The sequence below is a fragment of the Miscanthus floridulus genome, chromosome 18 (assembly GCF_019320115.1).
Source record: "Miscanthus floridulus cultivar M001 chromosome 18, ASM1932011v1, whole genome shotgun sequence".
In the NCBI taxonomy this organism is placed as follows: Eukaryota; Viridiplantae; Streptophyta; class Magnoliopsida; order Poales; family Poaceae; genus Miscanthus; species Miscanthus floridulus.
In genome coordinates, this window is record NC_089597.1 from 125,760,740 (window position 1) to 125,904,918 (window position 144,179).

The following is a 144,179-nucleotide window of genomic DNA, read 5'->3' on the forward strand; positions in this document are numbered from 1 at the left end:
CCCAAAATGCAGCGTGCACAGTGTATTTAGGTAAACAAAAACCTCTCCAACTGAAGACCCAAGGAGGCTACGCATTTTGCGCCCCTGCTGCACCGAAACGCAAAAAAACGTCCTCGTTGAACGACGACGCAAACCTCTGGCGTGCCCGTAGCGGTGGGCCCCGCAGCGTGGAGCAGCGGGCGGCGAGGCGAGCGGCGTGGAGCGGCCGACCCCTCCTCCTCCCTGGTCGACGCGCGGTGGCCTCCCCCTCCACCTCCCTGGTCGACAGCGCGGCCCTCGACGGCGCGGTCAGCTCGGCGAGGCGAGCCCGCTATGGCGAGCCACCGGTGCTTCTAGGCGAGTCCGCGGCCGGCGGGCGAGACGGGGAGCGGGTCGAGGCGAGGAGCGGGGTGGGGCGTGGGTGCGGCCGGCGTGGAGAGGAGCAACGGGCCCGTGCCGGAGGAGCCGCCGGAGCCCGTGCTCGCCGGAGGAGCCGCACGGAGCCTGTGCTCGCCGAAGATGCCGCGCGGCGCCTGTGTGGATCTGGTCCTGCCCGGCCCTGTAGGCCGCAGGCGTGCGGGCACCGCCGCCGCTCCTAGTGCCCTGGTCGCAGGCGTGCGGCCGCCGCCGCCACTCTGAAGCCCACGCCGCCGACGGAGAAGAGGAAGAATGGGTCGCCTGTGGTTGTTGGAGAAGGGAGAAAATGAGTCAAGCCCTTTTTTTACTGTTGGCGCCCCAAACTACTAAATGGGTGTTGGGTTTGAGTGCTCACCGTTGGAGACAGTCTTAGTGGTAGAGATATACCAAAGCTTTCACTTGTATGTGCAGCATAAGATTGTTTCAAACTTAGGGCATCCTCGATGACAACTTTCAAATAGCTAGCTAGACTGGTTTTAGAAATAATAAAAAGACTAGATTTATAAATAATAATAAAAGAACATTGTAGTGGAGAGTTATTTGAACTATGAGAGATTTATTTCTAGAAGATCATGCTAGACTAGCTATTTGGGAGTCGCTAGCTATTTGATCTTTCTCCCTGGTAGCCAATACAATTATTCCTAAACTAGCTATTTAGAAACTATTGGGGATGTCCTGATAGCCAATAGAATTCTTTCTTGACTAGCTATTTGAAAACTATTGGGGATGCCCTTAGGGTGTGTTTGGTTCGAGGAATAAGGTGGTTCATCTTTTTCTCACTCCTCACTTTTTTATTTGGTTTGTGGAATAAATGAGTTTCCACCACTACCTCATTCATCACAAGCTAATAATTAGTTCTACCTCTGTCCCCAAAAGAATCACTAGTAGAGAAATGACATTTCATTTACTTCGATTTTGGGCTTTAGTCTCGATATTTTTTGCGTCCAGGAGTAGAGGGAGAATTAGTCCCGATTGGAGCTACCAACCGGGACTAAAGGCTCCTGTCCTGGTAGGCTTTCGCAGCATGCCACCTTTAGTCCCGGTTGGAGCCTAAAACCGGAACTAAAGGTCAACCTTTTAATCCCAGTTGGTGTTACCAACCCGGACTAAAGGTCCTTCAACCTTTTGTCCCGGTTGGTAACACCAACCGGGACTAAAGGGTGACATTTTAGTCCCGGTTGGTATCACCAACCCGGATCCCCATGGGTCAATTAAAAAAGAGAGTGTCCAGGACTCTGTCACATGTGGTGTACAACTGAGTTGGTAAGAGGTTTATGCGCGAGGAGAGAGGTCCTGAGTTCGAATCTCATACACCGCAAGAGAGATCCCCCTAGTATTTCGTTTATTTTTTCTCCTGGGGATGAACCTTTAGTCCCGATTATGTACCCGGGACTAAAGGTCCCAATCTTTACTCCCGGATTGCTAATCCCGGTTGGAAAATCGGGAGTAGAGCTAGTTCCCAACCGGGAAGTAGAGCCAACTTCCGCAGTAGTGAATACAACTATGGTATGCGTGTCAGTTAAAGTGCTTCACGTTTAACTAAGTTTCTAGTAAACAGTGTTCACATTTATGGTTTCAAATCAATAAAAATACATTTCGTAATTAATCTAATAGTGTTTATTTAATATTATAAATATTTGTACCTTTTTACCTATAATTGGTCAAAGGTCCTAAAACATGACATTGTTCCAAAATTATATTCTTTTAAGGACGAAGGGAGTACATGTATGAGTAATGAGTCGATTCCACCAAAATTCATAGGATGAGCTCACGATGCTTTTCCTCAACCCGGTCAAATTCAGGCCAACCTGCTTTATCAGTTCTAAACATAAGAAATGGAACCATCTCCTCAATACCAAAGCTCACTCCGCACACTGCATGACTAATCCTACTTCTCTCATCCTCTCCTTCCTTCTCATCTTCCAATTCATGTACACCTGAAAAAGCGATAAACGGAACCATTCTCCATGCAATTTAACTAGTTCGCGCTGATCCAGAAAACAGCCAGCATCGGGCCATGCCTCAAATGCTTCTCAAGGCCAAATCGAATATGCATATACTGGGACACATCATACCTTTTATACCCAGAAATCTTATGCATTGGGCATGGAAGTCGTTGTCCCTACAATTGACAAGTGGAGAATATTAATTAACTCGGCTACATCAAGAGATTGAACAGGCTGCTCCAAATAAGATTATGCTTTTTGTCATCATGATTAGTCTGAATACAAAACAAGAAATAAGATTATGTATTATACATTGAGGTTTAAGTTATAAATATGCTCTGACGGAACTCCTATATCCTTCAACATGTTTAACAGCTGCTCCACTCTTCCCAATCTCCTCAATGCACCATTAGTCTGAATAACCTTCACATGCTTCTGCTTCAAATACTTTATGGACAAATTGTCCACAAAACCTCGTTGAATTCGCAGATTTGACTCCAAAGCAGCAATAACTGAGTAATAACTACATTCATCTGCATGTAAGGGGGTGTTTGGTTCCTACAGGAAAATTTTAGTCCCTGTCCCATCGGATGTTTGGACATATGCATGAAGTATTAAATATAGACGAAAAAAATAACTAATTGCACAGATTGTGGCTAATTTGCGAGACGAATTTTTTAAGTCTAATTAGTCCATGATTTGACAATGTGGTGCTACAGTAAATATGTGCTAATGGTGGATTAATTAGGCTTAATAAATTCGTCTCGTAAATTAGTCTCCATCTATGTAATTAGTTTTATAATTAACTCATATTTAGTTCTCCTAAATAGCATCCGAACGTCCGATGTGACATGGACTAAAATTTAGTCCATGGAACCAAACATCCCCTAAGTTTATAGAAGTTAAAAGAATTAATAACATTTACACCTGACAATAAATTGGACCTTGTATCGAATATAGGAAACAAATCTAAATGTAGAAATTTACCTTTCCCAGTATCTCTCCTCCCAGTTAAAACAGGTGCACCATAAGCTATCCTATTGTTCCAAGTGAACCGTCGGTAATTCCTCTTGTACCTCTCTACTGGTCGCATACCTAATGAAAGGAAAAAAAACATAATTAGAAACTGTTGGAGTATTAAGTGTTTTTCTAGAAATTCGAATTTTTAATGGAGACAAAACTACATATGATGAAGCAAGAAAAACTAGCCTAGGGTTGAAATGTTGGTGATAGAGTTGTAATATGCAAAAAAAAAAAAAAATGCAGTGCAGTTCCATAGCAAGAGCAAGGGGGAGATCTCTGTGCAGAGAAATCTCTCTGCTGTGGAAGACGTGGCGGTACACAAAGCAAGATATATGGCACAGGAGACTCATGGAGTCATGAAGAGAAAAGCTTGAAGGCCGAAAGATAGATTCAACGATAAAGTGATAAAATTGAGATTAACGCTGATTAAAAAATAGAAAACCATAGGGGACTATGATTCCAATAATTACCTCCAAATCTCCTAGTTGAAGTACTTAAGCAGCTCCAGGCAATGAGCATCACGAAATCAGCACCCATAAAAAATGAAACGCCTCACTGAATGCTTCAAAATGGGAGGAGTGATCTGCAAAGAGCTCCCACCCATCAGAGTCAAGTTAGAGTGACATAATTCGTAAAACTGTACATATCCTTGACCAAATAATAAAAAATGATTAACATCATAACGAGTGGTCATTAGCCTTGACAAATTCTGTTTGAGGCAGCATTAACATCATAACGAGTGGTCATTAGCCTTGACAAATTGTCCAACAAGTGTCCAGCTACCAACTTTAAAACAAAACTATAGTGACCTACTGCCAGCTAAAAGCTCTGCTAGATCACTGAAAAAAAAAACAGTGAGCCGCTACAAGTGCAGCTGCTAGCTTTGGCTGCTGATCTCCAATAAAACAGAGCTCTGGGTACCTACTGCCAGCTGAAAGCTCTGCTAGACCACCCAAAAAATTCAGTGAGCCGCTTTTCACTTCTGAACATGAATTGCCTAAAGGGTGAGGGGAATCGATTCCATTGTGAACGACAAGAAGGTGCAAGAGTTTGCATTGGTTCCTGGTTCCACTAATTCAGAGCTAATCATTGGATCAGAGATAAAGCTTCTTCTACTAATACTGATGCTAAATGAGGAACTGTACAGCCTACTAATTATTGGATCATGAGGTATGCCAGATAGGGCAATAAGAATATTGGATAATTCCATAAAAAACAAAGGATGTTGGATATATGAGGTAAGGTGGTTTTCTATGATAACTGTGTACAGCCTGATAATCTCTATTATGTGGGTTCTACAATTCAGATGAATGGATGAAAGATTGGAATTTTTTTTATTGGCTCAGATATATTGAAATTCGCTCTTATCTAGATTTCCTCACTACTTTCACTTGTAGCTAATGCTTATTTGTTCTCTTTCTCTGTTTGCTCTTTCTCTGTTTTTTCCTTTACAACCAATCGAAAAAATGTAGATGTGGTAGAGAAAGAGTTTTCATCTTCATTCTTCCTGGTACCGACTGTTTTCATATTCAGTTGTTAGGTGAGCATGTCTAATTTAGATAGGAAAGGTACAGAAAATTGTCTAGATATACAGAAAGGCCACACACAGCAGACTAACAGCTCAAATATTTTCATGTTTCCTAATAAACTACGTCACAGAACAGTCTATATCATCCATGAAATCGGATCAACCTACAACAAACTTTTAATTTGAGGTGAGTGTTGAATCAAACTGAAATCGGTATCATCCTGTCGGTGCGAAAAGTGACCAACTAGTAAATATTTGTCGTTTTGCCGTACGTTGTGATCGGATGTGGCCTAGCACTCAATGACACAAGGTTTATACTGGTTCAGGCAACGTGCCCTATGTCCAGTTTGAGTCGATCGGCTGACTTTATTCCTGAGCCCAGGTGCTCGAAGTTTGCTGTGGGGTTACAAACGAGTGAGAGTGAGATGTGGGTGCTAGAGGTCCGGTCGGACTCTGGACCGAAGAGCCAAGAGTGACGGGAGCTCCTACGTACGCTAAGTATTCGAACGTGTGCTCTGTGTAGCTTTAGAATGTCTAAAGCTAGCAGAGAGTGAGCTCGAAATGATCCGTCTGTTGTTCGTTGTTCGATCGTCTGTTTTCTTTGGGAGAAGGCTCATCCCCTTTTATAGATGAAGGGAGCGGCCTTACAAGTGAGAGAGAGAGAGTGTGTGCTACATAGTCTTGTTGCCCACGCCGTCGGATACAAGACGGTTTGTCGGCGCCCACTAATACTATTGACGCCCAGATGCATATGGTTGGTTCCATCGTGTTCTTCTGGTATGGCAAATGTCGACGCCTACCATACTGTAGGACAAATGTCGACGCCCACAACACTGTTCGTTTGTTCTGACATGTTTGGAAGGTTATAAAGTACCCTTCTAACATGACCTGACAGTACTATCCTACAGATGTGCAGGGTACGGTCCTTGATATTACGGTTTGACTTGAGTGCCCTATCTTACTTGCTCCGCCTCATTTCTCGGGTTCTCACCAAGCGGGCGTCCCCGTTTGGTCAGTTCCTAGTCGGCTCCGACCGCGCCGGTCGGAGAAGAGCCGTAAGCAGAGGTTCGGTGTATTCCCGATCGGAGATGCAGGGTCGGAGTCGAAAGCGAGCGTCGCCCCTTCTTGGCCAGGCCTTCCGGTTGGAGAGGCGGGTCGGAGTCGGAGGCCTTCCGGTCAGAGACTGGATCACTCTTCCGACCTGTCGTTAGGTATTTGGACCGGCCTAGGAGTTGTGCGTCGTCCGCAACATCGTCTGTTGGGAAGCAGGCTCATTAGGGACCCTAGGTTTATGAACCCGATAGGAGCCCCCGGGTGATTCAGGTAGAATCGTCTAGGGGATTTCTTCGTTTTGTCAGCGGGTGCGCACGAGCGCACCCGGTGGGTGTAGCCCCCGAGCCCCCGGGCGATTCAGGTAGAATCGTCTGGGGGGTTTCGACTTGTTAGCGGGTGCGCGCGAGCGCACCCGGTGTGTGTAGCCCCGAGCCTGCGTCCGACTAGCGAGTCGGTTGGAGGCTGAATATCTTGGTACTCTTTCCTGAGGCCGCAGACTCCTGTGCTTCTGTCGTTCGGGGTGTTTGCCCATGTTTGTCTCGCCCACGACTTGCGCAGGTCGGTTGTTTTCCCGAGTCGACGTCAGGGCGACCTGAGCCCCTGAGCCCCGTTGGGTTCGGCTGGGGTTCATCTAGTTCTATGTGTTACCCCGTCCGTGGTTTTCGCAACTGGAGGGGCTGAGCTAACGTCGCTTGCCTCGATGGCTCGAGTGACGTGCTCGGTGAGCTCACTAACGGGTGCGTTCGAGTGGAATCCGGGTCTGTCGTTCAGTGATGGGGTCGGCATAGCCCTCATGTGGCATTCCACTGCTCCTTAACCCTGCCTCCCGGCAGATGCCTGGGTCATTTTGGAGACTGAACTCAGGTGGCCCGCTAGCCTCCCCTCGATGGAGATTCTAGTGGGCATGGCTCAAGGTTAGGATCGAACGAGAAGGTCGAGATGACCCTATGTGCTTCTGAGCATACCGGGTGAGGGCCGCTGGGGATCATGCTGTGTTTTCTCCCCTGGCTCTGTTTGACATGAGGCTGGTCCTCGAGCCCTTCGTGGGCTGGCCTTCAAACCCCGGTCGGTCGTTGCTCATGTTGAATGAGGCAACTACCGCCTTGTGACTGCAACACGAAGCGTTGTGATGCATTAATTTGCATATGCAATGCTTTGGATGTATGGGATGAATGAATGATGGTATGAATGCGCGTATGAGAAAGGATGAATGATTGATTATATGAATGAATGTGTGAATGCACGTGTTCAGAAAATAAAGAAAGATGAAAAAGAAAGAAAGATGGTTTGGTAAGGTTACCTTGATGACTCGAGTGACGGGTTTTGAGGAGCTCTCATTGGATATGTCCGAACGGGATTCGGGTCCAGTCGTTCATGACTGAAGTCGGCTGTAGCCTACATGGGGCATCCCACTGCGTCTTACCTGTCTCTTCGGCATTCGCCTGAGCCGTCCAATCGACTTTAGGAAGCCATTGGTCTCTCCTTGATGGAGATCCTATCGTTGGGCCCTTCCAAGTCCTGCCTGGGAAGGCAGGAGGGCCGCTTGCATGCGGCTGCTGCCTTGTTTCCTACGTCTGACGTGCGGTTGTGGTGGGCCATGCCTAGGCCACGTCCCGTCTAACCAGGTGTCGTTTCGTTGGGCAAGGCGCGTCCCATCAATCAGTCGCATCCCATCCGCATTGAATGGGGGAAGGGAGAGGGTTTTTCACCCCAATTCTTCGCCTTTCTCCAACTGCCGTGTCTCCTCCTTAAATAGAGGAAGGGAGAGGGTTTTCATCCCAATCCTTCGCCTATTCTCCAACTACTGCTTCTCCTTCTTCTTTCTTCTCACCAAGCGCGTTCGTGTGCTGCGGTGATTCCTAGGAGAAAAGAGGGTAAAGCGAGGGAGAGGAGAACTCACACATTCATTCATGAGTCCGAAGCGCGATGTCGAGCTAGAGGCCATCCAATGTGGATGAGGCCGTGCTGGCTGCCTTTGTCGAGAAGGGGCTGCTCTCACTGAAGGAGGTGGCGCACTGGAGGGCTCCTACGAGGGAGGCTTTTCTGCGACCTTGGGCCGACGAGGTTGTCTCCTTCCTCACCTTCCATGAGCATGGGCTAGGATATCCCACACACTAGTTCCTGCGTGGGCTCCTCAATGAGTGGGGCCTAGAGCTGTAGCACCTCAATCTGACTAGGGTGCTGCATGTCATCGGCTTCGTCACCATCTACGAGGCCTTCCTCAGGATGGAGCCACATGTGGACTTCTTCCGGTGAATCTTCACCGGGCGAGCCCTATCGGAGGGGAAGCCGCCTAGGACCACACCGGTTGGGGGCTTCACGCTGCAGAAGAAGCCAAGGCCATGGGCTCCTACCCCGTGTACTCCCCCTACGCTCTAATCGAGGGTGGCATGGGGAGTGGTTCTATATCAGGAACCTAGCGGAGGCGTCGTTCCCGCCATTCACCAGAAGGAGGCCAGAGAGGCGGGATAGCTGGTCGTGGGGGCCCTCCAGCTGGTAGAACAAGCTGGAGGTCATCGAGGTGGAGCTCTAGAAGTTGGTGCAACATGGCCTCAACGGGGTCCGGGTGTTTCACACCTTCTTCCGCCATCGAGTCACCTCACTGGCGGAAGAGGAGGCGGCCGATGTGGAACTACTTGGGCTTAATAGATCTCGACCAGTGCAGTCACCGGTGGAGTTGGTGAAGGATGAGGTCTGGAGTCGGCTCGATCGGGTGCTGTAGCTGAGGGCCCAAGAGTCCCTTGACTGGAAAGCCTAGACCCCTCCACGCCATGAAGCTATCCACTCTGGTACTGCTCCCCTCTCCTTATTCCATGTTTTCCTTTTTTGATCTCCTGTATTTTGACTTCGAGTCATCTGCTTCGTATGGACTTGTCGGTTACAAATCTTAGCTGCATCTTCCGAGGGGGCCAGAGGGCATGGCTCGGCAAGCTACCCAGAAGGAGGCTGGCCGACGCCAAGAAGAAGAAGAGAGCTGAGAAGGCTCGGTGGAGTCACGAGAAGGAGAAGGAGGTCGCCCGGTGGGTGTGGGCCAGGTGAAAACCAGGAGCGACGTGGAGGCGAAGCTCGAGTCAGAGGAACCCACGGAGATGGGTGGCGACATGAGCTCCTCCGAGGATGAAGGAGGCCAGGACATTGTTGCGACCTCGGTGGAGTGTCGTGAGCCTATGGCCGCATCCGTCAGCGGTGGGCTGGGACATGGAGAGGCGCGGTGATGTTCCCCCATCAAGGAAGCGTGCTGTGAGCTCGGACGCCGCCGTCGAGTGGGAGGTGAAGCAGATGTGGTCGCCGCACCCTTCAGAGGCATCGTTGGCCTTGCCCCCACCTACTTCGGGCGCGGCGGGGCAGGCTGGGTGGTCGAAGGAGTGGGCTCGCACCCCCATGTCTTTGGGGTCAGCGTGTGCGCGTGACCCATAATGGGGGATGCCCCGCTAGCTGCTCTGGTGGGCGCACCATGAGCCGACGGTCGTGGCAATGCGCCAGCCAATCAGGAACCGACTAGGTCGGCACCTCCCTCGATCGATGTGAGGGGGCGCGAGTCGTGACCCGTGAGCGGTCCTCGTCCGGCGGGCTCATTGCTAGTGGGTCAAGGCTTCAGGGCCCTGCCACTTTGTCCAGGTATGCTTTCTTTGTTTCTTTTCGATCTCATAGTTTGAGTTTTTTAGCGCAACTGACCTGTACTTTTTTTACAATAGCTAGATACTGATGGGATTGAGCATCGCCCTGCCTCCCATGAGGGAGGAGTGGAGACCTAGCCTATAATGAGTCATGACGAGTGGCGGGGAAAGCAGGCTGGCAGTGGTGCGACCTTCCCCTCTAGGGGTTGCACCCTCTCAGTCAGTCGCAAGCACGGCGGCAGTGGCAATCCCTGTGGCAATGGTGGAGGCCAGGTCGGAGGTGACCCTCGCGATCCCTTCTGCACTAGCTATAGCGAAAGAGAGGAGGGAGACCTGGCTCCGTACCTCTCCCGGCAGAGGGACACCTAGCTCACCCTCCTAGTCGGAACTGGAGGTGTCAGGAGTTGACGCAGCTAGGCCAGAGGTAGAGCATCCGCTAGCAGGCCGCAGGGTCGAGGAGGTGGAGATCCCCTGCTCCGGCAAGGCAGGCACTAGGGTGGAGCCATCAGCCATCCCATCGTCGTAGGAGTTGGCAATGGCCCAGTCATCGGCTGGGCCTTCCAGCGAGTTGGGGGTGACCCATGACCTAGTGTGGCCCTGCCCCGATGACCCGAGGATGGCTCGGTTCATCCTTCACGATGGGGAGGAGGTGGCACTCTGGCACTTCCTGGAGGAGAGCAAACTATCGATGGAGTCCGATCTCTCCCAACCAAGGTGAAGCTCAGGGAGGCCTTGGAGCGGGTTGAGCTCGCACATTAGGTGGTCTTAGTCAACCTACCGTGCATTGCCGAGGTAAGCCTTCTGTGCTTTTTGTGTTTGTCCTCAACTCATTTGTCTTCCGCTGGTTGTGTCAGCATGCTTGCTTCTTACTTTATAGGAGTTAGAGGCGAAGTCGCTCCGCAAGTCCCATTTCCTTTGGGAGGAGCATAGTCGGATGGAGCGGGAAGCCATGATGTCGTGGTGGGTTGACAAGTTCGAGCACCAGCTGGAGTCTGCCAACCATGAGTCTAAAGACTAGGTGGCTGAGACGACGGGAGCAGTGGGTGGCGGAGCTGCTCGCGGCGGAACGAGCGACCGCTGTCGAGCGGGGGACTTGAGGCGGCGAAGGTCCACCTGACAGAGATCAAGGCGGCGCTCTAGAAGTCCTTGGAGACCATGGAGATGGAGCAGAAGGCCCGGTCGGAGGTCGATCGGGAAGTGCTCATGCTCTGGGGGTAAGTTCTTGGGGTGGAGGAGTCGAACGCTCGGCTGCTCGAGAAGGTGACCCAGCAGGAGGAAGGACTCTCCATCCTTGAGAATACCCACCTCGGTATGTACTTATTGCACCTTTGTTTGATGCCTTGGTTTTTCCATTCCTTTGCTTCTGAGATTGTCATCCTACTTCCAGAACTAGGTGGAAGAATTGGATCATTGGAGCAGGAGCTAGAGACAGCCAAGACAGTGATCGATCAGAGTGCGGAGGCACTGGCTAATTCCCTTGAAGAGCGACGTGCTCTCGAGGGGGAGCTCGACTAGATCTGCAATGTCACCTAGGTCATTGTCTCGGAGGTGTTTGGGTCGATGCCATGCACCAGCATGCTTGCCATCTAGCTGGCGGAGGTCCCGAACAAGGTTCAGGCGCTCATCTCTGATGGGATGTTCTATGGGATGTCGGTGGTGCTGACCTCAATGGCAACGCACCACCCAGACCTAGACTTTGCCGCCATCTGCAGTGGGTACACCGATGGCTGGAGCACGAATGCCATCCATGCGCTCGGGGAGAGCTTGATGCCATGCGCACAGATGGTGGTTGAGCAAGTCTCCGCGCAGTGGGTGATAGATGCTCGTCATGCGAGCATGGATGAAGGTGTGCGTCAAGAAGACATCACCCAACCTATGGATGGAGTGGTGGCTGGGTCAAAAGCGAGCATCGTCCCGCCTCCGATCGAACTAAACGTCGCCCTGTCGGAGAGCGAGCAACCCTTATCTTCGTCGGTCGTGCCATCAGCTAAATGCCACCAGGCGGCCATAGTAGTATTTAGAGTAGAAGTAATCAGCATATGTAAAGGATAAGTTCATGGGGAAGCCCCCATATGAACAATGTTTTGTATTCATGAATACATGAGTTTTGTTTTGTGATGGAATTACTTCATAAGGGGAAGCTTGTCCCATCCATTCTTTATTTTTACCCTAGCATAGCTCTGTTTTTTATCCTTTCTTTTTTGCACATGCCCGTTTGACCCATAGGCTGCAACTTTAAGAACCCGAGCATGGCCCGTGAGGCTTAGCTACTCGTAACCATAGGTCGTGGTAGGGTGTGATCGGTCAGGAGTTTAAGGCAAAGTTACATAGGGTACTTAAAGGAACGGACTACCCTTTGTTCAGGTAAAAAGTATTTACTATGTGATAGTAAAAAAGAGAGGTGGCATCGCACCCTCGTGGAGCCCCCGAGCGACCCAGGCCAAGAGTGTTTGGGCTGGGGTGCTTGTAGGACCAAACGTTGAATGAAAGAAAGCGGTAAGACTGAATTTTTAGGGGAACAAACGACGTAACTGTTCGATGTTCCAAGTGTTGGTGAGAACGTTGCCGTTGTCAGTCCTTCAGTCGATAGGCACCCGATCGGATCACCTCAGTCACCGTATAGGGACCTTCCCATGGGGGAGAGAGTTTGTGTTTCTCCTTGGTTGATTGGGTCTTTGAAGTATGAGGTCTCTGACTTTGAGGATCCTCCCTCTGATTTTCCTTTCATGGTACCTACTGGAGAGTTTGCTGGTAGCGAGCGAAGTGGATGATAGGCCATCTCATGCGAGCCTCCTCAAGTAGGGTCGACCTGTGTCCTGCTGAGCCTCCAGTAGCTCAGTCGCAGGTCGAAGGCCTTCACTCTTGGGGCGCCAGTGGTCGAGGTCAGAGGGCAACACTGCTTCAGCTCCGTAGGCCAGGAAGAAGGGTGTGAACTCTGTGGATCAGGTTCGAGGTGGTTCTTAGGCTCTAGAGGATCGCTGGGACTTCTGCAACCCATTGCCTAGCATACTTATTGAGTTGGTCAAAGATGCGTGGCTTGAGTCCTTGGAGGACCATGCCATTGGCTTGCTCGACCTGACCGTTGGTACGCGGATGTCCAACCGAGGCCCAGTCGATCTTGATGCCATATCCATCGCAAAAGTCTAGGAACTTCTTGTCGATGAAGTTAGTTCCGTGGTAAGTGATGATACAGTTAGGAACACCGAACTAGTAGATGATGTCAAGGAAGAACTTGACCGCCTCTTCTGAACGAATGTTGGTGATGGGCTTCACCTCTATCCACTTGGTGAATTTGTCCACTGCTACGAGCAGGTGAGTGAAGCCGCCCGGGCCCTTTTTGAGGGGTCCTACCATGTTGAGGCCCTAGACCATGAATGGCCAGGTGATGGGGATGGTTTGAAGCTCTTATGTCGGCAAATGAGTTTGCCGAGCGTAGAGCTGGCATCCCTTGCACCTGCAGGTGACCTCCTCTATATCTCGTAGCACGGTGGGCCAGTAAAAACCTTAGCGAAAGACTTTTCCGACCAGTGACCTCGAGGCCATGTGATGTCCTCAAATTCCAACATGGACCTCGAGGAGGAGTTGTTTCCCTTGGTTGGTAGGGACGCACTTCATGAGTACTCCCGATGGACTTTGTTTGTAAAGTTTGTTACCGAATGCGATGAACATCTTGGCACGTTGAGCGATCCATCATGCTTTAGTCCTTTCAGGTGGGAGAACCTCCTTGAGGAGGTAGGCGAGTAGCGGCGCTCGCCAGTCGGTTTAATTGAGTGCTACCACGGTGACGTCGGCGGGCAACATCGTCACGGAGGCACCGAGGTCAGAGCCCCCGAGCGCCAGGTTGGCATCAAGGTGTGTCTAGATCGAACCTTCTAGGATGCAGGTAGATGGCTCATGAAGGTCATTGATGAAGATCCATCTAAAGATGGAACCCGCCTAGCAGCCAATTTTGCGAGAAAATCGACGGCATCGTTGTCCTTTCGGGGGACATGATGTAGTTCGATCCCCTGGAATCTGTACTCAAGCTTGCGCACCTCTTGGCAGTATGCTGGCATGAGGGGCTTTTGCAAGAGGACTCCTTCATGACTTGGTCGACGACCAACTCTGAGTCACCATGGACGTAGAGCCGCATAGCACCGAGCTCGATGGTGATGCGTAGTCTATTGATGAGGGCCTCGTATTCCGCAGCATTGTTTGAGGCCAAAAAGTGGAGGTGGATCAGTGTAGCGGAGCCTGCTCCCGCCCTGGGGAGACCAGAACCACTCTAGCCCCTGAGCTGGGTGCTATTACGGACTCGTCAAAGTACATCGTCTAGTACTCATGGGTGATGTCTGGGGTTGGTAGCTGGACCTCCATCCATTCAGCAACAAAATCCACGAGAGCCTGAGACTTAATAGCGGTGTAGGGGATATACCTGATGTCATGGCCCATTACTTTGAGTGCCCACTTAGGGATCCATCCTACGGCATCGTGGTTGTGGACAATGTCTCCCAGTGGGTATGAAGTGATGACCAGGACTTCGTGGTCGGTGAAGTAGTGTAGGAGCTTCCGGGTTACCATCAGCATGGCGTATAGAAGTTTCTGTAGCTGGGGGTACCGAACCTTGGAGTCGGTGAGTACCTCCCCAATGAAGTATATGGGTCATTGGACCTTAAGGTGGTGTCTTGGCTCCTCCCTTTCGACAACTAGGGCGGCGCTCACCACGTGGTTACTTGCCGCAACATAGAGGAGGAGGGGTTCTCCCCATTCAGGAGCGACAAGGATTAGGGCCGACATCAGTGACACTTTGAGGCTTGTAGAGAGGCATCCTCCACTCGCCTAGCTAGGAGATAAACTAGCTTAGGGCAGCCAAGCAGCCGGTGAGCCTTTATACGCCCTTGACGTTGCGTATAGGGCCTATATTGGAGATGGCCGTGATTTTTTTGGGGTTGGCCTCAATGCCGCATTCGGACATGATGTATCCAAGCAGCTTCCCCTTTGGAACCCTGAAAACATACTTTTTGGGATTCAATTTGATGTTGAACCTTCGGAGGTTCGCGAACGTTGCGGCCAAGTTCGCGATCAGGTCGCAAGCTTGAGCCGTTTTGACCACTATGTCATCAACATTGACAGCAATTGTTGGTTTTGGCCGCTCGACTTGGTCAGGCTGGTCGAGCGGGTCAATTTGATTGGTAAAGCATTGCTGCATGCACCATTGATTGGTGGCACCAGTGTTCTTCAGGCCGAAAGGCATGGTTACGTAATAGTACGAACCATACGGGGTGATGAATGAGGTTGTGAGCTGGTCAGACTCTTTGATCGCGATCTAGTGATAGCCTGAGTAGGCATCCAGAAAGGAGAGGATTTCGTATCCTGAGGTGGAGTCGACTATCTGGTCTATGCGTGGCAAAGGAAAATGGTCCTTTGGGCACGCCTTGTTGAGGCCGGTATAATCAATGCACATTCTCCATTTCCCGGTCTTCTTTTTAATAAGAACAGGATTGGCAAGCTAGTCGGAGTGGTATACCTCCTTGATGAATCCGGCTACTAGGAGTTTGGCGACCTCCTCACCTATGGCTCTTGGCCTCACATCGTCAAAGCGACGCAGGCATTGTTTGGTGGGCTTTGAGCACAGGACAAGGCGTAATGTGTGCTCGGCGACCCCCCGTGGTATGCCTAGCATGTTAGAAGGTTTCCATGCAAAGACATCGCGATTGGCGCATAGAAAGTTGGTGAGCTTGCATTCCTATTTGGCCAAGAGCTGGGTCCCGATCTGTGCCATCTTGGTTGGGTCGGTGGGGTCGATCCCTACCACCTTAGTTTCCTTGAGTGGGCGGAAGGCAGTCGAGGAAGTTGGTTTGTTGTAGTCCAGGACTACTAGGGTCGACAACTCCCCGAGCCGAGGGAGCTCGGAAGAGTTGATGATGGCAGTGGCAAGCTCATAATACTTGCGGTTGTACGTGTAGGCGTGCGAAAAGGTGCTACCCACAGTGATGATGCTGTTCAGCCCCGTCATCTTCAACTTGAGATAGGTGTAGTTGGGGATCACCATGAACTTGGTGTAGCATGGCCACCCCAAGATGGCATGGTAGGACCCTAGGAAGTCCACCACCTCAAGGTGAGGACCTCCGAGCGGAAGTTGGCTCAGTCACCAAATGTGATGGGTAGGTCGATCTATCCAAGTGGGTATGCCTGCGTCCCTAGGATCACGCCGTGGAAGGGAGAGCTCACTAGGCGGAGCTCTGACCGAGGGATGCGCATGGTGTCGAGGGTGTCGATGTAGAGGATGTTGAGGCCGCTGCCTCTGTCCATCAGCACCTTGGTGAGGCGCTACTTGTGGATGATAAGGTCCACCATGAGCATTTAGCGACCTGGTCTGGTGACGTGAGAAGGATGGTCCTCTTTGATCAAAAGTGATAGGAGATTCTGACCTGCTGAGAAAGGAGGGGACAGCCATTTCAACGACGCATGCTTCTCTGTAGTGCACCTTGTGCTAGTGCTTGGAGTAGACAACATCGGACCCCTCGAAGATCATGAGGCATTCCTCAGGATCAGGAAAACCATCCCCATCTTTGCCCACCATGCCTCCTTTCTTAGCCGCTGCCTCCTTGCCCTTTCCCTCTTTTGGCCCGCCGGCCTATCATAGAAAGCGCTTAAGGAGTTCGCAGTCCTTGTAGAGGTGCTAAATGGGGTAGGCGTGGTTGGTGCATGGACTCTCCATGAGCTTGTCGAAGTGGCTAGGTAGGCCCTGCTGGGGCTACTTGCCCACGTGATCAGCCACGACGACCAATGCGGAGTTGGCTGGTCAGCGCCGATCCTTCTTGTTCTTTTTGCCCCTCTATGTGGAGGGGCCCTCATCTTGGTCCTTGCGCTTGGGCTTGCCCTTATCCCGACCTCCATTAAAGACCACTCTGACTGGCTCCTCATCAGAGGCGTGGTTCATGGTGACATCGAGCAGGTCATGGGTGGTCTGGGGCTTCATACAGCCAAGCTTATGAATCAAAGACTCACAGGTTGTCCCGGAGAGGAACACACTGATGATGTCTGCGTCGACGACATCAAGAAGGGAGTTGCGTCATTTTGAGAACGTATGGATGTAATCTCGTAGGGACTCATTGGGCTCCTACTGGCAGCTCTTGAGGTCCCAGGAATTCCTAGGACTAACATAGATCCCCTGCAAATTCCTGATGAAGATCTTCTTGAGATTCGCCCAGTCGCAGATGCTGTCATGCGGGAGGAATTCGAGCCATGCTTGAACATGTTCCCCCATGCAGATGGGGAGGTACTAAATGATGAAGTGGTCATCATCCACTCCCTCTGCTCGGTAGACGAGCTGGAAGTCTTCAAGCCATATACCGAGATTCGTCTCCTCGGTATATTTGGCAATGTTGGTAGGCGGTCGGAAGTGCTGTGGGAACGGCGCTCTCTGGATGCAATGGCCAAAGGCCCATGGTCCCAAGCCATCTGGGCTGGGACTCTGGTCGTCTGGATGGCGACCATGCCTAGGGCGCGTTTCTCCGCTCCCCTCGATGGTCCAGCCGGGGCCCATGCCACCCGCTATTACCGCCGCATGATGGATGTCATCATCATGCTGGGCCTAACACTGGTTGTTGATGACGCTACAAGCACCTTAGTTCATCCCAAGGTGTTCACACATAGGTGGTCGATGTGGAGCGAGCGTCGGGTTAGGCCATGGTGCAGCTGTGGCCTCCTATTCCGCACCCAGTGGCTGTAGTGGTGAGCGGATGGAGTGATTCAACTAGTGCAGCCCCATTCCCCTGGTGGGGAGAGAGGCCACGAGGCGGTGTTGCAACACGGAGCTCTCCGCCTGTTGAATGGCGGCAGTTTCCACCAGCGCCTGGAGGTTCCGGTGGATTGCCTGCTCATGGGGGTCGACAGGCTCTGAAGGCCACGTAGAAGCATCACTGCAGCAGCAATGTTCTAGCTAGCCCGAGCAAACTATGGGGGATCATTCCCCCTATCCATGATATTGCACTGGACCTGGCGGGCATGACCCTAGGTGCCGCTCGCCAGGATACACACGCGTGGCGCAGCGTGCTGCGCCAAGCACTCTAGCGCAAGTGGTGGCTGGTTTTGCCTCCTAAAAGCTCTAGTTTGGTTTTGGTGAATTGATGAAACCCTAAGTACTAACCTAGTTTATCAAGTGATCATGAGATAGGTAGCACATTCCAAGTGGTGAAGCAAATGAAGATCATGACATGAAGATGGCGATGCCATGGTGATGATCAAGTGCTTGGAATTGAAAAGAAGAAAGAGAAAAACAAAAGGCTCAAGGCAAAGGTATAAATTGTAGGAGCTATTTTGTTTTGGTGATCAAGACAGTTAGAGAGTGTGATCACATGTAGGTTTGATAGCCGTACTATTAAGAGGAGTGAAACTCATATCAAAATGCAGTTATCAAAGTGCCACTAGATGCTCTAACTCATTGCATATGCATTTAGGATCTAGTGGAGTGCTATCACCCTTGAAAATGTTTGTGAAAATATGCTAACACATGTGCACAAGGTGATACACTTGGTGGTTAGTACATTTGAGCAAGGGTGAAGAAGATAGAAGTGAAAAGGAGTTAGTCACGCTGGTCACAAGGTGACCGGACGCTGGTCTTAGAAGGACCAGCGCGTCTGGTCAAATGTGACAGCGTAGATGCCAGCTTCGGTCAAATTGACCGGACGCTAGGGTCCTCAGACTAACCGTATGCTGAAAGGCTACAGTCTAGTCCTAGCTGACATGGCAGCACAGTGGTCAGGGTAACTGACCAGACGCTAGCAGGGTCTGATCAAGCATGATCGGACAGCGTCCGGTTCGAAGAAATTCATTTCAGGAACCTAACTGGAAATGACCAGACACTGGAGGCTGGTGCCTCCAGTCAGTTTGTGCATTGTGTCCAGTCAGTAGATGACCATTGAAATCTGACTAACAGTATTTGAAGCAGGGGACACATGGCATGTATCACGTGATCGAACGCTGAGGGCCAGCGTCCGGTCAATCGGACCGGAGCGTCTGGTCACCCCGTGTTGTGCCAGTGAAGGGGTGCAACAACTCTATCTCATGGGGGCTTCTATTTCAGCCCCATGACTGGCTCAAGCTCACTCTCTTAGCCATTTGCATTGACATAACAACCTTGTGAGCTTAGCCAAAGCCCTCCCACTCATCTCCATCATTGATTCATCATCTTTGTGAGATTGGGAGAGAATCCAAATGCATTGCTTGAGTGTTTGCATCTAGAAGCACTTGGTATTCGTGTTTTGCTGCAGGATTCGCTTGTTACTCTTGGTGGTTGCCACCACCTAGATGGCTTGGAGCAGCGAGGATCATCGAGCGGAGGGTGGTGATTGTCTCCTGCTCCGATCGTGATGATTGTGAGGGGTTCTTGACCTTTCTCCAGCGGAGAGCCAAAAGGTACTTTAGTGAATTGCTCGTGGCTTGTGTGATCTTCATCTTATGTTGGTTATGCGGCACCCTATTGAGGGTTTGGCGTGTGGTGCCAATTAGCGCGTGAACCTCCAAGTGAGTGAATCGCCACAATGAAGAGTAGCTTGCCGCAAGCAAGTGAACCTCGGTAAAAAAACATTGTGTTCATCCTTTGATTCTGAGGTGATTGGTCTTCATTGTTATTCACTCTTGTGATTGATTGGTTCCTTCATCTACATAGCGGTATAACTTTCTTAATCACTCTCTTTACATTACCGCAAACTAGGTGTCAAGCTCTTTAGTATAGCTAGTTGTAAGAGCTTGCTTGCTTGCTTGGTGTGGCTCTTTAGTTAGTCTTTGAGAGCACACTAACATAGGATAGTATCATCGCTATTGTGTGAATAGATACTATCTAAACTAGAAGTGTGGTATGTGGCTTGCATTTTGAGTAGGCTAGCGCAACTCTTGCTTCGCCTCATAATTGTCTAACCATTTTGTTAAGTGTTGTTGTAGAAATTTTTATTAGGCTATTCACCCCCCTCTAGCCATTAGGACCTTTCAAGTGGTATCAGAGCCGAGGTCACCGTGATTTGAGGCTTAACAACCTTCGGTGTAAAAGTGGCTCAAATCAACAACACAAAGAAGCCACCCCAATTTGATGGCTCCAACTATCCCTATTGGAAGGCTAAGATGACAACTTATATCAAATCAATCAATAGGAAGGTTTGGAAGGTGGTAGAGACAAAGATTGAGATTGAAAATGAAGAGGCTCCCACCACCGCCGAAGAAATACTACTCCAAAATAATGACATTGCTCTTAGTGCCATCCATGATGCTTTGGATGAAAGAACATTTGAGCAAATCAAGAATATTGAGATGGCTCATGAGGCTTGGATGAAGTTGGAAGAATCATTTGAGGACACTCAAGCCATGAAGGGTGCAAAGGCATACATTCTTAAAGAGAAGTTTGCAAGCTTCAAGACGAAGGAGGATGAGAGTGTGCCGGAGATGTTTCATAGGCTTCAAGTGCTTGTCAATGATCTCGAAGCACTTGGAGAAGAGGTGAAGGACAAGGACTTCTCCCACATGTTCTTGAGATGCTTACCTTCAAGATTTGGCACATTGGTCACTATTATAGTAATGAGTGGTTTGGACACCATGACACCAAACTAAGTGTTGGGAGACATCATGACCGATGATACATATAGAGACGAAGACGAGAAGGAAGAAAAGAAGGAGAAGAAAGATGAGAAGAAGGATGAGAAGAAGAAGAAGAGTGTGGCATTCAAGGCCACATCATCCAAGGGCAAAGCTAAGCAAGAAACATCTAGTGAAGAAGATGATTCATGGGATGATGATGATGATGAGAAGATGGCTCTCTTTGTCAAGAGATTTGGCAAGTTCATGGTGAAGAAGGGCTACCGTGCTAGAAGAAAGAAGTCTTCATCCAAGAACAAAGAAGAGTCAAGAAGGTGCTTCAAGTGTGGAAGCAAAGATCATCTTGTTGCTCAATGTCCATACAATAGCGACAATGATGATGACAAGAAGAAGAACAAGAAGAAGGACAAGAAGGAAAAGAAAGAGAAGGACAAGATGACCTTCAAGAAAAAGAAGGGTGGTTCATATATGGTCACTTGGGATAGTGATGATGATGATGATAGTGATGATAACAAGACCACCAAGAAGAAGGTTCTGGCAAGCATTGCTATCAATGAGAAGCCTTCTCTCTTTGACTCTTCATCATGCTTCATGGCTAAGGCCACTAAGGTACAAACTTGCGATGATGAAAGTGATGAAGAACATGATGATGATAATGAAAATGAAAATAAAAATAATAGTGATAGTGATGATGATGAACCTACTAAGGATGAATTAATTGACATGCTAGAAGATGCTAGAGAACACTTTGATATCAAGAGAAGGGAATGCAAAAAGCTTGCGTAAGGAACTAAAAGCCCTTAAGCAAGCCTTTGATGAGATCAATGCATCTCATGAGAGGCTAGAGGAAGCCAATGAGAAGCTTGCCAAAGCTCACAAAAAGCTTGAAAAGGCTCGTTCCTCTTTGCTTGATGAGCAAAATAAAAAGAAGCATGTTGAAACTTGCAATGTAGGTTTAACGTATGATATAATTGATGAATCACTATCTATGCCTATCATTGTTCCTCCCACTAACCCTTCTTATAGTACTTCTACTTCTACCTCATCTAGTAGTGATGGTTTCACTTGTGATGCCTCACTAATGGTTGAGAATGAGAATCTCAAGAAGGAGGTCAACAAGCTCACTCACACTTTGGCTAAGGCCTATGGTGGTGAGGACCGCTTGCTTATGTGCTTGGGTAGCCAAAGAGCTTCTCTCTATAAAGAGGGATTGGGCTATACCCCCAAGAAAGGCAAGGTGACCTTTGCTCCTCACAAGACTAGTTTTGTGAAGAACAATGGTCAGTTTTGCACTAGTTGCAAGCAAGTTGGTCATAAAGAGCAAGAGTGCAAAAACAAGAGCAAAAATGCTAATGTATCCTCCCTTATGCTTGATTCATGCTATATGCTTACTAAGGGTACAAATGGTGTGAAGGCTAAGTTCATTGGTAAACCATGGATGGGCTCAAAGAAGAAAGCCATTTGGGTACCAAAGAGCTTAGTGACTAACCTTCAAGGACCCAAGCAAGTTTGGGTACCTAAAAAGAATTGATCTTCTTTTGTAGGTCAATTACAAAGCTAGAGGAAGACATTGGGTTCTTGATAGTGGGTGCACTCAACACATGATCGGTGATGCAAGAATGTTCAACTTAATCAACACCAATGGCAATGATGGTTATGATAGTATCACATTTGGTGACAATGGCAAAGGCAAGGTTAAGGGGCTTGGTAAGATTGCAATATCCAATGACATGAGCATATCCAATGTGTTGCTAGTAGAGAGCTTGAACTTCAATTTACTATCTGTGGCTCAATTGTGTGATCTTGGATTCAAATGCATATTTGGGGCAGATGATGTAGAGATCCTAAGTGTAGATGGCTCTAACTTGATCTTCAAAGGCTTTAGATATGAGAATCTATACTTGGTTGATTTCAATGCTAGTGAAGCTAAATTATCTACATGCTTGTTCACTAAGTCTAGCATGGGTTGGTTATGGCATAGAAGGCTTGGTCATGTTGGGATGAAATAATTGAATAGATTGGTTAAGCATGACTTGGTTAGAGGCTTGAAAGATGTGTTTGAGAAGGATAAACTTTGTAGCTCTTGTCAAGCCGGCAAACAAGTTGGAAACACCCATCCTAAGAAAAGCATGATGAGCACTAGTAAGGCATTTGAGTTATTACATATGGACTTGTTTGGGCCAACACAATACACTAGCATTGGTGGAAATAAATATGGTTTAGTGATAGTGGATGATTATACTAGACACATATGGGTATTCTTTTTAGTGGACAAAAGTGATGTGTTTGCAACATTCAAATCATTTGTCAAGAGCATTCACAATGAGTTTGAAACAACCATCAAGAGAGTTAGAAGTGACAATGGTAGTGAGTTCAAGAACACTAGAATTGATGAGTTATGTGATAAATTTGGAATTAGACATCAATTCTCGGCCAAGTACACTCCACAATCAAATGGCCTTGTTGAGAGGAAGAATAGAACACTCATTGATATGGCAAGGTATATGCTTAGTAAGTACAATGTGAGTCAATCTTTTTGGGCCGAAGCTATCAACATGGCTTGCTATTGGAGCAACCACCTCTATTGTCACCCATTGAAAGAGAAGACACCATATGAGCTTTTGAATGGTAGAAAGCCCAACATTGCATATTTTTGGGTCTTTGGTTGCAAATTCTATATCTTGAAGAAAGGCACTAGATTGGGCAAGTTTGACAAGAAATGTGATGAAGGATTCCTACTTGGTTATTCCTCTACAAGCAAGGCATATAGAGTTTGGAATTTGAAAAGTGGTACTCTTGAGGAAGTTCACGATGTTGAATTTGATGAAACTAAGGGTTCACAAGTAGAGAATGAGAACTTGGAAGATGTTAGAGGCATTCAACTTTCAAATGCCATGAAGAACATGGATGTTGGTGAATTAAGGCCTAGGCAAGTGAACGGTGATGAAGATGATCAAGTGCAAGTGCTCTCCAACTCAAATGTGCAAGATGATACAAATCAAGCTAGTGCAAGTTGCTCTCATGATAATAAACAAGATCAAGTGGCTAGTAAATCATCTCAACCTAATGATTAAGCAAGTGCAAGCAATCAAGTTCCAATACTCCAACCAACAAATGTTGCAAGGGATCATCTATTGGACACTATCATTGGTGATATTTCTAGAGGTGTACAAACAAGATCAAGATTGGCATCATTTTGTGAGCATTTCTCATTTATGTCATCCATTGAACCAAAGAAGATAGATGAAGCATTGAAGGATGTTGATTGGGTGAATGCTATGCATGAAGAATTGAATAACTTCACAAGAAATCAAGTATGGGAATTAGTAGAGAGACCAAAGGGACACAATGTGATTGGAACCAAATAGGTCTTTAGAAACAAGCAAGATCAAGATGGGATAGTAGTAAGGAACAAAGCAAGATTGGTAGCACAAGGCTATACACAAGTTGAAGGTCTTGACTTTGGAGAAACATATGCCCCGGTTGCTAGATTGGAAGCAATTAGAATCTTGCTAGCCTATGCTTGTGCCCACAACATCAAGCTCTATCAAATGGATTTTAAGAGTGCATTTCTCAATGGTTACATCAATGAAGAAGTATATGTTGCGCAACCTCCTGGTTTTGAAGATGATAAGAAGCCCGACCATGTGTACAAGTTGAAGAAGGCATTGTATGGATTGAAACAAGCACCTAGAGGATGGTATGAGAGATTGAGGGACTTCCTACTCTCTAAAAGGTTCATGATGGGAAAGGTTGACACCACTCTTTTCATCAAGAAGATTGGAAAACATTTATTTGTATTGCAAATCTATGTTGATGATATCATATTTGGATCAACCAATCAAGACTTTTGTGATAAGTTTGGAAAGATGATGGCTAAAGAGTTTGAGATGTCCATGATTGGAGAGTTAAGTTACTTCCTTGGTCTTCAAATCAAGCAATTGAAAAATGGTACATTTGTGAGTCAAGCCAAGTACATCAAGGATATGATCAAGAAGTTTGGCATGAGTGATAGCAAAGTCATTAGCACACCAATGGGAACAAATGGCAACTTGGATAGTGATGCAAGTGGCAATATGGTGGATCAAAAATTGTATCGGTCTATGATCGGAAGCCTACTCTATGTGACCGCATCAAGGTCGGATGTCATGTTTAGTGTATGGATGTGTGCAAGATTTCAAGCCTCACCAAGAGAAAGTCATTTGAAGGCTACAAAGAGAATATTGAGGTTCTTGAAGCATAGACAAAATATTGGTTTGTGGTATCCCAAAGGAGCAAAGTTTGAGCTAGTTGGCTACTCCGACTCGGATTATGCGGGATGCAAGGTTGAAAGAAAGAGCACCTCAGGCACATGTCAATTGTTAGGAAGATCACTTGTTTCATGGTCATCAAAGAAGCAAAATAGTGTTGCATTATCAACCGCCGAAGCCGAATACATATCCATCGGTAGTTGTTGTGCACAAATACTTTGGATGAAGGCCACCTTGAGTGATTTTGGAATCAAGTTCAAGAAAGTGCCATTGCTATGTGACAATGAGAGAGCAATCAAGTTGACCAACAATCCGGTTCAACATGCAAGAACAAAGCACATTGATGTCCGCCACCATTTCATAAGAGATCACCAATAAAAAGGAGACATTTGCATTGAGAGTGTAGGCACCGAAGATCAACTTGTCGATATATTCACCAATCCATTGGATGAGAAAAGGTTTTGCAAGCTAAGGAATGAGTTGAACATATTGGATTTCTTAAATATGTGTTGATGCACTCCCCACTTATATGACATGCCTCTCCTTCAAGCAATCCAAGGTAATAGTTGATTGGCATGCCATACATCCTTGCTAAGGACATGTTTAGTGCATCTAGTCATCTCTCCATTTTATTAGACTCGTTCATGAAAATCAAATAAAATTGATGATTGTATGGTACCACTATTGCTTCTATGCTTATTTTGATCTAGTGGTAGCATATGACATGTTTGTGGGCTTGTAAACCTAGTGTTTGATCTAGAAAATGAGCTCTAAGTGTTTAACTCAACATGGTACAAGATAACCCTTATTTGGAGGTGTGAAGAAGCTTGTCCTTAGATCAAACCGAGTTAAATATCTTTGGCAAATGATCTAGATTGGACCAAATTTTGGGAATATGATCCTCACCCCATTGATTGACATTGATAATCCTAACCTATCTACCTTTTAAACCTTTGTGGTCATTGATGACAAAGGGGAAGAAATAGTGCACAAAGATAGTAAATAGACACCAAAGGGGAGAATTTGACATAGGGGGAGAGATATGAAAAAGGAAAGGAATCAATTAAAATTTTGTGCACACAAGTAGGGGGAGCAAGCTCATGAACTTGTATGGTGCATTTTAATGTGCATTTCATATGTTAGCTTGCATGGCACAAGTTTTAAAATTTTGATATCCATGCTTGTGTGGTGTATGCAAGTTGTAGGATTGAATGATGAAATGAAAAACTAGCATGCATAGGTTATATAGTGATTTCTTTTTCAAAGTGTTGTTTCCAAGTGGTATCAAGCTAACCATGTGTCGATACGGGACCCACAGGATACCCCACAAAGGAAAGAGAAGATCTAGTCTAACTAGGATTCTTCCCTTGTAATCCTAGTAGTAGTACTATTCAGTAATCCTACTAGTAACTCTCATTATAAACCGACTAGGACTCTGACCTCCTGACTATATAAAGGAGGGCAGGGCTCCTGGACGGGAGGACAACAATTGTACAACACAACATATCATAATCAATCCAACGCAAAGGCTAACGCCGACTGGACGTAAGGTTATTACTCGATCTACGATCGAGGGCCTGAACTAGGATAAATCGACTGTCTCTTGCGTTAACCATCGAGTTCAGCATACGCCGAAGCCCAAACATACTGCCTCGGGTACCCCCGTGGCAGGCTATCGGTGGTAAAACATCGACAGCTGGCGCGCCAGGTAGGGGCTTTCGGCGACTTTGCATCCGAGAGCTCGATGGACCTCGATAACATGATCTTCCCGACGGGATCAACTTTCATCTTCGGCTCATGGATCTGTGAGGTGGATGACTACGGTAGGCTTCAAAGCCATCTCCTCAAAAATCCGGATCATCATGAAGAAATTCCTATTTCGACAACTACGACGGATCAGCTAACCAGAAGATTCGCGTAGCTCATAATATCCGATTCGAATAAGATTTCACGGCTACGCGCATCCGACTCGAATTCAAGCTCTGTGTCCAAGATGAAGTCTTATTCGAGTGCTTTCAAGAAACCGAGTTCTTTTTGGGCAGGATTCCAGAGCACAACCCAAAACAACTCGGATTACCCTCAGAATTCTTTCAAAAAGTTGAGTTCTTTTCCATTTGGGCTCAACAACATGGCAAAATCCTATCACGGATAGATCGAAAGGTCTTTCAATCCAATGCTTGGGATACCACTGACAGGAGCCCAGGAGGGTCTCATGCTAACAATAACATCGCAAGACTGTATCATCCACTGGCTAGGTTCCATTCCTGAAGATAGCGGAACCCAACTAGTCGGCACATCGACCACAGCTATTCTACCTTACCAAGAAGGAGACTCGATCTGCGACATCAAGGCGTCTACTGAAGTCATCAGCAACTCTAACAGTATGAAAACTAACACCAATAATAGAACGGCTCATGCACGGGAAGTGCTCATGGTTTGACGTCCTCGGTCACCATTAAACCCCCTAGAAGCACCCGATGTCAGGTCATCAGATGAATCAGAATCCAACATATCACCCTTTGCCCAGGGCTACGATGGAGAAACCGAGAGTCAGAGACAGGTTAGAGAAAGGAAAAACAAGTTGAAGCAAGGGCGCCAGCACCGTGCTAGGCAGCGCAGAGAAGCCTGGATCAGATACAAGTCAGATTTGGCTAAATACGATAAAAGAAAATCACAACAAGAAGCCGAAGAAAGACACACGGTGAATACACCTTACGATAAAATTCGAGAAGCATTAGAAGAACTCAAGGCAACTTCACATCACAGAAAGAAGTACGAACAGCTCCAGGACTTGCTCTGGTCGACGATCCCAAGAACACATGAAGAGAGAGCCCGATCGAGACTACCCGCCAGATCAACAACCCATAGGCAAGAAGATCAAAATCAAAGGAAGTCCGCTTTCGAAAGACTTGGGCCAAGTGGAAGCCATAACGGAGAAAGTAGGAAGGAACATAATCAAGGCCACCAATTTGAACAACCAAGGAAGACCAGGAGTAGGGTGCCTAACCAGACAGCCTCGCAGACTTATTCCCATCAAAACAACACTTGGACAGAAGAATGAGCCGAATCCGAATTCAAAGAAGCCAGAACGCACGACAGATTCCCCTGTTTTGCGAACAGGTTGGCATCAGTACGATTACCTCACAAATTCAAACCGTCTAACCACTCCAAGTATGATGGCAAAACCGAACCAAGGCAATGGCTCAGAATATATTCACAATCAATTGAACTAGCCGGAGGAGACGACGATATCAAAACTTTGTTCTTTCCCATGGCGCTAGAAACTGTGGCCCTCCAATGGTTCGACAAGTTAAATCCAGGATCTATCAGAAATTGGGAGGACTTGCAAAGAGTTTTTTGTGAAAATTTTGCAAGAATCATTACACACCCAATCACTCATGCATAACTGAAAGGACTCAAGCAAAAGGGAGGCAAAAGTCTCAGAAATTACTATCGATGGTTCGGCGAACTACGGGCTCAAGTGCATGACATCACCGAACAAGAAGTAATTGAAGCTTTTTCTCACGGAATTATGGCTAGGTGGCAATTTCAAGATTTCTGCAAAGAAAATCCAAGAAACAATGAAGAATTCAGGCGAACAGTGGAAAAGATGATTACCGTAGAAGAAAAAACACGAGAGAGGTTTCCGGATAGAAGCAACCAGGACAACCCGGACAAGCAAAATCATCGAAATAGCAGACATCAAAAAAGGAAACGTAGACCAGACAATACCGTGGCAATGGCCGACAAATCAAAGAAGTTTTCCAAACCCAGAAGATATGATGACATTGAAAACATACGTTGCCCATTGCACCCTAATGGGAGGCACACCATCGGAAATTGTTACACCTTCAATGATCGATACGCAAGAAAAGACAGTAAGGAGAACACCAAAGAGGACAATCAAAAAAAAGACGAAGACAACCACGAGGACAAAGGATTCCAAAAACCCAGTGGAACGGTAGCAGTGATCTTCTCAGGGGCTCTAGATTGTAGAAGCAAACATCAAGAAAAACTAGCACTACGGACTATCATGACAGCAGAACCAGCTACACTAAGATATCTCAATTGGTCACAGTATCCTATCCAATTTACCAGAGAAGACCAATGGACTAGCGTGGGAAACGCAGGCCATTATCCACTGGTGCTAGATCCAACTATTGCTGGTATGACTATCACCAAAGTATTAATCGACGGGGGAGCCGGACTCAACATCATCTTTTCGGAAACACTAAGGAAGATGGGACTACAAGTCGCCGGGATGATCACACCAACAAGCACACCTTTTTATGGAATAGTACCCGGCAAAGCAGCCATGTCGCTCGGACAAATTACTCTACCAGTCACTTTTGGAACACCCTCAAACTACCGTACGGAATTCATCAAATTTGAGGTGGCGGACTTTGAGTCATCATACCACGCGATTCTCGGACGGCCAACACTAGCGAAATTCATGGCGATACCGCATTACCCGTATTTGCTGCTCAAGATGCCAGGACCTAATGGAGTACTTTCCCTTCGAAGTGACTTGAAACGCGCCTTTGACTGCGATGTTCAAGCAATCCAGATTGCAGCCAGAGCACAAGATGACCAAAGCAGAAAAGAAATAGCCATAATTGCTGCAGAGATAAGCCAAGAAGAATTAGAAATACTGGCTAAAAAGCCCAGCATCATCACGCCACCAAAAGAAGCCGACATCAAGCAGATCGACCTGGGTACTGGCGATACCTCCAAGACGGCCACTATCAGTGCTCACCTCTCGGCAAAATAGGAATGCGCGCTCACCAACTTTCTTTGGGACAACAAAGATATCTTTGCTTGGAAGCCGGTCGACATGCCAGGTGTCCCAAGAGAGTTGGCTGAGCACAGAATTGATGTTAATGAAAGCTCCAAGCCTATAAAGCAACGGCTACGACGATTCTCACCCAACAAAAAGGCAGCGATTAAAAAGGAAATCACAAAACTGATGGTAGCCGGATTCATCAGAGAAATCCTTCATCCAGACTGGCTAGCAAACCCAGTACTTGTGCAGAAAAAGAACACAAATGAGTGGCATATGTGCATCAACTACACAGATCTCAACAAGCATTGCCCCAAAGATCCGTTCGGGCTACCACGCATTGACCAGATAGTTGACTCAACAGCAGGGTCTGCACTATTATCCTTTCTCGATTGCTATTCAGGGTATCACCAGATCGCATTAAAAGAATAAGACCAGAGCAAGACATCTTTTATTACTCTGTTCGGTGCTTACTGTTACAAGACCATGTCGTTTGGACTAAAGAACGCCGGTGCCACATACCAAAGAGCTATCCAAACTTGCCTTGGGGATCAAATCAGTGAAAATGTGGAGGCATACATGGATGATGTAGTGGTGAAAACAAAGAACCCAGACACTATGATTGAAGATTTGGAGCAAACATTCGAAAACTTGAAGAGATGGAGATGGAAGTTGAACCCAAATAAATGTGTATTCGGAGTTCCTTTAGGACAACTACTCGGATTTTTGGTCAGTCAGCGCAGGATTGAAGCCAGCACCAAGCAAATTCGAGCTATAACAGAAATGGGTCCACCTAGAAGTATCAAAGATGTGCAGAAACTAACAGGATGCATGGCGGCCCTCAACCGTTTCATATCAAGACTCGGTGAAAAGGGGTTACCTTTCTTTAAACTACTAAAGAAGATAGATAAGTTTGAATGGACAAAGGAGGCTGACGAAGCCTTCAAGAAACTTAAGGCATACCTCACATCCTCACCAATTCTCACACCCCCAAGGAAAGACGAAGACATGATGTTATACATTGCGGCGACTACTACTGTGGTCAGCACGGCAGTAGTCGTAGAAAGAGAAGAAGAAGAACACGTGTATAAAGTGCAACGACCCGTATACTACATCAGCGAAGTATTATCTGAATCAAAAATACGGTACCCGCATGTACAAAAACTACTCTACGCCCTATTGATCACTTCACGCAAGCTTCGTCACTATTTTGAAAGCCACCAGATCATAGTAGTGACAGACTTCCTGCTCGAAGACATCTTACACAACAGAGATGCAACGAGATGCATATCAAAGTGGGCAGTCGAACTCGGAGCTCTTAACATCAATTTCACCCCGCGGAAGGCAATCAAATCTCAAGCCCTTGCCGATTTTGTGGCCGAGTGGACAGAGATTCAACAACCTTTATCAGATACAATCCTTGACCACTGGAAGATGTACTTTGATGGGTCACTCAAACTAGGCGGAGCCGGTGCAGGCGTCCTCCTCATTTCTCTAGAAGGAAAACAACTCAAGTACGTCCTTCAGATATTATGGCAAGCTACAAATAACGAAGCAGAATATGAAGCCCTCATCCACGGGCTACGAGTGGCAATTACCCTTGGAATAAAAAGATTACTCGTATACGGCGATTCAGCAGTAGTCATCAACCAAGTCAATAAAGATTGGGATTGCACCAAAGAAAACATGGGTGCTTACTGCGCTGAAATACGGAAACTTGAAAAACATTTCTAAGGATTAGAAATTTTACACGTCCTACGCGATTCCAACATTGCAGCAGATGTCCTTGCCAAGCTCGGATCAGACAGAGCGAAGGTCCCACCCGGCGTATTCATAGAAGAGCTATCAGTTCCCTCTATCAAACAACCCGGTGAAACAACACATGAAATTCAGGCTAAAAGCGTTCAGATCTTGGTAATCAACACTTCATGGAGCCAAGTTTTCATCGACTATATCAAAGAAAATAAATTGCCAGCAGATAAAACAGAAGCCACCCAAGTTGTTCGCAGAAGCAAAAACTACGTTCTAGTAGGAGATAGACTTTACAGAAGATCAGCATCATTAGGAGTACTCTTAAAATGTGTCTCATTTGAAGAAGGCAAAGAGATCCTAGACAAAATACACTCAGGTTGCTGTGGAAATCATGCCGCCTCAAGGACACTGGTTGGCAAGGCATTTCGCACCGGATTCTACTGGCCAACTGCTTTGAAAGACACAGAAGAACTTGTCAGAAAATGCAAAGGTTGCCAAATGTTTACAAGACAAGCCCATGTACCAGCTCACAATCTTATCTGCATCCCACCCGCTTGGCCTTTTTCCTGCTGGGGGCTGGATCAAGTAGGACCCCTGAAGAAAGCAAAAGGTGGCTTCGAGTACATCTTTGTAGCAATCGACAAGTTCACCAAGTGGATTGAATACAAACCACTCACGAAATACAGCGCAACCAAAGTTCATCCAAGACATTACGCACCGCTTCAGCATGCCCAATCAAATCATCACAGATCTAGGCTCCCCCTTCACAGCTACAGAATTCAAGAGCTGGGCACAAGACTGTGGTTTCAGTATAGACTATGCGTCTATTGCATATCCAGAAGCCAACGGACAAGTAGAAAGGGCTAATGGACTTATACTAGCCGGATTAAAACCAAGGTTATACGAAGAACTAGTGGACTATGGGTCCAAATGGATTGAAGAATTACCAAAAGTAGTATGGGGGCTACGAACTCAAATAAGCAGAGCAACAGGCTACTTACCCTTCTTCCTAGTTTACAGGTCAGAGGCCGTACTGCCTACCGACTTGATCTGGACATCACCAAAGATAGAACAATACGATGAAGGAGAAGCAGAACACACAAGAAGATTAGAACTCGACAGCTCAGAAGAAGTCAGAGTAAATGCTACCCTCCAATCAGCCAGATACCTACAAGGTTTAAGATGACACTACAACAAGAGTACCCATCCTCGATCACTACAAGTCGGAGACTTAGTGCTAAGAAGGATACAAAAGACTGACGGACGACATAAGCTACTCAGTCCATGGGAAGGTCCGTTCATTGTCACAAAAGTCACCGGACTAGGCACATACATGTTAATAACCGAAGATGGAAAAGAAGTCAGCAATACATGGCACATCAGCCAGCTAAGAAGATTCTACGCGTAAAAACAACTCAAGAGAAAACAGATATGCAAGCCACAAGGGACCAACGTCCACAATCGACGAAGGACAATATTCTTCGACAACATATGTATTAGTTTTCAATAAAGATGATATTCATCCACAGCATGTCTTGTCATGACTTCCAACGAGTTGTTTTCATGAAACAAAAAGAAAAATGGCTGAAAACATGCCTGAGCATCCCAGCCGAGAGCAAAATAGCTGAAAACACGCTTGAGCCTGCTGATGAGGGTAGCTAAAAGCTAACACCCGAAACAAAAAGCAAAATGGCTGAAAACATGCCTGAGCATCCCGACCGAGAGCAAAATAGCTGAAAACATGCTTGAGCCCGCCGATGAGGGTAGCTAAAAGCTAACACCCGAAACAAAAAGCAAAATGGCTGAAAACATGCCTGAGCATCCCAGCCGAGAGCAAAATAGCTGAAAACACGCTTGAGCCCGCCGATGAGGGTAGCTAAAAGCTAACACCCGAAACAAAAAGCAAAATGGCTAAAAACATGCCTGAGCATCCCGGCCGAGAGCAAAATAGCTGAAAAGACGCTTGAGCCCGCCGATGAGGGTAGCTAAAAGCTAACACCCGAAACAAAAAGCAAAATGGCTGAAAACATGCCTGAGCATCCCGGCCGAGAGCAAAATAGCTGAAAACACGCTTAAGCCCGCCGATGAGGGTAGCCAAAAGCTAACACCCGAAACAAAAAGCAAAATGGCTGAAAACATGCCTGAGCACCCCGGCCAAGAGCAAAATAGCTGAAAAGACGCTTGAGCACACCGATGAGGGTAGCTAAAAGCTAACACCTAAAACTAGTCGACCGAAATTGAACTTCAAAAGACCCTCCAGCTCTTCGTTCCGAAAAGCAAGAGGCTCGGGGGCTACATCTAGATAGGAATACTTTTTCCTCAGAAAAGCACAAGCGCCACCCAAAAAAGCATTCAGATGCCGAAGTTCGTCAAGGCAACATTCTATGCCGAGTCGTTTTTACATAGCGCGGACGAAAGGTTGTCAATACAAAGATTTACATCTAACAAGTCATAGCGTGGACAAAGCACTCGATAGATCACAAAAGAAGAAGAAAAGAAAAGTACTCAACAAATCGAGGGGTCTCGTCAGGATAACGCACAGAGTTGTTTTGCGGAGCAGAGACGAAAATGGGACAAACTACTCAGCAAGTCAAGTAACTTCGACCACACCCAGGCAAAGAATACATCAACGAAAATAAAGAATCTTCATTTAAAGAGGAGTGTAATATTACAAGGGGCTGGTCAATCGGATCAGGCATTGTCATCATAAAGGGAAATGTCAATATTTAGACTGTCTACAACCCTACTGGCTAAACCTTCGACCTCAGGCTCCATCCTCTGAACGACGTCAAGGTATTCTTGGCTTTCAGCTTCCTCTGCTATCTTGGGCAGAGGCGCCTCTGGAGCAAGGACCCAGACCTGGGCCAGCACATTCTTGGTACATACTTGAGCACACTTCTTCGCGAACTCTTGGAAACAAGTCGGAATCCGGGGAATGAACTGCGCCCAAGATTGCCCATCATCCGCTGGAGTCCGGAGAACATCGGCTACTAAACGAAAAGATTTCCACAAAACATTCCAATTTTCAGTAGCCGTCGCCAGCTTCCCGGACAAGCCTTCAATTGTTTTTTGGGCCTGCACAAGATCTCTGTCAGCTCCGCGCCTAATCAGCTTAGCAAGGGCGAGTTCTTCCTCAGCATGAGTAATTACCTCCTCAGCCTTATTATGACTAGAGCGGACAAGAGCCTTCATTTCATCGATACTCTCTGAGAGCTTCTGCTTCTCAACTCGGAGAACTAGACAAAACACCCAAGAACAAGTCAGCAAAAAAAGAAGTCAAAATACAAGAAGAAACAGGCAGAACCCGTGGCACCTTTGCATTCATTCTTTGCAGACTCCACCGCGGCATCTCTCTGCTTCTCCGTCTCCACTACCCGGGCACGAAGGGTCTTCTCATCCTTTTGGTGCATTTGACGCTCTGTCTCCAACTCAGCCCGGAGAAGGTCGAGATCGGCTTTCAGAGCGTCCACCTTAGAAGACAACTTTCTCTCATTTTCAGATGAGAAAAAGAAGCCATAATGATCACGAGAAAAAGACTGAGCAAAAAGAGGCAAAGAGAAACAAGGCGTAAGGACAGAAGAAAAACAAGCACGCAAAAAAGGAGTGATAGTAAAACCTACCTGGAGCTTTTCACCAAAAGAAGTCGCGAGGGTCGACAAGCTCCCCCAAGCTGTGGTCAGCTCCGACAACCGATGGGTGGCATCGAACTGTTGCACCACGTCATCAGAAAAAGAGGGACCGTCGGAAGCAAGAGAAGGGGAAGGAGAGGCCGGCTGGGGCAAAGAAGGAGCGACCAAAGCAACCTCTAGGGAAGCCGGAGCCAAACCCTCAGAAGGACCCGGCACGACGGCCATAGTCACCTCCGGAGCGGCCAAGTCCGCAACTTCGCTAGGTAGCTCCGAAGCCCCCGCAGCAACTTCATCAACAGAATGTTGTGACTCCTGAGGCTCGGAACTCATTGGCATGGCAGGAGGCAGAGAAGAAGTCGATGAAGAAATGAGAGAAGATGAAACACTGAAAAGTGATAAAAGGAAGCACCGATAAGAACCAGAAGAAGGAAGATAGAAGCCAAAAAGATAAAAGCCAGAATTTACTCACCTGACCACTTTCTTCTTCACGAAGCCAAAAGAAGGCCTCGCAGGGGGAACCACGACGGTGAAAACGTCCCCGCCACCCGGCGACGGGAGCGGGATAGCCGACAACGGAGCCACGGAAGAAGCCGGGGCTGGAGCCGTGGAAGAACTCCGCACTGGAGGAGCGGTAGAGCTCGGGACCGAGGCTACCAAAGAACTCGACACCAGAGCTTCAGAAGAAGTCGGCGCGGGAGCCTCGGAAGAACTCACACCCGACCTCCGATTACTTCAAAAAGTTCAAGACTAAAAGTCAAGACAAAGAAGAGAAATTCAATGCAATAGGAATATGAAAAACAACTCATCGCCGCATGATGAGGGGTACTTCATCATCCTCTTCTCCCTCAGCCAAGGAAACCAGAGCACCTGCTGAAAAAAGGATAAAAAGTACTCGGTTCAAGAGGGAAATAGGAAAACAAAGGAACAAAGAGTATTAAATGTGCTCACCTAAGAGCATGCTAGCAACAACTGGAGTACCTGAGGGAGTACTTGGTTTGTGAGGCTTCTTGGAGACAGGCAGGCCAGATGAAGACCCATCCGTTCGCCCCCTCTTCGGGACACTGCGAGGACCGCGAGGGACTAGACGAGGAACATATTCTTCATATACATCAACAAATCCGGAAGACACCCCGGGAAGGGCGGTAGAGGTTTGGGACTTACTAGTTGTAGAAGTTCTAGCAAGTTTATCCCCGGTCTCCACCACAGCGGGGAGAACATCAAGAGGGATCGGGTCAACAAAGTTCCACCCAAGCTCCTGCAAAAAAGGATAAAACACCGAGACAAAGAAAAGCTAAGCAAAAACGGATGCAGCAAGAGTACATAAAGTACTCAAACAAAAAGATAGACAACTCACAGCTGGGGGCGGGTTGTTGGCTGAGAACTCGGAGACAGCAGGAGGAATGACGCTCACTCCTTTCAGCATCTTCTGGAGACGCTCGAGTACCTCCTCACCGGTTAGCTCAAGAGCTGGGACCATGCGTGAAGGATCCTCGGCCGTAGAATACTCAAAGCCAAGATACTCCCACTCTTTCAAAGGCTGAACCCGGCGACAAAGAAAGCTCGAAACAATATCGAAGCCGGTCAAACCCTGCTGTTTCAATATGCTAATCCTATCAAGGAGTGGCTGGATCACTTGAATCTCAGCAGGTGACTCAAGCTTCTTGTCCCATCGGTCATTCACCACAGGACCAGATCCAGAGTGGACGACGAGGGAAGGGATCAAATTGGCAGCGTAAAACCACTCGGCACGCCAATCTTTTACAGAATCGACCAGGTCATAGTCAAAAAACTTAATCTTGAGACCCTGGCGAAACTGAATCCCGCAACCGCCAAGAACGCTGGTTTCTTCACGGCGGGGTTGAGGTTTCAGACGAAAGAAAAAGCAAAAAAGAGATAGAGGAGGAGGGATTCCAAGGAAAGCTTCACAAAGATGAACGAAAACAGAAAGATGGAGAATGGCATTGGGGGTTAGATGGTTCAGACTAACCCTAAAATAACCAAGAAACTGATGAAGGAAGGCGGAAGCAGGAAGGCAAAGTCCAGCGCGGACAAAGGAAACGAAGAGGACAATCTCACCAGGACCCAGAGCTGGAACGCGATGCTCGCCCAGAACTCTCCATTCAGCGATGACTTTGCTTTGGATCAAGCCGTCGCTAACGAGCTCACGCAGCTGGTCTTCGCTTGTTGTTGGAGCCGGCCAGACCTTCTGAGCAGCCCTCATGGCCACAAACTCCTGGTTTTCGATCAAAGAAAGGGATGACTCCTCGTCCACGAAGGTCGCCTGGGACTTGCTTGCGGTTTTCTTCTTTCCCATGAACTGGCGGAAGCAAAAAAGGCACTAAGGAAGATGAAGCTAGGATGATGGTGCTCGGGTGACGGCGACGATGATGGCGGTGGATTTCTGAAAGCTAGGGTTTAAAGGCAAGAGCTGGGCAGCAAGGGAAAGGAAGATAAAAGGTCTTTAAATAGATTTTTCAGTGATACAAACGGCCCACAAGGCCCGTTAAAACACAGTGTGAGAACGCAACGGTCTATTTACCGACGCAGCTAAAACGACGGAGGGCACAAATCCGCACAACGGTACAAACCAACGGGCAGATTTCAGACTTATCCGTCCAACACCACGGCAGGGCTATTAGATCGCTACAAGAACAACTCGTCGAACCAAGAAGAAAGAAAGGGCTACCTCACAAGGAACAAAGGAACCCAGTTATTTAAGAAAGAACTCGGTAATCTTATGAATGAATAGGGATCACAGCAGAAAAGTAAAAGACAACTCAGAAGACAAGATTTATTCCATTACAAGTGGCTTCAAAAATAGAAGATTACAAATCTTACAAGACCCAACGAACTCAGTACCACGAAAAGCAAAGTAGCAAAGAGGAACACGGACACGGCTAGGCTCTGGAACAACTACGTGTCCCAAATTACTACTCGGAAGGACAAACCGCCATCAGCTACACTATTTTCTTCAAAGGACGGACGCAGTGCATCCAAGGCGGAAATCGGCAGCACGGCAGGGCAACATGGAGCAGAGAAGGGCGGCGGGCATCTATCTACCCAAGAACAGGCGACGAGGATCAACCCAGAACTGCCAGATGAAGGAACGAAGCCCACATCACAAGACTTCCTCCAACTACCGCCACGTACATCCTGGCACAATGCTGTTGCGGGATTAGCCTACCTCTAATCCCTATCACAAGACTTCCTCCAGCTACGACAAGACACACAGAAACTACAAAATATGCCCGAGGGCTGCTCTACTTCACAAACTACCATGTTCATGACCACGAAGGTTTCAACAGAACGTCCAATGGATGAAAACAAGCACTCTGGGACAGTATTTATAGACCAAAGGAGCGGCGCACATGGACTAGGAGTATCAACGAAATAAGCCTAACAAAGGACACAGTGAAAAGACAGGACTCAATAATGGATGACTCAGGTGAGAGGAAACAGTACACGAAGACAGGCATATTGAGAAGAATATACCAGCATAGTACAACCCATGAACAAAAGGCATTTACACTCAACCACCACCATACAACTACATCTGACAACAGCAGACTATCAAAGAATATGCCAAGACCTCGCATCCGAGTTCTTCCTGAACAAAACAACACGGATATACGCTCGGGGGCTCGGCCAGCATCATAGCTTAATCAACACTAAGCTAGGGAGCTCGGCCTTCATTTCAACTACTCCCGGAGGCTCGGAACCAAAGACAAAGGACCAAGAATACAAGAAACTCAAGACTACAACGACGACGACACATCAAGACTCTTCATCCGACTTCTTTTCTAAAGAGAAGAACTCGGAGAAAGCACGGGGCTGCGGGATACATAGCCCTAGAATTTTTTGAAGACAAGAATCTGGACCCTCCAACTTTTGCAAGCAAAAGCAAGAGGCTCGGGGGCTACACTCAGTGAGTGCAATTTTTACGAAAAATTGCACCCACCCAAAAAGAACCCGGACATAAGCTCGGATGCTACATGCCGCGAAACTACTCGGATGATGGTTTAATCCAAGACTAAAGGGCCGCTTCGGAAAGATGCCGCAAAACTACTCGGATGATGACATAATCCAAGTCTCGGGGACCACTTCAGAACACAAATTTTCAAACAACATAAAGATTCAAGACCCTCCAACTTTTTGTTCCAAATAGCAAGAGGCTCGGGGGCTACACTCAGTGAGTGCACTTTTTCTTCGAAAAAGCACACGTCACCAAAAGACTTCCTCAACGCAGACCACTTCAAGACATTACGACAAAAAGAACCCGGAACGAGCCATATTCGAGTTTTTTTTATAAAACTTCAACGAACAAACAGAGCAACTTCAAGACAAGATCCTCCAGCTACTTGTTCCAAATAGCAAGAGGCTCAGGGGCTACAACCAGATGGACATACTTTTTCTTCAAAAAAGCACTCACCACTCGAAGGTCCCAAGAAGCGCTACAAGGTTTCACTCCAGAACGCACTCGGACGACGTTTGTTACTACTCATCAAGACCTAAAAAAGCAAAACGAGACTTTCAGAGCTCAACCATGAAGTGCTCGGGGGCTTGTCGATACGGGACCCATAGGATACCCCACAAAGGAAAGAGAAGATCTAGTCTAACTAGGATTCTTCCCTTGTAATCCTAGTAGTAGTACTATTCAGTAATCCTACTAGTAACTCTCATTATAAACCGACTAGGACTCTGACCTCCTGACTATATAAAGGAGGGCAGGGCTCCTGGATGGGAGGACGACAATTGTACAACACAACATATCACAATCAATCCAACGCAAAGGCTAACGCCGACTGGACGTAAGGTTATTACTCGATCTACGATCGAGGGCCTGAACCAGGATAAATCGACTGTCTCTTGCGTTAACCATCGAGTTCAGCATACGCCGAAGCCCGAACATACTGCCCCGGGTACCCCCGTGGCAGGCTATCGGTGGTAAAACATCGACACCATGATGCCAAGGATGGTATAATGGTGCACTCCGATTGGTATCACGCTTCAAAGGTCCATCTTTTATAAATTAGCATCATTTGGTAGACATTGTCTCCTATATTTCCTATCTAAGCATATGTGCAAGCCACAATCCAAACTCATAGCACATATGTAGCGGGATCAATTGCTACCATATGGAGTTCATGAAACTTGTCCATATCCTTTTACACATGGTAAATATGGTTGGGCAAGCAACATGGATTCAATTAAATTTCAATTCATATCTTTGTGAAAGGGTTGTCATCAATTACCAAAAAGGGGGAGATTGAAAGCTCTAGTTTGGTTTTGGTGAATTGATGAAACCCTAAGTGCTAACCTAGTTTATCAAGTGATCATGAGATAGGTAGCATATTCCAAGTGGTGAAGCAAATGAAGATCATGACATGAAGATGGCGATGCCATGGTGATGATCAAGTGCTTGGAATTGAAAAGAAGAAAGAGAAAAACAAAAGGCTCAAGGCAAAGGTATAAGTTGTAGGAGCTATTTTGTTTTGGTGATCAAGACACTTAGAGAGTGTGATCACATTTAGGTTTGATAGTCGTACTATTAAGAGGAGTGAAACTCGTATTGGAATGCGGTTATCAAAGTGCCACTAGATGCTCTAACTCATTGCATATGCATTTAGGATCTAGTGGAGTGCTATCACCCTTGAAAATATTTGTGAAAATATGCTAACACATGTGCACAAGGTGATACACTTGGTGGTTAGCACATTTGAGGAAGGGTGAAGAAGATAGAAGTGAAAAGGAGTTAGTCACGCTGGTCACGAGGCGACCAGATGCTAGTCTTGGAAGGACCGGCGCGTCCGGTCAAACGTGATAGCGTAGATGCTAGCTTCGGTCAAATTGATCGGACGCTGGGTCTCGGACTGACCGGATGCTGAAAGGCTGCATCCGGTCCCAGCTAACATGGCAGCACAGTGGTTAGGGTAACTGACCGGCCGCTAGTAGGGTCCGGTCAAGCATGATCGGACGTGTCCGATCGAAGAAATTCATTTCTAGAACCTTATTGGAAACGACTGGAGGCTGAGCGTTTGGTTAGTTTGTGCGCTGTGTCCGGTTAGCAGATGACCGTTGAAATCTAACGAACAGTATTTGAAGCAGGGGACACGTGGCGTGTATCATGTGACCGGACGCTGAGGGCCAGCGTCCGGTTGATCGGACCAGAGCGTCCGGTCACCCCGCGTTGTGCCCAATGAAGGGGTACAACGGCTCTATTTCATGGGGGCTTCTATTTAAGCCCTATGACTGGCTCAAGCTCACTCTCTTGGCCATTTGTATTGACATAGCAACCTTGTGAGCTTAGCCAAAGCCCTCCCACTCATCTCCATCATTGATTCATCATCTTTGTGAGATTGGGAGAGAATCCAAGTGCATTGCTTGAGTGTTTGCATCTAGAGGCACTTGGTATTCATGTTTTGCTGTAGGATTCGCTTGTTACTCTTGGTGGTTGCCGCCACCTAGATGGCTTGGAGCAGCAAGGATCGTCGAGCGGAGGGTGGTGATTGTCTCTGGCTCCGATCGTGGTGATTGTGAGGGGTTCTTGACCTTTCCCCAGCGGAGAGCCAAAAGGTACTTTAGTGAATTGCTCGTAGCTTGTGTGATCCTCATCTTGTGTTGGTTGTGTGGCACCCTATTGAGGGTTTGGCGTGTGATGCCAATTAGTGCGTGAACCTCCAAGTGAGTGAATCGTCACAACGAGGAGTAGCTTGCCGGCAAGCAAGTGAACCTCGATAAAAAATTATTGTGTTCATCCTTTGATTCCGAGGTGATTGGTCTTCATTGGTATTCACTCTTATTATTGATTGGTTCCTTCATCTACATGACGGTATAACTTTCTTGATCACTCTCTTTACATTACCACAAACTAGGTGTCAAGCTCTTTAGTGTAGCTAGTTGTGAGAGCTTGCTTGCTTGGTTGGCGTGGCTTTTTAGTTAGTCTTTGAGAGCACACTAACATAGGATAGTGTCATAGCTATTGTGTGAATAGATACTATCTAAACTAGAAGTGTGGTAGGTGGCTTGCATTTTGAGTAGGCTAGCGCAACTCTTGCTTTGCCTCATAATTGTCTAACCATTTTGTTAAGTGTTGTTGTAGAAATTTTTATTAGGGTATTCACCCCCCTTAGCCATTAGGACCTTTCACCTCCTTTGTCATAGCTCCTCGCCATGCTCCTGTGCACAAGTGAGGGCCTCCGCACGAGGGTCCGGAGGGGTGTGGGTCTATAGAGACTCCGCTACCACCGACGGCTGTCCTAGAGCGTCCGCCATAGCGCACTCATGGGACAGAGGGTGACTAGGTGCCACGATGTTGCCGATGCTAGAGCCGTCGCCATCAACCTCATCATCCATGAGGTTATGGAAAGAGGCGGGAGTGTAGCCCGCCATCCCCACAAATTCGGATGTGAGAGGGGGCAGCGTCAGCATCTTTCGGAGCCCCCGTGCATACGCGTCCATGGAGGACGTGAGGCCATAGGGGAACCAGTTGCATGGCGGTTGCGGCGGGGACAACGGGGCCCCTCTGAAGAATCGGTAGAAGATAGTAAATAGCGAGTAAAGAATAATATGTATGTTACTCATAGTGGGGTTTGAGCCCAGCGTAGGCTTAGAGTGAAGCACAGGCGCCTCGTTGTTGAGGTCACTGGGTGTCCCAGAGCTGACGGAGGGCGCTCCTCCTCCGACCAGCGCCGGGACAAGTGCCTCCTCACATAGGCGAAGCAAGCCAAGCTAGTCAGTGACAAAGTCTAGGCTTCCGAAGAGGAAGGTCTGGGATGGCTCAAAGATAGGAGGAACCCATATCCCAACAGGTGGGAGCGCAGGAAACTCCAGTGAGCCAAAGCGAGTCGTATCGCTTGAGCCTGCCATGCCGAAGATGGTGAAAAGGTGGGCCACCCGATGACCAAAAGCGTGAACGTACGATGTCCTCCCCATGGGCGACACCAACTGTCGGTGTGAAAAGTGACCAACTAGTAAATATTTGTCGTTTTGCTGTATGTTGAGATCGGATGTGGCCTAGCACTCAATGACATTGGATTTATACCGGTTCAGGCAATGTGCCCTACGTCCAGTTTGAGTCGATCGGTGACTTTATTCCAAAGCCTAGGTGCTCGAAGTTTGCTATGGGGTTACAAACGAGTGGAAGTAAGATGGGGGTGCTAGAGGTTCGGTCGGACTCTAGTCCGAAGGGCCAAGAGTGACGGGAGCTCCTACGTGCGCTAAGTATTCGAACGTGTGCTCTGTGTAGCTTTAGAATGTCTAAAGCTAGCAGAGAGTGAACTGGAATGATCTGTCTGTTGTTCGTTGTTCGATCGTCTATTTTCTTTGGGAGAGGGCGCATCCCCTTTTATAGATGAAGGGGACGGCCTTACAAGTGAGAGAGAGTGTGTGTGCTACCTAGTCTTGTTGCACACGCCGTCAGGTACAAGACGGTTTATCGTCACCCACAATACTGTTGATGCCCAGATGCATGTGGTTGGTTCCATCGTGTTCTTCTGGTATGGCAAATGTCGGCACCTACCATACTGTAGGACAAATGTCGACGCCCACAACACTATTCGTTTGTTCTGACATGTCTGGAAGGTTATAAAGTACCCTTTTGACATGACCTGACAGTACTATCCTGCAGGTGTGTAGGGTACGGTCCTTGGTATTGCGGTTTAACTTGAGCGTCGTGTCTTACTTGCTCTGCCTGATTTCTTGGGTTCTCACCGAGCGGGCGTCCCCGTTCGGCCGTTCCCAGTCGGCTCCGACCACGCCGGTCAAAGAAGAGCTGTAAACAGAGGTTCGGTGTATTCCCGGTCGGAGACGCGGGTCGGAGTCGGAAGTGAGCGTCGCCCTCCTTGGCCAGGCCTTCCGGTTGGAGAGGCGGGTCGGAGTCGGAGGCCTTCCGGTCGGAGACTGGATCACTCTTCCGGCCTGTCGTTAGGTATCTGGGCCGGCCCAGGAGTTGCGCGTCATCCGCAACGTCGTTTGCTGGGCCAAGCTTTTTGCTGGAAAGCAGGCCCATTAGGGACCCCCGGGTTTATGAACCCGCACCTCCTATCTTTTACCAAATTGTAATAGGTGGTTAGATTGACTTAAGTTACAGAGATATGATGCCAAAAATTTAGAGATCTGAAACCAATGGTAACAGGAAAATGCTCAAAGGAAATTTGACTCACCTACTCCGGTTCTCTCAGCTAAGTTCTTTCTTCTTTTTCTTTAAACAATTCTGTACCAAAAAAATGGAATCCGTTAATCATTGTGTTTCCATATTAGCAATTGGAAGAATGGTTTTGAATTTGATTGGGTTGTACAAAGAAAAGAAAAAGAAGCATGCATGAACCCAAGCATGAGATGGTTTCCATGTTGGAAAAAAAAACAAAAAAAACAAATAAAGTTCAGATTCAGATATTTATCCACTCATGACTACTGTACAGCTCCAGTCAGCCTCTGATTGGCCTGGAACACAAAAATCTTTATTTCTTGGCAGGTTGATAATTCAAGTAGCAATAGAATTTTGGACAAAGACACAATAAAGCACACCATTCAAACTAAGCTACTGAAGAGGCTAACCCACAGTCCAACTTCTGAAACCAGTTTTCCAATAATACTAACTCCAATTCTATTGATTCTTCATCATAAAATCATTACGTCAAACCCTATCTATCCATACTAGTTCTATATATAATGTTTCGAGCTCATTTGAATTGAGGTGTTATGGTGGGGAAGACTTATGCAAGGCGCAACAACAGAAGGGCCTGAACCGGACCAGGGAGAGGTGGAACGTGGTCACCATCGGTGCGCAGACCTGCAGCTTTAGGACAGCCATGGTGCACACGTGGTTGTGGCGAACGGGGACCAAGTCACGTGCCGTGGTCTCGCCCGCGACGCCAAGCTCAAGATCGGCGAAGAAGTCTTCCCAGTGGACTGCTTCTCCATCCCACTAGAGTGCTATGACATGGTCCTAGGGATCACCTGGCTAAGGACCCTAGGGCCGATCCTGTGGGACTTTGAGGGTCTTTGCATGGCATTCGTCCTCCGTAGCCACCGCGTCCTGTGGACGGGCATTGGCTCACCAAGAGCGGGCCGCGCCGAGCAGCTACTCTCCGGCCACATCTTCACCGACAAGGGGGCGGAGCCAGTCCTCCTGGACCATCTCCTCGACACCTACGCCAACGTGTTCATGGAGCCCACAGGGCTCCCACCCACGCGCCCCTATGATCATCGGATACACTTGAAGCCCGGCACCGAACCCGTCGCCGTCTGCCCCTACAGATATCCCTACCTCCAGAAGGATGAGTTGGAGAGGCAGTGTGCGGCAATGCTCTAGCAGGGGGTCATGCGGGATAGCACTTCCCCCTTCTCTGCACTGGTACTGCTTGTCAAGAAGCAGGACGGGACTTGGCGCTTTTGTGTCGACTACAGGTCACTCAACGCCATGATGGTGAAAGACAAGTTCCCGATCTCGGTCATCGAAGAGCTTCTGGATGAGCTCCATGGTGCCAAATTCTTCACCAAGTTGGACCTCCGTTTAGGTTATCACTAGGTCCGCGTCGACCCCGCTGATGTGGAAAAGACGACATTCCGAACACACCACGGCCACTTCGAGTTCTTGGTCATGCCTTTTGGCTTGTCCAACATGCCTTCGACGTTCCAGGCGCTCATGGACCTCATCCTCAAGCTGTTCCTACGATGTAGCGTCCTCATCTTTTTCGACGACATCCTCGTCTATAGTTCCACGTGGACCGAGCACCTGTAGCATCTTCGCGCCGTCCTGGACGTCCTCCGCGAGCACCGGCTGCATCTCAAGCGGTCCAAATGCTCTTTCGCTACCTCGTCGGTCCACTACCTTGGCCATGTCATCACGACTGAGGGGGTGGCCATGGACATGACCAAGGTGGCGGCTGTACAGTCGTGGCCGCAGCCGCGTTCGGCGTGCGGCCTTCATGGTTTCCTCGGGCTAGCCGACTACTACCGCCGGTTCATCAAAGACTACGGCACCATCGCCGCCCCATTAACGCAGCTCTTGCAGAAAGAGGGGTTTCAGTGGTTAGACACCGCTGACACGACATTTACGGCCCTCAAGGCCGCGCTGTGTGCGGCGCCAGTGCTCCATCTCCCGGACTTCAATGCCACGTTCGTCGTCGACTACGACGCGTCCGGCTCTGGCTTCGGAGCCGTCCTTCATCAAGACGGGAATCCCATCGCATTCTTCAGTCGGCCCTTTGCGGCTCAGCACCTCAAAGCAGCTGCGTACGAGCGCGAGCTCATCGGTCTCGTCCAAGCGGTCCGCCATTGGCGCCCTTATCTTTGGGGGCGTGCTTTCGTCGTCCGGACTGATCACTACGCCCTCAAGTTCATGCTCGACCAGTGGCTTTCGACAATTCCACAACATCACTGGGTGAGCAAATTGTTCGGGTATGATTTCAGGATTGAGTACCGCCCCGGCAAGGCGAACGTGGTGGCCGATGCGCTGTCCCACCGCAACGGCGACACCCTACTCTTGGCGGGTCTCTGTGACACTGATGCGGCGTCCCTCACGGTGCTCTCGACTCAGATGTTCTAGCTCTTCGATGACCTCCGCCAGGAGCTGGACACCGACGCCACGTTGCGTGCACACCGCGACGCCGTGGCCGCCGGTGCGCACAGGGCCTCCTGGACCGTCCACAAGGGGCTCATACTCCATGACGGATGTGTCTTCGTGCCTACATCGTCCCCGCTCCTGGACGACATCCTCCAGCTCGCCCACACAGGAGCCCACTAGGGCATCCAAAAGACTCTACGGTGGCTCCGTACCGAGTTCTACGTCGAGCATGATCTGCGCGTCGTCGGCGACTTCGTGTGTTCCTGCTCCACGTGCCAGCGGAACAAAACAGAGATGTTGCACCCCGCGGGACTGCTGCAACCCTTACCGGTGCCCTCGTGAGTCTGGGCAGATATCTCCCTCGACTTCATTGAGGCGCTTCCCAAGGTCCACGGTAAAAGTGTTCTCCTAACCGTGGTTGACAGGTTTTCAAAGTATGCGCACTTCATTCCCTTGGGCCACCCCTACACGGCGTCATCAGTGGCGCGAGCTTTCTTCCAGGACATCGTGCGCCTCCATGGATTTCCCGAGTCCATCGTCAGCGATCGTGACCCGGTGTTCATGGGGCATGTGTGGCACGATCTTTTTCGCCACGCCGGCATCCAGCTTTGGATGAGCACTGCGTTCCACCCACAGAAGGATGGGCAGTCCGAAGCGGTGAACAAGGCCATAACCATGTACTTGAGATGTCTCACTGGTGACCACCCTCGCGACTGGCTGGACTGGCTGCTGTGGGCAGAATTCTGTTACAACACCGCATATCACACGACGCTTCAGACTACTCCGTTTCAGGTGGTCTACAGCCGTCCTCCGCCCGACCTGCTACCGTATGTTCCAGGGGAGGCGCGCACGGAGGCCGTCGACACCATGTTGTTCAACCGGGATGAGTTCTTGGACGAGGTACGCGCTCGCCTCCTCCAGGCATAGGAGTACGCTCGACGCTTCTACGACGCCAAGCACCGTGCCCTGGAGTTTGCTGTCGGGGACTGGGTACTGCTCCGCATGCTTCATCGACACACGCAGTCCCTAGCCCCTGGCGGTCGCGGCAAGTTGGGGCCCAAGTATGCTGGCCCTTTCCAGGTGATTGCGTGGGTGGGCGAGGTGGCCTACCGGCTTCGTCTTTCGGAGGGCGCCCGGATTCACGACGTCTTCCATGTCGGGGTGTTAAAGCCATTCCGTGGTACACCGCCGACGTTAGAGCCTATGCTTCCTCCACTTCGCCACGACCGGCCTCTCCAGCGACCGGAACGCATATTGCGCTCTAACTTCGTCGTGGCGTCTGGCACGTCCTCGTCGAGTGGTCTGGCATGCCTGCGTCCGAGGCAACGTGGGAGCCGGTTCCTGCATTCCGGGAAGCCCACCCTTCCTTCCAGCTCGCGGACGAGCTGTTTTCCGAGGGAGGGAGAGATGTTATGGTGGGGAAGACTTATGCAAGGCGCAACAACAGAAGGGCCTGAACCGGACCAGTGAGAGGTGGAACGTGGTCACCATCGGCTATCGTATTCAGGCTCATCTAGAGTCCTAGCAGATTTGGGTTAGAGTCTTAGAAGATTTGGTCCAGATTCATAGCAGGAGTCTGTTAGCGTCAAGAGTCGAGTTGGTTAACGTCCAGAGTCAAGTATCAGGGTCGAGTTGCAAGGACTATAAGAGTCCAACTTCATTAAGGAAACAATTAGCCTGGGATTGTGACTACAAGTCACCCTTGGGCGCCCGGCGTCTCCCTGTTCATCGTCATCTCTTGCCACCGCAATCACGGCTCCTGCCCGCCGAACCCTTGCACGCTCTCATGCTCCTCGATCTCCTCCGTACTTCCTTCGAAGTAAAGCCCATCGCCATACCATGAGGGCTGCTTTAAATTGACCAATTTCCAATATGTAATTGTTCTGGGTGTCTTTCTTACCCACAAAAAGGGTCTTGTGTCTGGCACCAGGCTGATATGTATCTATGTGAGCCTGCCTAACAGCAAAGGAAAAGGATTCAGGAGAAGGCAATAGAACGTGTGTACGTATTTGCTGAAAATTTGAATATTATACTTTCCGAACATAGCAGAGAAGTGATATTTCAGCACAAGTCCTAGAATGCAGCAAGAATATCTAAGCAATAGTGGCATGTAAGTTAACACCTTAAAACTTGTTAGTGCCTTTTCTGTAAATTTGCCAAATACTAAGACCAGTCATAATGAAGTAAACAGTGTTTACAGGTTACAATTTTCAGTACTGTGGTAGTGCTATAGAAAATTCAAATGAGTGATAACAAAACATAACTCTAACTAACTGTCTCATCATCACATATCCTGATCCCATTTGCACTGCCTATCGAAATGCCACCAAGGTGGGGAGGATGAAGAGCAGAAGGGCTAGGAACATTCAGTGCAAAGCACACAGAACTGCAGGCGCTGATCCAGTAAAGGACATGGGTGTTGGAAGCGTTGAAGAAGTTAGCCAATAAGCTTTGAAAGGGGTCGAAAAATTAGCAGGCATAATACATGTACACAAATGTAATTAGATCAGATCCTAATACAAATAACCAATTAGCTTAATTTAGGGTTGGGTTCTTGGTTTCGCACAGCAGGAAGGGGTTGGCACACCTGGTGGGCGGAGTCCCGAGGCTGAGCGGGCCCTAGGGTTCCGGCTGAGGCCCGAGGCTTCGCGTCCGGCGGCCGGCCACGGTCCATCGTCGGTGCGCTGGCTGGGGCAGGGGCAGGGCGCGCGCGGGCGTCGGCGCAATAGGGCGGGCGCGGGCAGCGGCGTTGGCGCAGGGGGAGGCCTTCGAGTGGCGAGGTGGAGGAGGACGCCCGACGGCAGCTGCGTTGCGGCGACAGACTCGAGGGTGGGTGGGGGTGTGGGCGGCGGAGGGTTTTTTTTTATTGGTACAACTTTGCCAGTTTTCAGAAAGGGGACATATCATGTGCAAACCAGGGAACCTGTGGAAACTTGGAAACTTCTAATTAGATTCACTCGATGCTGATCCAATGGATGGGGTGAGTGGTGGGACAATTTTGCGCCTAAACCCTCCCACCTGCCGGCCTTTTTTTGGAAAACCCCCTAGCGATCCGCATGCACGGATTGCTTGGGTTGAATGGTAGTTGGTTCATCAGGGGCCTTCCACTGGTTGTGCATCTCTGGTCCTTCGGTCAAGATGAAAAACATAGAAACTAAGAGAGGAGATACAGATGGAACTTTGACTTTCTTACTATAGTAATGAATACATACTGTTGGCATTTGGATTGCATCAATCTTACTGTTGAGAGATCTGACAGCTCTAACAATCTCCTGCACAAAGAGGCAATGATCAGCCAGGGTCCAAACAGTGGCTCTGCATTGTCTTTTTCAGCAACCCAAGTGACATGGTTTCAGAATGCAAAACGGGATACGAGTGCCATGGTTTCAGAATGCAAAATAGAATGCAAGATTGACCATATAATTTGAGCCATCTCCAAATTTGAGCTAGCTTGTATGTTTATGTGAAACCGAACTGACATCTATTGAGATGACAGGGAAACTTACCGACTAGCAAGTTGGTAAGATAGTTATTTGTGCGCACATGCCAACCATCAGAAGAACCCAAAAGACAAATGGAATTAATGGATTCATATCGAAATTAGAGGTGAATCATAGCATAAGAAACCCAAGGGCTACCTCGATGTCTTTTCTAAAAATTCTGATGATGTCACTCTGCTGTTGCTTTAAATCTGTTTCTATTTGTTTCGGCAAGATTGAAAGGGTTGAGGATATCTCATCCAGTTTGTTGGAGTGGGAGTTCAGAACAGTCAGCTGATCAGAGATGAAATGTGTAGCACATTGACACACTAACGCGAGCCCACTGTGGCGCCGCCGGATCGTGCCGGCGGGCACTCCGGGCGCGGCGGCTGCGGCAGTGTCGTCCACACCTCAGCTCGGCAGAGCGGGCACGTCCCGTGCTCCTTGAGCCAGCCGTCGACGCCGCACTCCGCGTAGAAGAAGTGGCCCCACGCTGAGACCACCCACACGAACTCGCCCCCCGCCTTGCTGTTGCTGCTGGCGAACTCCGACAGGCAGAGCGCGCACCACGGGGCCTCCTCCTCGTCCGCCGCAGATGCGCTCCCGCCGCTCTTCCCGGCCGCCCGCCGCGCCTGCTCGTACGTCACCAGCCACCTGCAGGCCAGAGGAGGGCAAGGGGCGGCGGCGCCCTCAGCAGGCCGGCAGCGGAGGTTTCTGGTGGCGGAGGGCAAGGGGCAGCGTGGGGCGACGGAGGATGCGAATCGCCAGGGCCGGCGGAAACGATCTGGCGGCGCGCAAAATCGCCAGGGGCGGCAGCCTCCACGGTCCCCGAATCGACAGGGAGTTTTTCGAAAAAAATCTGGGAGGTGGGAGGGCTTAAGCACCTCTCGCCCCATCCATTAGATTGGCATCCTACGTCCCTGATCATTAGTTTCTAAGTTTCTACGGGTCGCTTGGTTTGCACCTGATATGTTGCCTTTCAGAAATATCGTTACTGCTGCTTCAATTCGGCGCGTGTTGTCGCAGGACCTCTAAAGAAATTTTAAGTTGAAATCTGATCGTAAAAAGGGCACATCCACTTTAGCACGAAACAAAGCGGTGATGAAATGTTCCGAAGAAACTGCTTGGTGACATAATTCAATAATGCTATTGTACGATGGAATTTTGGCACGTTGTAAACATTATAGAGCCTATTTTTTCTTTTTTAGGAAAATAATATAGCCTATTTATTAGCATAAGTCAAATGAGGTCTATAAAATAATTTGACAATGACTACGAAACGGCCTATATAAATATTTGGACCTCAAATATTGCTAAAAAAACTAATAACCATAAATTAGCACAAAGGATAATTAACGACAATATTGGGCTTATGCAATGGCCCATATCAAAATGGTACATGTGTGCTCGGTCTTCCAGGTACATGATGAAGTTTTGGATAAGATAATTAGTGTATTGCTAATTGAGCCCAGGTAATTGTATCAAGTATGTGCACGTTTCAGGGCTGAAATGGGTGAATGCACAAAGCTAATTAATCCCTATACAAGAAGATGCATGCACGTGAGTTGTTTGACTAGCCGTGCCTACGTGTGTATATAAATTACGTGTACAAATACAAGATTGTTGCGGCACATATTTTGACTTGCCCAATGCCCAACATGCACCATGCAAAGGCGGCAGAGCCCTGTGCTTCCAGAAGCTTCCCGAGAGCACTGGCCACAAGGTTCAAAGTAGTGTGCTGATAAATTCAAACGAATAATACTCTCTCCTGCCTAGCCTCTGTGCATGTATGCCACAGTGGTCTCCAAGTTGGGACACTGATCAGTGACATTGTGCAATGGTCTGAATGGTTCAGTAGTATGCGATGAGATAAGCTCGCCAAGCATGATATCAACTACCCAAAAAAATGCACAAATTCTTCCCTAGAATACCCGTAGGGCTCCTCCATAGAACACCACTCCACGTCATCCCAAAATCCTGCTGCCGTCGGATCTCCAATTGTGTGGTTATGAGTGTTTGAAGCGGATTCTGCGGACAACGGCTTCTCATCGTTTTCTCTAGCTTCTACGGCTTCTCCACTGCTTACCTTTGGCCTCTCCGGCTTCTCGTCCGAATCCAATGAGACAAATATATATCGGGCTTCTGCTTCTCCTTCCCCAGCTTCTCCTTCCCCTCCTCTCTCCTCTCCGCTCTCCGCTCTCTCTCTCTCTCTCTCTCTCTCTCTCTCTCTCTCTCTCTCTCTCTCTCTCTCTCTCTCTCTCTCTCTCTCTCTCTCTCTCCGTCCCTCATGATGCAGCAAGGGCGATGGCCACCGGTGCGACTGGAGCGCCGCTGCGGCCGCCCTGCTCGTCCCCCCACCCAGGCGCGCCGTGCGACCAGGCCCCGGTGGTCGCCGCCGGCGCGGCTTCACCCCGGCGCAGCCTTCTCCCGCTGGTCCGCGTGTGCTACATGAAACCCTAGCTGCCTGTGCTTGATGGCTCCGGCTGCGTCGCGAGCTGCCCCCGGCGGTGCGACCACGTAGCACGGTGCGGCAGCCCCGGCACGGGCGCCCCCCGGGGCCACGGCCCTTGGCGCCGGCAACCCCGGCACGGGCGCCCCCTGGCGGCGGCCCCTGCGGGCGTAGCTCGGCGCGGCTGCCTGGCCGCGTCAGTCTGCGTTTGCTCCTCCAGGTACGCCCACCCTTTCTCTTCCCTTCCTGCTATGCCCTTTCTCTTCCCTTCCTGTGTGCCTACTAATCTAAGTGTTGTTTGAGTTCAGTTGTTATGTGTGCTATTGCCTAGGGATCAATATGCATGCAATTCACAGTACTTCCTAGGGATCAACTATACATGCAATTCACAGTACGGGAAAAACAGCAAAAGATTGGAGAAAACAAAGATGAACAGATATAATATGTTTACAGAGGGCTCATTTGGAGACTAAAGCAAATTCAGGATCTGTCTTTTGAAGACCAAGATGATAGTGGAGGGTTTTTCAGTGGAGTAAAAAACCTAAATGAAAGGCGACTGGTTCTCACCATTTATTGCATTGGTAAGTTTGTCTTGTGCCTCTTGGTTAGTATAGTTAATTAGCTCAATAATAGATTGTGAAAGGTTCTTTGTCCCTTGTGCATTGATAAGAATAAACTGTGATGACGCTTCACGGTAGAATGTATTGGTTACTAAATAACCTCTCATTCTAAATGAAAAAACAATTACTTGATGTCCTTCTTGATTGATTGCTCTATGACTACCTTTTGTAGTTTGGGGCTAAAGCAAAGTAAGGTCCAGTTTTTGAAAATAGGGCCGTGGTGGAAGGTTTCTCACTAGCAAAGTGAAAATCTTGAAATGAAGCTTATGTGCTTCTTTGTACTAATTGCATTTTGATGCTGCTTCTGCTTTTACTTAATTAGGATTGTAGAGTAATTGAAAAGGTGCTACCAAGTATGCATACTCTATATATATCTTTCAGCTTTTGTTCTTATCCATTTTTTATTGCGCTTTCTGTACATCGGGTTTCTAGCTCAATGCCAACACCTTGCACATTCCAATATCTGAAATCTTGGAAATATGAGCAAAAGCATTAATAGATAACTGGCATAAGCTGCGCTGACATTAGAAGTGGATCAAATGACAATATATATGCAATTTTGAGATCTGAAGGCCTGTAATCTATCATACAAAATATTATCCGCTGAGAGAAATGTATGTACACAGAGCATTTGATGTCTACTCATTACAACCAATATGTTTGGGTCAGGGAGTAACCAATTTCTTGCTCATGTGCTCAGGGAGTAACCAATTTCTCTAGTGCGTGCTCTCTTTGCTAGTGCCAGGGCCAGGTAAGCGTGTGGATCTAGCTCGCCGGCCTTCATCGCTGGAGGAGCCCCACACTGGCACATCTGCCCTATTGCGCATGGCGGAGGGGCGCTATCTCCCCTTCTCCCCCTTCCCTTCCCTCAGCTCCCTCTCCTCACTGCGAGGATCTTGGCCACCCTCCCCTAGGAGGCCGTTTGCTCCTGCGCTTCTCTTGTCTTTAAATACGCGGATCATGTGCAGAACTGATATCCTTCATTGTACAATGATGATTAGTTGTTTCATTCTGCATTTTATTTACTGAGGTTCTGGGTTGTGGGATGATGAACTTTTTTAGACTAAGACAATGGAATTGTGCAATGATGGTTAGTTCTTTCATTGTTCCATGATTCTTGTTATTTTTATTAGTTCTGTGATGACTATGTCATTGTATCTTAGCAATTCGCTTTTGCATGTGTTATTTCATTGTCATTAATTGCTACATTTTGTGCGCTCGTTGCTGACCATAGGTCCATTGTCAGTGATGTCTTTACTTCACATAATTTGTTCATTGTTCTATTACTGACCACACCTCAGTGCCAATGATGCATTTATTCCTATCCATCTCTGTCCAATTTCTTGCAAATCCTCTTTCTTGCAGGTCTAGAACATCTGGACCTAAGGTCCTGTCGATCAGCTGCATTCGATCTTTGTACTAAATTGGTTATGCTTGTGATTTTTCAGTACATACACTTGCTTGCAAATCCACTTGCTTATGACAGTGATTTTTCAGTACATATATTATTGCCGTTGCGGTGAATTTCAAATTGCTCCATACATGTGATCAGCTCCACTTCGATCTTTGCACTGAATTGGTCCTGTTTAGAGGCCTCCTGTTACCCTATTCATTATGTTTTTTTTTCATTTTACTACCCTTCTGTTTTTACAGCCCTTTGCACCGGTGTCTGTCGATCATCTAGATTTGATCTTTGCTCTGAACTGGTTATGGCTGAGATTTTATGCTAAACAGAAAGCTACCGAAGATTCCCTTATAGTTCTATCTTTGTTTCGATAATTTTTTCTTTGCCTTCGTCTCTCATTGAGAGGTCTCCCAGTTTTTGGCATTGTTGTTGGACATATCACATATGGCATACCTTCGGTAATTACTCTGATGCTTGCTATTTGTTTAGTAGGCTATAGCTACAGCCAAAACCATGAACCTTGCTGCTTTTAACCTTTTACTGTATGTTGCGAAAAAGTTTATCTTTCAAAGATTGATATAAGCTTCGACCGCCCCTCGCATCTGTGTTGCGTCGTTCGTCTCTAGAACCTGTTGTTCGTGCTTCAGTGCTTCTCTTAGTTTCCACATTCATGAGAATTTGCAGGTTTCCTGTTTCCCTTTGCTGGTTGCTGATGCTTATATTATGCAAGGTGGTCAAGGAAGACAAGGGGTTCTTTCTAGAAATCTATTCGTGCAGCCTAGCAAAATCCGAGGTGACCTAGTCCTTTCTTTCGATTCCTCTATGTTCTTATTCTTTTAGATTTCCTATGTGGTATCTGCTGATGTGTGTCTGGCATCGGATTGCTTATAGTTGTTGGTCTTTACAGGTTTCAATTTGATTATCTTGATCTAAATTTCTATGGATGCTTCGCACCCCAGGGGCTCCTAGGATTGATTAGTGACTTCATGTCTCCTGAAATATATGTATAATACTATTGTCTGTGCCATTGTTTGTTTCCTCTTAGATTACCTACTCATTTTTTTACCCGACATAGTGCCATTGTTAGCTTACTCTTAGATTAACTATGTATTCTGGTTTTATGTATAGGGAGAGCATGTGTTTTGTAAGATGGTTTTTCTTCTCTGTGCTTTCCAATTCATACTTTGTTCATTTCAATAAAGGTCACAGACAGTTTATGATTCAAACCTAATCAAAGCACAGGTTGAATGCGTCCATTACTATGCTAATTCATTAGCGGTGCCTCCTCTACCCTGAATATTTGGCCGAATGCCTTCAAGATTTTTGATGAAATGTATATGTGGATGCACTGCCCAGTAGGCACCTCCTCAAGTAATCAGGTGCTGCATCTTGCCATATATGATCTGCCTGTGGATTAGTGATGATGTGAAAAAGTAAGAAGCCAACAATGTTTCTTCATTCCAGGTTTTTTTGCAAAATAAAAAAACATAGTGCTTCTTTCTTATTTCAGTCAATATATATAAGATAATGCTCTCATATTATACCTGTCTTGTGACATAGACAAGGCTTTCTGATAGGTTAAGAGCTTCATAACCGTGAAATAGTCCTTTATTTCCTTGGGTCTTACAAGATCAGCTTCAAAATATATGGCCATATTTTAATGCTTCTAAATCCTTCTTAATATTTGTAGAGCACTTTTGGCAAGCCACAAAATCCTGGAGCACCATATTATTAACTGAGAGCCTAATATTGCAGGCACTAATATCTCCAGCTGGTAATGTTAGAAAGAATAATGTGCAGCGTAGACATCATTCATAAACAATGAAGATGTCGAACAAGCACTGTCTTGTGCAACAGGTTTGCCAAAATAGTGAGCCACTGCCTAACCTACTAATAAAAATCAGAATATTTTGAATGCAATGTTTTGCATCTTATGGTCGGATTGTTTCGTTTCTCTTAAGTATATACCCATGATTAACTGTTGAGACTTCAAATGTTTATGGATCACCATATAATTCTCTGCATTTTCATGACTTGCTTACGAATTTGTGACTTCGACCAAGATATGAAGTGTGTTACTCTTTTTGTTCTTCTACAGCTATTTACCAGAATACCCATGACTGAACAAAGACATATGATTGTCCAGACTTTATTGTTTGCTTCATAGATTAAATAAATCATTTAGCCATTCACACAAAACACCCATAATGCTAACACAGATAGATGTAGTGTAGCCCTCTGTATGATCTTTTTATTTTGATCTAATGTACCTCTTGAACCTTCATACATGTCTTATTTTATTTACACAGGCATTCATATAGCTATTTTCTTCTAGATTCCTAGGCTGAATTGTAAGTGAAAATTGCTCGAACTAATGTTTTGGTGCGCTGACCAGCAGTCAGTTACAGTCGACGTGCGCGGCGGCGGTGGCGCCCTCCCATTCAGCACATCTCATATTTATAGCTCTAGCTAAATACAGATCAGGGCAACATACAGATGCACCATGCAGGAAATTATTCGAAGGTCAAAGCTATTGCCCAACAGGTAAGCGAATGCCACATCTTTAATCAATTTTACTTACAACCCTTAGCTCAAAACAAAAAAGGTCATCTATAACCCTTCTGCCACTTTAGAAGCTCGCACCAGCTGCCGCTACATCTGTCCATTTGGTGGTCTGTTGCTGATCGATTTTTGTGCTTCCTCTCATATATGTTGGTCTGTTGCTGTTTTCTTCTATGTAGGATACCCTGCCTGTTGATCGAGGAAAAAACATTCTATCAAGCATTGCCGATCCAAAGCACATGTAATTTCTTCTACATGTTAAGCTATTGTATTTACTAAAATTTGTCTGGACCAATGAAAGCAATGCATTCGTTTTAGATGAAACATGCTAAGATAAATCTACAGGAAGTACTCTTTCAGCTACATTCCTCGTCCTGTTTTATTCTATTTTACCATCCATTGCTCTTGGATCCTCATAGCAATATTAAGCAGACCATGTATCATCTACCTCCCTCTATTTGCTGCTATTTTCTAATTCCAGTTCACAGACTGTATGTGACAAATATTTACAGATTGATAGTTTTAGGCTGTGCTCAATTCATATTATGTAGTACTAGACCAGTAGGCCATACATAGACATGTGCAGTTCTATTCTGAAGTTCCCTGTGTCACTCTAGCACAGTGTATGTCTATGAAAAACCCCAACTAGGCTCCTTTGCTCTCATGCGCGGGGGCGCGCGCATTCTACTAGTTCTCCCCTAGAATACCCGTAGGGCTCCTCTAGAGAACCACCGTGCGGCCCAGATCACTTGGAGCGGATTTTGTCGAAAGTGGCTTCTCCCGCTTCTCCTCTGCATCCTCCACTTCTCTTCTAAATCTAGAGAAGCAAATATATACCCTAGCTTCCGCTTCTCTATCCAACTTCTTACCCCCTCCTCTCTCTTCTTCGCTGTTTCTCTCGCTCTCCCCGTCTCTCCCTGACGCGGGCAGGGGCGATGGCAGCTACCGTGGCCGAGGCTTGGCGGCCGCCCACCCTCCTCCTCCTCCTCCATTCCTACCTTCCCCGCCTACCTCTCACCTCCGTTCTTCCCTCCCCTTCCTCTCTCTCCCTCCTGAGGTGGCGGTGGGCGCGAGGCGACGGCACCCCTGCGGGAGGCGCTTCGATGCGGGTGTGGCCTGGCAGCCCCCTCCCTCTCCCTCATTCTCCGCGCGGGCTCCTCAATGCCTCCTCCCACCGAGGAGCATGTGCTTCTCTGCTCGACAAAACCCTAGCTACCTATACACATTCTTGTTACTTCTTCTCATCTGGTTTTGTTATTGTTTTCAGGACTGATTTTAGCTTTTTCCTTCTCTTCCTTAGGGTTCCCCAAGGATCCCCAAATTTGATGCCTTCCTTCTCTCAGATCCCTGCAGCAGTAGGTGTGATGAACATGTCTAGAGGGGCTCCGTTGCTTCCGACCTTGGGGACGCAGCGTGTCAAAGGGGTTGCGTCAGCTCCAGAGGTTCCAGGATCCATGCTCCTCCTTGTCTGCTCGTCCCTGCTAATTTCGTGCGTATTTTCATACTTATCCGTTTATTAGTCCCTTCTGATACTTGCTTGTCCATTTAGTACACCGATGTTTTCGATTTTATTGATGTGTATCTTACTTTTTTTGTTCCAGGTGCATCCACACTTCATTTGGTTGTAATATATGTACCTAGGAAGCATAAGCACCCGGTTAGTTTGCCATCAACCTCTTCCTTTGGCCACCAATTACTTATGCGTTCATGACCTATTATATGCCGATGATATTACTAAAATTGAAAAACTAGGGAAACCATTGCACAGTATTTGCTTAAGGCAATTTATGATATTACAAATTTAACCATTCTTTAAATAGTGAATGATAATGCATACAACTGCAAAGTAGGTCCATGTGAGATTGAGAAATGATGGTTGCGACCAAATACCAAATTGATTGATATGTCATTGTCCTATACTTTAAATTTTTAAATTGTAGTCTGTAATCTATGCTTCGATCCAAAGATTATACTGCACTGATGACTATTGGTTGAAGGAGTGTAGCAGGACGATTTGGAGACAATCCATCTATTGTTCTCCCACTTTTCTCTTACCAATCTAGATGGTTACTGCCTTACAGCAAATTTTTTTGTATTGCGTATCGTGTCACCTGCTCAGTTCGGCTGGATCTTGAGACTACTAGGTATTGTGCCATATATCTGACGATATCACCATGTCAATGATATTTGTTTGATTTCTTAAGGCACTGCAGTGCTCATGATTATATGGCATATATCTGAGGACATGACCATGTCAATGATATTTATTTTGTTTATTAGTTGACTGCAGTGCTTATGATTTTGTGGCTTATATCTAAGGACATCACCATGACAGCCATATTTGTTTCATTTCTTAGTGCACTACAGTGGTCATGATTTTGGTAATGTCCAATGATGAGTACACTTTCCTCTTGCTGTTAGATTAATTTGAGGGAATAGGATCGTGCTGTGATGAATATACAATAAATGTTTAATGTTTGATGCAGTGATCATGGGCTATCGTTCCACAATTTACACCTCTTTCTTTTTCTATATAACTGAGGCAATGCTCATGAGCTATGATGATTCTACCTTTCATGTCTCTCTACTGTGTTGATAACTGAGGTGGTGATCATGAGGACAGTTGATTTTATTTTTCCTGTCGCTTTCTACCTGCTCAATGATAACTAGAGTCGATGGTCACTTGAATAGTGACGAGAAGGACCCATTTGCGGAGTTTGTATTGTGAGAAGTTCAGGGTCTCCAATGCAAAGTCATTTTTCCTTTATGCTTATATTTTGGCTGAAACTTTGAAAATGCATAGTAAATTGTATAAAAATACAAAAATAGCAAATGATGACTTTTTGGAATCCTTGTGAAATTATGTATGCAGTAGATCTATAATATGACATGTTTTAGTTTAAAGTTTTTGCTGTAAAAATCAATTTATACAGTTAGGTTTTTAATACTAGTTGTGTCTTGTCTTTTTCATAATTGCAGTTGTTGTGCCCAAATAAATGTGAAATTTTTATGGAGTGCTACTCCGGTGATGGTTGTTGTCTGAAAAAAATTCAGGAGTTTAGGCTTGATAGTTTAAGATCTATAAAAATAACAAATGTCCTGTATTGCTTTGTTCCTATTCTGAATAGGACTGCATGTTTATATTAATTGCCTCAGTTAAGTTTTGAATCATGACTTTATGACAATACATTAGTTGTAGTAATTTTCTTAATATTTCCAAAAAGCTAAAGAGCATATTTTTTGGTTAAGTAGATTTTTAGTTATAGTTGCTTAAATTTCTGTGGTTGTTTCTGCACAAACCCAGATAGGGTTGCCTTGTTGGTACTATGGGGCCTTTTTAAAGTAGAATTATCTTTAGGTGTTTATAACAAAGTTGTTTATAATTTGTTAAGCTTTCTAAAAAGTCTAGAACCACATTTATTGGACATGTATAACTCTAGTTATAGCCGTTTAAAGTGACATGTCAGATTCTGTCCATGTTTTAGACAGAGATGCATTCATTGGATTAATTGACCTTGTTAGCTATAGAATCATCTTAAGATGATTATAAGAAAATTGTAGGTAACTCTATAAGATTTTCAAAAAGTTATGATTCATGTTTATTGGAGGTCTAGAACTCAAGTTATGCTTCTCTGAAGTTTCTATTAGTTTTCTGTACCACTGCTGTTTGGGCTGCATGTGCAGTTTTGTTTGTGCAATTATTTTCATGGTGTAAATGATGTTTGCTGTGATTGTAGTGAATACCAAAGTTGTAGATAATTTCATAATCTTGCTTGTGTTCAAATTGCATGACCATAGGCCTGATAGTTTAGGAGTTATGAATTTGACAAATGATATGTCATGTTTGGTCTATGCTCTGTGCAGATTTGAAGGATTTCATTGTTTGACCTAGTTAAGTATGAAATCATGTCTTAGTGATAATATAACAGTTATAGTGCTTTTCTTACGATTTCCAAATTATCCTAGATGGCCTTTTGGTGTTGTAGAGCTCTAGTTATAAGCTTATGAAGTTGCATAGCAGAATCTGTCCAAGTCTAGATAGAGGTGCTCAATTGTGCTTGATTGACCTTGTTAATGGTGGAATCACCTTGTGATGATAATAATCATGTTTTAGATAATTTAAGAAGCTTTCTATAAAGTTAAGGTCCATGCTTGTTTGATGTCTGTAACTCCAGTTATGTCTTTTTAAAACTACTACTACTTTTCTGTTCTAGTTCTGTGCAGATCAAAAATATTGGCATGTTTGACATAGTTAGCTTTGTAATAAGCTTTTGGTGATAATAACAATGTTGTAGGCAATTTCATTATCTTTCCAAAAAGTCTAGGATGACCTTCTTTGGATGTCTAGATCTCCAGTTATGGATAAAACAAGTGACTACTGTGTTGTTGTCCAGATTTCTATACATGCGCTAGGTGATTGCTTTAGCTTGCTCTTGTTTTGGCTTAACATGTTGGTTAGTTCTTGATCGATGCATGTGTGCAATATCTGAACTTAAATTCACTTGTGTGCCATGCCTAATATGCTTGCTATCCCTTTATAATAGGTTGTGTGATGTTTAGTTAAATAACTCTAGGGCCTATGTCTTGCATGATCTAATATTTGCCTTGAATGCTATTATGTGATGCATCCTATATTACCATTCTTCATATTCATGCACTTGCATCTAGCATCTCATCTAGGTACGCTAGATGAACCACGTGAAGGATGTGATGTTGGAGCCGAACCCGAAGATGGTGTATGGTGGACCTACCCCAAAGATGGAAGGACTAGACAAGTGCTAGGATGGGAGATACTCGCCAAGCGAGTGTCATCTAACAAACACTAACCTAGTGTTGGATCCCAGGCAAGCCCCAGAGCATTCTAAGCCTCCTATATTTTTATAAGTATCACTTGTTGTGGCAGAACCTCCTAAATTATAGGGCCCACATGCACCTGTCACTGTCTAATGACCTCTGACACTATGCATATGTTCTCGGTAACTTAAGAAGAATATCGGGTGTCCTCGGGGAACCCCGAATCATCCACGATTTTCGAGCAGGATCACATTATAGAGTCATTGCAGTATTACAACATTTATTCAAATATATATACATCAGAGTAAAAACAACGGAAGTCTTACAATAACTTAGTTTATAAAACAGTAGTTTCAAACCTCACAACTAAGTTCGATGATTATTACAAAATGAAATAGTGGAGTGGCATTATAATATAATACAAAACACACAATAAAACTGCCCTGCCTAAGGGCCACACATTTACTTCTCATCGTCAGATCAGACAAAAGTCATGCAGCACGATCCAAAACGGATCTGCTCATGAGACTCACCTGCAACAAGGGTCAACGAACCCTGAGTACAAAAGTACTGAACAAGACTTAACCGAAATAAGAATTAATAGAACGCAGGAATGTAGGCTCAAGGATTCAAGGTATGGCTTTAGCAATAATCGAGGTTCTTTTGTGTAAAAGCTCTTTAACAAAAATTCTTTTTATCAACATTTAAAACTTCATACAGATCACATACAAAGCTGACATGACCTGCATTGAGATCATGAAACTTCATATCCAACACTTCCTCAAACCAGCCTCAAGTTCTAGTTATTAATACTACGATGATGAACAAAGAAGTGAGTCTCCATAACCGAGGAGCAATGACGATTCGAACCGATTATTAACCCAGTTGGGGATTCCCAACCACACGACATATGTAGGTCCCTAACCTACATATACCAACCTACCCTCAGATCCTCTAAAACAAGAACGGGTCTGCGCCACCCGAGAATATAGTACTCCACCAATCCAGCCCAATGCCACGTGGGTACACGCTATTCCAGCCATCTCTCCACTCCCAGTGCGCAAGTAGCCATTCTCGTAATAGAATAGCCAAGTTAAGGCTTACCGGAGTATGTGGTTAGTACTACAAAGTCTCACCACACATAGTTCAACAAAGGATGGACCTTAATCGACACAGGCGGAAAGAAGCCGCTCACAAGACCTCCATGTCTTGTGGCTCTCACACACCGAGTCCGCCCAGTCTAGATTTATTACTCCACATGCTCAGATCACATCATAACATAAGTAACCAAAGTTCCATTTAAAACTTACAGATGACAGGTAATCACCCGACTTTGATCTGTCTAAGCATGGCTAAGCATAACTAGACATTTACGACGTAAAACTGGTAACAAGGAATATACAAAAAAATAATGTTGGTAATGCATCAATTAGGCTTTTACTTAACTCTTAATCACTTAATGCAGTAAAGAAAAGCAAAAGCGAAATTAATTTGTAAAACACAAGGTAGGGTTGTATGCATCTGGGGCTTGCCTTCGTTGATGGAAAAGTCCGGTTCCTACGACGTTCCATAAGTATTCGATCCGACCTCAACAAACGGATTAACCTCCTCCGCAACTTGATTAACTACCACGTGTTCACCTTCGTTCACTACACGTAGTAACAATACCATGTTTAACATGATGCGGAATACGAAACATGATGCTCGATGATGGATGCAAAACTAACAACTTGAATACAACTTTCCTTCGCGGTACAGTTATAAGTTAAACTAACCAAATCTTTTTCATACTACTTACCTCAATTGCCAAAGATCATTACCAACTAATGACCCAAGGACATCACTCAATCAAAAATTCAATCAAAACCTAAATCATTAAAAGTTACTATTTGCTTTTATGAATTAATTATTTAATTAAGAATTATGAAATAAATCAACTTGTTCCAATTGAGCTCAAAATTTTTTTAAAGGTTCATCTCATGATAACTAAGTGACAAAACAATTTTCATAATTTTTGAATAATTAAATAAGCCTAGAAAAATCATGGAAATCCATTTGTTAATTAATTGAGCAATTTTCATCACATTCAGAAGGACTGAAAAACATTATTTCATATTTTTCTTAAATATTATACATCACAGAGAAGTCACACAAAAATTTTCATAATTTTCGGAGCTCTAAATAAATCTACACAAAAATAACAAAAAAGACACTATTCATTCAAATCTGAAAATAGAAAAATTCCATTTGAACGCTGAGTCACTGACAAACGGATCCCACTTGTCATCTTCAACCATCGACGTTGACCACGGCGGCGACGGTTCTGACCGGCGATAACTCGCCGACGATGAGGTTACCTGCGAAGGCAAACGCACCAACGTACTCCCCATGACTATGCGCACCTATAGACATCCTTAGTCGCACCGATTATGGCTCTACACTAACTCAACGCTGGCCATGGCGGACGTGGTGGCACGGCTGTGCTACGCCGGCGACAGGAGCTCGGTAGCGATTGAACAAAGTGCACGAGAAGTATTAGCAGCTCACCCCAAACATGTTGGAGCAAAGATCGAGACCGGAGGAGCAACGGAGAGGTGGGTTGACGTGTACAGCAACCACGGCGGCGCAAACGACGGTGATGGTGATGCTCCAGTGACTGCAGTGGACAAAAGGACCAATCAACCGGTGATAAAGTATCACGGGCACAAGGTGAAGCTGATGGTACGCTCAGTAATGACAAAGACGCACCGTGAAGCTCTAGCCACAGCGAATCGTGCTCGACGGAGACGCTGCCGGCCGTGAGGAAGAAGAGCGTGCACCGCGAGTTTCCGGCAAAGACAAGCTGAAATAGTGGGTTGGCTAGGCACGTAAGAATGAGGCGGAGCTGTGGCAAGCTGTGCTGTGACTAGAGTGCGCTAAAGCGACGGTGAGAGCTCGCGGGAGTTATGGCCGTGGCATCGGGAAAACAGAGCAAGGGAGCGGGGGCAAACGGCGATGGCCAAGGCTAAATAGCACGGCTCAGAAGCGCAAGGAAGCCACGCAGGAGACTTCACTGTGCCAACACGAAGCCGAGGACGTCCACGCGTGCGCCTAGAAGCGAACCGAAGGTTGCTGGCAATGTAGCTAAGGCGGTGAACACTGTTCACTGTAATTACAGAATTGTCATTTATTTTCAAATTCAAATTACTCCCAAATTTGTATAGCAACTCAAAAATCTCCAAAAATAAAAGTTGTTCAAAATTCAAAGTTCTACAACTTTTCTTTTATAACCAACCCCTAATTCGGTTTACATTTTGAAATGAACTTTTGAATTCAAATAAGGGACATTTAACGAATTACACCTTTTCGAATTACTCTAAATTTTTCATAACAACTTTGAAAACTCCAAAAACAAACTTTGTATAACTTGACAAGCTCTACACTTTTGCTTTTGGACTCAACCCCAAAATATGCTTAGATTTTGAAATGAGTTTTCAGGGTAGGATTTAAATACTGAAAATCAGGGTTTTCTTGAAAATTCAAATCCAAACCAAATTTTGAACTTGATTCAAACAATACAATTCAACACATACCACATAAATGTAAACTTGTTTTAGTGAATGCATATCAGAGTTTGCAATATGACCAAATGCCTTACAATGTATATGATGACATGTCCTGTTTTTAATATTTAAACACCCGGGGTGTTACAATCCTTCCCCCTAAAAGAAATCTTGCCCCGAGATTCAAAGCCATAGGGTAAGTAATGGAAAAGGAAATGTGTTAATCCAAAAACATCCAATTCTTATCCATAAAACAGTTGAGGTTCCTTTACAAACAGGGTTTGCCACAACAGAGCAAACTAACATTAATCTATATTGACGCAAGAAACTCTGGAAATTTTTCTAACAAGTAATCTTCAGATTCCTAAGTAGCTTCTTCTTTTGAATGTTGATTCCATTGTATCTTGTAGAACTTGATTGTCCTCCTTTGAGTAACACGATCTTTCTGATCCAAAACTCGGATAGGATATTCGGAATAAGTCAAATCTAGTTCAAGTTCCACTCCTTCAACCTCAACATTTTGCTCAGGCACTCGGAGACATTTCTTCAGTTGAGAAACATGGAATACATCATGCACAGCTGAAAGATGTTTGGGTAGCTTCAAGCGATATGCCACTTTTCCATACCTCTCCAAAATTTGAAATGGTCCAATATATCGAGGGTGCCAACTTTCCTTTAACACCAAAATGGGTAACTCCCTTCATTGGTGATACTTTCAGATATACAAAATCTCCTTTGTTAAACACCAATGGTCTACGTCGTCTATCCGCATAACTCTTTTGTCGGGATTGAGCTATCTTCAAATTACTTTGTATTTGCTTAACCTTGTCTTCTGTTTCTTTCACAAGGTCAACCCCAAAGAACCTTCTTTCTCTATGCTCAGACCAACTCAGCGATGTTCTGCATCTACGACCATAGAGTGCTTCAAATGGAGCCATTCTAATGCTTTCCTGATAACTATTGTTGTATGAGAATTTAGCCAAAGGTAAGCATTCGTCCCACTTATTGGAATAGTTAAGGACACAACACCTTAACATATCTTCAAGTACTTGATTGACTCTTTCAGTTTGTCCATCAGTCTGTGGATGATAAGCTGTACTATACAGGAGCTTGGTACCCAATGAAAAATGCAAGTGTTTCCAAAAGCTAGAGACAAACTGTGTACCCCTATCTAACACAATAGTCTTTGGTACTCCATGGAGACTCACAATTCACTCTAAATACGTCTTGGCATACCATATAGTGGGATAGGTATTCTGAACTGGAAGAAAATGTGCTGATTTGGTTAGTCAATCTACAATAACCCATATTGAGTCAAATCCCTTTGATGTCTTGGGTAGACCAACAATAAAGTCCATACTTATGTCCTCCCACTTCCAAGATGGAATGGGTAATGGTTGTAATTCATCAGTAGACCTCAAATGTATAGCTTTCACCTTTTGACAAGTATCACATTTTGCTATATATCTAGCAATCTCTATTTTCATTTTAGTCCACCAGAATCTTTGCTTCAAGTCATGGTACATCTTGTTGCTTCCCGAATGGATAGATAACCTAGTAGCATGTGCCTCTTCTAGAATTGACAGCCGCAACTCAGGAACCTTGGGTACCACCAGGCGATCCTTGAACCATAACACACCTTCATCATCTATGCTAAAGCATTCCGCTTTTTCATTCTGGACTCTTTCCTTGATATGGGCTATACCCTTGTTTTCCTTCTGAGCAGCAATAATCTGGTCTCGAATATTGGCTTCAACAATTATGTTGGTCAAACTACCTTGTTGAATTACTTCTACATTCAACTTCTCCATCTCTTGACATAAGGTCAGACCCATTGTTCTTACTGTCAGGCAATTGCAATAACTTTTGCGACTGAGGGCATCTGCAACTACATTTGCTTTACCGGGGTGATAATGTACTTCCAAGTCATAATCCTTAATCAGTTCTAACCATCTTCTTTGTCGCATATTCAACTCTGACTGAGTAAAGATATACTTTAAGCTCTTGTGGTCTGTATAAATATGGCACGTATTACCAAGTAGGTAATGTCGCCAAATCTTCAGAGCATGGACCACAGCTGCTAACTCTAGATCATGAGTCGGATAGTGTTCTTCATGTTGTTTAAGTTGCCTGGATGCATAAGCAATGACTCGGCCTTCTTGCATCAATACACATCCAATACCAATACCTAAAGCATCACAATAAACATCAAATGGCTTTTCGATATTAGGTTGGGCTAATACTGGTGCAGTTGTCAACAGTCTCTTCAAAGTCTGGAAAGCCTCTTCACAATCAGATGACCAGACAAACTTGACTTGGTTTTTCAACAATTCAGTTATGGACTTTGATACTTTAGAGAAATCTAGAATAAACCGACGGTAATACCCCGCCAATCCTAGAAAACTTCGAACTTGATGAACTATGGTTGGCGGTTTCCAATCAAGCACATCCTTCACTTTGCTTGGATCAACTGCAACGTCTTCAGCTGACAAGACATGTCCAAGAAATTGTACTTCCTTAAGCCAAAAATCACACTTGCTAAACTTGGCATATAGTTGATGTTCTCTCAAGCGGGTCAGAATAATTCTGAGATGTTCCGCATGTTCTTTCTTATTCTTGGAATATACTAGAATGTCATCAATAAACACCACTACAAACTTGTCTAGCTCAGGCATGAATACTGAATTAGTCAGATACATGAAATGAGCTGGAGCATTTGTCAAACCAAAAGATATTACTAAGTATTCATATAATCCATATCTTGTGGTAAATGCCGTTTTGGGAATATCTTCTGGCTTTATCTTGATTTGGTGATATCCTGACCTCAAATCTATCTTGGAGAAAACTTTGGCTCCGGCCAATTGATCAAAAAGCAAATCTATCCGAGGTAAGGGATACTTATTCTTGATGGTCACTTCATTCAATGGACGATAATCGACACATAACCTCAGGGTCTCATCTTTCTTTTTCACAAAAATTGCCGGACATCCCCAAGGTGATGAACTAGGTTAGATAAACCCTTTCTCAATCAACTCTTGTAACTGAGTCTTCAGCTCAGCCAATTCCTTAGGTGGCATCCTATAAGCTCTCCGAGAAATCAGAGCTGTTCTAGGTTGCAACTCTATGTTAAACTGGACATCCCTTTTAGGTGGTAGACCAGGTAAATCTTTAGGAAACACATCCAGAAATTCACACACTACCGGGATATCTCTAATCTCTTTGACGGCAGTTGCACAAACCTTGTCCATTGATCTTCTTAAGGTTGGAAGTTGGATGAGAAGTTGAGAATTACTATTAGGCAAACTCACCCTTAATGTCCTATTCAAAGCATTAATAACAGCCTTATGCTGATACATCCAATTCATTCCCAAGATTACATCTATATCCTGGTCCTTAAGGATAATCATGGTAGTGGGAAAAATATGCCCACCCAGGTTTACGGGTACCTGGTATACCATTTCCTTAGTACACAGACGTCCCCCGGGTGACTGTATAAAGAAATTTTCCTTTGTTGCCCCAATTGAAATTTCATGCTTTACCACAAATGTTCTATTGATGAATGAATAAGATGCACCCGAATCAAAAAGTATAACTATAGGGTGATTGGTAATAGGAAACATACCCATCATCACTGGCTCTCCTTCCAGAATTTCCCTAGCTTGAATATAGAACACCCGTCCTGTCTTCCTCTCATCTTTGCCCTTCTGAGCATTCTGATTGGGGTTCTTGTTTGATGCCTGACCCTGTTGTTGATTGGCAGGGGCCTTCTGATAATTTTGATTAGCCTGCCTAGGATACAGACATTCTCTAGAGAAATGACCGGTCCTTCCACAATTGTAACATGGATAATTATGACCCTAGGACGTTGAAGCATTGCCACCAGGAGCATGGGTCTACTGTGGATTTGGTTGGGTTATAGCAGGATGGACATTTGACTGTTGCCCGGCTTGGAACTGTGGCGGACGATAAGGACGATTATGATTTACTGGATGATAAATCACCCTCTGCCTCTTCTGATTTCCCCCAAAAGATCCAAATGGCATACTCTTTTTCTTTTTGAGCTCCTTATGCTACCGATACTTTACCTCTGAAGCAATTGCAATATTTACAGCCTCATGATAAGTAACATTAGTACAAGTTGTCATCATGGTCTGCACCTTGGTATTCAGGCCTCTCATAAACCATCTCTTCTTCTTGGCATCAGTATTGACATGTTTAGGTGCATATTGTGACAGGTGATTGAATCTTCCCACATACTGCATCATGGTTTGATCCCCTTACTTCAAAGCAAGGAATTCATCTAGCTTCATAGCCATCACTCCTTCCGGAATATAGTGGGCTCTGAAGGCAGTACGGAACTCAGCCCAAGTTATTGGAATGCCAGCTGGTTGCATAGCCACTAAGTTTGCCCACCAAGCACTTGCTGCTCCTCGAAGTTGCTGGGCGGTAAATGTAGGTTTCTGATACTCCACGCATGGAATAAGATCAAATTTCTGCTCCATAGTTCGAAGCCAATCATCAGCCTCCAATGGTTCACCTGCCTTGGTGAACACTGGTGGTCTTGTGTCAATAAAATCAACATATGTAGCCTCTTGTCTGTTATGGTGGCAACCATGGTTTCCTTGCATCTGATTCTGATTACTCTGAGCTATCTCATGAAGCAAATGAGAATTTTCAGCCATCACATTAACAAGTGTGGTTATAGCATCAGCCAGATTTGTTGGAACTGGTGGTGGATCTGGAATACCGCTCTCATCTTGTGAAGTTCCTAGAATATACGAACCCCACGTACGACGCATCTGCTCACAACAAACCAAACTTTATTCACAAGTCTTTATTGAATTGCACAAAAGCTTACTCCAGACACATTACATAGAGTTTACTATAACACAAACCCGCATGAACCTAAATAAAACTACTTAGCTTAACTAGAACTAATTATTATACAACTCTACTCCTTTCCTCGATTACTTCAAACTTCAGGCTCGATATCCATTTTGGAAATATTACCGCCTTCATTATCACTTTCATCGATCATTACTAATTCTTTAGGATCTTCTTCTTCTTCCTCTTCTGATTTGTCATCATCGGCAAGGATGACACCGGGGTCCATGGCATCAGCTTGGGGTTCATGATTTGGATCTAGTAGATTGCTAAGCCTATGAACTTCCTCATGCAGATAAGTATTATGTTCTTTTAAATCTTCCACATAGAATTCTAGCTCATGAGTTCTAGTTCTAGCTACATTTTCCCTATGCCAAGCTTCATTCCTTCCTTCCATCGTACGAACTAACATACGTTCGCAGTTCCTGTGCGCGGTGGTGAGACACCTCAATTGATCATGTAATTCTCCTACCTGTATGGCATCCAAGGCCCTTTCTCTAGTAGCTTGTGCTAACTCTGCAGAAATCCTCTGTATCTCTGCCTGGGGATCAGTCCTAGAGCTGCTATTGCTAGCACCATCATTCCTAGGGGCAAGTTGGTGACGAGGAACTCCTTTGGGTCTAGTGGACTTATGGGGCGTCATCTTGGTACGAGCCATACTGTAGAAAGCCAATTTAATCCAAGTAAGACCATTTGATCAAAGTCTAAAGGGCAGCAAGGATGGATTACATTACTCAAACCAGACTCAAAGGCGAAGGAAGTAACAAGTGAGTTAATCATGATGCATGAATCGTTCTTACGAACAAAATCATCAAAGCTTATAATGCATATAAATAACATTTGTTTTTATATAGGGCATAATAAGATTACTACTCCACCACACAAAACCTTTTTAATCAAATAAGGAACGGTGAGAAAGAAATAAGATAAGTCAGAAGCAATTTGGACCAAATTAACAAGTTAAGTTTAGTCATCCCAAATCATTTTGAAGTTTTTGTAAACCAATATGACAAAGACTTTGTAACGAATGCGCTCTGATACCATTTTGTGGCAGAACCTCCTAAATTATAGGGCCCACATGCATCTGTCACTGTCCAATGACCTCTGACACTATGCATATGTTTTCGGTAACTTAAGAAGACTGTCGGGTGTCCTCGGGGAACCCCGAATCATCCACGATTTCCGAGCAGGATCACATTACAGAGTCATTGCAGTATTACAACATTTATTCAAATATATATACATCAGAGTAAAAACAGTGGAAGTCTTACAATAACTTAGTTTATAAAATAGTAGTTTCAAACCTCACAACAAAGTTCAATGATTATTACAAAACGAAATAGTGGAGTGGCATTATAATATAATACAAAACACATAATAAAACTGCCCTGCCCAAGAGCCACACATTTACTTCTCATCGTCAGATTGGACAAAAGTCATGCAGCACGATCCAAAACAGATCTGCTCATGAGGCTCACCTGCAACAAGGGTCAATGAACCCTGAGTACAAAAGTACTCAACAAGACTTAACCGAAATAAGAATTAATAGAACGCAGGAATGCAGGCTCAAGGATTCAAGGTATGGCTTTAGCAATAATCGAGGTTCTTTTGCGTAAAAGCTCTTTAACAAAAATTCTTTATATCAACATTTAAAACTTCATACAGATCACATACAAAGCTAACATGACCTGCATTGAGATCATGAAACTTCATATCCAACACTTCCTCAAACCAGCCTCAAGTTCTAGTTATTAATACTACGATGATGAACAGAGAAGTGAGTCTCCATAACCGAGGAGCAATGACGATTCGAACTGATTATTAACCTAGCTGGGGATTCCCAACCGCACGACATATGTAGGTCCCTAACCTACATATACCAACCTACCCTCAGATCCTCTAAAACAAGAACAGGTCCGCGTCACTCGAGAATATAGTACTCCACCAATCCAGCCCAATGCCACGTGGGTACACGCTATTCCCGCCATCTCTCCACTCCCAGTACGCGAGTAGCCATTCTCGTAATAGAATAGCCAAGTTAAGGCTTACCAGAGTATGTGGTTAGTACTACAAAGTCTCACCACACACAGTTCAACAACGGACGGACCTTAATCAACACAAGCGGAAAGAAGTCGCTCACAAGACCTCCATGTCTTGTGGCTCTCACACACCGAGTCCGCCCGGTCTAGATTTATTACTCCACATGCTCATATCACATGAGAACATAAGTAACCAAAGTTCCATTTAAAACTTGCAGATGACAGGTAATCACCCGACTTTGATCTGTCTAAGCATGGCTAAGCATAACTAGACATTTACGACGTAAAACTGGTAACAAGGAATATACGGAAAAACAATGTTGGTAATGCATCAATTAGGATTTTACTTAACTCTTAATCACTTAATGCAGTAAAGAAAAGCAAAAGCGAAATTAATTTGTAAAACACAAGGTAGGGTTGTATGCATCCGGGGCTTGCCTTCGTTGACGGAAAAGTTCGGTTCCTGCGACGTTCCACAAGTATTTGATCCGACCTCAACAGACGGATTAACCTCCTCCGCAACTTGATTAACTACCACGTGTTCACCTTCGTTCACTACACATATTAACAATACCATGTTTAACATGATGCGGAATACGAAACATGATGCTCGATGATGGATGCAAAAACTAACAACTTGAATACAACTTTCCTTCGCGGTACAGTTACAAGTTAAACTAACCAAATCTTTTTCATACTACTTACCTCAATTGCCAAAGATCATTACCAACTAATGACCCAAGGACATCACTCAATCAAAAATTCAATCAAAACCTAAATCATTAAAAGTTACTATTTGCTTTTATGAATTAATTATTTAATTAAGAATTATAAAATAAATCAACTTGTTCCAATTGAGCTCAAAATTTTTGTAAAGGTTCATCTCATGATAACTAAGTGACAAAACAATTTTCATAATTTTTGAATAATTAAATAAGCCTAGAAAAATCATGGAAATCCATTTATTAATTAATTAAGCAATTTTCATCACATTCCAAAGTACTGAAAAACATTATTTCATATTTTTCTTAAATACTATACATCACAGAGAAGTCACACAAAAATTTTCATAATTTTTTGAGCTCTAAATAAATTTACACAAAAATAACAAAAATAGACACTATTCATTCAAATCTGAAAATAGAAAAATTCCATTTGAACGCTGAGTCATTGACAAACGGACACCACTTGTCATCTTCAACCTTCGACATTGACCACGGCGGCGACGGTTCTGACCGGCGATAACTCGCCGACGACGAGGTTACCGGCGAAGGCAAACGCACCAACGTACTCCCCATGACTATGCGCAGACGTCCTTAGTCGCACCGATTACGGCTCTACACTAACTCAACGCCGGCCATGGCGGATGTGGTGGCACGGCTGTGCTACGCCGGCGACAGGAGCCCGGTAGCGATTGAACAAAGTGCACGAGAAGTATCAGCAGATCACCCCAAACACGTTGGAGCAAAGATCGAGACCGGAGGAGCAACGGAGAGGTGGGTCGACGTGTACAGCAACCACGGCGGCGCAAACGACGGTGATGGTGATGCTTCGGCGACTGCAGTGGACAAAAGGACCAATCAACCGGTGATAAAGTATCACGGGCACAAGGCAAAGCTGACGGTACGCTCAGTAATGACAAAGACGCACCGTGAAGCTCCACCCACAGCGAATCGTGCTCGACGGAGACGCTACCGGCCGCGAGGAAGAAGAGCGCGCACCGCAAGTTTTCGGCGAAGACAAGCCGAAATAGTGGGTTGGCTGGGCATGTAAGAATGAGGTGGAGCTGTGGCAAGCTATGCAGCGACTGGAGTGCGCTAAAGCGACGGTGAGAGCTCGCCGAAGTTATGGCCGTGGCGTCGGGAAAACAGAGCAAGGGAGCGGGGGCAAACGGCGACGGCCAAGGCTAAATAGCACGGCTCAGAAGCGCAAGGAAGCCACGTAGGAGACTTCACCGCACCAGCGCGAAGCCGAGGACGTCCACGCGCGCGCCTGGAAGCGAACCGAAGGTCGCCGGCAATGTAGCTAAGGCGGTGAACACTGTTCATAGTAATTACAGAATTACCATTTATTTTCAAATTCAAATTACTCCCAAATTTATATGGCAACTCAAAAATCTCCAAAAATAAAAGTTGTTCAAAATTCAAAGTTCTACAACTTTTCTTTTATAACCAACCCCTAATTCGGTCTACATTTTGAAATGAACTTTTGAATTCAAATAAGGGACATTTAACGAATTACGCCTTTTCGAATTACTCCAAATTTTTCATAACAACTTTGAAAACTCCAAAAACAAACTTTGTATAACTTGACAAGCTCTACACTTTTGCTTTTGGACTCAACCCCAAAATATGCTTAGATTTTGAAATAAGTTTTCAGGGTAGGATTTAAATACTGAAAATCAGGGTTTTCTTGAAAATTCAAATCCAAACCAAATTTTGAACTTGATTCAAACAATACAATTCAACACATACCACATAAATGTAAACTTGTTTTAGTGAATGCATATCAAAGTTTACAATATGACCAAATGCCTTACAATGCATATGATGACATGTCCTGTTTTTAATATTTAAACACCCGAGGTGTTACACTTGAGTTCTTTATGTTTGATGCATTAGGTTATAAGAGTTGATTGGAACCACTTGATGCATAGAACTACCTTGTCCAGAAATATACCTTGAACCCTATGTAGGTCTAGGATCAAATGTATGCTTAGCGATGCTTAGACCGGTAGAAGTTGGGTGATTTCCTGTCACCTACGAGATATAGGTGGATACCCAAGCACGGTTGGCTATATTTGCTATCATAGAAATAACCATATGTTAATAATAAATGGAGACCGAGTGGAATGTCGATAGAGAAGCAACAAGACATGGAGGTCTTGGGTGTGGATCTATCCCTATCTGTGTTGGTTAAGGACCGATTCGCTGTACGTCCTCATGTCATGTTGAACGCATGCCTATCACTTAGTTGGCCAGATAACTCGTTCCGACCGCGAAGCCGAGTAGCTCAACTCAGGCCGAGGGCCGAAAAGTGAAAGTGCGCACTCTGGCGGTAGTAAGGATGTGCGGGGAGCTATTGGCGTAAGTCCAAATGTGAGATTGACCACCTGGCAGAGTGGACTCCCTAAGAGTGCGACGCTGGGCGGACCCGCGAATTTGTTCCTGAGTTGTATCAAAGGTGACCCGAGGCAACCACTAATCAGGTTGATTGGGTTTGTGTTAAGAATAATTCCCCAGCTAGGTAGGAATCGATTCGAATCGCCGTCTCTCCCGAATAGTGAGAACTTGACTGAGCAACGGCAACGTAGATACACTTAATTGAACTTGATGGTTATAATGATGATGATGATGATGTTACAACATTATACCGGCTATGGTTACTATTGCCTGTTACTAAATGATATCCCACATGTTTGGCATAGGTTAGTTGCTAATCTATAGATGAATAGCTATAATTAACTTGGTTATTGAATTGTAAAAATGTATAGCTCAACTCTTGGCTTTTATGCAAAATGTTGTCAAGCTAGCTTTACCTATAAAGCCTTGCATACTCATTGGTGTCACTTTATTTTTGGTTTATGATAGGTAAGTCTAGCTGAGTACATTCGAGTACTCAGGGTTTATCCCACCATGTTGCAGGTGAAGTTCTCGGCCTGCTGAAGATGGTGGCTAATCGTCGGCGGGCTCGGTGACTCTATATTTATTTCTCATCTATATGCTTTTGTCAGAGGATGCCACTTATGCTAGCAATGTATTTGGGAACTTATCTTAATACAATCATTTGAAAGCTATGTTGTTTTCACTAATCGATTTTGAAGCCCAAACTTGTATTATTATTTGTGAACTCATTTGTACTATTATTTCCGCTGCAACTCTGTGTATGTGATGTGTATTTGCTTAATCACGCGATCTTTGTTGTGATGTTGATTTACCGAGGTCCTTCGTGACACTCGGCGGACTACCGGGTTTATATGAGTGAGAGTACGTGTGTGTCAACGTGTTAGCGGGGACAGCCGTACTTGATCTTATATAAATTGGGCAGTTCTGTCACAGCTGGCATTAGAGCAAGATTAAGCATAATACTGTCATGTACGTAGTTTTAAAAACAAAGTTTTGGTTTTAAAAAGCTTATTTTAACTAAAACTTTAGCTACAGGCAAATTTGTCAAAACTAATTTGCAAAACTATGCTAGCGACATCCTCCTTTATGCCCAGTTAAAGACTATTAGGTGGTTATTTAAGTACTAACATGGAGGTTTTTACTTTCGTCGTCCATACGGCGTGCTATTGTATGAATGACATCCGCTTGGGTGGTAATGTATGGATCAATTGACTCTACGCCCAGATAAGTGTGAGTTATGAGAGCATGACCGTCCAACTGTCGGTATATGGGAGAGTTAGTTGTGGTTACTGGAATATTTACATGTTACACACATTGTATATATGAATGTACTTAATTATGGATATATCTATTAGGTAGTTATGGATACCGAAGTATATATATCTGGGGATGTATATATGGAGAGTATCTTAGTTTACTGCTTTCATTGTGTACTTATTTATCTCTTGTGGGGATGGGCTGCAATAAATTTACCTGCAGGTACGCTAACCACGAATGCGTAGATTAAATGCAGCTGACGACTAGCTATATATCGAGAGAGTACGTGTTATGCCACCGACATAGAACGTGATTGTCACCTTAGGCTGGCAATTTCGTGAGGACGAGCATGATGTCAGGGCAATTGTATACACATCTTATGCACAACAAAATATTCTTTCTTGCGAATATTTCATTAAAAATGCATCTTGTTTTCAATTTCAATATAACTAAGTGACACTGTTACGAATCACTGAAAATAAATTTGCCATAATGCTAACCAAATTCTGGCATCATGCATCAACAAGTCATCGTGTATGTTCACATTTTGAAGCTCGCAAAAGGTGGCGTCACATGGCCACCCAGAAATTATATACAACACAAACATTTGTCCACTCAAGCAGTTATATTAAATATTGTTGTGTTTATGTTTGAACAACTGCCTAGTTATAATGATAGCACAGCATATCAACAACATGTCCAGCCTTGTAGCATGATCCATCAGGATGCTTAATTCTATCACTACAGGCATAACAGTGATGTATATCTTGAGCAATAATGGGTCTTTGAACTTGATCGCGACACCCACCTACAAAGTTTAATGACGAGTTATCTAAGCAATACTGCAAAGAAAAAACTAAACATGAATTAAGATCTAAATAATACATACCGAATTGGTTGTTTTCATCCAGAAAGCAAAAGCATGTAAGAACCTTAGCATTTTGACGCCTGCCAATATGATGCAACTCTGCGAATACAAGCACTTTGCCACTATTCTTCTTTGGTCCATTCTTGGCCTTGGCATAAAAATTCACATGGGCATAAAGTTCAGAGTCTTCAAAAATCGCACCACCAACTGTTGCCTCAACAAGAGCATATTTAACCTAAACAAACAAATATACAATAAAGCATTTGTGTTAATCAAGAACTCTTGCTGGTTGGTGGCTGCTATAAATTCCTGATGGCTGTCCTCCTAGACTCTTACATATTTAATTTCTGTTATGCATGCACTTTGTGTTAATATCTTAGAACTCTGTCATGTGTGAACCTCTGTGATGTTGCACTTTTATGTTGTTTGGTAATGCACTACTGCTGTTGGCACTTGGAAGTGCTGCAGTACCAGGTTGCCAGAACAAATTATGTCAGATTGTGTTTGAAGTTGAGACCAAGCACTTAGGTGTTATGCTCTTAAAGCCTGATGATGCCCTGCCTGTGATGTACTAATGTGCTGTTAGATTGTGTCGACACGATGCCTGTGACTGCATGTGTTGTGAGGTTGTGCCTGTGCTGTGAGGTTGATGTATATCTGCACAGACTGCACCCATGATGTTAATGTATATCGGCACAGACTGCACTACATGTGATGCATCGGTCCTTTTCAGGTGAAACCGAGAAACCAAATAAAAACCCAAAGACCGAACTGTCAGTCTCTCATTTTTCAGGTAGAACTTCAGTTTGTGATCCTGATCGAAATAAAAAAGAAAAAGAAAAACAGTACCAAAATTTCAGTTAAAACCAAACGCCTAGGCCTATATATTGACTTCTACTGCAGACTGAGCTGCCTATTCTTATTCTTAGTACTAGCTAGATAGGCAGTACACATGAGGATTATATCTAACACTCAAGTCAGCCTCTTGCAGGAAAGAACATGGAGAAAAAAGTAATTACCTTATTGTTTCTGTTTTTGTTGTAACGCTTAAGAGCCAGTTCAGCAAATCGATTCGTTTGCTTTTGGCGAGCTTCTTTATCCACTGTTTTATTAGGAACAGGATTGTACCAACTTTTCAATACAGCAGCCATAAAATCATCTACCAATGCATCATATGCAAAATCTTCCTTTTCTGTGAAGCTGGATTCCCTGTTCAAATAATTGTTTCAGGTCATGACTAGAATGGGTGAAAAACGAAATGACCAATGTTATAACCGATCCTAATCGCCATGGCACCGATCAACCTGACTAATCGCGACTAATCGTAGTGCATAACTGATCGCCATGGCACCGCTAAGCCTGACTAATCATCATTAGTCGGATGACTTAATAACATTTGAATGAGACTATTTATCTGAGGGTAAATACAATGACAAAACAATAGGAGGGAAAACAACAACTAGATCACAATGATAAGAGTGAAACTCGTATTAGCTCCAATGCATCAAACAACCCAACATAAGTTCTAAAAGGTAGATTACCTTCCAACAACTCCTGACCTTCCAACAATTCTTGAATCATCATAGCAACCAGATGTTGAACCACGGCAATCTGAAAATCATTTTTCTAATTGTTAAAAAGACGCAAATCTGTTTATATATCATAATTGGAACAAATCTTCATATTATGATTTGGAACAAATCTGTACCTAAGTCTAACTGTGAAGTTATACCTGAGGTCCCACCCTGATCATCATCATGTGAACCACTCTGTATATATTGCTCATCCTCACAGCGGTAGCTGCATGTATATGAAAGCACTTGAATGTAGAAACAGAGGTAAACAAGAGATAAGACCCAAAAAGATAAGTAGAACTCTACGTTGAACTCGTGGGGCTCCATGGAGACATTTCCATTGGCATTGGCAATGGTGGCTTCCCACTTGGCGACGATTGTTGTTGGACGCTTACGCTTCTTTTGCCATTGTCGTTTGGGCTTGAGTTCCTCTGTGTATATTGTTCATCTCCACAGAAGTAGCTGCATGTATCCAAAAGCATCTGAACTTAGAACACAGAGGCAAACAAGAGATAAAGCCCAAAAGAGAAGTCAAACTATACGTTGGACTTGATCCATCATCCCATAGAGACATTTTCATTGGCATTGGCAATGGTGACTTCCCTCTTGGTGACGGGTAGTGCTGGACACTTAAGCTTCCTTTGCCACGGCAGTGTGGGCTAGAGTTCCTCTTGCTACCGCCAAGACAGAGGTGCCCGTGGTCACAGTTCGTTGGGTAGCCCAGCTCTGGGGTCCATAGCAACAATTGATTAAAACACACTCATGCCAATTGTGAGGTTGTGAGGGAGGGGGAATTTGTGAATGAAGATCACCTTGGGTGTGCTGACCATCATCATATCTGCCTCTGCTTCCACTTCCCTCTTCATCATTATAACAGTGCCTGCCTCTCGAAACACAGGAAACATTAGAACACTGAGACCAAGACGATAAAGGTACAGTGACTCGTACATCCTATTAGAATAGCCGTACCCGCCGCTTGAAGAGCCTTTGCGACCGTCTTCCAACCGGGACCGCTTGGGAAACGGCACCGACTTCGATAGCCTGAGCGGCGAGTAGAAGCGCGGGCTGCGGATGTTCTCATCAGGGGCGCGGTGGTGCTGGTGGTCGCGGTACCTCTCCCCTTGTTTGGATCGGATAAGAGGTGACGGCACGGGCGAATTGTCAAACCCTCGCCGTGACCAGAGGGGTCGACGAGAGGAGGTTCCGCGACTCATGTTGGGATCCGGCGACGGCACGACGATGGGAGATTCCACGCCGAGCGGATCGGGGTAACCGACGCCGCACGGGGTGTCGGCGGTGTGCGCCATGGTTGTTAGGTCTAGTCGTCTAGGGTTTGGTTTCCGCAACGGCTACGACGATTCTCACCCGACAAAAAGGCCGATTAAAAAGGAAATCACAAAACTGATGGCAGCCGGATTCATCAGAGAAATCCTTCATCCAGACTGGCTAGCAAACCCGGTCCTTGTGCAGAAAAGAACAAACGAGTGGCGTATGTGCGTCGACTACACAGATCTCAACAAACATTGCCCAAAAGATCCGTTCGGGCTACCACGCATTGACCAGATAGTGACTCAACAGCAGGGTCTGCACTATTATCCTTTCTCGATTGCTATTCAGGGTATCACCAGATCGCATTAAAAGAACAAGACCAGAGCAAGACATTTTATTACTCGTTCGGTGCTTACTGTTACAAGACCATGTCGTTTGGACTAAAGAACGCTGGCGCCACATACCAAAGAGCTATCCAAACTTGCCTTGGGGATCAAATCGGTGAAAATGTGGAGGCATACGTGGATGATGTAGTGGTGAAAACAAAGAACCCAGACACTGATTGAAGATTTAAAGCAAACTTCGAAAACTTGAAGAGATGGAGATGGAAGTTGAACCCAAATAAATGTGTATTCGGAGTTCCTCAGGACAACTACTCGGATTTTTGGTCAGTCAGCGCGATGGGATTGAAGCCAGCACCAAGCAAATTCGAGCTATAACAGAAATGGGCCCACCTAGAAGTATCAAAGATGTGCAGAAACTAACAGGATGCATGGCGGCCCTCAACCGTTTCATATCAAGACTCGGGCGAAAAGGGGTTACCTTTCTTTAAACTACTAAAGAAGACAGACAAGTTTGAGTGGACAAAGAGGCCGACGAAGCTTTCAAGAAACTTAAGGCATACCTCACATCCTCACCAATTCTCACACCCCCAAGGAAAGACGAAGATATGATGCTATACATTGCGGCGACTACTGTGGTCAGCACGGCAATAGTCTAGAAAGAGAAGAAGAAGACGCGTGTATAAAGTACAACGACCCGTATACTACATCAGCGAAGTATTATCTGAATCAAAATCCGGTACCCGCATGTACAAAAACTACTCTACGCCTACATCACTCACGCAAGCTTCGCCACTATTTGAAAGCCACAAGATTACGTGGTGACAGACTTCCGCTCGGAGACATCTTACACAACAGAGATGCACGGGACGCATATCAAAGTGGGCAGTTGAACTCGGAGCTCTTAACAATTTCACCCCGCGGAAAGCAATCAAATCTCAAGCCCTTGCCGATTTTGTGGCCGAGGTGGACAGAGATTCAACAACCTTTATCAGATACAATCCCTTGACCACTGGAAGATGTACTTTGATGGGTCACTCAAACTAGGCGGAGCCGGTGCAGGCGTCCTCCTCATTTCTCTAGAAGGAAAACAACTCAAGTACGTCCTTCAGATATTATGGGCAAGCTACAAATAACGAAGCAGAATATGAAGCCCTCATCCACGGGCTACGAGTGGCAATTACCCTGGAATAAAAAGATTACTCGTATACGGCGATTCAGCAGTAGTCATCAACCAAGTCAATAAAGATTGGGATTGCCACCAAAGAAAACATGGGTGCTTACTGCTGCTGAAATACGGAAACTTGAAAAACATTTCTAAGGATTAGAAATTTTACACGTCCTACGCGATTCCAACATTGCAGCAGATGTCCTTGCCAAGCTCGGATCAGACAGAGCGAAGGTCCCACCCGGCGTATTCATAGAAGAGCTATCAGTTCCCTCTATCAAACAACCCGGTGAAACAAACACATGAAATTCAGGCTAAAAGCGTTCAGATCTTGGTAATCAACACTTCATGGAGCCAAGTTTTCATCGACTATATCAAAGAAAATAAATTGCCAGCAGATAAAACAGAAGCCACCCAAGTTGTTCGCAGAAGCAAAAACTACGTTCTAGTAGGAGATAGACTTTACAGAAGATCAGCTCATTAGGAGTACTCTTAAAATGTGTCTCATTTGAAGAAGGCAAAGAGATCCTAGACAAAATACACTCAGGTTGCTGTGGAAATCATGCCGCCTCAAGGACACTGGTTGGCAAGGCATTTCGCACCGGATTCTACTGGCCAACTGCTTTGAAAGGACACAGAAGAACTTGTCAGAAAATGCAAAGGTTGCCAAATGTTTACAAGACAAGCCCATGTACCAGCTCACAATCTTATCTGCATCCCACCCGCTTGGCCTTTTTCCTGCTGGGGGCTGGATCAAGTAGGACCCCTGAAGAAAGCAAAAGGTGGCTTCGAGTACATCTTTGTAGCAATCGACAAGTTCACCAAGTGGATTGAATACAAACCACTCACGAAATACAGCGCCAACCAAAGTTCATCCAAGACATTACGCACCGCTTCAGCATGCCCAATCAAATCATCACAGATCTAGGCTCCCCCTTCACAGCTACAGAATTCAAGAGCTGGGCACAAGACTGTGGTTTCAGTATAGACTATGCGTCTATTGCATATCCAGAAGCCAACGGACAAGTAGAAGGGCTAATGGACTTATACTAGCCGGATTAAAACCAAGGTTATACGAAGAACTAGTGGACTATGGGTCCAAATGGATTGAAGAATTACCAAAAGTAGTATGGGGGCTACGAACTCAAATAAGCAGAGCAACAGGCTACTTACCCTTCTTCCTAGTTTACAGGTCAGAGGCCGTACTGCCTACCGACTTGATCTGGACATCACCAAAGATAGAACAATACGATGAAGGAGAAGCAGAACACACAAGAAGATTAGAACTCGACAGCTCAGAAGAAGTCAGAGTAAATGCTACCCTCCAATCAGCCAGATACCTACAAGGTTTAAGATGACACTACAACAAGAGTACCCATCCTCGATCACTACAAGTCGGAGACTTAGTGCTAAGAAGGATACAAAAGACTGACGGACGACATAAGCTACTCAGTCCATGGGAAGGTCCGTTCATTGTCACAAAAGTCACCGGACTAGGCACATACATGTTAATAACCGAAGATGGAAAAGAAGTCAGCAATACATGGCACATCAGCCAGCTAAGAAGATTCTACGCGTAAAAACAACTCAAGAGAAAACAGATATGCAAGCCACAAGGGACCAACGTCCACAATCGACGAAGGACAATATTCTTCGACAAACATATGTATTAGTTTTCAATAAAGATGATATTCATCCACAGCATGTCTTGTCATGACTTCCAACGAGTTGTTTTCATGAAACAAAAAGAAAAATGGCTGAAAACATGCCTGAGCATCCCAGCCGAGAGCAAATAGCTGAAAACACGCTTGAGCCTGCTGATGAGGGTAGCTAAAAGCTAACACCCGAAACAAAAAGCAAAATGGCTGAAAACATGCCTGAGCATCCCGACCGAGAGCAAAATAGCTGAAAACATGCTTGAGCCCGCCGATGAGGGTAGCTAAAAGCTAACACCCGAAACAAAAAGCAAAATGGCTGAAAACATGCCTGAGCATCCCAGCCGAGAGCAAAATAGCTGAAAACACGCTTGAGCCCGCCGATGAGGGTAGCTAAAAGCTAACACCCGAAACAAAAAGCAAAATGGCTAAAAACATGCCTGAGCATCCCGGCCGAGAGCAAAATAGCTGAAAAGACGCTTGAGCCCGCCGATGAGGGTAGCTAAAAGCTAACACCCGAAACAAAAAGCAAAATGGCTGAAAACATGCCTGAGCATCCCGGCCGAGAGCAAAATAGCTGAAAACACGCTTAAGCCCGCCGATGAGGGTAGCCAAAAGCTAACACCCGAAACAAAAAGCAAAATGGCTGAAACATGCCTGAGCACCCCGGCCAAGAGCAAAATAGCTGAAAAGACGCTTGAGCACACCGATGAGGGTAGCTAAAAGCTAACACCTAAAACTAGTCGACCGAAATTGAACTTCAAAAGACCCTCCAGCTCTTCGTTCCGAAAAGCAAGAGGCTCGGGGGCTACATCTAGATAGGAATACTTTTTCCTCAGAAAAGCACAAGCGCCACCCAAAAAGCATTCAGATGCCGAAGTTCGTCAAGGCAACATTCTATGCCGAGTCGTTTTTACATAGCGCGGACGAAAGGTTGTCAATACAAAGATTTACATCTAACAAGTCATAGCGTGGACAAAGCACTCGATAGATCACAAAAGAAGAAGAAAAGAAAAGTACTCAACAAATCGAGGGGTCTCGTCAGGATAACGCACAGAGTTGTTTTGCGGAGCAGAGACGAAAATGGGACAAACTACTCAGCAAGTCAAGTAACTTCGACCACACCCAGGCAAAGAATACATCAACGAAAATAAAGAATCTTCATTTAAAGAGGAGTGTAATATTACAAGGGGCTGGTCAATCGGATCAGGCATTGTCATCATAAAGGGAAATGTCAATATTTAGACTGTCTACAACCCTACTGGCTAAACCTTCGACCTCAGGCTCCATCCTCTGAACGACGTCAAGGTATTCTTGGCTTTCAGCTTCCTCTGCTATCTTGGGCAGAGGCGCCTCTGGAGCAAGGACCCAGACCTGGGCCAGCACATTCTTGGTACATACTTGAGCACACTTCTTCGCGAACTCTTGGAAACAAGTCGGAATCCGGGGAATGAACTGCGCCCAAGATTGCCCATCATCCGCTGGAGTCCGGAGAACATCGGCTACTAAACGAAAAGATTTCCACAAAACATTCCAATTTTCAGTAGCCGTCGCCAGCTTCCCGGACAAGCCTTCAATTGTTTTTTGGGCCTGCACAAGATCTCTGTCAGCTCCGCGCCTAATCAGCTTAGCAAGGGCGAGTTCTTCCTCAGCATGAGTAATTACCTCCTCAGCCTTATTATGACTAGAGCGGACAAGAGCCTTCATTTCATCGATACTCTCTGAGAGCTTCTGCTTCTCAACTCGGAGAACTAGACAAAACACCCAAGAACAAGTCAGCAAAAAAAGAAGTCAAAATACAAGAAGAAACAGGCAGAACCCGTGGCACCTTTGCATTCATTCTTTGCAGACTCCACCGCGGCATCTCTCTGCTTCTCCGTCTCCACTACCCGGGCACGAAGGGTCTTCTCATCCTTTTGGTGCATTTGACGCTCTGTCTCCAACTCAGCCCGGAGAAGGTCGAGATCGGCTTTCAGAGCGTCCACCTTAGAAGACAACTTTCTCTCATTTTCAGATGAGAAAAAGAAGCCATAATGATCACGAGAAAAAGACTGAGCAAAAAGAGGCAAAGAGAAACAAGGCGTAAGGACAGAAGAAAAACAAGCACGCAAAAAAAGGAGTGATAGTAAAACCTACCTGGAGCTTTTCACCAAAAGAAGTCGCGAGGGTCGACAAGCTCCCCCAAGCTGTGGTCAGCTCCGACAACCGATGGGTGGCATCGAACTGTTGCACCACGTCATCAGAAAAAGAGGGACCGTCGGAAGCAAGAGAAGGGGAAGGAGAGGCCGGCTGGGGCAAAGAAGGAGCGACCAAAGCAACCTCTAGGGAAGCCGGAGCCAAACCCTCAGAAGGACCCGGCACGACGGCCATAGTCACCTCCGGAGCGGCCAAGTCCGCAACTTCGCTAGGTAGCTCCGAAGCCCCCGCAGCAACTTCATCAACAGAATGTTGTGACTCCTGAGGCTCGGAACTCATTGGCATGGCAGGAGGCAGAGAAGAAGTCGATGAAGAAATGAGAGAAGATGAAACACTGAAAAGTGATAAAAGGAAGCACCGATAAGAACCAGAAGAAGGAAGATAGAAGCCAAAAAGATAAAAGCCAGAATTTACTCACCTGACCACTTTCTTCTTCACGAAGCCAAAAGAAGGCCTCGCAGGGGGAACCACGACGGTGAAAACGTCCCCGCCACCCGGCGACGGGAGCGGGATAGCCGACAACGGAGCCACGGAAGAAGCCGGGGCTGGAGCCGTGGAAGAACTCCGCACTGGAGGAGCGGTAGAGCTCGGGACCGAGGCTACCAAAGAACTCGACACCAGAGCTTCAGAAGAAGTCGGCGCGGGAGCCTCGGAAGAACTCACACCCGACCTCCGATTACTTCAAAAAGTTCAAGACTAAAAGTCAAGACAAAGAAGAGAAATTCAATGCAATAGGAATATGAAAAACAACTCATCGCCGCATGATGAGGGGTACTTCATCATCCTCTTCTCCCTCAGCCAAGGAAACCAGAGCACCTGCTGAAAAAAGGATAAAAAGTACTCGGTTCAAGAGGGAAATAGGAAAACAAAGGAACAAAGAGTATTAAATGTGCTCACCTAAGAGCATGCTAGCAACAACTGGAGTACCTGAGGGAGTACTTGGTTTGTGAGGCTTCTTGGAGACAGGCAGGCCAGATGAAGACCCATCCGTTCGCCCCCTCTTCGGGACACTGCGAGGACCGCGAGGGACTAGACGAGGAACATATTCTTCATATACATCAACAAATCCGGAAGACACCCCGGGAAGGGCGGTAGAGGTTTGGGACTTACTAGTTGTAGAAGTTCTAGCAAGTTTATCCCCGGTCTCCACCACAGCGGGGAGAAACATCAAGAGGGATCGGGTCAACAAAGTTCCACCCAAGCTCCTGCAAAAAAGGATAAAACACCGAGACAAAGAAAAGCTAAGCAAAAACGGATGCAGCAAGAGTACATAAAGTACTCAAACAAAAAGATAGACAACTCACAGCTGGGGGCGGGTTGTTGGCTGAGAACTCGGAGACAGCAGGAGGAATGACGCTCACTCCTTTCAGCATCTTCTGGAGACGCTCGAGTACCTCCTCACCGGTTAGCTCAAGAGCTGGGACCATGCGTGAAGGATCCTCGGCCGTAGAATACTCAAAGCCAAGATACTCCCACTCTTTCAAAGGCTGAACCCGGCGACAAAGAAAGCTCGAAACAATATCGAAGCCGGTCAAACCCTGCTGTTTCAATATGCTAATCCTATCAAGGAGTGGCTGGATCACTTGAATCTCAGCAGGTGACTCAAGCTTCTTGTCCCATCGGTCATTCACCACAGGACCAGATCCAGAGTGGACGACGAGGGAAGGGATCAAATTGGCAGCGTAAAACCACTCGGCACGCCAATCTTTTACAGAATCGACCAGGTCATAGTCAAAAAACTTAATCTTGAGACCCTGGCGAAACTGAATCCCGCAACCGCCAAGAACGCTGGTTTCTTCACGGCGGGGTTGAGGTTTCAGACGAAAGAAAAAGCAAAAAAGAGATAGAGGAGGAGGGATTCCAAGGAAAGCTTCACAAAGATGAACGAAAACAGAAAGATGGAGAATGGCATTGGGGGTTAGATGGTTCAGACTAACCCTAAAATAACCAAGAAACTGATGAAGGAAGGCGGAAGCAGGAAGGCAAAGTCCAGCGCGGACAAAGGAAACGAAGAGGACAATCTCACCAGGACCCAGAGCTGGAACGCGATGCTCGCCCAGAACTCTCCATTCAGCGATGACTTTGCTTTGGATCAAGCCGTCGCTAACGAGCTCACGCAGCTGGTCTTCGCTTGTTGTTGGAGCCGGCCAGACCTTCTGAGCAGCCCTCATGGCCACAAACTCCTGGTTTTCGATCAAAGAAAGGGATGACTCCTCGTCCACGAAGGTCGCCTGGGACTTGCTTGCGGTTTTCTTCTTTCCCATGAACTGGCGGAAGCAAAAAAGGCACTAAGGAAGATGAAGCTAGGATGATGGTGCTCGGGTGACGGCGACGATGATGGCGGTGGATTTCTGAAAGCTAGGGTTTAAAGGCAAGAGCTGGGCAGCAAGGGAAAGGAAGATAAAAGGTCTTTAAATAGATTTTTCAGTGATACAAACGGCCCACAAGGCCCGTTAAAACACAGTGTGAGAACGCAACGGTCTATTTACCGACGCAGCTAAAACGACGGAGGGCACAAATCCGCACAACGGTACAAACCAACGGGCAGATTTCAGACTTATCCGTCCAACACCACGGCAGGGCTATTAGATCGCTACAAGAACAACTCGTCGAACCAAGAAGAAAGAAAGGGCTACCTCACAAGGAACAAAGGAACCCAGTTATTTAAGAAAGAACTCGGTAATCTTATGAATGAATAGGGATCACAGCAGAAAAGTAAAAGACAACTCAGAAGACAAGATTTATTCCATTACAAGTGGCTTCAAAAATAGAAGATTACAAATCTTACAAGACCCAACGAACTCAGTACCACGAAAAGCAAAGTAGCAAAGAGGAACACGGACACGGCTAGGCTCTGGAACAACTACGTGTCCCAAATTACTACTCGGAAGGACAAACCGCCATCAGCTACACTATTTTCTTCAAAGGACGGACGCAGTGCATCCAAGGCGGAAATCGGCAGCACGGCAGGGCAACATGGAGCAGAGAAGGGCGGCGGGCATCTATCTACCCAAGAACAGGCGACGAGGATCAACCCAGAACTGCCAGATGAAGGAACGAAGCCCACATCACAAGACTTCCTCCAACTACCGCCACGTACATCCTGGCACAATGCTGTTGCGGGATTAGCCTACCTCTAATCCCTATCACAAGACTTCCTCCAGCTACGACAAGACACACAGAAACTACAAAATATGCCCGAGGGCTGCTCTACTTCACAAACTACCATGTTCATGACCACGAAGGTTTCAACAGAACGTCCAATGGATGAAAACAAGCACTCTGGGACAGTATTTATAGACCAAAGGAGCGGCGCACATGGACTAGGAGTATCAACGAAATAAGCCTAACAAAGGACACAGTGAAAAGACAGGACTCAATAATGGATGACTCAGGTGAGAGGAAACAGTACACGAAGACAGGCATATTGAGAAGAATATACCAGCATAGTACAACCCATGAACAAAAGGCATTTACACTCAACCACCACCATACAACTACATCTGACAACAGCAGACTATCAAAGAATATGCCAAGACCTCGCATCCGAGTTCTTCCTGAACAAAACAACACGGATATACGCTCGGGGGCTCGGCCAGCATCATAGCTTAATCAACACTAAGCTAGGGAGCTCGGCCTTCATTTCAACTACTCCCGGAGGCTCGGAACCAAAGACAAAGGACCAAGAATACAAGAAACTCAAGACTACAACGACGACGACACATCAAGACTCTTCATCCGACTTCTTTTCTAAAGAGAAGAACTCGGAGAAAGCACGGGGCTGCGGGATACATAGCCCTAGAATTTTTTGAAGACAAGAATCTGGACCCTCCAACTTTTGCAAGCAAAAGCAAGAGGCTCGGGGGCTACACTCAGTGAGTGCAATTTTTACGAAAAATTGCACCCACCCAAAAAGAACCCGGACATAAGCTCGGATGCTACATGCCGCGAAACTACTCGGATGATGGTTTAATCCAAGACTAAAGGGCCGCTTCGGAAAGATGCCGCAAAACTACTCGGATGATGACATAATCCAAGTCTCGGGGACCACTTCAGAACACAAATTTTCAAACAACATAAAGATTCAAGACCCTCCAACTTTTTGTTCCAAATAGCAAGAGGCTCGGGGGCTACACTCAGTGAGTGCACTTTTTCTTCGAAAAAGCACACGTCACCAAAAGACTTCCTCAACGCAGACCACTTCAAGACATTACGACAAAAAGAACCCGGAACGAGCCATATTCGAGTTTTTTTTATAAAACTTCAACGAACAAACAGAGCAACTTCAAGACAAGATCCTCCAGCTACTTGTTCCAAATAGCAAGAGGCTCAGGGGCTACAACCAGATGGACATACTTTTTCTTCAAAAAAGCACTCACCACTCGAAGGTCCCAAGAAGCGCTACAAGGTTTCACTCCAGAACGCACTCGGACGACGTTTGTTACTACTCATCAAGACCTAAAAAAGCAAAACGAGACTTTCAGAGCTCAACCATGAAGTGCTCGGGGGCTTGTCGATACGGGACCCATAGGATACCCCACAAAGGAAAGAGAAGATCTAGTCTAACTAGGATTCTTCCCTTGTAATCCTAGTAGTAGTACTATTCAGTAATCCTACTAGTAACTCTCATTATAAACCGACTAGGACTCTGACCTCCTGACTATATAAAGGAGGGCAGGGCTCCTGGATGGGAGGACGACAATTGTACAACACAACATATCACAATCAATCCAACGCAAAGGCTAACGCCGACTGGACGTAAGGTTATTACTCGATCTACGATCGAGGGCCTGAACCAGGATAAATCGACTGTCTCTTGCGTTAACCATCGAGTTCAGCATACGCCGAAGCCCGAACATACTGCCCCGGGTACCCCCCGTGGCAGGCTATCGGTGGTAAAACATCGACACCATGATGCCAAGGATGGTATAATGGTGCACTCCGATTGGTATCACGCTTCAAAGGTCCATCTTTTATAAATTAGCATCATTTGGTAGACATTGTCTCCTATATTTCCTATCTAAGCATATGTGCAAGCCACAATCCAAACTCATAGCACATATGTAGCGGGATCAATTGCTACCATATGGAGTTCATGAAACTTGTCCATATCCTTTTACACATGGTAAATATGGTTGGGCAAGCAACATGGATTCAATTAAATTTCAATTCATATCTTTGTGAAAGGGTTGTCATCAATTACCAAAAAGGGGGAGATTGAAAGCTCTAGTTTGGTTTTGGTGAATTGATGAAACCCTAAGTGCTAACCTAGTTTATCAAGTGATCATGAGATAGGTAGCATATTCCAAGTGGTGAAGCAAATGAAGATCATGACATGAAGATGGCGATGCCATGGTGATGATCAAGTGCTTGGAATTGAAAGAAGAAAGAGAAAAACAAAAGGCTCAAGGCAAAGGTATAAGTTGTAGGAGCTATTTTGTTTTGGTGATCAAGACACTTAGAGAGTGTGATCACATTTAGGTTTGATAGTCGTACTATTAAGAGGAGTGAAACTCGTATTGGAATGCGGTTATCAAAGTGCCACTAGATGCTCTAACTCATTGCATATGCATTTAGGATCTAGTGGAGTGCTATCACCCTTGAAAATATTTGTGAAAATATGCTAACACATGTGCACAAGGTGATACACTTGGTGGTTAGCACATTTGAGGAAGGGTGAAGAAGATAGAAGTGAAAAGGAGTTAGTCACGCTGGTCACGAGGCGACCAGATGCTAGTCTTGGAAGGACCGGCGCGTCCGGTCAAACGTGATAGCGTAGATGCTAGCTTCGGTCAAATTGATCGGACGCTGGGTCTCGGACTGACCGGATGCTGAAAGGCTGCATCCGGTCCCAGCTAACATGGCAGCACAGTGGTTAGGGTAACTGACCGGCCGCTAGTAGGGTCCGGTCAAGCATGATCGGACGTGTCCGATCGAAGAAATTCATTTCTAGAACCTTATTGGAAACGACTGGAGGCTGAGCGTTTGGTTAGTTTGTGCGCTGTGTCCGGTTAGCAGATGACCGTTGAAATCTAACGAACAGTATTTGAAGCAGGGGACACGTGGCGTGTATCATGTGACCGGACGCTGAGGGCCAGCGTCCGGTTGATCGGACCAGAGCGTCCGGTCACCCCGCGTTGTGCCCAATGAAGGGGTACAACGGCTCTATTTCATGGGGGCTTCTATTTAAGCCCTATGACTGGCTCAAGCTCACTCTCTTGGCCATTTGTATTGACATAGCAACCTTGTGAGCTTAGCCAAAGCCCTCCCACTCATCTCCATCATTGATTCATCATCTTTGTGAGATTGGGAGAGAATCCAAGTGCATTGCTTGAGTGTTTGCATCTAGAGGCACTTGGTATTCATGTTTTGCTGTAGGATTCGCTTGTTACTCTTGGTGGTTGCCGCCACCTAGATGGCTTGGAGCAGCAAGGATCGTCGAGCGGAGGGTGGTGATTGTCTCTGGCTCCGATCGTGGTGATTGTGAGGGGTTCTTGACCTTTCCCCAGCGGAGAGCCAAAAGGTACTTTAGTGAATTGCTCGTAGCTTGTGTGATCCTCATCTTGTGTTGGTTGTGTGGCACCCTATTGAGGGTTTGGCGTGTGATGCCAATTAGTGCGTGAACCTCCAAGTGAGTGAATCGTCACAACGAGGAGTAGCTTGCCGGCAAGCAAGTGAACCTCGATAAAAAATTATTGTGTTCATCCTTTGATTCCGAGGTGATTGGTCTTCATTGGTATTCACTCTTATTATTGATTGGTTCCTTCATCTACATGACGGTATAACTTTCTTGATCACTCTCTTTACATTACCACAAACTAGGTGTCAAGCTCTTTAGTGTAGCTAGTTGTGAGAGCTTGCTTGCTTGGTTGGCGTGGCTTTTTAGTTAGTCTTTGAGAGCACACTAACATAGGATAGTGTCATAGCTATTGTGTGAATAGATACTATCTAAACTAGAAGTGTGGTAGGTGGCTTGCATTTTGAGTAGGCTAGCGCAACTCTTGCTTTGCCTCATAATTGTCTAACCATTTTGTTAAGTGTTGTTGTAGAAATTTTTATTAGGGTATTCACCCCCCTTAGCCATTAGGACCTTTCACCTCCTTTGTCATAGCTCCTCGCCATGCTCCTGTGCACAAGTGAGGGCCTCCGCACGAGGGTCCGGAGGGGTGTGGGTCTATAGAGACTCCGCTACCACCGACGGCTGTCCTAGAGCGTCCGCCATAGCGCACTCATGGGACAGAGGGTGACTAGGTGCCACGATGTTGCCGATGCTAGAGCCGTCGCCATCAACCTCATCATCCATGAGGTTATGGAAAGAGGCGGGAGTGTAGCCCGCCATCCCCACAAATTCGGATGTGAGAGGGGGCAGCGTCAGCATCTTTCGGAGCCCCCGTGCATACGCGTCCATGGAGGACGTGAGGCCATAGGGGAACCAGTTGCATGGCGGTTGCGGCGGGGACAACGGGGCCCCTCTGAAGAATCGGTAGAAGATAGTAAATAGCGAGTAAAGAATAATATGTATGTTACTCATAGTGGGGTTTGAGCCCAGCGTAGGCTTAGAGTGAAGCACAGGCGCCTCGTTGTTGAGGTCACTGGGTGTCCCAGAGCTGACGGAGGGCGCTCCTCCTCCGACCAGCGCCGGGACAAGTGCCTCCTCACATAGGCGAAGCAAGCCAAGCTAGTCAGTGACAAAGTCTAGGCTTCCGAAGAGGAAGGTCTGGGATGGCTCAAAGATAGGAGGAACCCATATCCCAACAGGTGGGAGCGCAGGAAACTCCAGTGAGCCAAAGCGAGTCGTATCGCTTGAGCCTGCCATGCCGAAGATGGTGAAAAGGTGGGCCACCCGATGACCAAAAGCGTGAACGTACGATGTCCTCCCCATGGGCGACACCAACTGTCGGTGTGAAAAGTGACCAACTAGTAAATATTTGTCGTTTTGCTGTATGTTGAGATCGGATGTGGCCTAGCACTCAATGACATTGGATTTATACCGGTTCAGGCAATGTGCCCTACGTCCAGTTTGAGTCGATCGGTGACTTTATTCCAAAGCCTAGGTGCTCGAAGTTTGCTATGGGGTTACAAACGAGTGGAAGTAAGATGGGGGTGCTAGAGGTTCGGTCGGACTCTAGTCCGAAGGGCCAAGAGTGACGGGAGCTCCTACGTGCGCTAAGTATTCGAACGTGTGCTCTGTGTAGCTTTAGAATGTCTAAAGCTAGCAGAGAGTGAACTGGAATGATCTGTCTGTTGTTCGTTGTTCGATCGTCTATTTTCTTTGGGAGAGGGCGCATCCCCTTTTATAGATGAAGGGGACGGCCTTACAAGTGAGAGAGAGTGTGTGTGCTACCTAGTCTTGTTGCACACGCCGTCAGGTACAAGACGGTTTATCGTCACCCACAATACTGTTGATGCCCAGATGCATGTGGTTGGTTCCATCGTGTTCTTCTGGTATGGCAAATGTCGGCACCTACCATACTGTAGGACAATGTCGACGCCCACAACACTATTCGTTTGTTCTGACATGTCTGGAAGGTTATAAAGTACCCTTTTGACATGACCTGACAGTACTATCCTGCAGGTGTGTAGGGTACGGTCCTTGGTATTGCGGTTTAACTTGAGCGTCGTGTCTTACTTGCTCTGCCTGATTTCTTGGGTTCTCACCGAGCGGGCGTCCCCGTTCGGCCGTTCCCAGTCGGCTCCGACCACGCCGGTCAAAGAAGAGCTGTAAACAGAGGTTCGGTGTATTCCCGGTCGGAGACGCGGGTCGGAGTCGGAAGTGAGCGTCGCCCTCCTTGGCCAGGCCTTCCGGTTGGAGAGGCGGGTCGGAGTCGGAGGCCTTCCGGTCGGAGACTGGATCACTCTTCCGGCCTGTCGTTAGGTATCTGGGCCGGCCCAGGAGTTGCGCGTCATCCGCAACGTCGTTTGCTGGGCCAAGCTTTTTGCTGGAAAGCAGGCCCATTAGGGACCCCGGGTTTATGAACCCGCACCTCCTATCTTTTACCAAATTGTAATAGGTGGTTAGATTGACTTAAGTTACAGAGATATGATGCCAAAAATTTAGAGATCTGAAACCAATGGTAACAGGAAAATGCTCAAAGGAAATTTGACTCACCTACTCCGGTTCTCTCAGCTAAGTTCTTTCTTCTTTTTCTTTAAACAATTCTGTACCAAAAAAATGGAATCCGTTAATCATTGTGTTTCCATATTAGCAATTGGAAGAATGGTTTTGAATTTGATTGGGTTGTACAAAGAAAAGAAAAAGAAGCATGCATGAACCCAAGCATGAGATGGTTTCCATGTTGGAAAAAAAACAAAAAAAAACAAATAAAGTTCAGATTCAGATATTTATCCACTCATGACTACTGTACAGCTCCAGTCAGCCTCTGATTGGCCTGGAACACAAAAATCTTTATTTCTTGGCAGGTTGATAATTCAAGTAGCAATAGAATTTTGGACAAAGACACAATAAAGCACACCATTCAAACTAAGCTACTGAAGAGGCTAACCCACAGTCCAACTTCTGAAACCAGTTTTCCAATAATACTAACTCCAATTCTATTGATTCTTCATCATAAAATCATTACGTCAAACCCTATCTATCCATACTAGTTCTATATATAATGTTTCGAGCTCATTTGAATTGAGGTGTTATGGTGGGGAAGACTTATGCAAGGCGCAACAACAGAAGGGCCTGAACCGGACCAGGGAGAGGTGGAACGTGGTCACCATCGGTGCGCAGACCTGCAGCTTTAGGACAGCCATGGTGCACACGTGGTTGTGGCGAACGGGGACCAAGTCACGTGCCGTGGTCTCGCCCGCGACGCCAAGCTCAAGATCGGCGAAGAAGTCTTCCCAGTGGACTGCTTCTCCATCCCACTAGAGTGCTATGACATGGTCCTAGGGATCACCTGGCTAAGGACCCTAGGGCCGATCCTGTGGGACTTTGAGGGTCTTTGCATGGCATTCGTCCTCCGTAGCCACCGCGTCCTGTGGACGGGCATTGGCTCACCAAGAGCGGGCCGCGCCGAGCAGCTACTCTCCGGCCACATCTTCACCGACAAGGGGGCGGAGCCAGTCCTCCTGGACCATCTCCTCGACACCTACGCCAACGTGTTCATGGAGCCCACAGGGCTCCCACCCACGCGCCCCTATGATCATCGGATACACTTGAAGCCCGGCACCGAACCCGTCGCCGTCTGCCCCTACAGATATCCCTACCTCCAGAAGGATGAGTTGGAGAGGCAGTGTGCGGCAATGCTCTAGCAGGGGGTCATGCGGGATAGCACTTCCCCCTTCTCTGCACTGGTACTGCTTGTCAAGAAGCAGGACGGGACTTGGCGCTTTTGTGTCGACTACAGGTCACTCAACGCCATGATGGTGAAAGACAAGTTCCCGATCTCGGTCATCGAAGAGCTTCTGGATGAGCTCCATGGTGCCAAATTCTTCACCAAGTTGGACCTCCGTTTAGGTTATCACTAGGTCCGCGTCGACCCCGCTGATGTGGAAAAGACGACATTCCGAACACACCACGGCCACTTCGAGTTCTTGGTCATGCCTTTTGGCTTGTCCAACATGCCTTCGACGTTCCAGGCGCTCATGGACCTCATCCTCAAGCTGTTCCTACGATGTAGCGTCCTCATCTTTTTCGACGACATCCTCGTCTATAGTTCCACGTGGACCGAGCACCTGTAGCATCTTCGCGCCGTCCTGGACGTCCTCCGCGAGCACCGGCTGCATCTCAAGCGGTCCAAATGCTCTTTCGCTACCTCGTCGGTCCACTACCTTGGCCATGTCATCACGACTGAGGGGGTGGCCATGGACATGACCAAGGTGGCGGCTGTACAGTCGTGGCCGCAGCCGCGTTCGGCGTGCGGCCTTCATGGTTTCCTCGGGCTAGCCGACTACTACCGCCGGTTCATCAAAGACTACGGCACCATCGCCGCCCCATTAACGCAGCTCTTGCAGAAAGAGGGGTTTCAGTGGTTAGACACCGCTGACACGACATTTACGGCCCTCAAGGCCGCGCTGTGTGCGGCGCCAGTGCTCCATCTCCCGGACTTCAATGCCACGTTCGTCGTCGACTACGACGCGTCCGGCTCTGGCTTCGGAGCCGTCCTTCATCAAGACGGGAATCCCATCGCATTCTTCAGTCGGCCCTTTGCGGCTCAGCACCTCAAAGCAGCTGCGTACGAGCGCGAGCTCATCGGTCTCGTCCAAGCGGTCCGCCATTGGCGCCCTTATCTTTGGGGGCGTGCTTTCGTCGTCCGGACTGATCACTACGCCCTCAAGTTCATGCTCGACCAGTGGCTTTCGACAATTCCACAACATCACTGGGTGAGCAAATTGTTCGGGTATGATTTCAGGATTGAGTACCGCCCCGGCAAGGCGAACGTGGTGGCCGATGCGCTGTCCCACCGCAACGGCGACACCCTACTCTTGGCGGGTCTCTGTGACACTGATGCGGCGTCCCTCACGGTGCTCTCGACTCAGATGTTCTAGCTCTTCGATGACCTCCGCCAGGAGCTGGACACCGACGCCACGTTGCGTGCACACCGCGACGCCGTGGCCGCCGGTGCGCACAGGGCCTCCTGGACCGTCCACAAGGGGCTCATACTCCATGACGGATGTGTCTTCGTGCCTACATCGTCCCCGCTCCTGGACGACATCCTCCAGCTCGCCCACACAGGAGCCCACTAGGGCATCCAAAAGACTCTACGGTGGCTCCGTACCGAGTTCTACGTCGAGCATGATCTGCGCGTCGTCGGCGACTTCGTGTGTTCCTGCTCCACGTGCCAGCGGAACAAAACAGAGATGTTGCACCCCGCGGGACTGCTGCAACCCTTACCGGTGCCCTCGTGAGTCTGGGCAGATATCTCCCTCGACTTCATTGAGGCGCTTCCCAAGGTCCACGGTAAAAGTGTTCTCCTAACCGTGGTTGACAGGTTTTCAAAGTATGCGCACTTCATTCCCTTGGGCCACCCCTACACGGCGTCATCAGTGGCGCGAGCTTTCTTCCAGGACATCGTGCGCCTCCATGGATTTCCCGAGTCCATCGTCAGCGATCGTGACCCGGTGTTCATGGGGCATGTGTGGCACGATCTTTTTCGCCACGCCGGCATCCAGCTTTGGATGAGCACTGCGTTCCACCCACAGAAGGATGGGCAGTCCGAAGCGGTGAACAAGGCCATAACCATGTACTTGAGATGTCTCACTGGTGACCACCCTCGCGACTGGCTGGACTGGCTGCTGTGGGCAGAATTCTGTTACAACACCGCATATCACACGACGCTTCAGACTACTCCGTTTCAGGTGGTCTACAGCCGTCCTCCGCCCGACCTGCTACCGTATGTTCCAGGGGAGGCGCGCACGGAGGCCGTCGACACCATGTTGTTCAACCGGGATGAGTTCTTGGACGAGGTACGCGCTCGCCTCCTCCAGGCATAGGAGTACGCTCGACGCTTCTACGACGCCAAGCACCGTGCCCTGGAGTTTGCTGTCGGGGACTGGGTACTGCTCCGCATGCTTCATCGACACACGCAGTCCCTAGCCCCTGGCGGTCGCGGCAAGTTGGGGCCCAAGTATGCTGGCCCTTTCCAGGTGATTGCGTGGGTGGGCGAGGTGGCCTACCGGCTTCGTCTTTCGGAGGGCGCCCGGATTCACGACGTCTTCCATGTCGGGGTGTTAAAGCCATTCCGTGGTACACCGCCGACGTTAGAGCCTATGCTTCCTCCACTTCGCCACGACCGGCCTCTCCAGCGACCGGAACGCATATTGCGCTCTAAACTTCGTCGTGGCGTCTGGCACGTCCTCGTCGAGTGGTCTGGCATGCCTGCGTCCGAGGCAACGTGGGAGCCGGTTCCTGCATTCCGGGAAGCCCACCCTTCCTTCCAGCTCGCGGACGAGCTGTTTTCCGAGGGAGGGAGAGATGTTATGGTGGGGAAGACTTATGCAAGGCGCAACAACAGAAGGGCCTGAACCGGACCAGTGAGAGGTGGAACGTGGTCACCATCGGCTATCGTATTCAGGCTCATCTAGAGTCCTAGCAGATTTGGGTTAGAGTCTTAGAAGATTTGGTCCAGATTCATAGCAGGAGTCTGTTAGCGTCAAGAGTCGAGTTGGTTAACGTCCAGAGTCAAGTATCAGGGTCGAGTTGCAAGGACTATAAGAGTCCAACTTCATTAAGGAAACAATTAGCCTGGGATTGTGACTACAAGTCACCCTTGGGCGCCCGGCGTCTCCCTGTTCATCGTCATCTCTTGCCACCGCAATCACGGCTCCTGCCCGCCGAACCCTTGCACGCTCTCATGCTCCTCGATCTCCTCCGTACTTCCTTCGAAGTAAAGCCCATCGCCATACCATGAGGGCTGCTTTAAATTGACCAATTTCCAATATGTAATTGTTCTGGGTGTCTTTCTTACCCACAAAAAGGGTCTTGTGTCTGGCACCAGGCTGATATGTATCTATGTGAGCCTGCCTAACAGCAAAGGAAAAGGATTCAGGAGAAGGCAATAGAACGTGTGTACGTATTTGCTGAAAATTTGAATATTATACTTTCCGAACATAGCAGAGAAGTGATATTTCAGCACAAGTCCTAGAATGCAGCAAGAATATCTAAGCAATAGTGGCATGTAAGTTAACACCTTAAAACTTGTTAGTGCCTTTTCTGTAAATTTGCCAAATACTAAGACCAGTCATAATGAAGTAAACAGTGTTTACAGGTTACAATTTTCAGTACTGTGGTAGTGCTATAGAAATTCAAATGAGTGATAACAAAACATAACTCTAACTAACTGTCTCATCATCACATATCCTGATCCCATTTGCACTGCCTATCGAAATGCCACCAAGGTGGGGAGGATGAAGAGCAGAAGGGCTAGGAACATTCAGTGCAAAGCACACAGAACTGCAGGCGCTGATCCAGTAAAGGACATGGGTGTTGGAAGCGTTGAAGAAGTTAGCCAATAAGCTTTGAAAGGGGTCGAAAAATTAGCAGGCATAATACATGTACACAAATGTAATTAGATCAGATCCTATACAAATAACCAATTAGCTTAATTTAGGGGTGGGTTCTTGGTTTCGCACAGCAGGAAGGGGTTGGCACACCTGGTGGGCGGAGTCCCGAGGCTGAGCGGGGCCCTAGGGTTCCGGCTGAGGGCCCGAGGCTTCGCGTCCGGCGGCCGCCACGGTCCATCGTCGTGCGCTGGCTGGGGCAGGGGCAGGGCGCGCGCGGGCGTCGGCGCAATAGGGCGGGCGCGGGCAGCGGCGTTGGCGCAGGGGGAGGCCTTCGAGTGGCGAGGTGGAGGAGGACGCCCGACGGCAGCTGCGTTGCGGCGACAGACTCGAGGGTGGGTGGGGGTGTGGGCGGCGGAGGGTTTTTTTTTATGGTAGCAAACTTTGCCAGTTTTTCAGAAAGGGGACATATCAATGTGCAAACCAGGGAACCTGTGGAAACTTGGAAACTTCTAATTAGATTCACTCGATGCTGATCCAATGGATGGGGTGAGTGGTGGGACAATTTTGGCGCCTAAACCCTCCCACCTGCCCGGCCTTTTTTTGGAAAAACCCCCTAGCGATCCGCATGCACGGATTGCTTGGGTTGAATGGTAGTTGGTTCATCAGGGGCCTTCCACTGGTTGTGCTCTCTGGTCCTTCGGTCAAGATGAAAAACATAGAAACTAAGAGAGGAGATACAGATGGAACTTTGACTTTCTTACTATAAGTAATGAATACATACTGTTGGCATTTGGATTGCATCAATCTTACTGTTGAGAGATCTGACAGCTCTAACAATCTCCTGCACAAAGAGGGCAATGATCAGCCAGGGTCCAAACAGTGGCTCTGCATTGTCTTTTTCAGCAACCCAAGGTGACATGGTTTCAGAATGCAAAACGGGATACGAGTGCCATGGTTTCAGAATGCAAAATAGAATGCAAGATTGACCATATAATTTGAGCCATCTCCAAATTTGAGCTAGCTTGGTATGTTTTATGGTGAAACCGAACTGACATCTATTGAGATGACAGGGAAACTTAAACCGACTAGCAAGTTGGTAAGATAGTTATTTGTGCGCACATGCCAACCATCAGAAGAACCCAAAAGACAAATGGAATTAATGGTTCATATCGAATTAGAGGTGAATCATAGCATAGAACCCAGGGCTTACCCTCGATGTCTTTTCTAAAAATTCTGATGAGTCACTCTGCTGTTGCTTTAAATCTGTTTCTATTTGTTTCGGCAAGATTGAAAGGGTTGAGGATATCTCATCCGTTTGGTTGGAGTGGGAGTTCAGAACAGTCCTAGCTGATCAGAGATGAAATGTGTAGCACATTGACACACTAACGCGAGCCCACTGTGGCGCGCCGGATCGTGCCGCGGGGCACTCCGGGCGCGGCGGCTGCGGCAGTGTCGTCCACACCTCAGCTCTGCAGAGTCGGGCACGTCCCGTGCTCCTTGAGCCAGCCGTCGACGCCGCACTCCGCGTAGAAGAGTGGCCCCACGCGAGACCACCCACACGAACTCGCCCCCCGCCTTGCTGTTGCTGGCTGGCGAACTCCGACAGGCAAAGCGCGCACCACGGGGCCTCCTCCTCGTACTACGCCGCAGATGCGCTCCCGCCGCTCTTCCCGGCCGCCCGCCGCGCCTGCTCGTACGTCACCAGCCCCTGCAGGCCAGAGGAGGGCAGGGGCGGCGGCGCCCTCAGCAGGCCGGCAGCGGAGGTTTTCGGGTGGCGGAGGGCAAGGGGCAGCGTGGGGCGACGGAGGATGCGAATCGCAGGCCGGCGGAAACGATCTGGCGGCGCGCAAAATCGCCAGGGGCGGGCAGCCTCCACGGTCCCCGAATCGACAGGGAGTTTTTCGAAAAAAAATCTGGGAGGTGGGAGGGCTTAAGCACCTCTCGCCCCATCCATTAGATTGGCATCCTACGTCCCTGATCATAGTTTCTAAGTTTATACGGGTCGCTTGGTTTTGCACCTGATATGTTGCCTTTCAGAAATATCGTTACTGCTGCTTCAATTCGGCGCGTGTTGTCGCAGGACCTCTAAAGAAATTTAAGTTGAAATCTGATCGTAAAAAGGCACATCCACTTAGCACGAAACAAAGCGGTGATGATGAATGTTCCGAAGAAACTGCTTGGTGACATAATTCAATAATGCTATTGTACGATGGAATTTTGGCACGTTGTAAACATTATAGAGCCTATTTTTTCTTTTTTAGGAAAATAATATAGCCTATTTATTAGCATAAGTCAAATGAGGTCTATAAATAATTTGACAATGACTACGAAACGGCCTATATAAATATTTGGACCTCAAATATTGCTAAAAAAACTAATACCATAAATTAGCACAAAGGATAATTAACGACAATATTGGGCTTATGCAATGGCCCATATCAAAATGGTACATGTGTGCTCGGTCTTCCAGGTACATGATGAAGTTTTGGATGATAATTAGTGTATTGCTAATTGAGCCCAGGTAATTGTATCAAGTATGTGCACGTTTCAGGGCTGAAATGGGTGAATGCACAAAGCTAATTAATCCCTATACAAGAAGATGCATGCACGTGAGTTGTTTGACTAGCCGTGCCTACGTGTGTAATAAATTACGTGTACAAATACAAGATTGTTGCGGCATATTTTGACTTGCCCAATGCCCAACATGCACCATGCAAAGGCGGCAGAGCCCTGTGTTCCAGAAGCTTCCCGAGAGCACTGGCCACAAGGTTCAAAGTAGTGTGCTGATAAATTCAAACGAATAATACTCTCTCCTGCCTAGCCTCTGTGCATGTATGCCACAGTGGTCTCCAAGTTGGGACATGATCAGTGACATTGTGCAATGGTCTGAATGGTTCAGTAGTAGCGATGAGATAAGCTCGCCAAGCATGATATCAATACCCAAAAAAATGCACAAATTTTTCCCTAGAATACCGAGGGCTCCTCCATAGAACACCACTCCACGTCATCCCAAAATCCTGCTGCCGTCGGATCTCCAATGTGTGGTTATGAGTGTTTGAAGCGGATTCTGCGGAACGCTTCTCATCGTTTTTCTCTAGCTTCTACGGCTTCTCCACTGCTTACCTTTGGCCTCTCCGGCTTCTCGTCCGATCCAATGAGACAAATATATATCGGGCTTCTGCTTCTCCTTCCCCAGCTTCTCTCCTCCCCTCCTCTCTCTCTCCGCTCTCCGCTCTCTCTCTCTCCCTCTCTCTCTCTCTCTCTCTCCTTCTCTCTCTCTCTCTCCTCTCTCTCTCTCTCTCTCTCTCTCTCCTCTCTCTCTCTCTCTCCTCTCTCTCTCTCTCTCTCTCTCTCTCTCTCTCTCTCTCTCTCTCTTCTCTCCTCTCTCTCTCTCTCTCTCTCTCTCTCCGTCCCTCAGATGCAGCAAGGGCGATGGCCACCGGTGCGACTGGAGCGCCGCTGCGGCCGCCCTGCTCGTCCCCCCACCCAGGCGCGCCGTGCGACCAGGCCCCGGTGGTCGCCGCCGGCGCGGCTTCACCCCGGCGCAGCCTTCTCCCGCTGGTCCGCGTGTGCTACATGAAACCCTAGCTGCCTGTGCTTGATGGCTCCGGCTGCGTCGCGAGCTGCCCCCGGCGGTGCGACCACGTAGCACGGTGCGGCAGCCCCGGCACGGGCGCCCCCCGGGGCCACGGCCCTTGGCGCGGCAACCCCGGCACGGGCGCCCCCTGGCGGCGGCCCCTGCGGGCGTAGCTCGGCGCGGCTGCCTGGCCGCGTCAGTCTGCGTTTGCTCCTCCAGGTACGCCCACCCTTTCTCTTCCCTTCCTGCTATGCCCTTTCTCTTCCCTTCCTGTGTGCCTACTAATCTAAGTGTTGTTTGAGTTCAGTTTTATGTGTGCTATTGCCTAGGGATCAATATGCATGCAATTCACAGTACTTATTCCTAGGGATCAACTATACATGCAAGTTCACAGTACGGGAAAACAGCAAAAGATTGGAGAAAACAAAGATGAAACAGATATAATATGTTTACAGAGGGCTCATTTGGGAGACTAAAGCAAATTCAGGATCTGTCTTTTGAAGACCCAAGATGATAGTGGGAGGGTTTTTCAGTGGAGTAAAAACCTAAATGAAAGGCGACTGGTTCTCACCATTTATTGCATTGGTAAGTTTGTCTTGTGCCTCTTGGTTAGTATAGTTAATTAGCTCAATAATAGATTGTGAAAGGTTCTTTGTCCCTTGTGCATTGATAAGAATAAACTGTGATGAACGCTTCACGGTAGAATGTATTGGTTACTAAATAACCTCTCATTCTAAATGAAAAAACAATTACTTGATGGTCCTTCTTGATTGATTGCTCTATGACTACCTTTTGTAGTTTGGGGCTAAAGCAAAGTAAGGTCCAGTTTTTGAAAATAGGGCCGTGGTGGAAGGTTTCTCACTAGCAAAGTGAAAATCTTGAAATGAAGCTTATGTGCTTCTTTGTACTAATTGCATTTTGATGCTGGCTTCTGCTTTTACTTAATTAGGATTGTAGAGTAATTGAAAAGGTGCTACCAAGTATGCATACTCTATATATATCTTTCAGCTTTGTTCTTATTCCTTTTTTAATTGCCGGCTTTCTGTACATCGGGTTTCTACTCAATGCCAACACCTTGCACATTCATATCTGAAATCTTGGAAATATGAGCAAAAGCATTATAGATAACTGGCATAAGCTGCGCTGACATTAGAAGTGGATCAAATGACAATATATATGCAATTTTGAGATCTGAAGGCCTGTAATCTATCATACAAAAATATTATCCGCTGAGAGAAATGTATGTACACAGAGCAGTTGATGTCTAACTCATTACAACCAATATGTTTGGGTCAGGGGGAGTAACCAATTCTTGCTCATGTGCTCAGGGAGTAACCAATTTCTCTAGTGCGTGCTCTCTTTGCTAGTTGCCAGGGCCAGGTAAGCGTGTGGATCGAGCTCGCCGCCTGCATCGCTGGAGGAGCCCCCACTGGCACATCTGCCCTATTGGCGCATGGCGGAGGGCGCTTATCTCCCCTTCTCTCTCCCCCTTCCCTTCCCTCAGCTCCTCCTCCTCTCCTCACTGCGAGGATCTTGGCCACCCTCCCCTAGGAGGGCCGTTTGCTCCTGCGCTTCTCTTGTCTTTAAATACGCGGATCATGTGCAGAACTGATATCCTTCATTGTACAATGATGATTAGTTGTTTCATTCTGCATTTTATTACTGAGGTTCTGGGTTGTGGGATGATGAACTTTTTTAGACTAGAGACAATGGAATTGTGCAATGATGGTTAGTTCTTTCATTGTTCCATGATTCTTGTTATTTTATTAGTTCTGTGATGACTATGCATTGTATCTTAGCAATTCGCTTTTGCATGTGTTATTTCATTGTCATTAATTGCTACATTTTGTGCGCTCGTTGCTGACCATAGGTCCATTGTCAGTGATGTCTTTACTTCACATAATTTGTTCATTGTTCTATTACTGACCACAACCTCAGTGCCAATGATGCATTTATTCCTATCCATCTCTGTCCAATTTCTTGCAAATCCTCTTTCTTGCAGGTCTAGAACATCTGGACCTAAGGTCCTGTCGATCAGCTGCATTCGATCTTTGTACTAAATTGGTTATGCTTGTGATTTTTCAGTACATACACTTGCTTGCAAATCCACTTGCTTATGACAAGTGATTTTTCAGTACATATATTATTGCCGTTGCGGTGAATTTCAAATTGCTCCATACATGTGATCAGCTCCACTTCGATCTTTGCACTGAATTGGGTCCTGTTTAGAGGCCTCCTGTTACCCTATTCATTATGTTTTTTTTCATTTTACTAACCTTCTGTTTTTACAGGCCCTTTGCACCGGTGTCTGTCGATCATCTAGATTTGATCTTTGCTCTGAACTGGTTATGGCTGAGATTTTATGCTAAACAGAAAGCTACCGAAGATTCCCTTATAGTTCTATCTTTGTTTCGATAATTTTTTCTTTGCCTTCGTCTCTCATTGAGAGGTCTCCCAGTTTTTGGCATTGTTGTTGGACATATCACATATGGCATACCTTCGGTAATTACTCTGATGCTTGCTATTTGTTTAGTAGGCTATAGCTACAGCCAAAACCATGAACCTTGCTGCTTTTAACCTTTTACTATGTATGTGCGAAAAAGTTTATCTTTCAAAGATTGATATAAGCTTCGACCGCCCCTCGCATCTGTGTTGCGTCGTTCGTCTCTAGAACCTGTTGTTCGTGCTTCAGTGCTTCTCTTAGTTTCCACATTCATGAGAATTTGCAGGTTTCCTGTTTCCCTTTGCTGGTTGCTGATGCTTATATTATGCAAGGTGGTCAAGGAAGACAAGGGGTTCTTTCTAGAAATCTATTCGTGCAGCCTAGCAAAATCCGAGGTGACCTAGTCCTTTCTTTCGATTGCCTCTATGTTCTTATTCTTTTAGATTTCCTATGTGGTATCTGCTGATGTGTGTCTGGCATCGGATTGCTTATAGTTGTTGGTCTTTACAGGTTTCAATTTGATTATCTTGATCTAAATTCTATGGATGCTTCGCACCCCAGGGGCTCCTAGGATTGATTAGTGACTTCATGTCTCCTGAAATATATGTATAATACTATTGTCTGTGCCATTGTTAGTTTCCTCTTAGATTACCTACTCATTTTTTACCCGACATAGTGCCATTGTTAGCTTACTCTTAGATTAACTATGTATTCTGGTTTTATGTATAGGGAGAGCATGTGTTTTGTAAGATGGTTTTTCTTCTCTGTGCTTTCCATTCATACTTTGTTCATTTCAATAAAGGTCACAGACAGTTTATGATTCAAACCTAATCAAAGCACAGGTTGAATGCGTCCATTACTATGCTAATTCATTAGCGGTGCCTCCTCTACCCTGAATATTTGGCCGAATGCCTTCAAGATTTTTGATGAAATGTATATGTGGATGCACTGCCCAGTAGGCACCCTCCTCAAGTAATCAGGTGCTGCATCTTGCCATATATGATCTGCCTGTGGATTAGTGATGATGTGAAAAAGTAAGAAGCCAACAATGTTTCTTCATTCCAGGTTTTTTTGCAAAATAAAAAAAAACATAGTGCTTCTTTCTTATTTCAGTCAATATATATAAGATAATGCTCTCATATTATACCTGTCTTGTGACATAGACAAGGCTTTCTGATAGGTTAAGAGCTTCATAACCGTGAAATAGTCCTTTATTTCCTTGGGTCTTACAAGATCAGCTTCAAAATATATGGCCATATTTTAATGCTTCTAAATCCTTCTTAATATTTGTAGAGCACTTTTGGCAAGCCACAAAATCCTGGAGCACCATATTATTAACTGAGAGCCTAATATTGCAGGCACTAATATCTCCAGCTGGTAATGTTAGAAAGAATAATGTGCAGCGTAGACATCATTCATAAACAATGAAGACGTCGAACAAGCACTGTCTTGTGCAACAGGTTTGCCTAAAATAGTGAGCCACTGCCTAACCTGCCAATAAAAAATCAGAATATTTTGAATGCAATGTTTTGCATCTTATGGTCGAATTTGTTTCGTTTCTCTTAAGTATATACCCATGATTAACTGTTGAGACTTCAAATGTTTATGGATCACCATATAATTCTCTGCATTTTCATGACTTGCTTACGAATTTGTGACTTCGACCAAGATATGAAGTGTGTTACTCTTTTCGTTCTTCTACAGCTATTTACCAGAATACCATGACTGAACAAAGACATATGATTGTCCAGACTTTATTGTTTGCTTCATAGATTAAATAAACCATTTAGCCATTCACACAAAACACCCATAATGCTAACACAGATAGATGTAGCGTAGCCCTCTGTATGATCTTTTTTATTTGATCTAATGTACCTCTTGAACCTTCATACATGTCTTATTTATTTACACAGGCATTCATATAGCTATTTTATTCTAGATTCCTATGCTGAATTGTAAGTGAAAATTGCTCGAACTAATGTTTTGGTGCGCTGACCAGCAGTCAGTTATAGTCGACGCGCGCGGCGGCGGCGGCGCCCTCCCATTCAACTCATCTAAGATTTTTAGCTCTAGCTAAATACAGATCAGGGCAACATACAGATGCACCATGCAAGAAATTACTCGAAGGTCAAAGCTATTGCCCAACAGGTAAGCCAATGCCACGTCTTTAATCAATTTTACTTACAAACCCTTAGGTCAAAACAAAAAAAGGTCATCTATAACCCTTCTGCTGCTTTAGAAGCTCGCACCAGCTGCCGCTACATCTGTCCATTTGATGGTCTGTTGCTGATCGATTTTTGCGCTTCCTCTCATATATGCTGGTCTGTTGCTATTTTCCTCTACATAGGATACCCTGCCTGTTGATCGAGGAAAAAAAGATTCTATCAAGCATTGTTAATCCAAAGCACATGCAATTTCTTCTACATGTTAAGCTATTGTATTTACTAAAATTTGTCTGGACCAATGAAAGCAATGCATTCGTTTTAGATGAAACATGCTAAGATAAATCTACATGGAAGTACTCTTTCAGCTACATTCCTCCCGTCCTGTTTATTCTATTTTACCATCCATTGCTCTTGGATCCTCATAGCAATATTAAGCAGACCATGTATCATCTACCTCCCTCTATTTGCTGCTATTTTCTAATTCCAGTTCACAGACTGTATGTGACAAATATTTACAGATTGATAGTTTTAGGCTGTGCTCAATTCATATTATGTAGTACTAGACCAGTAGGCCATACATAGACATGTGCAGTTCTATTCTGAAGTTCCCTGTGTCACTCTAGCACAGTGTATGTCTATGAAAAACCCCAACTAGGCTCCTTTGCTCTCATGCGCGGGGGCGCGCGCATTCTACTAGTTCTCCCCTAGAATACCCGTAGGGCTCCTCTAGAGAACCACCATCCAGTCACCTCTAATTTTCTGCCTTCAACTTGGCGGATTTCGATCGAAAGTGGCTTCTCCCGCTTCTCCTCTGCATCCTCCACTTCTCTTCTAAATCTAGAGAAGCAAATATATACCCTAGCTTCCGCTTCTCTATCCAACTTCTTACCCCTCCTCTCTCTTCTTCGCTGTTTCTCTCGCTCTCCCCGTCTCTCCCTGACGCGGGCAGGGGCGATGGCAGCTACCGTGGCCGAGGCTTGGCGGCCGCCCACCTCCTCCTCCTCCTCCATTCCTACCTTCCCCGCCTACCTCTCACCTCCGTTCTTCCCCCCCTTCCTCTCTCTCCCTCCTGAGGTGGCGGTGGGCGCGAGGCGACGGCACCCCTGCGGGAGGCGCTTCGATGCGGGTGTGGCCTGGCAGCCCCCTCCCTCTCCCTCATTCTCCGCGCGGGCTCCTCAATGCCTCCTCCCACCGAGGAGCATGTGCTTCTCTGCTCGACAAAACCCTAGCTACCTATACACATTCTTGTTACTTCTTCTCATCTGGTTTTGTTATTGTTTCAGGACTGATTTTAGCTTTTTCCTTCTCTTCCTTAGGGTTCCCCAAGGATCCCCAAATTTGATGCCTTCCTTCTCTCAGATCCCTGCAGCAGTAGGTGTGATGAACATGTCTAGAGGGGCTCCGTTGCTTCCGACCTTGGGGACGCAGCGTGTCAAAGGGGTTGCGTCAGCTCCAGAGGTTCCAGGATCCATGCTCCTCCTTGTCTGCTCGTCCCTGCTAATTTCGTGCGTATTTTCATACTTATCCGTTTATTAGTCCCTTCTGATACTTGCTTGTCCATTTAGTACACCGATGTTTTCGATTTTATTGATGTGTATCTTACTTTTTTTGTTCCAGGTGCATCCACACTTCATTTGGTTGTAATATATGTACCTAGGAAGCATAAGCACCCGGTTAGTTTGCCATCAACCTCTTCCTTTGGCCACCAATTACTTATGCGTTCATGACCTATTATATGCCGATGATATTACTAAAATTGAAAAACTAGGGAAACCATTGCACAGTATTTGCTTAAGGCAATTTATGATATTACAAATTTAACCATTCTTTAAATAGTGAATGATAATGCATACAACTGCAAAGTAGGTCCATGTGAGATTGAGAAATGATGGTTGCGACCAAATACCAAATTGATTGATATGTCATTGTCCTATACTTTAAATTTTTAAATTGTAGTCTGTAATCTATGCTTCGATCCAAAGATTATACTGCACTGATGACTATTGGTTGAAGGAGTGTAGCAGGACGATTTGGAGACAATCCATCTATTGTTCTCCCACTTTTCTCTTACCAATCTAGATGGTTACTGCCTTACAGCAAATTTTTTTGTATTGCGTATCGTGTCACCTGCTCAGTTCGGCTGGATCTTGAGACTACTAGGTATTGTGCCATATATCTGACGATATCACCATGTCAATGATATTTGTTTGATTTCTTAAGGCACTGCAGTGCTCATGATTATATGGCATATATCTGAGGACATGACCATGTCAATGATATTTATTTTGTTTATTAGTTGACTGCAGTGCTTATGATTTTGTGGCTTATATCTAAGGACATCACCATGACAGCCATATTTGTTTCATTTCTTAGTGCACTACAGTGGTCATGATTTTGGTAATGTCCAATGATGAGTACACTTTCCTCTTGCTGTTAGATTAATTTGAGGGAATAGGATCGTGCTGTGATGAATATACAATAAATGTTTAATGTTTGATGCAGTGATCATGGGCTATCGTTCCACAATTTACACCTCTTTTTTTTCTATATAACTGAGGCAATGCTCATGAGCTATGATGATTCTACCTTTCATGTCTCTCTACTGTGTTGATAACTGAGGTGGTGATCATGAGGACAGTTGATTTTATTTTTCCTGTCGCTTTCTACCTGCTCAATGATAACTAGAGTCGATGGTCACTTGAATAGTGACGAGAAGGACCCATTTGCGGAGTTTGTATTGTGAGAAGTTCAGGGTCTCCAATGCAAAGTCATTTTTCCTTTATGCTTATATTTTGGCTGAAACTTTGAAAATGCATAGTAAATTGTATAAAAATACAAAAATAGCAAATGATGACTTTTTGGAATCCTTGTGAAATTATGTATGCAGTAGATCTATAATATGACATGTTTTAGTTTAAAGTTTTTGCTGTAAAAATCAATTTATACAGTTAGGTTTTTAATACTAGTTGTGTCTTGTCTTTTTCATAATTGCAGTTGTTGTGCCCAAATAAATGTGAAATTTTTATGGAGTGCTACTCCGGTGATGGTTGTTGTCTGAAAAAAATTCAGGAGTTTAGGCTTGATAGTTTAAGATCTATAAAAATAACAAATGTCCTGTATTGCTTTGTTCCTATTCTGAATAGGACTGCATGTTTATATTAATTGCCTCAGTTAAGTTTTGAATCATGACTTTATGACAATACATTAGTTGTAGTAATTTTCTTAATATTTCCAAAAAGCTAAAGAGCATATTTTTTGGTTAAGTAGATTTTTAGTTATAGTTGCTTAAATTTCTGTGGTTGTTTCTGCACAAACCCAGATAGGGTTGCCTTGTTGGTACTATGGGGCCTTTTTAAAGTAGAATTATCTTTAGGTGTTTATAACAAAGTTGTTTATAATTTGTTAAGCTTTCTAAAAAGTCTAGAACCACATTTATTGGACATGTATAACTCTAGTTATAGCCGTTTAAAGTGACATGTCAGATTCTGTCCATGTTTTAGACAGAGATGCATTCATTGGATTAATTGACCTTGTTAGCTATAGAATCATCTTAAGATGATTATAAGAAAATTGTAGGTAACTCTATAAGATTTTCAAAAAGTTATGATTCATGTTTATTGGAGGTCTAGAACTCAAGTTATGCTTCTCTGAAGTTTCTATTAGTTTTCTGTACCACTGCTGTTTGGGCTGCATGTGCAGTTTTGTTTGTGCAATTATTTTCATGGTGTAAATGATGTTTGCTGTGATTGTAGTGAATACCAAAGTTGTAGATAATTTCATAATCTTGCTTGTGTTCAAATTGCATGACCATAGGCCTGATAGTTTAGGAGTTATGAATTTGACAAATGATATGTCATGTTTGGTCTATGCTCTGTGCAGATTTGAAGGATTTCATTGTTTGACCTAGTTAAGTATGAAATCATGTCTTAGTGATAATATAACAGTTATAGTGCTTTTCTTACGATTTCCAAATTATCCTAGATGGCCTTTTGGTGTTGTAGAGCTCTAGTTATAAGCTTATGAAGTTGCATAGCAGAATCTGTCCAAGTCTAGATAGAGGTGCTCAATTGTGCTTGATTGACCTTGTTAATGGTGGAATCACCTGTGTGATGATAATAATCATGTTTTAGATAATTTAAGAAGCTTTCTATAAAGTTAAGGTCCATGCTTGTTTGATGTCTGTAACTCCAGTTATGTTTTTTAAAACTACTACTACTTTTCTGTTCTAGTTCTGTGCAGATCAAAAATATTGGCATGTTTGACATAGTTAGCTTTGTAATAAGCTTTTGGTGATAATAACAATGTTGTAGGCAATTTCATTATCTTTCCAAAAAGTCTAGGATGACCTTCTTTGGATGTCTAGATCTCCAGTTATGGATAAAACAAGTGACTACTGTGTTGTTGTCCAGATTTCTATACATGCGCTAGGTGATTGCTTTAGCTTGCTCTTGTTTTGGCTTAACATGTTGGTTAGTTCTTGATCGATGCATGTGTGCAATATCTGAACTTAAATTCACTTGTGTGCCATGCCTAATATGCTTGCTATCCCTTTATAATAGGTTGTGTGATGTTTAGTTAAATAACTCTAGGGCCTATGTCTTGCATGATCTAATATTTGCCTTGAATGCTATTATGTGATGCATCCTATATTACCATTCTTCATATTCATGCACTTGCATCTAGCATCTCATCTAGGTACGCTAGATGAACCACGTGAAGGATGTGATGTTGGAGCCGAACCCGAAGATGGTGTATGGTGGACCTACCCCAAAGATGGAAGGACTAGACAAGTGCTAGGATGGGAGATACTCGCCAAGCGAGTGTCATCTAACAAACACTAACCTAGTGTTGGATCCCAGGCAAGCCCCAGAGCATTCTAAGCCTCCTATATTTTTATAAGTATCACTTGTTGTGGCAGAACCTCCTAAATTATAGGGCCCACATGCACCTGTCACTGTCCAACAACCTTTGACATCTATGCATATGTTTCCAGTAACTTAAAAGACTGTCGGGTGTCCTCGGGGAACCCCAAATCATCCACGATTTCCGAGCAGGATCACATTACAGAGTCATTGCAGTATTACAACAGTTTATCCAAATAGATACACCAGAGTAAAAACAGCGGAAGTCTTATAATAACTTAGTTTATAAAATAGTAGTTTCAAACCTCACAACTAAGTTCGATGATTATTACAAAATGAAGTAGTGGAGTGGCATTATAACATAATACAAAATACACAATAAAAATGCCCTGCCCAAGGGCCACACATATTACTTCTATCGTCAGATCGAACAATAGTCATGCAAGCACTGATCCAAAACAGATCTGCTCATGAGGCTCACCTACAACAAGGGTCAACGAACCCTGATTACAAAAGTACTCAACAAGACTTAACCAAAATAAAACTGATAAACTCAGGAATGCAGGCTCATGGGATTCAAGGTATGGCTTTAGCAATAATCATAGTTCTTTTGGTAAAAGCTCTTTAACAAAATTCTTTATATAACATTTATAAACTTCATAAATCATATACAAAGCTGACACGATCCGATAATGAGATCATGAAACTTCATATCCAACACCTTCTCCAACCTTATTCAAGTTTCCAGTTATTAATACTACGATGATGAACAGAGAAGTGAGTCTCCATAACCGAGGAGCAACTGACGATTCGAACCGATTATAAACCCTAGCTAGGGAATTCTAGACCACACGACATATGTAGGTCCCCGACCTACATATATCAACCTACCCTCGGATCCTCTAAAACAAGAACGGGTCCATGCCACCCGAGAATACAGTACTCCACCAATCCAGCCCGTTGCTACGTGGGTACACGCTATTCCCGCCATCTCTCCACTCCTAGTGCGCGAGTAGCCATTCTCGTAATAGAATCACCAAGTTAAGGCTTACCAGAGTATATGGTTAGTACTACAAAGTCTCACCGCACACAGTTCAACAACGGTACGGACCTTAACCGATACAGACGGAAAGAAACCGCTCACAAGACCTCCATGTCTTGTGGCTCACACACACCGAGTCCGTTCGATCTAGATTTATTACTCCACATGCTCGTTTCACATGATAACATAAGTAACCAAAGTTCCATTTAAAACTTGCAGATGACAGGTAATCACCTGACTTTGATCTGTCTAAGCATGGCTAAGCATAACTAGACATTTACGATGTAAACTGGTAACAAGGTATATACGGAAAAACAATGTTGGTAATGCATCAATTAGGCTTTTACTTAACTCTTAATCACTTGATGCAGTAATGAAAAGCAAAAGTGAAATTAATTTGTAAAACACAAGGTAGGGTTGTATGCATCCGGGGCTTGCCTTCGTTGACAGGAAAAGTCCGGTTCCTACGACGTTTCACAAGTATTCGATCCGACCTCAACAGACGGAATAACCTCCTCCGCAACTTGATTAACTACCACGTGTTCACCTTCGTTCACTACACAGTAGTAACAATGCCATGTTTAACATGATGCGGAATACGAAATATGATGCTCGATGATGGATGCAAAAATTAACAACTTGAATACAACTTTCCTTCGCGGTACAGTTACAAGTTAAACTAACTAAACCTTTCCGGAATACTACATCAATTGCCAAAGATCATTACCAACTAATGACCCAAGGACATTACTCAATCAAAAATTCAAACAAAACCTAAATCACTAAAGGTTACTATTTGCTTTATGAATTAATTATTAATTAAGAATTATGAAATAAATCAACTTGTTCCAATTGACCTCAAAATTTTTGTAAATGTTCATTACATGATAACTAAGTGGCAAAACAATTTTCATAATTTTTGAATAATTAAATAAGCCTAGAAAAATCATGGAAATCCATTTATTAATTAATTGAGCAATTTTCATCACATTCAAAAATACTGAAAAACATCATTTCATATTTTTCTTAAATAATATACATCATAGAGAGGTCACAAAAAAAATTTCATAATTTTTGGAGCTTTAAATAAATCTACACAAAAATAACAAAATAGATACTATTCATTCAATTCTAAAAATAGAAAATTTTCATTTTGAACGTTGAGTCACTGACAAACGGACCCCACTTGTCATCTTCAACCTTTGACGTTGACCACGACGGCGATGGCTCTAATCGGTGGTAACTCGCCGACGATGAGGTTACCGGCGAAGGCAAACGCACTAACGTGCTCCCCACGAACTATGCGCACCTACAGACGTCCTTAGTCGCACTGATTATGGCTCTACACTAACTCAACGCCGGCCATGGCGGACGTGGTGGCACGGCTGTGCTACGCCGGCGACAGGAGCTCGGTAGCGATTGAACAAAGTGCACGAGAAGTATCAGCAGCTCACCCCAAACAGTTGGAGCAAAGATCGAGACCGGAGGAGCAACGGAGAGGTGGGTGACGTGTACAGCAACCACGGCGGCGCAAACGACGGTGATGGTGATGCTCCAGTGACTGCAGTGGACAAAAGGACCAATCAACCGGTGATAAAGTATCACGGGCACAAGGTGAAGCTGACGGTACGCTCAGTAATGACAAAGACGCACCGTGAAGCTCAGCCACAGCGAATCGTGCTCGACGGAGACGCTGCCGGCCGTGAGGAAGAAGAGCGTGCACCGCGAGTTTGCGAAGACAAGCGAAATAGTGGGTTGGCTAGGCACGTAAGAATGAGGCGGAGCTGTGTGCAAGCTGTGCTGTGACTGGAGTGCGCTAAAGCGACGGTGAGAGCTCGGAGTTATGGCCGTGGCGTCGGGAAAACAGAGCAAGGGAGCGGGGGCAAACGGCGATGGCCAAGGCTAAATAGCACGGCTCAGAAGCGCAAGGAAGCCACGCAGGAGACTTCACCATGCCAGCGCGAAGCCGAGGACGTCCACGCGCGCCTGGAAGCGAACCGAAGGTCGCCGGCAATGTAGCTAAGGCGGTGAACACTGTTCATAGTAATTACAGAATTGCCATTCATTTTCAAATTCAAATTACTCCCAAATTTGTATAACAACTCAAAAATCTCCAAAAATAAAAGTTGTTCAAAATTCAAAGTTCTACAACTTTGCTTTTATAACCACCCCCTAATTCGGTCTATATTTTGAAATGAACTTTTGAATTCAAATAGGGAATATTTAACGAATTACGCCTTTTCGAATTACTTCAAATTTTTCATAACAACTTTGAAAACTCCAAAAACAAACTTTGTATAACTTGACAAGCTCTACACTTTTGCTTTTGGGCTCAACCCCAAAATATGCTTAGATTTTGAAATGAGTTTTCAGGGTAGGATTTAAATGCTGAAAATCAGGGTTTTCTGGAAAATTCAAATCCAAACCAAATTTTGAACTTGATTCAAACAATACAATTCAACACTCATAACATAAATGTAAACTTGTTTTAGTGAATGCATATCAAAGTTTGCAATATGACCAATGCCTTGCAATGCATATGATGACATGTCCTGTTTTTAATATTTAAACACCCGGGGTGTTACAATCCTTCCCCCTAAAAGAAATCTCGCCCCGAGATTCAAAGCCATAGGGTAAGTAATGGAAAAGGAAATGTGTCAGTCCAAAAACATCCAAAACTTGTCCATAAAACAGTTGAGGTCCCTTTACAAACACAACTTGTACAACCGAGCTCAACTAACATTACTCTATTCTATATTGACGCTAGAAACTCTAGAAATTTTTCTAATAAGTAATCTTCTGATTCCCAAGTAGCTTCTTCTTCTGAATGTTGATTCCATTGTATCTTGTAGAACTTGATTGTCCTCCTTCGAGTAACACGATCTTTCTGATCCAAAACTCGGATAGGATATTCGGAATAAGTCAAATCTGGTTCAAGTTCCACTCCTTCAACCTCAACATTCTGCTTAGGCACTCGGAGACATTTCTTAAGTTGAGAAACATGGAATACATCATGCACAGCTGAAAGATGTTCTGGGTAGCTTCAAGCGATATGCCACTTTTCCATACCTCTCCAAAATTTGAAATGGTCCAATATATCGAGGTGCCAACTTTCCTTTAACACCAAAACGGGTAACTCCCTTCATTGGTGATACTTTCAGATATACAAAATCTCCTTTGTTAAACACCAATGGTCTACGTCGTCTATCCGCATAACTCTTTTGTCGGGATTGAGCTATCTTCAAATTACTTTGTATTTGCTGAACCTTGTCTTCTGTTTCTTTCACAAGGTCAACCCCAAAGAACCTTCTTTCTCTAGGCTCAGACCAACTCAGCGATGTTCTGCATCTACGACCATAGAGTGCTTCAAATGGAGCCATTCTAATGCTTTCCTGATAACTATTGTTGTATGAGAACTCGGCCAAAGGTAAGCATTCGTCCCACTTATTGGAATAGTTAAGGACACAACACCTTAACATATCTTCAAGTACTTGATTGACTCTTTCAGTTTGTCCATCAGTCTACTGGATGATAAGCTGTACTATACAGGAGCTTGGTACCCAATGAAGAATGCAAGTGTTTCCAAAAGCTGGAGACAAACTGTGTACCCCTATCGGACACAATAGTCTTGGGTACTCCATGGAGACTCACAATTCGCTCTAAATACATCTTGGCATACCGTATAGTGGGATATGTATTCTGAACTGGAAGAAAATGTGCTGACTTGGTTAGTCGATCTACAATAACCCATATTGAGTCAAATCCCTTTGATGTCTTGGGTAGACCAACAATAAAGTCCATACTTATGTCCTCCCACTTCCAAGATGGAATAGGTAATGGTTGTAATTCACCAGCAGACCTCAAATGTATAGCTTTCACCTTTTGACAAGTATCACACTTTGCTATGTATCTAGCAATCTCTATTTTCATTTTAGTCCACCAAAATCTTTGCTTCAAGTCATGGTACATCTTGTTGCTTCCCGGATGGATAGATAACCTAGTAGCATGTGCCTCTTCTAGAATTGACTGCCGCAACTCAGGAACCTTTGGTACCACCAGGCGATCCTTGAACCATAACACACCTTCATCATCTATGCTGAAGCATTCTGCTTTTCCATTCCTGACCCTTTCTTTGATATGGGCTATACCCTTGTTTTCTTTCTGAGCAACAATAACTTGATCTCGAATAGTGGCTTCAACAATTATGTTGGTCAAACTACCTTGTTGAATTACTTCTACATTCAACTTCTCCATTTCTTGACATAAAGTCAAACCCATTGTTCTCACTGCCAGACAATTGCAATAACTTTTGCGACTGAGGGCATCTGCAACCACATTTGCTTTACCGGGGTGATAATGTACTTCCAAGTCATAATCTTTAATCAGTTCTAACCATCTTCTTTGTCGCATGTTCAACTCTGACTGAGTAAAGATATACTTTAAGCTCTTGTGGTCTGTATAAATATGGCACGTATTACCAAGCAGGTAATGCCGCCAAATCTTCAGAGCATGGACCACAGCTGCTAACTCCAGATCATGAGTCGGATAGTGTTCTTCATGTTGCTTAAGTTGCCTGGATGCATAGGCAATGACTCGGCCTTCTTGCATCAACACACATCCAATACCAATACCTGAAGCATCACAATAAACATCAAACTGGCTTCTCGATATCAGGTTGGGCTAATACTGGTGCAGTAGTCAACAGTCTCTTCAAAGTCTAGGAAAGCCTCTTCACAATCAGATGACCAGACAAACTTGACTTGGTTCTTCAACAATTCAGTTATGGACTTTGATACTTTAGAGAAATCTAGGAATAAACCGACGGTAATACCCGCCAATCCCAGAAAACTCCGAACTTGATGAACTGTGGTTGGCGGTTTCCAATCAAGCACATCCTTCACTTTGCTTGGATCAACTGCAACGCCTTCAGCTGACAAGACATGTCCAAGAAATTGTACTTCCTTAAGCCAGAAATCACACTTGCTGAACTTGGCATATAGTTGATGTTCTCTCAAGCGGGTCAGAACAATTCTGAGATGTTCCGCATGTTCTTTCTTATTCTTGGAATATACTAGAATGTCATCAATAAACACCACTACAAACTTGTCTAGCTCAGGCATGAATACTGAATTCATCAGATACATGAAATGAGCTGGAGCATTTGTCAAACCAAAAGACATTACCAAGTATTCATATAATCCATATCTTGTGGTAAATGCAGTTTTGGGAATATCTTCAGGCTTTATCTTGATTTGGTGATATCCTGACCTCAAATCTATCTTGGAGAAAACTTTGGCTCCGGCCAATTGATCAAAAAGCAAATCTATCCGAGGTAAGGGATACTTATTCTTGATGGTCACTTCATTCAACGGACGATAGTCGACACATAACCTCAGGGTCTCATCTTTCTTTTTCACAAAAATTGCCGGACATCCCCAAGGTGATGAACTAGGTTGGATAAACCCCTTCTCAATCAATTCTTGTAACTGAGTCTTCAACTCGGCCAATTCCTTAGGGTGGCATCCTATAAGCTCTTCGAGAAATCGGAGCTGTTCTAGGTTGCAACTCTATGTTAAACTGTACATCCCTATCAGGTGGTAGACCGGGTAAATCTTCAGGAAACACATCCGGAAATTCACACACTACCGGGATATCTCTAATCTCTTTGACAGCAGTTGCACAAACCTTGCCCACTGATCTTCTTAAGGTTGGAAGTTGGATGAGAAGTTGAGAATTACTATCAGGCAAACTCACCCTTAATGTCCTATTCAAAGCATCTATAACAGCCTTATGCTGATACATCCAATTCATTCCCAAGATTACATCTATATCCTGATCCTTAAGGATAATCATGGTAGTGGGAAAAATATGCCCACCCAGGTTTACGGGTACCTGGTATACCATTTCCTTAGTACACAGACGTCCCCCGGGCGACTGTATAAAGAAATTTTCCTTTGTTGCCCCAATTGAAATTTCATGCTTTACCACAAATGTTCTATTGATGAATGAATGAGATGCACCCGAATCAAAAAGTATAACTGCAGGGTGATTGGCAACAGGAAACATACCCATCATCACTGGCTCCCCTTCTGAATTTCTCCAGCTTGAATATAGAACACCCATCCTGTCTTCCTCTCATCTTTGCCCTTCTGAGCATTCTGATTGGGGTTCTTGTTTGGTGCCTGACCCTGTTGTTGATTGGCAGGGGCCTTCTAATAATTTTGATTAGCCTGCCTAGGATATGGACATTCCCTAGAGAAATGACTAGGTCCTTCCACAATTGTAACATGGATAATTGTGACCCTAGGACATTGGAGCACTTGCCACCAGGAGCATTGGTCTACTATGGATTCGGTTGAGGTTATAGCAGGACTGGACATTTGACTGTTGCCTGGCTTGGAACTGTGGCGGACGATAAGGACGATTATGATTTACTAGATGATAAATCACCCTCTGCCTCTTCTGATTTCCCCCAAAAGATCCAGACTGGCATACTCTTTTTCTTTTGAGCTCCTTATGCTGCCGATACTTTGCCTCTGAAGCAATTGCAATATTTACAGCCTCATGATAAGTAACATTAGTACAAGTTGTCATCATTGTCTGCAGCTTGGTATTCAGGCCTCTCATAAACCACCTCTTCTTCTTAGCATCAGTATTGACATGTTCAGGTGCATATTGTGACAGGTGATTGAATCTTCCCACATACTGCATCACGGTTTGATCCCCTTGCTTCAAAGCAAGGAATTCATCCAGCTTCATAGCCATCACTCCTTCAGGAATATAGTGGGCTCTGAAGGCAGTACGGAACTTAGCCTAAGTTATTGGAATGCCAGCTGGTTGCATAGCCACTAAGTTTGCCCACCAAGCACTTGCTGCTCCTCGAAGTTGCTGGGCGGCAAACGCAGGTTTCTGATACTCCGTGCATGGAATAAGATCAAATTTCTGCTCCATGGTTCGAAGCCAATCGTCAGCCTCCAATGGTTCATCTGCCTTGGTGAACACCGGTGGTCTTGTGTCTGTAAAATCAACATATGTAGCCTCCTATCTGTTATGGTGGCGACCACGGTTTCCTTGCATCTGATTCTGATTACTCTGAGCTATCTCATGAAGCAAACGAGAATTTTCGGCCGTCACATTGACAAGTGCGGTTATAGCATCAGCCAGATTTGTTGGAACTGGTGGTGGATCTAGAATACCGTCCTCATCTTGTGAAGTTCCCAGGAATATACGAACCCCGCGTACGACGCATCTGCTCATAACAAACCAAACTTTATTCACAAGTCTTTATTGAATTGCACAAAAGCTTACTCCAGACACATTACATAGAGTTTACTAATATAAACACAAACCCGCAAGTACCAAACAAGACTACATAACTTAACTAGAACTAACTATTATACAACTCTACTCCTTTCCTCGATTACTTCAAACTTCAGGCTCGGTATCCATTCCGGAAATATTACCGCCTTCATTATCACTTTCATCGATCATTACTAATTCTTCAGGATCTTTTCTTCTTCTTCTGATTCATCATCATTGGCAAGGATGACACCGAGGTCCATGGCATCAGCTTGGGGTTCATGATTTGGATCTAGAAGATTGCTTAGCCTATGAACTTCCTCATGCAGATAAGTATTATGTTCTTCTAAATCTTCTACATAGAATTGTAGCTCATGAGTTCTAGCTCTAGCTACATTTTCTCTATGCCAGGCTTCATTCCTCCCATCCACCATATGAACTAACATACTCTCACAGTTCCTATGTGCGGTGGTGAGACGCCTCAATTGATTCTATAGTTCTCCTACCTGGATAGCATCCATAGCCCTATCTCTAGTAGCTTGTGCTAACTCTGCAGAAATCCTCTATATCTCTGCCTAGGGATCAGGCCTAGAGCTGCTACTGCTAGCACCATCATTCCTAGGGGACAAGTTGGTGACGAGGAACTCCTTTGGGTCCAGTGGACTTATGGGGCGTCATCTTGGTACGAGCCATACTGTAGGAAGCCAATTTATTCCAAGTAAGACCATTTGATCAAAGTCTAAAGAGCAGCTAGGATGGATTACATTACTCAAACCAGACTCACTACTCAACTCCAGACTCAGAGGTGAAGGAAGTAATGAGTGAATTAATCATGATGCATGAATCGTTCTTACGAACAAAATCATCAAAGCTTATAATGCACATAAACAACATTTGTTTTTATATAGGGCATAGTAAGATTACTACTCCACCACACAAAACCTTTTTAATCAAATAAGGAATGGTGAGAAAGAAATAAGATAAGTCAGAAGCAATTTGGACCAAATTAACAAGTTAAGTTTAGTCATCCCAAATTATTTTGAAGTTTTTGTAAACAATACGACAAAGACTTTGTAACGATCGCTCTGATACCATTCTGTGGCAGAACCTCCTAAATTATAGGGACCCACATGCACCTGTCACTGTCCAACGACCTCTGACAACTATGCATATGTTCTTGGTAACTTAAGAAGTACTGTCGGGTGTCCTCAGGGAACCCCGAATCATCCTACGATTTCTGAGCAGGATCACATTACAGAGTCATTGCAGTATTACAACAATTTATTCAAATAGATACACGAGAGTAAAATAGCGAAAGTCTTACAATAACTTAGTTTATAAAACAGTAGTTTCAAACCTCACAACTAAGTTCGATGAATTATTACAAACAAAGTAGTGGAGTGGCATTATACATAATACAAAACACACAATAAAACTGCCCTGCCCAAGGGCCACACATTTACTTCTCATCGTCAGATCGAACAATAGTCATGCAGCACGATCCAAAACAGATCTGCTCATGAGGCTCACCTGCAACAAGGGTCAACGAACCCTGAGTACAAAAGTACTCAACAAGACTTAACCGAAATAAGAACTGATAAACTCAGGAATGCAGGCTCAGGGATTCAAGGTATGGCTTTAGCAATAATCAAAGTTCTTTTGCGTAAAAGCTCTTTAACAAAATTCTTTATATCGACATTTAAAACTTCATAAAATCATATACAAAGATGACATGATCCGTATTGAGATCATGAAACTTCATATCCAACACCTTCTCAATTTCAGTTATTAATACTACGATGATGAACAGAGAAGTGAGTCTCCATAACCGAGGAGCAACGACGATTCGAACCGATTATAAACCCAGCTGGGAATTCCAGACCACACGACATATGCAGGTCCCCGACCTACATATACCAACCTACTCTCGGATCCTCTAAAACAAGAATGGGTCCGCGCCACCCGAGAATACTAGTACTCCACCAATCCAGCCCATTGCCACATGGGTACACGCTATTCCTGCCATCTCTCCACTCCCTAGTGCGCGAGTAGCCATTCTCGTAATAGAATCGCCTAAGTTAAGGCTTACCAGAGTATGTGGTTAGTACTACAAAGTCTCACCGCACATAGTTCAACAACGGTACGGACCTTAACCGACACAGACGAAAGAACCCGCTCACAAGACCTCCATGTCTTGTGGCTCACACACACCGAGTCCGCCCGGTCTAGATTTATTACTTCCCATGCTCATATCTCATGATAACATAAGTAACCAAAGATCCATTTAAAATTCTCAGGTGACAGGTAATCACCCGGCTAAGCAGGACTAAGCATAACTAGTCATTTATGAATTAAAAGTGGTAACAAGGTAGATATGGAAAAAACAATATTGGTAATGCACCAATTAGGCTTTTACTTAACTCCTAATCACTTAATGCAGTATAGAAAAGCAAAAGCAAATTAATTTGTAAAACACAAGGTATGGTTGTATGCATCCGGGGCTTGCCTTCGTTGACAGAAAAGTCCGGTTCCTGCGACATATCACAAGTATTCGATCCTACCTCAACAGACAGATTAACCTCCTCCGCAACTTGATTAACTACCACGTGTTCACCTTCGTTCACTATACGTAGTAACAATGCCATGTTTAACATGATGCGGAATACGAAACATGATGCTCGATGATGGATGCAAAATTTAACAATTCGAATACAACTTTCCTTCGTGGTACAGTTGCAAGTCAAACTAATAAACCTTTTTGCATACACCTAATCAATTGCCAAGGATCATTATCAACTAATGACCCAAGGACATCACTCAATCAAAATTCAAACAAAACCTAAATCACTAAAGGTCACTATTTGCTTTTATGAATTAATTAATTAATTAAGAATTATGAAATAAATCAACTTGTTCGAATTGACCTCAAAATTTTTGTAAATGTTCAGTACATGATAACTAAGTGGCAAAACAATTTTCATAATTTTTGGATACATTAAATAAGCCTAGAAAAATCATGGAAATCCATTTATTAATTAATTGAGCAATTTGTATCACATTCAAAAAGTACTGTAAATCAATATTTCATATTTTTCTAAAGTAATATACATCACAGAGAGGTCACACAAAAATTTTCATAATTTTTGGAGCTCTAAATAAATCTACACAAAAATAACAAAAACATCACTATTCATTCAAATCTGAAAATAGAAAATTTCATTTGAACGTTGAGTCACTGACAAACCGGACCCCACATTGTCATCATTCAACCTCAGGCTTTGACCATGGCGGCGACGGCTCTGACCAGGCGATAACTCGCCGACGACGAGGTTATCAGGCGAAGGCAAACGCACCAACGTGCTTCCCACGACTATGCGCACCTACAGACGTCCTTAGTCGCACCGATTATGGCTCTACACTAACTCAACGCCGGCCATGGCAGGACATGGTGGCACGACTGTGCTACGCCGGTGATAGGAGCCTGGTAGCGATTGAACAAAGTGCACGAGAAGTATCAGCAGCTCACCCCGAACACGTTGGAGCAAAGATCGAGACCGGAGGAGCAACGGAGAGGTGGGTCGACGTGTACAGCAACCACGGCGGCGCAAACAACGGTGATGGTGATGCTTCCGGCAACTGCAGTGGAAAAAAGGACCAATCAACAAGTGATAAAGTATCACGGGCACAAGGTGAAGCTAACGGTACGCTCAACAATGACAAAGACGCACCATGAAGCTCCAGCCACGGCGAATCGTGCTCGACGGAGAAGCTGCCGGCCATGAGGAAGAAGAGCGCGCACCGTGAGTTTCCGGTGAAGACAAGCAGAATTAGTGGGTTGGCTGGGAGCGTAAGAATGAGGCTAAGCTTTGACAAGCTGTGCAGCGACTGGAGTGCGCTAAAACGATGGTGATGGCTCACCGGAGTTATGGCCATGGCGTCGGGAAAACAGAGCAAGGGAGCGGGGGCAAACGGCAATGGCCAAGGCTACATAGCATGGCTCAAAGCACAAGGATGCCACGCAGGGGACTTCACCATGCCAGCGCAAAGCCGTGGACGTCCATGCGCGCGCCTGGAAGCGAACCGAAGGTCGCCGGCAATGTAGCTAAGGCGGTGAACACTGTTCATAGTAATTAAAGAATTGCCATTTATTTTCAAATTCAAATTACTCCTAAATTTGTATAGCAACTCAAAAATATCCAAAAATAAAAGTTGTTCAAATTCAAAGTTCTACAACTTTGCTTTTATAACCACCCCCTAATTCGGTCTACATTTTGAAATGAACTTTTGAATTCAAATAGGGACATTTAACGAATTACGCCTTTTGAATTACTTCAAATTTTCATAACAACTTTGAAAACTCCAAAAACAAACTTTGTATAACTTGACAAGCTCTACACTTTTGCTTTGGGCTCAACCCCAAAATATGCTTAGATTTTGAAATGAGTTTTCAGGGTAGGAATTTAAATACTGAAAATCAGGGTTTTCTAGAAAATTCAAATCCAAACCAAATTTTGAACTTGATTCAAACAATTCAATTCAACACTCATAACATAAATGTAAACTTGTTTTAGTGAATGCATATCAAAGTTTGCAATATGACCAATGCCTTGCAATGCATATGATGACATGTCCTGTTTTTAATATTTAAACACCCGAGGTGTTACACTTGAGTTCTTTATGTTTGATGCATTAGGTTATAAGAGTTGATTGGAACCACTTGATGCATAGAACTACCTTGTCCAGAAATATACCTTGAACCCTATGTAGGTCTAGGATCAAATGTATGCTTAGCGATGCTTAGACCGGTAGAAGTTGGGTGATTTCCTGTCACCTACGAGATATAGGTGGATACCCAAGCACGGTTGGCTATATTTGCTATCATAGAAATAACCATATGTTAATAATAAATGGAGACGAGTGGAATGTCGATAGAGAAGCAACAAGACATGGAGGTCTTGGGTGTGGATCTATCCCTATCTGTGTTGGTTAAGGACCGATTCGCTGTACGTCTCATGTCATGTTGAACGCATGCCTATCACTTAGTTGGCCAGATAACTCGTTCCGACCGCGAAGCCGAGTAGCTCAACTCAGGCCGAGGGCCGAAAAGTGAAAGTGCGCACTCTGGCGGTAGTAAGGATGTGCGGGGAGCTATTGGCGTAAGTCCAAATGTGAGATTGACCACCTGGCAGAGTGGACTCCCTAAGAGTGCGACGCTGGGCGGACCCGCGAATTTGTTCCTGAGTTGTATCAAAGGTGACCCGAGGCAACCACTAATCAGGTTGATTGGGTTTGTGTTAAGAATAATTCCCCAGCTAGGTAGGAATCGATTCGAATCGCCGTCTCTCCCGAATAGTGAGAACTTGACTGAGCAACGGCAACGTAGATACACTTAATTGAACTTGATGGTTATAATGATGATGATGATGATGTTACAACATTATACCGGCTATGGTTACTATTGCCTGTTACTAAATGATATCCCACATGTTTGGCATAGGTTAGTTGCTAATCTATAGATGAATAGCTATAATTAACTTGGTTATTGAATTGTAAAAATGTATAGCTCAACTCTTGGCTTTTATGCAAAATGTTGTCAAGCTAGCTTTACCTATAAAGCCTTGCATACTCATTGGTGTCACTTTATTTTTGGTTTATGATAGGTAAGTCTAGCTGAGTACATTCGAGTACTCAGGGTTTATCCCCATGTTGCAGGTGAAGTTCTCGGCCTGCTGAAGATGGTGGCTAATCGTCGGCGGGCTCGTGACTCTATATTTATTTCTCATCTATATGCTTTTGTCAGAGGATGCCACTTATGCTAGCAATGTATTTGGGAACTTATCTTAATACAATCATTTGAAAGCTATGTTGTTTTCACTAATCGATTTTGAAGCCCAAACTTGTATTATTATTTGTGAACTCATTTGTACTATTATTTCCGCTGCAACTCTGTGTATGTGATGTGTATTTGCTTAATCACGCGATCTTTGTTGTGATGTTGATTTACCGAGGTCCTTCGTGACACTCGGCGGACTACCGGGTTTATATGAGTGAGAGTACGTGTGTGTCAACGTGTTAGCGGGGACAGCCGTACTTGATCTTATATAAATTGGGCAGTTCTGTCACAGCTGGCATTAGAGCAAGATTAAGCATAATACTGTCATGTACGTAGTTTTAAAAACAAAGTTTTGGTTTTAAAAAGCTTATTTTAACTAAAACTTTAGCTACAGGCAAATTTGTCAAAACTAATTTGCAAAACTATGCTAGCGACATCCTCCTTTATGCCCAGTTAAAGACTATTAGGTGGTTATTTAAGTACTAACATGGAGGTTTTTACTTTCGTCGTCCATACGGCGTGCTATTGTATGAATGACATCCGCTTGGGTGGTAATGTATGGATCAATTGACTCTACGCCCAGATAAGTGTGAGTTATGAGAGCATGACCGTCCAACTGTCGGTATATGGGAGAGTTAGTTGTGGTTACTGGAATATTTACATGTTACACACATTGTATATATGAATGTACTTAATTATGGATATATCTATTAGGTAGTTATGGATACCGAAGTATATATATCTGGGGATGTATATATGGAGAGTATCTTAGTTTACTGCTTTCATTGTGTACTTATTTATCTCTTGTGGGGATGGGCTGCAATAAATTTACCTGCAGGTACGCTAACCACGAATGCGTAGATTAAATGCAGCTGACGACTAGCTATATATCGAGAGAGTACGTGTTATGCCACCGACATAGAACGTGATTGTCACCTTAGGCTGGCAATTTCGTGAGGACGAGCATGATGTCAGGGCAATTGTATACACATCTTATGCACAACAAAATATTCTTTCTTGCGAATATTTCATTAAAAATGCATCTTGTTTTCAATTTCAATATAACTAAGTGACACTGTTACGAATCACTGAAAATAAATTTGCCATAATGCTAACCAAATTCTGGCATCATGCATCAACAAGTCATCGTGTATGTTCACATTTTGAAGCTCGCAAAAGGTGGCGTCACATGGCCACCCAGAAATTATATACAACACAAACATTTGTCCACTCAAGCAGTTATATTAAATATTGTTTGTTTATGTTTGAACAACTGCCTAGTTATAATGATAGCACAGCATATCAACAACATGTCCAGCCTTGTAGCATGATCCATCAGGATGCTTAATTCTATCACTACAGGCATAACAGTGATGTATATCTTGAGCAATAATGGGTCTTTGAACTTGATCGCGACACCCACCTACAAAGTTTAATGACGAGTTATCTAAGCAATACTGCAAAGAAAAAACTAAACATGAATTAAGATCTAAATAATACATACCGAATTGGTTGTTTTCATCCAGAAAGCAAAAGCATGTAAGAACCTTAGCATTTTGACGCCTGCCAATATGATGCAACTCTGCGAATACAAGCACTTTGCCACTATTCTTCTTTGGTCCATTCTTGGCCTTGGCATAAAAATTCACATGGGCATAAAGTTCAGAGTCTTCAAAAATCGCACCACCAACTGTTGCCTCAACAAGAGCATATTTAACCTAAACAAACAAATATACAATAAAGCATTTGTGTTAATCAAGAACTCTTGCTGGTTGGTGGCTGCTATAAATTCCTGATGGCTGTCCTCCTAGACTCTTACATATTTAATTTCTGTTATGCATGCACTTTGTGTTAATATCTTAGAACTCTGTCATGTGTGAACCTCTGTGATGTTGCACTTTTATGTTGTTTGGTAATGCACTACTGCTGTTGGCACTTGGAAGTGCTGCAGTACCAGGTTGCCAGAACAAATTATGTCAGATTGTGTTTGAAGTTGAGACCAAGCACTTAGGTGTTATGCTCTTAAAGCCTGATGATGCCCTGCCTGTGATGTACTAATGTGCTGTTAGATTGTGTCGACACGATGCCTGTGACTGCATGTGTTGTGAGGTTGTGCCTGTGCTGTGAGGTTGATGTATATCTGCACAGACTGCACCCATGATGTTAATGTATATCGGCACAGACTGCACTACATGTGATGCATCGGTCCTTTTCAGGTGAAACCGAGAAACCAAATAAAAACCCAAAGACCGAACTGTCAGTCTCTCATTTTTCAGGTAGAACTTCAGTTTGTGATCCTGATCGAAATAAAAAAGAAAAAGAAAAACAGTACCAAAATTTCAGTTAAAACCAAACGCCTAGGCCTATATATTGACTTCTACTGCAGACTGAGCTGCCTATTCTTATTCTTAGTACTAGCTAGATAGGCAGTACACATGAGGATTATATCTAACACTCAAGTCAGCCTCTTGCAGGAAAGAACATGGAGAAAAAAGTAATTACCTTATTGTTTCTGTTTTTGTTGTAACGCTTAAGAGCCAGTTCAGCAAATCGATTCGTTTGCTTTGGCGAGCTTCTTTATCCACTGTTTTATTAGGAACAGGATTGTACCAACTTTTCAATACAGCAGCCATAAAATCATCTACCAATGCATCATATGCAAAATCTTCCTTTTCTGTGAAGCTGGATTCCCTGTTCAAATAATTGTTTCAGGTCATGACTAGAATGGGTGAAAAACGAAATGACCAATGTTATAACCGATCCTAATCGCCATGGCACCGATCAACCTGACTAATCGCGACTAATCGTAGTGCATAACTGATCGCCATGGCACCGCTAAGCCTGACTAATCATCATTAGTCGGATGACTTAATAACATTTGAATGAGACTATTTATCTGAGGGTAAATACAATGACAAAACAATAGGAGGGAAAACAACAACTAGATCACAATGATAAGAGTGAAACTCGTATTAGCTCCAATGCATCAAACAACCCAACATAAGTTCTAAAAGGTAGATTACCTTCCAACAACTCCTGACCTTCCAACAATTCTTGAATCATCATAGCAACCAGATGTTGAACCACGGCAATCTGAAAATCATTTTTCTAATTGTTAAAAGACGCAAATCTGTTTATATCATAATTGGAACAAATCTTCATATTATGATTTGGAACAAATCTGTACCTAAGTCTAACTGTGAAGTTATACCTGAGGTCCCACCCTGATCATCATCATGTGAACCACTCTGTATATTGCTCATCCTCACAGCGGTAGCTGCATGTATATGAAAGCACTTGAATGTAGAAACAGAGGTAAACAAGAGATAAGACCCAAAAATAAGTAGAACTCTACGTTGAACTCGTGGGGCTCCATGGAGACATTTCCATTGGCATTGGCAATGGTGGCTTCCCACTTGGCGACGATTGTTGTTGGACGCTTACGCTTCTTTTGCCATTGTCGTTTGGGCTTGAGTTCCTCTGTGTATATTGTTCATCTCCACAGAAGTAGCTGCATGTATCCAAAAGCATCTGAACTTAGAACACAGAGGCAAACAAGAGATAAAGCCCAAAAGAGAAGTCAAACTATACGTTGGACTTGATCCATCATCCCATAGAGACATTTTCATTGGCATTGGCAATGGTGACTTCCCTCTTGGTGACGGGTAGTGCTGGACACTTAAGCTTCCTTTGCCACGGCAGTGTGGGCTAGAGTTCCTCTTGCTACCGCCAAGACAGAGGTGCCCGTGGTCACAGTTCGTTGGGTAGCCCAGCTCTGGGGTCCATAGCAACAATTGATTAAAACACACTCATGCCAATTGTGAGGTTGTGAGGGAGGGGGAATTTGTGAATGAAGATCACCTTGGGTGTGCTGACCATCATCATATCTGCCTCTGCTTCCACTTCCCTCTTCATCATTATAACAGTGCCTGCCTCTCGAAACACAGGAAACATTAGAACACTGAGACCAAGACGATAAAGGTACAGTGACTCGTACATCCTATTAGAATAGCCGTACCCGCCGCTTGAAGAGCCTTTGCGACCGTCTTCCAACCGGGACCGCTTGGGAAACGGCACCGACTTCGATAGCCTGAGCGGCGAGTAGAAGCGCGGGCTGCGGATGTTCTCATCAGGGGCGCGGTGGTGCTGGTGGTCGCGGTACCTCTCCCCTTGTTTGGATCGGATAAGAGGTGACGGCACGGGCGAATTGTCAAACCCTCGCCGTGACCAGAGGGTCGACGAGAGGAGGTTCCGCGACTCATGTTGGGATCCGGCGACGGCACGACGATGGGAGATTCCACGCCGAGCGGATCGGGGTAACCGACGCCGCACGGGGTGTCGGCGGTGTGCGCCATGGTTGTTAGGTCTAGTCGTCTAGGGTTTGGTTTCCGCACCTCCTCGAGTAATCAAGTGCTGCATCTTGCCATATATGATCTGCCTGTGGATTAGTGACGATGTGAAAAAGTAAGAAGCCAACAATGTTTCTTCGTTCTAGGTTTTTTTGCAAAATTAAAAAACATAGTGCTTCTTTCTTATTTCAGTCAATATATATAAGATAATGCTCTCATATTATACCTGTCTTGTGACGCAGACAAGGCTTTCTGATAGGTTAAGAGCTTCATAACCGTGAAATAGTCCTTTATTTCCTTGGGTCTTACAAGATCAGCTTCAAAATATATGGCCATATTTTAATGCTTCTAAATCCTTCTTAATATTTGTAGAGCACTTTTGGCAAGCCACAAAATCCTGGAGCGCCATATTATTAACTGAGAGCCTAATATTGTAGGCACTAATATCTCCAGCTGGTAACGTTAGAAAGAATAATGTGCAGCGTAGACATCATTCATAAACAATGAAGACGTCGAACAAGCACTGTCTTGTGCAACAGGTTTGCCAAAATAGTGAGCCACTGCCTAACCTGCCAATAAAAATCAGAATATTTTGAATGCAATGTTTTGCATCTTATGGTCGAATTGTTTCGTTTCTCTTAAGTATATACCCATGATTAACTGTTGAGACTTCAAATGTTTATGGATCACCATATAATTCTCTGCATTTCATGACTTGCTTACGAATTTGTGACTTCGACCAAGATATGAAGTGTGTTACTCTTTTTGTTCTTCTATAGTTATTTACCAGAATACCCATGACTGAACAAAGACATATGATTGTCCAGACTTTATTGTTTGCTTCATAGATTAAATAAATCATTTAGCCATTCACACAAAACACTCATAATGCTAACACAGATAGATGTAGCGTAGCCCTCTGTATGATCTTTTTATTTTGATCTAATGTACCTCTTGAACCTTCATACATGTCTTATTTTATTTACACAGGCATTCATATAGCTAGTTTCTTCTAGATTCCTATGCTGAATTGTAAGTGAAAATTGCTCCAACTAATGTTTTGGTGTGCTGACCAGCAGTCAGTTACAGTCGACGTGCACGGTGGCGGCGGCGCCCTCCCATTCAGCTCATCTCAGATTTTTAGCTCTACTAAATACAGATCAGGGCAACATACAGATGCACCATGCAAGAAATTATTCGAAGGTCAAAGCTATTGCCCAAAGGTAAGCCAATGCCATGTCTTTAATCAATTTTACTTACAACCCTTAGCTCAAAACAAAAAAGGTCATCTATAACCCTTCTGCTGCTTTAGAAGCTCGCACCAGCTGCCGCTACATCTGTCCATTTGGTGGTCTATTGCTGATCGATTTTTGTGCTTCCTCTCATATATGCTGGTCTGTTGCTCTTTTCCTCTATGTAGGATACCCTGCCTATGGATCGAGGAAAAAAACATTCTATCAAGCATTGCCGATCCAAAGCACATGTAATTTCTTCTACATATTAAGCTATTGTATTTACTAAAATTTGTCTGGACCAATGAAAGCAATGCATTCTTTTTAGATGAAACATGCTAAGATAAATCTATAGAAAGTACTCTTTCAGCTACATTCCTCGCCCTGATTTATTCTATTTTACCATCCATTGCTCTCGGATCCTCATAGCAATATTAAGCAGGCCATGTATCATCTACCTCCCTCTGTTTGTTGCTATTTTCCAATTCCAGTTCATAGACTGTATGTGACAAATATTTACATATTGATAGTTTTAGACTGTGCTCAATTCATATTATGTAGTACTCGACCAGTAGGCCATACATAGACATGTGCAGTTCTATTCTGAAGTTCCCTATGTCACTCTAGCATAGTGTATGTCTATGAAAAAACCCAACTAGGCTCCTTTGCTCTCGTGCGCGGGGGCGCGCGCATACTACTAGTTCTCCCCTAGAATACCCATAGGGCTCCTCTAGAGAACCACCATCCACGTCACCTCTAATTTTTTCGGCCGTTAGATCTTCGATCGTGCGGCCCAGATCCTTGGAGCGGATTTTGTCGAAAGTGGCTTCTCACGCTTCTCCCACTTCTCCTTTGCATCCTCCACTTCTCTTCTAAATCTAGAGAAGCAAATATATACCCTAGCTTCCGCTTCTCTATCCAGCTTCTTACCCCCTCCTCTCTCTTCTTCGTTGTTTCTCTCGCTCTCCCCGTCTCTCCCCAACGCGGGCAGGGGCGATGGCAGCTGCCGTGGCCAAGGCTTGGTGGCTGCCCACCCTCCTCCTCCTCCTCCTCCATTCCTCCCTTCCTCGCCTACCTCTCACCTCCGTTCCTCCCTCCCTTTCCTCTCTCTCCCTCCCGAGGTGGCGACGGGGGTGAGGCGACGATGCCCCTGTGGGCGGCGATCCGATGCAGGTGTGGCCTGGCAGCCCCCTCCCTCTCCCTCATTCTCTGCGCGGGCTCCTCAGTGCCTCCTCCCATCGAGGAGTGTGTGCTTCTCTGCTCGACAAAACCCTAGCTACCTATACACATTCTTGTTACTTCTTCTCATCTGGTTTTGTTATTGTTTTCGGGATTGATTTTAGCTTTTTCCTTCTCTTCCTTAGGGTTCCCCAAGGATCCCCAAATTTGATGCCTTCCTTCTCTCAGATCCCTGCAGCAGTAGGTGTGATGAAAGGGGCTCCATTGCTTCCAACCTTGGGGACGCAGCGTGTCAAAGGGGATGCATCAGCTCCGGAGGTTCCAGGATCCATGCTCCTCCTTGTCTGCTCGTCCCTGCTAATTTCGTGCGTATTTTGTCTATTTTCATACTTATCCGTTTATTAGTCCCTTCTGATACTTGCTTGTCCATTTAGTACACCCATATTTTTATTTTATTGATGTGTATCTTACTTTTTTTTGTTCCAGGTGCATCCACACTTCATTTGGTTGTAATATATGTACCTAGGAAGCATAAGCACCCGGTTAGTTTGCCATCAACCTCTTCCTTTGGCCACCAGTTACTTATGCGTTCATGACCTGTTATATGCCGATGATTTTACTAAAATTGAAAAATTGGGGAAACCATTGCACAGTATTTGCTTAAGGCTATTTATGAGATTGCAAATTTAAACATTCTTTAAATAGTGAACGATAATGCATACAACTGCAAAGTAGGTCCATGCGAGATTGAGAAATGATGGTTGCGGCCAAATACCGAATTGATTGATATTCCACTGTCCTATACTTTAAATTTTTAAATTGTAGTCTGTAATCTATGCTTCGATCCAAAGACTATACTGCACTGATGACTATTGGTTGAAGGAGTGCAGCAGGACGATTTGGAGGCAATCCATCTATTGTTCTTCCACTTTTCTCTTACCAATCTAGATGGTTACTGCCTTACAACAGGTTTTTTTGTATTGCGTATCGTGTCACCTGCTCGGTTCGACTAGATCTTGAGACTACTAGGTATTGTGCCATATATCTGACGATATCACCATGTCAATGATATTTGTTTGATTTCTTAAGGCATTGCGGTGCTCATGATTATATGACATATATCTGAGCACATGACCATGGCAATGATATTTGTTTTGTTTATTAGTTGACTGCTGTGCTTATGATTTTGTGGCTTATATCTAAGGACATCACCATGACAGCCATATTTATTTCATTTCTTAGTGCACTACAGTGGTCATGATTTTGGTAATGTCCAATGATGCGTAAACTTTCCTCTTGCTGTTAGATTCATTTGAGGGAATAGGGTCGTGCTGGGATGAATACACAATAAATGTTTAATGTTTGATGCAGTGATCATGGGCTATAGTTCCATAATTTACACCTCTTTCTTTTTCTATATAACTGAGGCAATGCTCATGAGCTATGATGATTCTTCCTTTCATGTCTCTCTACTGTGTTCATAACTGAGGTGGTGATCATGAGGATAGTTGATTTTATTTTTCCTGTCGCTTTCTACCTGCTCAATGATAACTAGAGTCGATGGTCACTTGAATAGTTCCGAGAAGGACCCATTTGCGGAGTTTGTATTGTGAGAAGTTCAGGGTCTCCAATGCAAAGTCGTTTTTCCTTTATTCTTTTATTTTGGCTAAAATTTGAAAATACATAGTAAATTGTATAAAAATACAAAAATAGCAAATGATGACTTTTTGGAATCCTTGTAAAATTATGTATGCAGTAGATCTATAATATGGCATGTTTTAGTTTAAAGTTTTTGCTGTAAAAATCAATTTATGTAGTTAGGTTTTTAATACTAGTTGTGTCTTGTCTTTTTCATAACTGCAGTTGTTGTGCTCAAATAAATATGAAATTTTTATGGAGTGCTACTAATGTGATGGTTGTTGTCTGGTAAAAATTTCAGGAGTTTAGGCTTGATAGTTTAAGAGCTATAAAAATAACAAATGTCCTATGTTGCTTTGTTCCTATTCTGAATAGGACTGTATGTTTGTATTAATTGGCTCAGTTAAGTTTTTAATCATGACTTTATTACAATACATTAGTTGTAGTAATTTTCTTAATCTTTCCAAAAAGCTAAAGAGCATAATTTTTGGTTAAGTAGATTTTTAGTTATAGTTGCTTACATTTCTGTGGTTGTTTCTGCCCAAACCCAGATAGGGTTGCCTTGTTAGTACTGTGGGGCCTTTTAATAGTAGAATTATCTTTAGGTGTTTATAACAAAGTTGTTTAGAATTTGCTAAGCTTTATAAAAAGTCTAGAACCACATTTATTGGACATGTATAACTCTAGTTATAGCCGTTTAAAGTGACATGTCAGATTATGTCCATGTTTTAGACAGAGATACATTCATTGGATTACTTGACCTTGTTAGCTATAGAATCATCTTAAGATGATAATAAGAAAGTTGTAGGTAACTCTATAATATTTTTAAAAAGTTATGATTCGTGTTTATTGGAGATCTAGAACTCTAGTTATGCTTCTCTGAAGTTCCTATCAGTTTTCTGTACCACTGCTGTTTGGGCTGCATGTGTAGTTTTGTTTGTGCAATTATTTTCATGGTGTAAATGATGTTTTCTGTGGTTGTACTGAGTACCAAAGTTGTAGATAATTTCATAATCTTTCTTGTGTTCAAATTGCATGACCATAGGTCTGATAGTTTAGGAGTTATGAATTTGACAAATGATATGTCATGTTTGGTCTATGCTCTGTGCAGATTTGAATGATTTCATTGTTTGACCTAGTTAAGTATGAAATCATGTCTTAGTGATAATATAATAGTTATAGTTCTTTTCTTAAGATTTTCAAATTATCCTAGATCACACCTTTTGGTGTTGTAGAGCTCCAGTTATAAACTTGTGAAGTTGCATAGCAGAATCTGTTCAAGTCTGGACAGAGGTGCTCAATTGTGCTTGATTGACCTTGTTAATGGTGGAATCACCTTGTGATGATAATAAGCATGTTTTAGATAATTTAAGAAGCTTTCTATAAAGTTAAGGTTCAAGCTTGTTTGATGTCTGTAACTCTAGTTATGCCTTTTAAAACTACTACTACTTTTCTGTCCTAGTTCTATGCAGATCTAAAACATTGGCATGTTTGACCTAGTTAGCTTTGTAATAAGCTTTTGGTGATAATAACAATGTTGTAGGCAATTTTATTATCTTTCCAAAAAGTCTAGGATGACCTTCTTTAGATGTCTGGATCTCCAGTTATGGATAAAACAAGTGACTGTTATGCTGCTGTCCAGATTTCTATACATGTGCTAGGTGATTGCTTTAGCTTGCTCTTGTTTTGGCTTAACATGTTGGTTAGTAAGCCTGGGCATAATACCCGATACCCATTACCCGTACCCGAATTACCTGAACCCGGACCCGAATTACCCGAACCCGAGGTACCCGATCCCAAATTTGGATAGCGATTTTGATTACCCGAAATTAGTTTGGGTAATTCGGGTAATATCCCCCGATACCCAAACTACCCCGAACTACCCAAAGATTTGTTTTGTCTTTGTATTCATCATGTGTTGTTAGCTGAACCATTTAACTTATCACTTTATTAGAATATAATTCTCTCTATTTGAATGAGTGACTGTAATATATTATTCTCTACAAATTGCTATTGAAATTCTATACAAATTGCTGCTGAAATTATGTATAAATCGCTACTGAAATTTAGTGTAGTTTGTTGTTTTCTGTAAATTTGGGTATATCGGGTAATACCCGAACCCGAACCCGAATTATCGGGTACCCGAATTTGCGGGTAGTGTTTTTTCGGGGGGTAATATCGGGTAGCAATTTTTATTACCCGAATTTTGAATTACCCGAATTACCCGACCCGAAAAAATCGGGTAACCCGAACGCCCAGGCTTATTGGTTAGTTCTTGATCGATGCATGTGTGCAATATCTGAACTTAAATTCACTTGTGTGCCATGCCTAATATGCTTGCTATCCCTTTATAATAGGTTGTGTGATGTTTAGTTAAATAACTCTAGGGCCTATGTCTTGCATGATCTTATATTTGCCTTGAATGCTATTATGTGATGCATCCTATATTACCATTCTTCATATTCATGCACTTGCATCTTGCATCTCATCTAGGTACGCTAGATGAACCACGTGAAGGACGTAATGTTAGAGCCGAACCCGAAGATAGTGTATGGTGGACCTATCCCAAAGATGGAAGGACTGGACAAGTGCTAGGATGGGAGATACTCACCAAGCGAGTGTCGTCTAACAAACACTAACCTAGTGTTGGATCCTAGGCAAGCCCCGAAGCATTTTAAGCCTCCTATGTTTTTATAAATATCCCTTGAGTTCTTTATGTTTGATGCATTAGGTTATAAGAGTTGATTGGAACCACTTGATGCATAGAACTATCTTGTCCAGAAATATACCTTGAACCCTATGTAGGTCCAGGATCGAATGTATGCTTAGCGATGCTTAGACCGGTAGAAGTCGGGTGATTTCCTGTCACCTACGAGATATAGGTGGATACCCAAGCACGGTTGGCTATATTTGCTATCATGGAAATAACCATGTGTTAATAATAAATGGAGACCGGACGGGATGTCGATAGAGAAGCAACAAGACATGGAGGTCTTGGGTGTGGATCTATCCCCATCTGTGTTGGTTAAGGACCGATTCGTGGATACCTAAGCACGGTTGGCTATATTTGCTATCGTGGAAATAACCATGTGTTAATAATAAATGGAGACCGGGCGGGATGTCGATAGAGAAGCAACAAGACATGGAGGTCTTGGGTGTGGATCTATCCCCATCTATGTTGGTTAAGGACCGATTCGCTGTACGTTCTCATGTCATATTGAACGCATGCCTATCACTTAGTTGGCCGGATAACTCGTTCTGACCGCGAAGCCGAGTAGCTCAACTCAGGCCAGGAGCCAAAAAGTGAAAGTGCGCACTCTGGCGGTAGTAAGGATGTGCGGGGAGCTATTGGCGTAATTCCAAAGGTGAGATTGACCACCTGGCAGAGTGGACTCCCTGAGAGTGCGGCGCTGGGTGGACCCGCGAATTTGTTCCTGAGTTGTACCAAAGGTGACCCGAGGCAACCACTGATTAGGTTGATTGTATTTGTGTTAAGAATAATTCTCCAGCTGGGTAGGAATAAATTCGAATCGCCGTCTCTCCCGGATAGTGAGAACTTGACTGAGCAACGGCAACGTAGATACACTTAATTGAACTTGATGGTTATAATGATGATGATGATGTTACAATATTATACCGGCTATGGTTACTATTGCCTGTTACTAAATGATATCCCACATGTTTGGCATAGGTTAGTTACTAATCTAGAGATGAATAGCTATAATTAACTTGGTTATTGAATTGTAAAAATGTATAGCTCAACTCTTGGCTTTTATGTAAAATGTTATCAAGCTAGCTCCACCTATAAAGCCTTGCATACTCCTTGGTGTCTCTTTATTTCTGGTTTATGACGGGTAAGTATAGCTGAGTACATTCGAGTACTCAGGGTTTATCCCACCATGTTGCAGGTGAAGTTCTCGGTCTGCTGAAGATGGTGGCTAATCGCCGGTGGGCTCAGTGACTCTATATTTATTTCTCATCTATATGCTTTTGTCAGAGGATGCCACTTATGCTAGCAATGTATTTGGGAACTTATCTTAATACAATCATTTGAAAGCTATGTTGTTTTCACTAATCGGTTTTGAAACCCAAACTTGTACTATTATTTGTGAACTCATTTGTACTATTATTTTCGCTGTAACTCTGCGTATGTGATGTGTATTTGCTTAATCACGTGATCTTGGTTGTGATGTTGATTTACCGAGGTCCTTCGTGACACTCGGCGGACTACCGGGTTTATATGAGTGAAAGTACGTGTGTGTCAACGTGTTAGCGGGGACAGCCGTACTTGATCTTGTATAAATTGGGCGGTTCTGTCACAGCTGGCATCAGACCAAGATTAAGCATAATATTGTCATGTACGTAGTTTTAAAAACAAAGTTTTGGTTTTAAAAAACTTATTTTAACTAAAACTTTAGCTACAGGCAAATTTGTCAAAACTAATTTGCAAAACTATGTTAGCGACATCCTCCTTTACGTCCAATTAAAGACTATTAGGTGGCTATTTAAGTACTAACATGGGGGTTTTTACTTTCGTCGTCCATACGGCGTGCTATTGTATGAATATCATCCGCTTGGGTGGTAATGTATAGATCAATTGACTCTACGCCCAGGTAAGTGTGAGTTGTGGGAGCATGATCGTCCAACTGTCAGTCTAGGGGAGAGTTAGCTGTGGTTACTGGAATATTTACATGTTACACGCATTGTATATATGAAGGTACTTAATTGTGGGTATATCTGTTGGGTAGCTATAGATATCGAAGTATATATATTAAGAGATGTATATATGGAGAGTATCTTAGTTTACTGCTTTTATTGTGTACTTATTTATCTTTTGTGGAGATGGGCTGCAATGAATTTGCCTGCAGGTACGCTAACCACGAATGCGTAGATTGAATGTAGCTGACGACTAGCTATATATTGAGTAAGTACGTGTTATGCCACCGACATACAACGTGATTGCCACCTTAGGCTGGCAATTTCGTGAGGACGAATAGGACGAGCATGATGCCAGGGCAATTGTATACACATCTTATGCACAACAAAATATTCTTTCTTGCGAATATTTCATTAAAAAATGCATCTTGTTTTCAATTTCAATATAACTAAGTGACACTGTTATGAATCACTGAAAACAAATTTGCCATAATGCTAACCAAATTCTGGCATCATGCATCAACAAGTCAACGTGTATGTTCACATTTTGAAGCTCGCAAAAGGCGGCGTCACATGGCCACCCAGAAATTATATACAACACAAACATTTGTCCACTCAAGCAGTTATATTAAATATTGTTGTGTTGTGTTTATGTTTGAACAACTGCCTAGTTATAATGATAGCACAGCATATCAACAACATGTCCAGCCTTGTAGCATGATCCATCAGGATGCTTAATTCTATCACTACAGGCATAACAGTGATGTATATCTTGAGCAATAATGGGTCTTTGAACTTGATCGCGACGCCCACCTACAAAGTTTAATGACGAGTTATCTAAGCAATACTGCAAAGAAGAAACTAAACATGAATTAAGATCTAAATAATACATACCGAATTGGTTGTTTTCATCCAGAAAGCAAAAGCATGTAAGAACCTTAGCATTTTGACGCCTGCCAATATGATGCAACTCTGCGAATACAAGCACTTTGCCACTATTCTTCTTTGGTCCATTCTTGGCCTTGGCATAAAAATTCACATGGGCATAAAGTTCAGAGTCTTCAAAAATCGCACCACCAACTGTTGCCTCAACAAGAGCATATTTAACCTAAACAAACAAATATACAATAAAGCATTTGTGTTAATCAAGAACTCTTGCTGGTTGGTGGCTGCTATAAATTCCTGATGGCTGTCCTCCTAGACTCTACATATTTAATTTCTGTTATGCATGCACTTTGTGTTAATATCTTAGAACTCCGTCATGTGTGAACCTCTGTGATGTTGCACTTTTATGTTGTTTGGTAATGCACTACTGCTGTTGGCACTTGGAAGTGCTGCAGTACCAGGTTGCCAGAACAAATTATGTCAGATTGTGTTTGAAGTTGAGACCAAGCACTAAGGTGTTATGCTCTTAAAGCCTGATGATGCCCTGCCTGTGATGTACTAATGTGCTGTTAGATTGTGTCGACACGATGCCTGTGACTGCATGTGTTGTGAGGTTGTGCCTGTGCTGTGAGGTTGATGTATATCTGCACAGACTGCACCCATGATGTTAATGTATATCGGCACAGACTGCACTACATGTGATGCATCGGTCCTTTTCAGGTGAAACCGAGAAACCAAATAAAAACCCAAAGACCAAACTGTCAGTCTCTCATTTTTCAGGTAGAACTTCAGTTTGTGATCCTGATCGAAATAAAAAAGAAAAAGAAAAAGAAAAACCGTACCAAAATTTCAGTTAAAACCAAACGCCCAGGCCTATAGATTGACCTCTACTGCAGACTGAGCTGCCTATTCTTATTCTTAGTACTAGCTAGATAGGCAGTACACATGAGGATTATATCTAACACTCAAGTCAGCCTCTTGCAGGAAAGAACATGGAGAAAAAAGTAATTACCTTATTGTTTCTGTTTTTGTTGTAACGCTTAAGAGCCAGTTCAGCAAATCGATTCGTTTGCTTTTGGCGAGCTTCTTTATCCACTGTTTTATTAGGAACAGGATTGTACCAACTTTTCGATACAGCAGCCATAAAATCATCTACCAATGCATCATATGCAAAATCTTCCTTTTCTGTGAAGCTGGATTCCCTGTTCAAATAATTGTTTCAGGCCATGACTAGAATGGGTGAAAAACGAAATGACCAATGTTATAACCGATCCTAATCGCCATGGCACCGATCAACCTGACTGATCGCGACTAATCGTAGTGCATAACTGATCGCCATGGCACCGCTAAGCCTGACTAATCATCATTAGTCGGATAACTTAATAACATTTGAATGAGACTATTTATCTGAGGGTAAATACAATGACAAAACAATAGGAGGGAAAACAACAAGTAGATCACAATGATAAGAGTGAAACTCGTATTAGCTCCAATGCATCAAACAACCCAACATAAGTTCTAAAAGGTAGATTACCTTCCAACAACTCCTGACCTTCCAACAATTCTTGAATCATCATAGCAACCAGATGTTGAACCACGGCAATCTGAAAATCATTTTTGTAATTGTTAAAAAGACGCAAATCTGTTTATGTATCATAATTGGAACAAATCTTCATATTATGATTTGGAACAAATCTGTACCTAAGTCTAACTGTGAAGTTATACCTGAGGTCCCACCCTGATCATCATCATGTGAACCACTCTGTATATATTGCTCATCCTCACAGCGGTAGCTGCATGTATATGAAAGCACTTGAATGTAGAAACAGAGGTAAACAAGAGATAAGACCCAAAAAGATAAGTAGAACTCTACGTTGAACTCGTGGGGCTCCATGGAGACATTTCCATTGGCATTGGCAATGGTGGCTTCCCACTTGGCGACGATTGTTGTTGGACGCTTACGCTTCTTTTGCCATTGTCGTTTGGGCTTGAGTTCCTCTGTGTATATTGTTCATCTCCACAGAAGTAGCTGCATGTATCCAAAAGCATCTGAACTTAGAACACAGAGGCAAACAAGAGATAAAGCCCAAAAAGAGAAGTCAAACTATACGTTGGACTTGATCCATCATCCCATAGAGACATTTTCATTGGCATTGGCAATGGTGACTTCCCTCTTGGTGACGGGTAGCGCTGGACACTTAAGCTTCCTTTGCCACGGCAGTGTGGGCTAGAGTTCCTCTTGCTACCGCCAAGACAGAGGTGCCCGTGGTCACAGTTCGTTGGGTAGCCCAGCTCTGGGGACCATAGCATCAATTGATTAAAACACACTCATGCCAATTGTGAGGTTGTGAGGGAGGGGGAATTTGTGAATGAAGATCACCTTGGGTGTGCTGACCATCATCATATCTGCCTCTGCTTCCACTTCCCTCTTCATCATTATAACAGTGCCTGCCTCTCGAAACACAGGAAACATTAGAACACTGAGACCAAGACGATAAAGGTACAGTGACTCGTACATCCTATTAGAATAGCCGTACCCGCCGCTTGAAGATCCTTTGCGACCGTCTTCCAACCGGAACCGCTTGGGAAACGGCACTGACTTCGATCGCCTGAGCGGCGAGTAGAAGCGCGGGCTGCGGATGTTCTCATCAGGGGCGCGGTGGTGCTGATGGTCGCGGTACCTCTCCCCTTGTTTGGATCGGATAAGAGGTGACGGCACGGGCGAAATGTCAAACCCTCGCCGTGACCAGAGGGGTCGCCGAGAGGAGGTTCCGCGACTCATGTTGGGATCCGGCGGCGTCACGACGATGAGAGATTCCACGCCGAGCGGATCGGGGTCGCCGGCGCCGCACGGGGTGTCGGCGGTGGGCGCCATGGTGGTTAGGTCTAGTCGTCTAGGGTTTGGTTTCCGCGGGGCGATTTTAAAAAATGACTCCAAACATCGGTGGTTCCTAGATTTGACTCTGAACTCACGATCATAGACACAGATACCCACTTATCATTCATCCTAGTGTCATTTTTGTAATTTTTATTGTTTCCGCGGAAATGCGAGACCGAGGGAGAGGGGAAAGTTTTCCTGATTGTATTTGTATACCTGTTTATTATCAGTGGTACGGAAGTGCGCCATGGGTGTACAATCTCGTTTTTTTCTATAATAAAAAATCAAACGTTTTTACATTTATATATTAATATTTATATATTAATAATCATATATGTGATGGGTAATAACTATCATCAGATTGATTGATAGTGAAATATAACTTTCATAATAAATTTATTTATTGATGCAAATATCGATACTAATTTGTATATACTTAGTTAAACTTCAAAAATTTTAACTTTTTTTTTTAGAAATGAGACGTGTATTTATTTGGGATAGAAGGGGTATTAGGAATTAGTATTAAAAACAATTTCTTTGGAGGCAATTTTTTAAAATTGTCGAAAACTTTATTAATCATCTGACCCAACAATTTAATTGGTACATGGATATATTATTTTTAATGAGTAATGTTTGATTTATCTCCTCGAATTTATTGTTGAATTTAAAAGACGGCCTCAAACTCAAATACCGGATAACTTATCCTTTTTATAACTTTTATTAAAATAGGATAATATACCCCCCTTAGGCCCCATTCGCTGGTCTGAAACTTGGCTGAAACTGGCTGAAAAATACTGTTTCGGCTGAATTGTTGTGAGAGAAAAACACTGTTCCGGCTGAAAAAAGAAGCCGAGC

The 144,179-nt window shown here is 44.8% G+C and overlaps 2 protein-coding genes and 3 long non-coding RNA genes across 9 annotated transcripts; all 5 read right to left on the bottom strand.

The window, feature by feature from the left end:
* Nucleotides 1-3,323: 3,323 nt before the first annotated feature.
* Nucleotides 3,324-50,363, bottom strand: LOC136524875 (uncharacterized). The gene is made up of 6 exons (XR_010776227.1): nucleotides 49,748-50,363; nucleotides 49,322-49,381; nucleotides 48,697-49,236; nucleotides 43,705-43,754; nucleotides 3,836-3,948; nucleotides 3,324-3,437 (listed from the first exon to the last, which is right to left on the bottom strand). It is a non-coding gene; the product is annotated as an uncharacterized lncRNA (long non-coding RNA).
* Nucleotides 50,364-76,799: 26,436 nt separating this feature from the next.
* LOC136522276 (uncharacterized) lies at nucleotides 76,800-80,043 on the bottom strand. Of its 4 annotated transcripts, none has more exons than XM_066516109.1 (9): nucleotides 79,677-80,043; nucleotides 79,520-79,587; nucleotides 79,250-79,433; nucleotides 79,014-79,169; nucleotides 78,866-78,933; nucleotides 78,693-78,744; nucleotides 78,153-78,342; nucleotides 77,155-77,368; nucleotides 76,800-77,073 (listed from the first exon to the last, which is right to left on the bottom strand). In XM_066516109.1, exons 1-9 carry the CDS (start codon nucleotides 80,012-80,014, stop codon nucleotides 76,928-76,930), a joined length of 1,416 nt encoding a protein of 471 aa, XP_066372206.1. In that variant the 5' UTR covers nucleotides 80,015-80,043; the 3' UTR covers nucleotides 76,800-76,927. The 4 variants fall into 4 exon arrangements, with proteins under 4 accessions (XP_066372206.1, XP_066372204.1, XP_066372205.1 ...); XM_066516107.1 differs by having other exon boundaries at nucleotides 78,842-78,933; XM_066516108.1 differs by having other exon boundaries at nucleotides 76,801-77,073; nucleotides 78,675-78,744.
* Nucleotides 80,044-127,772: 47,729 nt separating this feature from the next.
* On the bottom strand, nucleotides 127,773-129,072 carry LOC136522930 (uncharacterized). Its single transcript, XR_010776011.1, has 3 exons — nucleotides 129,010-129,072; nucleotides 128,012-128,225; nucleotides 127,773-127,930 (listed from the first exon to the last, which is right to left on the bottom strand). It is a non-coding gene; the product is annotated as an uncharacterized lncRNA (long non-coding RNA).
* LOC136522931 (uncharacterized) lies at nucleotides 129,070-129,752 on the bottom strand. Its single transcript, XR_010776012.1, has 3 exons — nucleotides 129,695-129,752; nucleotides 129,531-129,600; nucleotides 129,070-129,198 (listed from the first exon to the last, which is right to left on the bottom strand). It is a non-coding gene; the product is annotated as an uncharacterized lncRNA (long non-coding RNA).
* Nucleotides 129,753-140,067: 10,315 nt separating this feature from the next.
* On the bottom strand, nucleotides 140,068-143,380 carry LOC136522687 (uncharacterized). 2 transcript variants are annotated; one of them, XM_066516498.1, is made up of 9 exons: nucleotides 142,984-143,380; nucleotides 142,827-142,894; nucleotides 142,557-142,740; nucleotides 142,320-142,475; nucleotides 142,172-142,239; nucleotides 141,981-142,050; nucleotides 141,459-141,648; nucleotides 140,456-140,669; nucleotides 140,068-140,374 (listed from the first exon to the last, which is right to left on the bottom strand). In XM_066516498.1, the coding sequence occupies exons 1-9, from the start codon at nucleotides 143,319-143,321 to the stop codon at nucleotides 140,229-140,231; spliced, it is 1,434 nt and encodes a 477-aa protein (XP_066372595.1). In that variant the 5' UTR covers nucleotides 143,322-143,380; the 3' UTR covers nucleotides 140,068-140,228. The 2 variants fall into 2 exon arrangements, with proteins under 2 accessions (XP_066372595.1, XP_066372594.1); XM_066516497.1 differs by having other exon boundaries at nucleotides 142,148-142,239.
* Nucleotides 143,381-144,179: the final 799 nt, after the last annotated feature.

Bases quoted from the DNA above. Each gene is read 5' to 3' on its own strand.
- LOC136522276 (XM_066516106.1), bottom strand. From the start codon at position 80,014: ATGGCGCACACCGCCGACACCCCGTGCGGCGTCGGTTACCCCGATCCG. The intron at 79,588-79,676 runs GTACGGCTATTC...TTCGAGAGGCAG, and splicing joins AAAGGCTCTTCAAGCGGCGG to GCACTGTTATAATGATGAAG. The intron at 79,434-79,519 runs GTGATCTTCATT...TATGGACCCCAG, and splicing joins TGATGGTCAGCACACCCAAG to AGCTGGGCTACCCAACGAAC.
- LOC136522687 (XM_066516497.1), bottom strand. From the start codon at position 143,321: ATGGCGCCCACCGCCGACACCCCGTGCGGCGCCGGCGACCCCGATCCG. The intron at 142,476-142,556 runs GTATAGTTTGAC...GGATACATGCAG, and splicing joins GATGATGGATCAAGTCCAAC to CTACTTCTGTGGAGATGAAC. The intron at 141,649-141,980 runs GTAATCTACCTT...TTATTTGAACAG, and splicing joins AGGTCAGGAGTTGTTGGAAG to GGAATCCAGCTTCACAGAAA.